General features: G+C 45.6%; 1 protein-coding gene and 1 pseudogene across 3 annotated transcripts; one reads left to right on the top strand and one right to left on the bottom strand.

Annotated features, from left to right (window-relative positions):
• Positions 1-3892: 3892 nt before the first annotated feature.
• MPP2 (membrane palmitoylated protein 2) lies at positions 3893-86225 on the top strand. 3 transcript variants are annotated; one of them, XM_030221565.1, is made up of 13 exons: positions 3893-3958; positions 21474-21608; positions 63746-63864; positions 64967-65119; positions 65598-65747; positions 66075-66302; positions 67916-68047; positions 68320-68425; positions 68699-68767; positions 69196-69357; positions 69576-69778; positions 69885-70013; positions 84964-86225. In XM_030221565.1, exons 2-13 carry the CDS (start codon positions 21578-21580, stop codon positions 85138-85140), a joined length of 1659 nt encoding a protein of 552 aa, XP_030077425.1. In that variant the 5' UTR covers positions 3893-3958; positions 21474-21577; the 3' UTR covers positions 85141-86225. The 3 variants fall into 3 exon arrangements, with proteins under 3 accessions (XP_030077425.1, XP_030077422.1, XP_030077423.1); XM_030221562.1 differs by lacking the exons at positions 3893-3958; positions 21474-21608 and adding an exon at positions 46139-46265; XM_030221563.1 differs by lacking the exons at positions 3893-3958; positions 21474-21608 and adding an exon at positions 46139-46265 and having other exon boundaries at positions 63746-63846.
• On the bottom strand, positions 53390-53712 carry LOC115482023 (annotated as a pseudogene).
• Positions 86226-107444: the final 21219 nt, after the last annotated feature.

Below are 107444 nucleotides of genomic sequence, written 5' to 3' on the forward strand. Positions count from 1 at the left end.
AAACACAACTCAAAAGGAGAGTCTATCTCCGTGTCTTATCCAGAAACACTTTCTATTTGGAATAGGGAATCACTTGGGCTTCTGGCTATTGAGTTCTGAATTAAGGAACCTATCTTTTATTTGTCTTCCCTAAACTAGGAAGGGCACAGGTTTCTTTCTGGATTCTTGCACACTTTGCATTCACATACACACTTTTGCCACTTAACCTCTGTACTACACCTTTCACTCAGGTTACATGGACCCAATTTCTGTATAACAGTATTAGAAGGAATATTTTTTTTTTAATCAAACACCTCAACCTTTCAATAAAACTCCAATCACCTTAAAAAAAAAACCCAACATAGTCACTCATTACTATTTCACCCAGCTGGTGAGTTAGCCTTTAGGCTTGTAGGCCCACCCTAAAAAAAAAACTTTTAAAGAAAATTTTAATTTCCCTTCTTCTGTGACCTCGCTCTCTCCTTTCATAAGGCATCCGTCACAATTCCAAACACTTCCACACTTTCTCTCAACACTGCTCAATAGTAACCAGTACCCATGCCAACTACTGCAACAGCATCTTCATCGGTTGCAAAGCCCAAATCATGAAAAAACTCCAAACCGCCCAAAACACAGCAGCCAGACTCATCTTTGGCAAATCACGATTTGAAAATGCAACACCACTTTGTGAAAAACTCCACTGGCTCCCAATCAAGGAACGCATAAACTTCAAAGCCCACACAATGATCCACAAGACCCTCCATGGCGAATCTCCAAGCTACATGACCAACTTGATCGATCTTCCAGCCAGGAACGGGTCCAAATCTTCTCGTACATATCTCAATCTTCATCTTCCCAATTGCAAAGGCCTCAAATACAAAACCTACTATGCATCCAACTTCTCCGTTATAGGCAGCCAACTCTGGAATGCAATACCTCGACATATCCGAACAACCAATGAACTCCTACCCTTCCGAAAGCTGCTGAAAACATACCTCTTCAGACAAGCTTACCCAAACAACCCAACTTAATTCTCGAACTTAATCCACAACACTAGCACTACCCATACTCCAATCCTCTCCCCCACATCTCTCCCTACTGCCCTACTCTTTATAACTGATCATCTCTTAATTCTTTGTACCATACTTCGTGATATCTCTGTGATACTTTGTACCATACCTTGTACTTTGTGTTATCTCTGTGATACTTTGTACCATACCTTGTAAGCCGCACTGAACCTGCTGTTGAGTGGGAAAGAGCGGGGTATAAATGCTATAAATAAATAAATAAATAAATAACCAAATACAAAATTACTTTTTTCTCAATAATATTACTTTTAAAAATGAACATTAATGTGTTCTGAAACTCCAGGGTTAAGTTTATTAATTTTCTAACACAAATGTCAACTTTTCTAAAGCTTTAACCCACTCTGACACCAGGGGCGTAGCCAGACCTTACGGTGGGAGGGGGCCAGAGCCCGAGGTTGGGGGCACATTTTGAGTGCTGCCCCCCCCCCACCATGCCTCACTTCGATTTGCCTCACGTCCCCCCGCCTCGCACCTTCTCGCACCCCCCTCGCCTCCTCGCACCCCCTCTTACCTCACAAATACCTTTACTGGCGGGGGTATATTAGGTATATTAAGAGCAAGAAGCCTGCAAAAGAATCAGTTGGACTGCTAGATGACCAGGGGGTAAAAGGGGCAATCAGGGAAGACAAAGCCATAGCGGAGTCATTCAATTACTTCTTTCCTTCAGTCTTCACCGAGGAAGATTCGGGAGAGATACCGGTGCCAGAAATGGTATTCAAAGCTGACGAGTCAGAGAACGGAATGAAATCTCTATAAACCTGGAGGATGTAATGGAGCAATTTGATAAATTAAAGAGTAGCAAATGTCTTGGACCGGATTGTATTCATCCCCGAGTACTGACAGAATTGAAAAATGAATTTATAGAACTAATGTTAGTAATATGCACTTTATCTTTAAAACCAAGCATGGTTCCAGAAGATTGGAGGGTGGCCAATATAACGCCGATTTTTTAAAAAGGTTCCAGTTGTGATCTGTGAAATTATAGACCGGTGAGCCTGACGTCAGTGCCGGGCTAAATGGTAGAGACTATTATAAAATTACAGAGCATATTCAAAAGCATGGATTAATGAGACAAAGCCAACATGGATTTAGTGAAGGGAAATCTTGCCTCACCAATCTATTACATTTCTTTTAAGGAGTGAACAAACATGTGAATAAAGGTGAGCTGGTCGATATTGTATATCTGGATTTTCAAAAGGCATTTGACAAAGTACCTCATGAAAGACTCCAGAGGAAATTGGAGAGTCATGGGATAGGAGGTAGTGTTCTATTGTGGATTAAAAACTGGTTAAAAGATAGAAAACAGAGAGTAGGGTTAAATGGTCAGTATTCTCAATAGAGAAGGGTAGATAGTGGGGTTTCCCAGGGGTCTGTGCTAGGACCGCTGCTTTTTAACATATTTATAAATGATCTAGAGATGGTAGTAGCTAGTGAGGTAATTAAATTTGCTGACGACACAAAGTTATTCAAAGTTGTTAAATTGTAAGAGGATTGTGAAAAATTACAAGAGGACCTTTCGAGACAGGGAGACTGGGCGTCTAAATGGCAGATGATGTTTAATGTGAGCAAGTGCAAAGTGATGCATGTGGGAAAGAGGAACCCGAACTATAGCTACATAATGCAAGTCACCGACCAGGGAAGGGATCTAGGTATCATTGATGATACATTGAAACCCTCTGCTCAGTATGCAGCAGCGGCTAAGAAAGTAAATAGAATGTTAGGTATTATTAGAAAAGGAATGGAAAACAAAAACAAATATTGTATGCAGTTCTGGTCACTGCATCTTAAAAAAGATATGGTGGAATTAGAAAAATACAGAGAAGGGCGATGAAAATGATAAAGGGGTCTATAAAATACTGAGTGTAGTGGAATGGGTAGATGTGAATCGCTTGTTTACGTTTTCCAAAAATACTAGGACCATGGGGCACGCAATGAAGCTACAAAGTAGTACATTTAAAACGAATTGGAGAAAATATTTATTCACGCTATGTGTAATTAAACTCTGGAATTCGTTACCAGAGAATGTAGTAAAAGCAGTTAGCTTAGCGGGGTTTAAAAAAAAGGTTTGGATGGTTTCCTACAGGAAAAGTCCATAGACTATTATTAAAATGGACTTGTGGAAAATCCACTGCTTTATTTCTAGAATAAGCAGCATAAAATGTATTGTACTGTTTTGGGATCTTGCCAGGCCCTTGTGACCTGGATTGGCCACTGTTGGAAACAGGATGCTGGGCTTGAGGGACCTTTGGTCTGCCCCAGTATGGCAATACTTATGTACTTATGATTATGCTGCTGCTGCTGATTATGATTACCTTATTAATATTCATATCGACTGTATTATTATTCATATTGACCTTATTCATATTTATATTAATACTGTGCTATTTTGGGCTGGAAACATTTTCGCCATCTGGCAACACTGCGGGGGAGGTGTGAAGTGGACCCACCTCTCCACCACCAAGTGCAAATGGAACTTGGAAGAATAATATCGTAGCCTCTTTAAACAGACATTTTAAGAGCAGCGTATCCGATCATGGTCCTCCTTCCTTCTATGGATGGCAGAGGGAGAAAAATCATATTATTGCATGATGTCGTTCAGGCCCACCCCCATCTAGACGCAAAGCGTTTTCCCGTAGGTAAAAAAAAAAAAAGTGAAAATACCTGAGGACCGATCGTCTGATGACCGCATGCAGGCAGGGAAGAGGCAGAGAGGCACAAATTTAAGAAATATTGTCCTTCCGAGAGAACAGACGGCTAGGTGGGCCCACCCCCAAAGCGTGGCCCCTTTAAGGAGCCGCCGAGAGACTCAGCCGCGCCAACCAAGATAGATTGGCAGGGGGGGCTGCTGCGGCTGAAACGGACGAGAAACCAGCGGGTCGGAACCAGGGCAGGTAAGATGAGCCCAGCTACCCCGATCTGCTCTTTGCCACCTGGGGGACTGATCCTGTTGCTGGTAAAGGGGGGGGGGGGGGGGGTCTGTCTGCTGTGTGGTACGTGTTTCTCATGTGAGATGATGATCCATGTTTTGTTTTGTTTTTTTGGTGTAGCCATGGTTCTTTTTTTCGTTATTTCTCTGATTTGTGCAAACGACGGTGTGCATGAACTGCCCTTTTATTCTGCTATGCATGCATGCATACTGGCAAATACACACACGCACACACGTAGCGAATTAGCATTCGTGTTGTTGTGACTAGATGTCTGGAAAGCATGGGGGAAAGGGATTGTGATGATGAGCAGTTGATGGACGATCATTCTGGATAGGCCCGTTGGTCTTTTTCTGCCGTCATGTTCTCAGTCTCTGTGTGTACTGCCTGTCATGTCGGTAGTATGTTGAAGCGCACACGTGTGATTTCTGGGGTTTCTGCTTGTTTCCTGCTGGGGTGTCAGTGCCAGGTCGTTTGCAGGTGTCGCCCCAGGTCACTTTCTTTCTCAGGGATGCTGCCTTCCTGTGTGTAAGCCTCAGATTTCCCCCAAGGTGGGATATGAGCTATATATTCGCAAATCATTCTGTGCGGCAGGCTTTTTTTTTTTTTTAACCTGTATTTTCTATCTTTCTGCTTTTTAAAGCCAGATCCCATTGTGTGCTTAGGGAGAGAAAGGATGAGACCAGAATCGCAATGAAGGAAGTTTGCAGTGCACTATCCTGGCAAGGATGGGCCCTCCCCCACTCTTTTTTTTTTTTTGTGCTTTATGATTGGGTGATATTTCAGGCACTTCGGTGTGGCCCTGTCCAGTTTTCCTTGGGCCTGGTGACTGGAAAAAAAAGCCATATGTACATCTTCCCTTTGCAGTGCTGTGTGTGTGGCTTGATTTTGGAGGATGGCAAGTCTAGACACAGTTTGGTTCTGGCACCTCAGACCCTTATTTCCCAATGCCTTTTTAAAAAAGTTTAGATAAGATTCTTACAAACTTTCTATGGAACAATAAACCACCCAGAATATCTGTCCAAAAACTTACGAAAGCTCAAGTTGGTGTCAATTTCCCTATTTTCTTATCTTTTAACCAGGCTTTTTTATTGCATGCTGCTGCCTGGGGGGCTGTCAGATACTATTTCTCAGTCCCAAATCTTGCTCAGGGCGAGAGCACAGCAGCTGGAGATTGGGAACCTAGAAGTTGCATTATTTGCCTGGCAATAGAGGACAGAGCTGAATCGTATGATTTCAAAGGATGAGAACAGAGACTGATCTATAGGTGGAAGCTGAGCTGATACCGGGTTGGGTGATTTTTCCCAGGTTGAGGTCTCACTTAGGGGCCCTTTTACTAAGCTGCACTAGGTGCTAACATGCACCAAACGCAGGGTGTGCTACAGTGTTCTGCATTAGTTTTGCCCTTTGCATCTGCTAAGCATGCAGGGACCGATATTCAGACCTCGGGAGGTAGCCAGACTGCTTTCTGTGGTCAGCGCTGAGCCTGGGCTCTTTCTGGTGACTGGCACTGAATATTTGGTTTATTTTTCGCCAATTCCAACCTGTAGCACAGCTACGAGAGGCCAGAGCCGCCGAGAGACTGGGTTGGGCCCGAGGCAAGGCTACCCCCGTGGCCCCGCCCCAGAGGTCGTCGTCACCGCGCCACAGTCCCCACCTGCCCCGTCCGTCCGCCATCGGGCCGGGCCCCCTGCATTGAAATCATCACAGCGCCTCACCTGTCACCTTGCTCCGTGACTGAAAGCGCAGCAGCGGCAGATCAGATTCGCCTCCCTTCGGGCCTTCCCTCCCTGTGTCCCGCGCTCGGGGAAGTTACATCAGACGAGGGCGGGATACAGGTCGGGAAGGCCCGAAGGGAGGCGAATCCGATCTGCCGCTGCTCGCTTTCAGTCACAGAGGTGACAGGTGACACGCTGTGATGATTTCAGTGTGGGGGGCCCGGCCCGGTGGCAGACGGTCAACGGAGCCGAGGGCGGGTGAGAGAGGCCTTGGTGGCCCAGACCCCCCCATTCCAGCCTCACGCTCCCCAACCCTGATGGCCATTCAGGTGCCTGTCTTTTAGGCACTACAGGCTGCCCTCCCGCTCCGTGCACCACAGCTTCGCTCCCTGGACCGCTGTCCTTCAGTTTCAGGGCCACTGGCAGCGTCAGGTAAACACACTGCCTTCTGCAGCCCGGAAGCTTCCCGTCTGGTACAATTTCCTGTCCCACCTAGTCGGGATGCTGCAACAGAGCAACCTCACTGACGCTGCTGGTGGGCCAGAAAATTGAAGAAGGGCAATGGTGCAGGGAGCCGGAACAGGAGATGTCAAAAAGCCGAAGCCAGTTAGATTGGTCTCCCTTTCCCTCTCCTCCGCACAGCTGTTGGTCATTCCCGTTCACCCAAAACAAAGCAAGCAAACCTATAAGCTGCACTATCCACATTGTTGTCCTTTATTGTTGGTAACATTTTCATTAGATCTCACTTATATTTTCAAAGGTGCCGGTTTTGCAGCATACGGATGTACATGGGAAGTATTGAGTAATTAATTCTAATTTGTAAATCGTGTCATTTGGAGGGGCTGGTTATTGGGACCGCTCGTATTTGTGCAGAGATGCTTTCACCTAGTAAAGGGCCACCAAAACAGACATCATGTTATGAGAATCAGGTGCTTAACAATCAGACTTACTATTTATAAGTACAATTTAAAAAACCCCCACATTAATTAGGTTGAGACCTGGGAGCATTTAACATCTTTTTTTTTTTCCTGTGCCTACAACAAAAGAAAAAGATGACATGTGGGAACTTGCTCCTTTTGTTTTGTGGATTTCAGTGGTATATTATAAAAATGCAGTTGCCATTTTTATTGCTACTATTTCACAGAGATGTATTGAATAATGAGGGAAGGGCTTCCTTCATGCAGAAGATCTGTCCAGAGTCAGTCTGAATGTGGCAACATTGTCCAGTTCAGCACACTGTTAGCCACCAAGTTCATACAAAGTTAATTATGTACTGTGGAAAATAAATCTGTTGGCTCAGGCTGCATGCTATGGGGCCGTTTTTACAAAGGTGCACCAAAAAGTGGCTTGTGGTAGTGTGGGCGTGTGTATTAGACATGCGCTGAACCATTTTGTTACCACGTCTGGGGAAAAAAGGGAGGGGGGGGGAGTTCGGACCAGGAAATGGATCTGAAGCAAAATTAACACAAGCGTGCATCTATTTACGGCTTGAGCCCTTGACGCCACCCATTGACGTAGTGGTAAGGGCTCACGCGGTACCTGCATAGTAACCGTCCAGCGCACAAACTCGTGATTACCGCCAGGAACGCCCCTGCAGTAGAAAATAGTAAATTATTTTCTACTACGGGTTTTTGAGTTTGCGGGTTTTCACGCAGTAGCCGGGCGGTAATCTGATTTGATGTACGGTGCACGCACGTAGGACCTTTACGCACCTTTGTAAAAGGGCCCCTTTATGAATATTGAATCACTGTTTCATTATTGCTACCAAGTATTACATACTAGTAAAACATGCCCGTTTCTGGAGCAAATGAAACGAGCGCTAGCAAGGTTTTCATCCCGAACCCCCCCTCCCTACCCACCCCTTCGGCGTTGTGAAGCCACTGACCGCCATTGCTCCGCACCTCGTCAACGCACGCCACCTTCATCTCCTGAGTCGTGAAGCCACTGACGCCATTGCTCCGCCCTCGCTCTGTGACGCTATTGCTCCGCCCTCGACATCATCACGTTTGACGCGAGGGCGGGGCCCAGAGACAGTGATTTCGGTGGCTTCACCACCGCGAACCCTTTGAACCCGAAGGAAGTGCCCGAAGGAAGTGACACTGACGTCAGTGTCCTCAGAACGTTGAGGGTGAGTTTTATTATATAGGATTAAGGGTGTTTGCTTTAAACTTTGTTTTCATTTGTTTATCCAGTCCTTACATGCTCGTGGTTTTGCTTTTTAAACCCAAAGGTGACTCTCTTAAGGGCGGTTGAACAATTAGGTATAAACTGTATTGTTTCTTACTGCTTGTTTTGGACTGCTTTGGGTCCTGCTGATCTGTATATCTGCTGTCTAGAATTTTGGAAGATGGAAATGAGAAAGTTAAAAATTAAGGTTTGGATGTCGTACTCTGTAGAAGCTGTTGTTTATTTTTTCAGTGTGTGTATAGATGCCTGTTCTGGCTATGGTTCCTGAACATGCGGTATCATTAAAAGACAGACTTTTAAATGCCCAGTTGGGTATATATGCTAATATTATTATTAGCATTTGTATAGCGCTACCAGACGCACGCAGCGCTGAACACATGACACAGAGAGACAGTCCCTGCTCAAAAGTGCTTACAATCTAAAAATACAGACATACAAGACAATTAAGGGCGAGGGAAGGAACAAGGGGAGGGCAATTGAGTAGTGGCTAGGAGCCAAAAGCAGTGGTGAAAAGGTGGGTTTTCAGCATAGATTTGAAAACGGGTAGAGATGGAGCTAGACGTACAGGCTCAGGAAGTCCATTCCAGGCATAAGGTGCCGCGAGAGAAAAGGAACGAAGTCTGGAGTTAGCAGTGGAGGAGAAGGGGGACGACAAGAGAGATTTGTCCAGTGAGCGGAGTTCATGGGGAGGAATGTAGGGAGAGATGAGAGTGGAGAGGTAATGGGGGAGCTGCAGAATGGATGCATTTAAAGGTCAGTAAGAGAAGTTTGAACTGTACACGGAAGCGGACAGGGAGCCAGTGAAGTGACTTGAGGAGTGGGCTAGTGTGGGTAAAACGATTTTGGCGGAAAATAAGTCGTGCCGCAGAATTTTGGACAGACTGGAGAGGAGAGAGATGGCTGAGCGGAAGACCAGTGAGAAGCAAATTGAAATATATCAACTTTGTTAAATGTTTCAGACATATCCATCTGTTTGCTCCCGTGATACAACTGAATTCTATTATTCTGTCTTGCTGTATTTTCAAATGTAAGACGCATTGATCCTGAGTTTGCTTGGGATAATGTGGGATGTAAATGTTAAAAAAAAAAAGTCCTTTATCCTCCTCAACCTTTTATGACACTGCCTATCCACCTGGATGGTGATGGCACAAGGAAAGCAAGTTTGGTCCAGTGAAGACTAGTTCAAAATAACCTGTTACATAGCTGGGCTGTAGTATTACCATATTGAAATTGCAACCATACCATGCCTCTGTGGTTATGTTCCACTAATAAGTTGGCTGGAGTCACTGGGGCTCATTTTCAAAGCACTTAAAGTTCGGTGGGTTCCTGTGTAACTTTGTTAGTCAACGTGCTTTGAAAATACAGCTCACTGTTGTCCCAAATGTTTTTAACTTTTTGAAGGTATCCAGATAATTTATTTGTGGGTTTTATTTTGGGGTAGAAACATCTTGTATTTTGCTCCCTACGGTAGATAATCCCTGTTATTTTTATTTCTTCTGTGCTTCCTTTTCTAATTTTGGTCCTTTATTCTGTAATTGGTGAGGATTGGTCTTGTGTTCTGAGTGACCAAGGTGAGAGATTCTGCTGCCATGTAATTTGTGCATAAATCCATAGGAGTCTGATTTGTCTGGCTTTTCCAAGAGGAAGCATATTGTGGTTCTGTATATTCACTGCTGTCTTTTTAAAGGTACAGTTACTGATATTTGTGTGTTCAGAATTGGTGCTGTTAAGCTTGCTATATAGGCCTGAGAAGCATCTTTGCAGGATTTAGTGTTACTTCACATGGAGGGGCATAATCGAAACGGGCGCCCAAGTTTTCCTGAGGATGTCCTTACAGGACGTCCTGGCGAAGGGGCGGGGAAACCCGTATTATCGAAACAAGATGGGCGTCTATCTTTCGTTTCAATAATACGGTCGGAGATGCCCAAATCGCGAAATTTAGGTCGACCTTAGAGATGGTTGTCCTTAGAGATGGTCGTCCTCGTTTTCGGCAATAATGGAAACCGAGAACGCCCATCTCAGAAATGACCAAATCCAAGCCCTTTGGTCATGGGAGGAGCCAGCATTCGTAATGCACTGGTCCCCCTGACATGCCAAGACATCAACCGGGCACTCTAGGAGGCACTGCAGTGGACTTCAGAAATTGCTCCCAGGTGCATAGCTCCCTTACCTTGTGTGCTGAGTGTTGGATTATTTGTAGTAAATAATTAGCAGATTTTAGTACACACAGCTTCAGCTTTAGAAATGTTAATTTCTTTCTTCATCTCTCTCTCATTCACCCCTGAATAATTCACTGCTGAGTCACTTTAAAGTTGAAGTAACAAAACATCTGTTTACTCACAGTTTGTAGTTAGATTATAATCAGACAGGCTTATATATACATATTACTATACATTTGTATTATCAGCTCCTTCCATGTGCTTAGATGGTAATGGATGCTCACACCACCATAGATCCTCTCAGGTTAGGAGAGAACATGAGCTCCATGTGCTCCATGTGCTGCATGTGCTGCATCTAACCCCCACAGGAAGTTGCATAGCTGTGTGACCTCTCTAAGTAATTCACATCAGAGGTCACAGAGTAATCACAGAGAAATAATAGGTGACAGGCAATGCATGTAAAATACAATTACATTCCAACAAACCCCTTCTCATGCATAACTGTCATGCAATTATTTATTCATACAAAGTCCAAGCTTTATACGCAGATCCTCAAAATGTTCTCTGGGTAACGGTTTGGTCATGATGTCAGCTGTCATCTCACTGGTGTGACAATAGTGTAGACTGATGACCCCTTCTTTTGCCAACTCTCGCACGTTGTGGTATTTCGTTGCGATGTGCTTGGTGCGTGACTGAACCTTGTCATTCTGTGACAGTCGGATGCAGCTCTGATTATCTTCCATTATCTGGATTGGTCTCTTTTCAGCTATTCCGAAATCCAGCAAAAGTTTTTCAATCCACATCAGTTCTCTGCACGCTTCCGATACGGCCACATATTCAGCTTCTGTAGAAGACAAACTCACAATACTTTGTTTATGACTGGCCCATGAAATTTGTACATTTCCATACATAAACACATATCCACTTGTGGATTTATAATCAGAATGATCCCCTGCCCAATCTGAATCACAGTAACATATTAGTTTTGGATTACTATTGGCTGAAATCTTTAATTTACAATCAATGGTACCCTTTAAATACCTTACCATCCTTTTAACTGCAGTCCAATCTGATTTGGTAGGTGAGCTGACCCTTCTGCTCAAAATTCCTACTGCATTTGCTATATCAGCCCTGTATGTGGTAGCTAGATATAAAAGCTTACCTATGGCTGATCTATATTGGATGTTATCTGGTAAAGGTTCTCTTACTGTTTCATCCTTCAGAAAATCAGTGATCATGGGAGTGCTTACAACTTGGGCATCTTGCATACCTAAACTTTCAATAAGCTCATTTATTTTCTGCTTCTGGCTTAGAAGATAAGAACTATCATTTTGTTTCTCAATTTCTATACCAAGATAGTATGACACATTTCCAAGTTCTTTTATCTCAACATTGAGGTTTAAACACTTTACAATGTCCTTGTACTCTTGCTCACTTTTGCTTGCAATGAGCAGATCATCAACAAAAGCTAAAATGTATGCATATTGTCCATTTGTGCACCTAGTGTACAAGCATTTATCTGCTTCACCTTGCTTAAATCCTAAATTTGTCAATATTTCATGCAATTTTTCATTCCAACATTTTGCACTTTGCTTTAATCCATAAAGACCTTTGTTTAATTTACACACTAGCTGTCTTTGTTTTGTATTTATGAAACCTGTTGGCTGTTCCATGTACAAGTCTTCAGTTATTTCTCCGTGAAGAAATGCTGTTTTCACATCAATGTGTTTGACTTGCATGCCTTTTGAGACTGCAATGCTCAGAAGTGTTCTGATTGTCGTGTGTTTCACTACAGGTGCAAACACTTCATCAAAATCTTCTCCATATTTTTGAAGATATCCCTTTGCCACTAATCTTGCTTTATACCTTTCCACTTTTCCTTGTGCATTCCTTTTTAACTTGAATACCCATTTGCATCCTATAGCTTTCTTGCCAGGAGGTAATTTTGTAAGAATCCAAGTATTATTTTTATCCAATGCATCAATTTCTTCTTGTGCAGCTTTATGCCATTCAGCAGCTTCTTCTGCTGGCATTTTCTCAATCTCATCCCATGTTAAGGGCTCTTGAGCTTCTGCTGACTTTGTTAAGTAAGACAGTCTTGGGGGTGGAACACCTTTGTTTTCCCTGGATGAGCGTCTGACTACAGGTTGGTCTGACCTTTCCGCATCCTCTAAATCTGAGAGTTCTTCTCCAATTGATTCCTCTTCTCCAACTGTACTGTCTTCTTCAATGATCCTTTCTGTGTCTGCTTCCTCTGCCTGTTCCTCGTTAGATACAGATGAGTTGCTTTCAGACATATGCCTTGGTATGGCATTTATATACACTGGCATGTCTATTATGGTTCTAGTTTCATATTCTGGATGATAAGGCTCATCTGGGATAATCCAGCCTTTATCAACCCTTTTGTTTTCATCAAAATATGTAACATGTCTTATGCCAACAATGCCAGTTTTCAGATTCAAAATTCTATATCCTTTGTGTCCTGGAGCATAGCCAACTAAAATGCCCCTTTCTGTTGTGGAATCCAGCTTATGCCTTCTTTGCTTTGGTACATGAGCATATGCTGTACTTCCAAATGTTCTTATGTGTGACAGGTTTGGCTTCCTACCATGCCATGTCTCATGTGGTGTGCGCTCAGCGCCTTTAGTTGGCATTCTGTTTTGTAGGTACACTGCTGTGAGAATGGCTTCCCCCCATAGTCTTTTAGGGAGATTGCTATCTGACAGCATACATCTGGTCATTTCCACAAGTGACCTAAATTTTCTCTCTGCAACAGAATTTTGCTCTGGTGTATAAGCTACTGTTGTGATATGCTGAATGCCTTCTTGTTCTAGAAATGTGCGCATGCTTTGTGAAGTGAACTCACCACCATTGTCGGTCTGAAGAACCTTTGGTTTTCTTTCAAATTTGTTGCTCACCATGGCTACGTGTTTCTTCAGCATGTCTGTGACTTGACTTTTCTCTTTCAGCAAATAGGCCACACAATATCTAGAGAAATCATCCAAGAATATTAGCACAAATCTGTTATTTCCCAATGATGGGATATTAAACGGTCCACATAAGTCACTGTGTATTAAGTCCAGCACTTTATTACTCCTATTTCCTGTGTATGCAGGAAATGAGGGTCTTACACCTTTTTGAGTAACACAGTCTATGCATTTCTCCATTTTACCAGCATCTGCACTTATCTGAATGCCGGTGGCCAGTTGCTTACTGTAAAGATCCTGGATCACCTTAGAATCACGATGTCCCAGGCGGCGGTGCCAGATTTCCAGACTACATTTACCATCATTCTTCCTTACTTGCGCCATATGTGAGGCTTCACCTGAAATGTTCAGCTTATAAACATCATTATGCATAAAAGCTTCAGCATACACTTCATCATTTTTAGAGATTGTGCACTTACTGTTTTCAAAATGAATCGCAAATCCCTTCTTATCTAATGTAGATACACTAAGCATATTACAAACTGCTTGGGGAATATACAAGACATCACTTACAGGAATTTCTTTAACTTCATTAGACACTTTGCATTTTAAGAATCCAATCCCTTTTGCTTGGATCTTAGCAGTCCCTGCGTTTGCAGTTTTAAGAATTCCTTCTTCTGGACACATTTCCTGAAAGAAATCCTTACAATTGGTTAAATGGCATGTGCTCCCTGAATCCAAAATCCAAGTACTTTCATTTGAATTATTATTTACCATAGTCAAAGATTTTTCTGCCATTAGAAAGCCCTTGTGTTTATCTTTGTCCTTCATACATTTCCTGGTTTGAAAATTCTTTAGTTCCATTGGCTTAGGTGAGCTAGAGGGAGTGTTTTGTGTTTCCTTACACCATTTAGATACATGTCCCTCCTTTCCACATGAGTAGCAAATCAGCTTGCCCTTGGGTGGAGTTTTCCCATAGCTCCGCCTTCCTCTGTTCTTTGCCAAGAAATTTGTTTCATTTCTCTCTGACTGACTTTGAGAACACATCTCCTCAGAATCATTTATTATGCATTCCTGCCTTAGTTTTGATGTTGCCTGTTCAAAAGATTGCCCTTCAATGGCCTCATTTACAGACCTAAAAACATCAAACTTCTTTGATAGTGAGGTAAAAAGAAATGCTCTTTTCAATGCATCACACATGGGAATTCCAGAAAGTTCTAGCTTTTGAAATGAAGACATAAGATGCATAATGTGATCATTACATTTACTTTTATCCCTTAATTTGGTTTCATTCAACTCTGCCAACCAAATTGGTTGCTGCTTTGCATATGTAGTTGCATACATAGTTCTCAGTTTATATAAAATGTCCTTTGGTGTATCTTTTCCCTCCACTAATATGGCTTGTTTCTCTGAGAGAGCTTCTAAAAACATGCACTTCACATAATAGTTTGCATTGTCCCATTCAGCCATATTTTCAGCTGTTCTGTCTTGGTCTAAGCACATATCTAATCCTTTTGCTCGAAGGAGACATATGAATCTTAATTCCCACTGCCGATAATTAAACTCAGTTAATTTAGGCACCTTTAGAGAATAGAACAATGGTGAATTTCTTCCCTCAGCCATTTTCTTAGCCTTCTGTCTGCTGTGTGGGGGGAGAGAGAGACAAACTGAATCTTTCCTTTAAAACTTAAGAGAAAAATGTGGCCTTTTTTTCTGCCTGGTAATATTTCTCTTCTTTTTCAATTCCTGGCCCTGGGCCCATAACCCTTTTGTTGGATTATTTGTAGTAAATAATTAGCAGATTTTAGTACACACAGCTTCAGCTTTAGAAATGTTAATTTCTTTCTTCATCTCTCTCTCATTCACCCCTGAATAATTCACTGCTGAGTCACTTTAAAGTTGAAGTAACAAAACATCTGTTTACTCACAGTTTGTAGTTAGATTATAATCAGACAGGCTTATATATACATATTACTATACATTTGTATTATCAGCTCCTTCCATGTGCTTAGATGGTAATGGATGCTCACACCACCATAGATCCTCTCAGGTTAGGAGAGAACATGAGCTCCATGTGCTCCATGTGCTGCATGTGCTGCATCTAACCCCCACAGGAAGTTGCATAGCTGTGTGACCTCTCTAAGTAATTCACATCAGAGGTCACAGAGTAATCACAGAGAAATAATAGGTGACAGGCAATGCATGTAAAATACAATTACATTCCAACACTGAGCCCCCCCCAAAACCCACTCCCCACAACTGTACACCACTACCATAGCCCTTATGGGTGAAGGGGGACACCTAGATGTGGGTACAGTGGGTTTGTGGTAGGTTTTGAAGGGCTCACATTTACCACCACAAGTGTAACAGGTGGGATGGGCCTGGGTCCACCTGCCTGAAGTGCACTGCACCCACTAAAACTGCTCCAGGGACCTGCATACTGCTGTCATGGAGCTGGGTATGATATTTGAGGCTGGTATAGAGGCTGGAAAAAATATTTTTAAAGTTTTTTTTTGAGGGTGGGAGGAGGTTAGTGACCACTGGGGTAGTAAGGGGAGGTCATCCCCAATTCCCTTCGGTGGTCATCTGGTCATTTAGGGCACATTTTTGTGGCTTGGTTGTAAGAAAAAAAGACCAGGTAAAGTTGTCCAAGTGTTCGTCAGGGACGCCCTTCTTTTTTCCATTATCGGTTGAGGATGCCTATGTGTTAGACACACCCCAGTCCCGCCTTTGCTACGCCTCCGACACGCCCCTGGGAACTTTGGTCGTCCCCACAACAGAAAGCAGTTGAGGACGCCCAAAATCGGCTTTCAATTATGCCGATTTGGGTGACCCTGTGAGAAGGACGCCCATCTTACATAAGTACATAAGTAGTGCCATACTGGGAAAGACCAAAGGTCCATCTAGCCCAGCATCCTGTCACCGACAGTGGCCAATCCAGGTCAAGGGCACCTGGCACGCTCCCCAAACGTAAAAACATTCCAGACAAGTTATACCTAAAAATGTGGAATTTTTCCAAGTCCATTTAATAGCAGTCTATGGACTTGTCCTTTAGGAATCTATCTAACCCCTTTTTAAACTCCGTCAAGCTAACCGCCCGTACCACGTTCTCCGGCAACGAATTCCAGACTCTAATTACACGTTGGGTGAAGAAAAATTTTCTCCGATTCGTTTTAAATTTACCACACTGTAGCTTCAACTCATGCCCTCTAGTCCTAGTATTTTTGGATAGCGTGAACAGTCGCTTCACATCCACCCGATCCATTCCACTCATTATTTTATACACTTCTATCATATCTCCCCTCAGCCGTCTCTTCTCCAAGCTAAAAAGCCCTAGCCTTCTCAGCCTCTCTTCATAGGAAAGTCGTCCCATCCCCACTATCATTTTCGTTGCCCTTCGCTGTACCTTTTCCAATTCTACTATATCTTTTTTGAGATACGGAGACCAGTACTGAACACAATACTCCAGGTGCGGTCGCACCATGGAGCGATACAACGGCATTATAACATCCGCACACCTGGACTCCATACCCTTCCTAATAACACCCAACATTCTATTCGCTTTCCTAGCCGCAGCAGCACACTGAGCAGAAGGTTTCAGCGTATCATCGACGACGACACCCAGATCCCTTTCTTGATCCGTAACTCCTAAAGCGGAACCTTGCAAGACGTAGCTATAATTCGGGTTCCTCTTACCCACATGCATCACTTTGCACTTGTCAACATTGAACTTCATCTGCCACTTGCACGCCCAATCTCCCAGTCTCGCAAGGTCCTCCTGTAATCGTTCACATTCCTCCTGCGACTTGACGACCCTGAATAATTTTGTGTCATCGGCGAATTTAATTACCTCACTAGTTATTTCCATCTCTAGGTCATTTATAAATACATTAAAAAGCAACGGACCCAGCACAGACCCAGCACAGACCCCTGCGGGACCCCACTAACTACCCTCCTCCACTGAGAATACTGGCCACGCAATCCTACTCTCTGCTTCCTATCTTTCAACCAGTTCTTAATCCATAATAATACCCTACCTCCGATTCCATGACTCTGCAATTTCTTCAGGAGTCTTTCGTGCGGCACTTTGTCAAACGCCTTCTGAAAATCCAGATATACAATATCAACCGGCTCCCCATTGTCCACATGTTTGCTTACCCCCTCAAAAAAATGCATTAGATTGGTGAGGCAAGACTTTCCTTCACTAAACCCGTGCTGACTTTGTCTCATCAGTCCATGTTTTTGTATATGCTCTGCAATTTTATTCTTAATAATAGCCTCCACCATCTTGCCCGGCACCGACGTCAGACTCACCGGTCTATAATTTCCCGGATCTCCTCTGGAACCCTTCTTAAAAATCGGAGTAACATTGGCTACCCTCCAGTCTTCCGGTACTACACTCGATTTTAGGGACAGATTGCATATTTCTAACAGTAGCTCCGCAAGTTCATTTTTTAGTTCTATTAATACTCTGGGATGAATACCATCAGGTCCCGGTGATTTACTACTCTTCAGCTTGCTGAACTGACCCATTACATCCTCCAAGGTTACAGAGAATTTGTTTAGTTTCTCCGACTCCCCCGCTTCAAATATTCTTTCCGGCACCGGTGTCCCCCCCAAATCCTCCTCGGTGAAGACCCAAGCAAAGAATTCATTTAATTTCTCCGCTACGGCTTTGTCCTCCCTGATCGCCCCTTTAACACCATTTTCGTCCAGCGGCCCAACCGACTCTTTGGCCGGTTTCCTGCTTTTAATGTATCTAAAAAAATTTTTACTATGTATTTTTGCTTCCAACGCTAATTTCTTCTCAAAGTCCTTTTTTGCCCTCCTTATCTCCGCTTTGCATTTGGCTTGGCATTCCTTATGATCTATCCTGTTACTTTCAGTTGGTTCTCTTCTCCACTTTCTGAAGGATTGTTTTTTGGCTCTAATGACTTCCTTTATCTTACTGTTTAGCCACGCCGGCTGACGTTTAGTCTTTTTTCCCTTTTTTCTAATACGTGGAATATATTTGTCCTGAACCTCCAGGATGGTGTTTTTAAACAGCATCCACGCCTGACGCAAGTTTTTTACTCTGCGAGCTGCTCCTTTCAGTCTTTTTTTCACCATTTTTCTCATTTTGTCGTAATCACCTTTTCTATAGTTAAACGCTATTTGTGTTGAAAGATGGGCGTCCTTCTCTTTCGAAAATAAGCCTGAAAGTAATTTGGCAGACAGTCCTTCATTTGTCTGCTCCTTCGTAAGGAGAAGGGGGTGGAAGGAACACACTGTCAGAAACTCCAGGGACTTGAACTGGTTCATGTCAGCTTCAGAAAGGAGAGAAAGCAGTAGAACCACAGGAAGGGACAAGAAGACTTATTTTATTAATACAGCTTAATAAGGTATTTTATATTTCTTTTAAAGTAAAGTTGAGGGATGTGTGCCACTGCAGTAATTATTTTCCAGGATACTGTGATATGTGTTGAGAGATTGACCAGACTTAAGACTACTATAATGGTTTAAGTTATGGGATAATGCAGGAGTGGCCTAGTGGTTAGGGTGGTGGACTTTGGTCCTGAGGAACTGAGTTCAATTCCCACTTCAGGCACAGGCAACTCCTTGTGACTCCGGGCAAGTCACTTAACCCTCCATTGCCCTGTGTAAGCCGCATTGAGCCTGCCATGAGTGGGAAAGTGAGGGTACAAATGTAACAAAAAATTCATTTAAAAATGTCAGTGCTTCCAAGGTTTCCATAAGTGCAAATGTTGTTTATGTTGATGCAGGACAGACTTTTTACTTAAAAATCCGTTATCAAGTGCACGGTAAGGCATTATTTAGGAGTATTCCAAGCACTACTCACGCCTATATGCCTAGTGTCTCCCCATGTTAACTCTGGGCCCCCCCCCCAAAATGTCAGGTATGGCTACGCCCCTGGTTGCAACTTAATTGGCCAACCTGATATTCAGCACTGGCCAGTTAAATTGAAACAGGCCAAAAATATTCCAGGTATTGATGTGGCCATATTTGACCGCCAAACGTGGCCGGCAACACACTGAAAATATATATGTGATATAACCGGTTATCCGCTAGGTGTTAACCGACAAATGTTCAACTGAATATCGCCAGATAGCCAGCTAAGTATCCTTTAACCGGTCAGGTGCTGTTCCTGTGGATTAAAAACTGGTTGAAAGATAGAAAACAGAGTAGGATTAAATGGTCAGTGTTCTCAATGGAGAAGGGTAGATAGTGAGGTTCCCCTGGGGTCTGTGCTGGGACCTCTGCTTTTTAACATATTTATAAATGATCTAGAGTTGGGAGTAACTAGTGAGGTAATTAAATTTGCTGACGACACAAAGTTATTCCAAGTTGTTAAATCGCAAGAGGATTATGAAAAATTGCAGGATGACCTTACGAGACTTGGCAGATGACGTTTAATGTGAGCAAGTACAAAGTGATACCTCCCACTCCATACCCTTTCCCCCTTCCCCTTCCACCCTGTTTTGGGCCCTCTCCTTTGGCCTGGCCACTGCTCCGCTCACCTTCTCCAAAGTCATGGTGGTGGTGGCGGCATTTCTGCAGAAAGAGGAGATTCGGGTGCATCCCTATCTTGACGAAAATTGTGAAAAATTGCAAGAGGACCTTACGAGACTGGGAGACTGGGTATCTAAATGGCAGATGATGTTTAATGTGAACAAGTGCAGAGTGATGCATGTGGGAAAGAGGAACCCGAATTATAGCTACGTAATGCAAAGTTCCACATTAGGGCTCAGGAAAGAACTAGGTATCATCATTGATGATATGTTGAAACCCTCTGCTCAGTGTGTAGTGGCGGCTAAGAAAGCAAATAGAATGTTAGGAATTATTAGGAAAGGAATGGAAAGCAAAAATGAGAATGTTATAATGCCTTTGTATCGCTCCATGGCGCAACTGACCTCTAACACTGTGTGCAGATCTGGTCACCGCATCTCAAAAAGATATAATGGAATTACAAAAGTTACTGAGAAGTGCGACGAAAATGATAAAGGGGATGGGATGACTTTCCTATGAGGAAAGGCTAAAGCGGCTAGGGCTCTTCAGCTTGGAGAAGAGACAGCTGAGGGGAGATATGATAGAGGTCTGTAAAATACTGAGTGGCGTAGAACGGGTAGAGGTGAATCACTTGTTTAATCTTTCCAAAGATACACGGACTAGGGGGCATACAATGAAGCCACTAAGTAGTAAATGTAAAACCATAGAAAATATTTCTTCATGCAATGTGTAATTAAAATCGGGGTTTAAAAAAGGTTTGGTTAATTTCCTTCGATATTTTTTTAAACAAGAAATGAACCACTTTACAGTAGACTCTAAGGTTGATTTGTTTAACCTACAAATGCACTCGATCTGCAGCCCCTCCTTACCTCTCTACCCTCATCTCCCCTTACGTTCCTACCTGCAACCTCCGCTCTCAAGACAAATCCCTCCTTTCAGCACCCTTCTCCACCACCGCCAACTCCAGACTCCGCCCTTTCTGCCTCGCCTCACCCCATGCCTGGAACAAACTCCCTGAGCCCATACGCCAGGCCCCCTCCCTGCCCATCTTCAAATCCTTGCTCAAAGCCCACATCTTCAATGTCGCCTTCGGCACCTAACCACTACACCTCTACTCAGGAAATCTAGACTGCCCCAACTTGACATTTCATCCTTTAGATTGTAAGCTCCTTTGAGCAGGGACTGTCCTTCTTTGTTAAACTGTACAGCGCTGCGTAACCCTAGTAGCACTCTAGAAATGTTAAGTAGTAGTAGTATGTATGCTTAGATGAGACATAGTTCATTTGTTTGAATAAATACAGAGTGCATTATGTTTTCACCTTTTCGATAAAAGATTGAAGCATGGTTTATATACAATATTGTTGTGCTCTAGTATTTCAATTGTCACACGCATGAGAAACAGGTAGCAGGTACTTTATAAGTTGAATGCAGAAAAATGGGTTGACATTTCTAACGCAATCCACTTATACTGCGTTGTGATTCCTTGGACCACAAGCACCGTGTTACAATGGGGTTGAGCTGTATGTACTGTTTTTGCTGTAGGGCAGTGGAGGGGCTGATTCACGCTGGTCACCCTTCACTGATAGCTTTTGCCAAGTCCAAGCACTGCACGCCCTGTTTGGTTTGTGTCTGTACTGATCAGAAGAGCCCAAACCTGCTGTCTCTCACCAGAAACCATCGTGACATTGTGTGTGCTTTATACAGTAGCCCTCTCTGCTCCCCTTCTCTTCCCTGCCAGTAACTCCCTGGTACAGTGAGCTGTATCCTACATATGTCCAGTTAGCAATTCCTCAGTCCAGCCAGCCATTTAAGCGGGATCCTGGTACAGATGAACCCATTCTCTCTCTCTTTCTTCTATTGTAACCCCCTTCCTTGTCGTGTCCCCCCCCCCCCCCCCCCCCCCCCGAGTTGAGCCTGGCACAGTCAGAGCTCTTCTGTCTGCTGTTAGTTTTCTGTTCTCATGCTTCTTGTTCTTCCCTTGCAGCTACTCGGTGCTGTGGATATACCCAGTGGAGAGGCTCTTCAGACCTACACTGTGCCCTAGTGTGTTGGTATAAAGGAACACTTAGGTCTGGACTCATTCTCATCATGCCTGTGGCTGCTACCAACTCTGATTCTGGTAAGTGCCCTATATATAAAGCCAAGGCACTCCCGAGTATGATCAGAATATCAGCTCACCCCTTTCTTCAGTCAAAGCACATTGGCCCACTTGCTGCTGCTGTGATTGGATTCTTTTCCTCTGTGTCTTTTTCCTTTCAGGCATATTGTTTCTTTTTCTGCTTTGTGAAATGAAAGGTGTAGTTAATTTTATTACAGTAATTTATGTTTATAAAAATAAAAATCCTCCTCAAGGCCATATCCATTTTGTATTCATGCTTTAAGCGTTTCAGTGTAGTGTTGTAGGGCTCTGAAAAAAGTCTGCTCTTCAGCCATCTGTGCTGTTTTTATGCTTTGCTTGTATTGTTATGATGCCTGCTTGGGGATTTGATGAAGATCCATGCTTTAGTTATCCATGCTGTCTTCAGGTAATAACAAAGTACAGCTGTTAGGAGTGATTCTCTTTTGTGATAAGAGGTTTTGGTTTGCTGTTTTCTTGTGATAAGCAGGTACAGATTTTAGGATTGATGCCCTTTTGTGATAAGTTGGGGCATTAAATGGGGGTTGCTGATGGCAGCACCGTGATCTTGTGGCTTCTGACTGTACGAGATTGTACACATCTCCTTTCTTCTCTGATGATCTGCTCTTCAGCTCTCTGTGGGGAATCTGATGAAGATCTATTTTTTTTAGCTGTCCGTGCTGTATTCACTCTTTGCATATATCAGTGTGCATGGAATTTGCTTGGATTCAAGAGTGGCAGTTTTCAGAAACGTAAAATATGAATATTTCCTTGAGCATGAGATAAAAAGAACACAAAAGTTATCTTAAGGATTTCTTAAATGTTTTTTTTTTTTGGCCTGCTAGATAGAATGATCTAGAATAGGTTTTGTTTTGCTAGCACTCCTGCGTTTTAAACAGGGCACTCCGAGCTGGCTGGGATAAAGGGGGATTATCTTTGAAAAGAAAAAGAAACTGTGGATTAAGGGCTTCTTTTACAAAGCCACGCTAGCGATTCCTGTGCGGCAAGTGAGAGGAAGCCCATAGGAATGGGTTTTCTCTCATTTGCCGCACCAAGAATTGATAGTGCGGCTTTGTAAAAGAAACCCTAAATGCACAAAATATACCAATCCACTAGAAATGGACCAAACCAGTGTAAAGTAGTGCTGAAAAAAATAAATTCAGACAAAAATATTGCAAGACCAAGCAGTTATTGTGAAACTGTAAACAGTAATCCCCCCCCCCCCCCTTTATTAAGTTGTGTCGGCATTGCTGCATGGTAGCCGCTACTGCGCTTTAGGAAACAGGGAGGTAAATAGTTAAACATTCTCTTTTATATATCAAAAAATGGAAGGAAAAGCCTCAGAACCCAGTCGGGGACACAAACATCCTCACTGACCGTCAAGGGCTACCTCATAGGCATACACACCTCCCAGACACCAGTCTTTAAATGCAATGTTTTAAATGTTATGAGTCAAAAAAATAATAGAACTTATCTAAAGTTAAAAATTTTACTCTTGTTGCATGATTGTTCTGGCTCGTTTGCTTCTTTTCTATTTACAGTGGAATTCTTTTCTGTTTTCTGATTTTGGCCCTGTTTCCTATGGGTGTCTCTAGTGATAGCGCGTGCTAAAAATGTTAGTGCGCCTACAGCGCAGCTTAGTAAACAGGGCCCTTCTGTTATTGTGGAGGAGTGGCCAAGTGGTTAGAGCACCGGTCTTGCACTCCAGAGGTGGCTGGTTCAAATCCTGCTGCTGCTCCTTGTGGTCTTGGGCAAGTCACTTAACCCTCCATAGCCTCAAGTACAAACTTAGATTGTGAGCCCTCCTGGGACAGAGAAATATCCAGAGTACCTGAATGTAACTCACCTTGAGCTACTACTGAAAAAAGTGTGAGCAAAATCTAAATAAATAAGATTCTGGAATCTTAAAGAGTGACAAGATTCCATGCAGAATCTCAAAGAGTAGCGACATTCCATGTAGAACCCCAAAGAATAGCAAGATTCTGTAGTGGAGGAGTGGCCTAGTGGTTAGAGCACCAGTCTTGCAATCCAGAGGTGGCTGGTTCAAATCCAGCTGCTGCTCCTTGTGATCTTGGGCAAGTCACTTAACCCTCCATTGCCTCAGGTACAAACTTAGATTGTGAGCCCTCCTGGGACAGAGAAATATCCAGAGTAACTCACCTTGAGCTACTACTGAAAAAGGTGTGAGCAAAATCTAAATAAATATTTAGTTTATTGTGAACTGCTCTGACCTGCGTGTTCAGAAAGGGCGTTATAGCAAATTTTAATAAACATAAACCTTTTGACAATGCTCTCAATTCAGAATGTTCTTAATTTCATTAATTAATTAATTTTCATAAACGATATACTGCTGTGGTATAACAAAAGTCATAAAGCAGTTTACAAAATATAAAATCTACATTAAAAAATGAGAAACATTAAACATAAAGGGCCCTGCTTACTAAGCTGTGCTGTAGGTGTTCTAGCACATGCTAACACTATAGACACCCGTAGGAATATTTGGGTGTCTCTAGCGTTTAGCATGCGTTTTTTTTAGCATGTGCTTAATATACTAGCACAGCTTAGTAAACAGGGCCCATAATGTACAATAAAAACAGAGTTTAAATTTAAAAAAAAGTTATATCACGAGGAAGAGGGAAAGGTCAAGGAGAACAGATGGGTCTTCAGGGCTCATTTAAAGGTCAGGAGAGAGGGTTGATTTTGGATATTGGATGGGAGGTTATTGCATAGTTTGGGACCAAGACAGCTGAAAGCAGCGACGTGGGTAGTTGTGAGGTGGATCTGTGTGTAGGGGAGGGGAAGATGAGAAGATTGAGGTCTGCTGAGCGAAGGAAGCATAAAGGTGTGTACGGAATAAGAAGACTGAGATAGGAAGGGACGGAGAAGGGCTTTGATTTGAACATGAGAGTTAGAATTCTGAACTGTATACGTGCTGATAAAGGAAGCCAATGTTCAGAGGAAAGAAGAGGTGTAATGGGGTCAAATCTACGTGCATTGTAAAGAAGTGTAATGGCAGTTGATTGGACTAACTGTAGATGCTTGAGAGACTGTAGAGGAAGACCGGGATGAAGAGAATTGCAGTAGTCTAAATGAGAAATTACTAGGGCCAAGATCAAAGGATGGAGAGAGGTGGCTGGAATGAAGGGACGGATGGCACAAACATGACGAAGAGCAAAAAGGAAGACTGGAGAGCTGCATCGATTTTAGATACGTTCTGTTATTTTTTGACTCACAAAATTTAAAAAATTGCATTTAAAGACTGGTGTCTGGGAGAGTTTTATCCCTATGAGGTAGCCCTTGATGGTCTGTGAGGACATTTGTGTCCCAGACTGGGTTCTAAGGCTTTCCTTCCATTTTTTGACTTATAAAAGAGAATGTTTAAATATTTACAATTTCACCATAACTGGTTGGTCTTGCAGTATTTTTGTCTGAATTTTTTCAGCACTACTTTACACTGGTTGGTCCATTTCTAGTGGATTGGTATATTTTGTGCATTTATAAAGGGTGATAATCTCAGGAATCCACAGTCCAGGTCTTCCTCTCCCCACCCCTGGCACTCCACAGTAATTTTCTCAGGTGGTTGTGAAGTAGTGAATCTGGATAACTATAACCCCCGGATTCTATATATGGTGCTCAAAATTATGCATGCAAATTTGTGTGCAACTTAATTGAGTAACAAGCCAATTTGCGCCAATTGGGTGCTAACACTTGTGTTAATTGACAACAATTTGGATCTATGTGCACATCTTGCTAAATGCTATTCTATAAATGTATATAATTATTATAATGTCCCAGACACTTCCAAATATCTTAACTTCATAGACAAATATATTTTCCACAGTCAAAGTACATCAATGAATTTTTGTAAACACATTAGTTTTCCAACAGGGGATCATCAGAGTCTTTCACCCGAATCAAACCTCTGCCGACATGGCCAGGTTTCGAAATCCTTCTTCAGGGAAGAGGTTTGCTGGGGAAAAAAACCATAATATCAGCTGGCTTTCAATATCTCCATAAGAAAATCAAAATCTTTGTACTAATTTAGCAGATTGTGGTATTACCATCTCACTAATTGCTCCTGCATATGGAAAAATGGCTGTGGCGTCTGACGCAGGCGAAGCTTCTTAAATAGCTCACAGCTGATTCCAACCTGCAATTCTGATAGGGCCACGAATCCCCTGTGGCAACCAATCAGCTCAGAGACCACCAGTCCTGTGGCAACCAATCAGATCAGCGATCACCATACTATAAATGTACACACATAAATCTTTTAGGGGTCCGTTTACTAAGCTGCGGTAAAAGGGGGCCTGCGCTATCGTCAGTGTGTGTTTTTGACATGCGCTGAGGCCCCCTTTTACTGCATTGAGATGGTGGTAAGGGCTCCTGCGGTTACCGGGCAGCGTGTGGCACTGCCTGATTACCGCTGCTTAAGTTCTGGTGCTACAAAAATAGGACATATTTTTGTAGCACAGAAATGGCGTACGCTAGGTGTGGGAACTACCGTTGGGCTACCGATTAGCGTTCGGTAAGTCCGTGGCGGGCTTACCACTGCTTAGTAATAAGGCCCCTCAGTGTGCAACTGAAAAGGGGGATAGCTGTGGGAGGGGCATGGGCGTTCACTAGAGCTGCACAGAGTGGAGGAGTGGCCTAGTGGTTAGCGTACCGGTCTTGCAATCCAGAGGTGGCCAGTTCAAATCCCACTGCTGCTCCTTGTGATCTTGGGCAAGTCACTTAACCCTCCATTGCCTCAGGTACAGACTTAGATTGTGAGCCCTCCTGGGACAGAGAAATATCCAGAGTAACTCACCTTGAGCTACTACTGAAAAAGGTGTGAGCAAAATCTAAATAAATAAATAAAAATTTGAGAGTCTACATGGAATGTTGCTATTCCACTAGCAACATTCCATGTAGAAGCCTGCCCTTGCAGATCAGCAACGCGGCCGCGCAGGCTTCTGTTTCTGTGAGTCTGACGTCCTGCACATACGTGCAGGACGTCAGACTCACAGAAACAGAAGCCTGCGCGGCCGCGTTGCTGATCTGCAAGGGCAGGCTTCTGTTGCTAGTGGAGGAGTAGCCTAGTGGTTAGTGCAGTGGAACATGGAATGTTGCTACTATTGCAGATTCTACATGGAATGTTCCTATTATTGATGATTCTACATGGAATGTTGCTGAGTGGAGGAGTGGCCTAGTGGTTAGAGCACCAGTCTTACAATCCAGAGGTGGCCGGTTCAAATCCCGCTGCTGCTCCTTGTGATCTTGGGCAAGTCACTTAACCCTCCATTGCCTCAGGTACAAACTTAGATTGTGAGCCCTCCTGGGACAGAGAAATATCCAGAGTACCTGAATGTAACTCACCTTGAGCTACTACTGAAAAAAGGTGTGAGCAAAATCTAAATAAATAAAATATTGTAGAATTTGGGGGATCTATACCTAATTTACATGTGAGGGTTTACACCAGGCTTTTCAGTTGGTGTAAATCCTCGCACCAAAAGTTGGGCATGGATCTCGCCAGTATGTGCTATTCTGTAAATGGCATCTACTCAGAGCATCGTTTGTGTAATAGTGCTCGGTGCGCATTCTTTTTGGCACCCGAATTTGGACGCTGTTTAGTGTTTTCGGGTTTAGAATTGCTGCTCTGCTGTGATGTGGATGCATTAAAAATGGGTGCTGATGCCAGCACTGAGCTCTTGTGGCTTTTGAATGTATGTGATGGATACAGGGCACTGGACATATCCCCTTTCTCCTCCTCTATCACAGCCTGCTTAGCTGTGATTTCTCTCACCAGTGACCACCTGGCACTTTTTCCCATATTTAATGACTTCTCAGTTTCTTATTCCAGGAAAGGCATCTGTGCAGCTGCTGATATGGTCCTAGGGCAGGGGAAAAGATGGGTTGGATACTAAGGAAATTGATCCCCCCCCCCCCCCCACCACCACCTTCCTGGTTAGGGTATTAGAAACAGAATGGTTTAGAACATAGGAACCAGTATGTTCATTTATGCCCAGAGCAGGGGCATAGCCAGACTTCGGCGGGAGGGGGGTCCAGAGCCCGAGGTGAGGGGGCACATTTTAACCCCCCCCCCCCCGGCGATGCCGACCCCCCCCCATTGCCAACCCGCCGCCACCACCGCTACCAACTTTGACCCCCCCCTTGCCAACGACCCTCTCGACCCCCCTCCCGCTGCCAACCCTCCCCGCCGTCGCCTACCTTTGCTGGCGGGGGACCCCAACTCCCGCCAGCAGAGATCCTCTTCTTCCTTCGTTCTGTTTCTGAGTCTGACGTCCACGTGCAGGACGTCAGACTCAGAAACAGAACGAAGGAAGAAGAGGACCTCGCCAGCAAAGGTAGGCGATGGTGGGTTGACGGCGGGTTGGTGGCGGGAGGGGGGGTCGAGAGGGTCATCGGCATGGGGGTCCAGGGCCAAATCTATGGGGGCCCAGGCCCCCGTGGCGCCACATAGCTACGCCCCTGGTCCAGAGTGGGGTAATTTGCATTGTGATTGGCACCCTCAATCATTTTGAAACGTTGGTGCCTATAGTGTAGGGCAAACCCTAGGAGTGGATGCAGCTAGGTACCCTGAAGCTCTGTCTCTGTGATATGTGGCTCAGCTTCCTCAGGGGGAGGAAGTGGTTAGAGAAATGAGCTGAGAACTGGTAAGGCCAGGGTTCAAATCCTGCTTCTGCCACTGACACTCTGTGACCTGTGGCAAGACACTTTATCTCCCATTGCATCAGGTACCCATTTAGACGGTACGCTGTCTGGGGCAAGGACATCATGTATGTGAATATTCATCACCACTGCTTAGTACTGCTATAAAGATATGTATTGTAAGCATCACCAAGGGAATTGCTGCTGATTCTGGGACCCTAAGCAATTGCCTTTGTGTGCTCCCCTTTCCTTCCCATATCACCTCTGATCCCTTTAGCTGTGAAGGGGCAAGGAGGTGAGATGGTTAGCACTAACTGGCTGCCCCCTCTTTCTTCTTTGGCTGTCTGTTTCTTCTTCACCTCCTCCCCCTCTGGTTTCTGTTCCATTCCATGTCTGTGTGTGTTGGGGTGGGGGGAGGTGAGCTGAAATGGAGAGTAGGACATTATGTGAGCCCCTGGTTTCTCCTTCCTTCTGTTTCTTATTGTCCTTGAGACAGGACCTTCTCTTTCTGTTTCCTTGAATTTCTTACAGCACAGTGATCCTGGCTTGCCACATCTGGTCTCTCAAAGCCTTTCAGTTGACGGTATAATCACTATTCCTAGTGACTCTTCCCCCTTGCCTGCTGAGACATTGCACAGAATAGGGTTGGCTGCATGAATTCTCATTCCCTTCCTCTTAAGTTTCACCTACCGTACGCAGCATTTCTCTCCACCCAGTCTTTGCTGCTGGCTGAAATTCTTCAGCTAACTGGGAAGCCAACTGCTGCCGTCTCCTACAGGCATGGGTGGCTTCTGTGGGACTGGCTGCGTTTGTCACACACACAGGGACACTGTTGTTCGGTTGAAGCCTCACAATTAAATTAGGCTGGGATGTGACAGAGGCCTACACAAGCGCAGTCTCCTCTACACAGTCTGTTCATACTGCAGAAAAGAAACGCTGAGAGAAGGATACAAGCTCCTCTTTTTCAGGCTATAGGGGTCTCTTGTGTTCAATGAATGATACTCCCTCTGTCCCCCAGTGGCATTCCCAGCCACTGCCAGCAGGGTTGCCAGATGGGCGGTTTTCCCGCCCAATTGGGCGGTTTTCCGCAACCCGCCGCGGGAAACTTTTGCCCACGGCGGGTTGCGTTTTTTTGGGCTTGTTTTTTTTTTTCGTACGGGTTTTGGGCGGTTTTTCGGTCGGCGGGGGGTGGGGCTAACTGCGACAGAGGCGAGGTTTGGTGACGTATTGGGCGGGGCGATGACGGCGGGGGTGGGGGTGATGACGGAAGGGGTGGGGCTGATGACGGCAGGGGCGGGGGTGATGACGGAAGGGGCGGGGTTGATGACGGCGGGGGTGGGGGTGATGACGGAAGGGGCGGGGGTGATGACGTCGGGGGTGGGGTGTGTGCGGTTTTTGGGCGGGTTTTGGGCTGTTTTGGGTGGGAATTTTTTTTTTTATATGGCAACACTGACTGCCAGCCTGGGGGAACAGAAACCAGATCTAGGAGTCAATCCTGGGTTCTCCTCCACTGCTGATAAACCACTGGACTGTCCCACAGTTGTGTTTCTTGATCTTGTGTACCTCATATGTCCTTCAGCTGGGAAATTCTCTGGAAAGTTCTGGACATGTGCATAACTTTCACCATCTGCCTGTCCCCTGCTCAGCTGCTTCTAAGCTCTTTACCATTTTTATTCAACCTGTTCACTATCTGTGGAGATTATACTGGAAAAGCTCTTTACCATGTTTATTAAATCTGTTCACTGTAGAGATTATACTGGAAAAGCTTTAATCTCCAGGCTGTCCTGTAAGCCACTTAATAGCTCACCAGAGCGGCTGCCTACAAAGCAGTGGCTGAGATCCAAACAAGAGACTCAGGTCCATGGGCAAGGGGCAGCAGGTGAAAAGAGCCAAGGGGCAGGGCAAGGAGCAACATGTAAAATGAGCCAAGGGGAAAGGGAAGGGCAGGAGGTGCAGCTGGGAGAAGGGGCTGGGCAAAAAGCAGCAGATGAGAAAAGCAGAGGGGAAGGGGCAGTGCAAGGAGCAGCAGGTGAAGAGTGAATGGGAAGGGGTAGGGGAAAGAGCAGCAGGTGAAATGAGCCAAGGGGAAAGGGCAGAGAGCAGTTGGGAGAAGAGCAAGTAGAAGTAGGTGAGAAGAGTGGAGGAGAGGGGGCAAGGCAAGGAGCAGCAGGTGAGGGGATGGGGCAGGGCAAGGAGCAGCTTGGAGAAGAGACAGGGCAAGGAGCAGCAGGCGAGAAGAGTGGAGGGGAAGGGGCAGGGCAAGGAGCAGCTGGGAGAAGAGACGGGGCAAGGAACAGTAGGTGAGAAGAGTGGAGGGAAGGGGCAGGGTAAGGAGAAGCTTGGAGAAGAGTAGAGTGAAAGGAGAAGAGGCAGGGCAGGGAGCAGCAGGCGAGAAGAGTGGAGGGGAAGGGGCAGGGCAAGGAGCAGCTGGGAGAAGAGATGGGGCAAGGAACAGTAGGTGAGAAGAGTGGAGGGGAAGGGGCAGGGGCAGGGCAAGGAGCAGCTGGGAGAAGAGATGGGGCAAGGAACAGTAGGTGAGAAGAGTGGAGGGGAAGGGGCAGGGAGCAGCTGGGAGAAGAGATGGGGCAAGGAGCAGCAGGCGAGAAGAGTAGAGGGGAAGGGGCAGGGCAAGGAGCAGCTGGGAGAAGAGACGGGGCAAGGAGCAGCAGGCGAGAAGAGTAGAGGGGAAGGGGCAGGGCAAGGAGAAGCTAGGAGAAGAGTAGAGTGAAAGGAGAAGAGGCAGTGCAGGGAGCAGCAGGCAAGAGGACCAGGGGAGGAAAAAAGCAAGGAACTGGGGAAGAAGGTTGGGGCACCAGATAAGATGACTGCAAAGCAAGAGTACTGGAAGGTGCGAGTTGCAGACAGAATAAGATGAGAATAGGGAGTATAATCCTACATCCTGAAAAATTGACAGGTGAGGGTGTTGGAAGCTGCTTTAGTAAGAATGAGCAAAAACATGGAGCAGAATGAGGAGAGCAGCCAGGAGCAAGTGGACAACGAACTGGTGTACAAAGTGTAGAGGGGGAACAGTAAATGATTGATTTATTTAACAAATTTATAGACCACCTATAAACTTGGTGGTTTCCAATTTATTAACATACACATAAAAGTGTCATCACAAAACCCACAAGAATCAGACTTAACATACAAAACTATAAAATTTACTCATTTCTTCGTCACATCACATGTCTACAGCTGCTTCAAAAATATGCTGTCTCAAAAAAAGCAAGTCTTTAAAGATTTCTTAAACTGTGTCAAAGTGCCACAAGGTGAAGTTGGTCAGGAAGAGCATTCCATAATGAAATTGCTGCAGACACAAAGGTCGTAGCCCGTGTATCTGCATAGTGTAATTGATTCACCTCATCCATTGAGAGTCACATAGCTGTTTCTGATCTCATTGCCCTTCATGGCTGATGAACAAGCAAAGATTCTGTCAAGTAACATGGGGCAGCAAGATACAAAGTCTGACAACAAGTGTTCACATCTTAAATTGGATCCTTTGAAAGATAGGTAACCAGTGTGGTTGTTTTAATACTGGAGATATATGAGAAATTTTGAAACTCCGGCAAGAACACGAGCCGTTGCATTCTGAACTATCTGCAATGCCCTCACATCCGAAGATGACATTCCGGCGTATAAAGCATTGCGGTAATCCAGCTGCACCAATATCATGCTCTGCAATAAGCATCTGAAGTCATAACTAGGAAGCATCGGTTTCAATTTGACAGTCATATACAAATGTTTGAATACTGTTTGAACCACATTAATCACTTGTGCTGTCATATTCAGTCTGTTGGGGGTTGTTCTAGATAATAGACTGAATATGAGATAACAACCCCCAACAATCTTAGTGGAGGAGTGGCCTAGTGGTTAGAGTGGTGGACTTTGGTCCTGGGGAACTGGGTTTGATGCCCACTTCAGGCACAGGCAGCTCCTTGTGACTCTGGGCCAGTCACTTAACCCTCCATTGCCCCATGTAAGCCGCATTGCACCCACTATGAATGGGAAAGCATGGGGTACAAATGTAATAAAATAAAAAAATATTCCCCAACCACACTTTCTCTGGCCATTGTAGTGTTTCCTTTCTACATATAAGCCACAAAAAAAGGAGGTAAAAACCCTCACGATGCCGTGAGATATGAAACAAATGAGGATACCAAAAAAATGCTTTATTATATAGAAAAAACGACCCGACACGGCCGTGTTTCGGCCCAAAGACCTGCCTCAGGGGTCTTCAACAACCTCAAAACATGTAGTATAAAACATACACTGTTGTAAATGTGCTGCGCCATTTACAACAGTGAATATTTTATACTACATGTTTTGAGGTTGTTCAAGACCCCTGAGGCAGGCCTTTGGGCCGAAACACGGCCGTGTCGGGTCATTTTTTTTTAATATAATAAAGCATTTTTTTGGTATCCTCATTTGTTTTCCTCACTTTTTTGTTTCATTCCTTTCTACATATAATCAAGACATCAGTTTTTGCAACAGTCAACACCAACCCATTCTGTCTCATCCATTGCCGTACACTCATCATATAATCACCTAATTGAGCATCCAAATCGTTACCCCAAGATCGTACAGGAAAAAAAACTGGATATCCGCATACAAATGATAAGATACTCCCAGTGACTTCAATAGTTTACCTAGTGGAGCTAAGAAGGTGTTCAACAAGAGGGCTGATAGTGCAGACCCCTGTGTCACCCCACATTTTACATTAACCAAACCTGACAATTGTATCCCACTACGAATGACCATCGATCTTTCAGTCAAATAAGAAGTAAACCCACTCACCAATCCCTAAATTTTTCAACCTCACAAGTAATAAATCCAAATTCACAGAATCAAAAGCTCACGAAACATCTAACGATACTAAACAGTAACAGGTATTATCATCCATTCCTCTCTTTATTTGATCCACTGTTGACACCAGTAGAGTCTTCACCCTGTGCACACATTGAAATCCATATCGATATGGATCCAGACCATCTATTTGCTCCACAAATAGATGGTCTTGATCCATATCAAATCTAGGACCACTTTTTCAATAACCTTGCCCAAAAACGGAATAATAGAAATAGGCCTATAACTACTCGATTCTGCTGAATCCATATTAGGATTCTTCAACAATGGCTTCACAATAGATTATTTACAAAATTTTGGAAAATGCAATGACTTATTTACTACCCATCGCACAGAAGATGCTATCTCATGTGAAAGAGTTCACAGGATACCTGATGAACAAGGATCCTGCAGTGCTTGTGTTGGCATCACTGATCGGTCGCACAATCATCTCTGTTCCTCTAGTACCCACTAATTCAAACTCAGTCTATTCTGGATCTGTAATGTTTTCATCATTCAAACTACTCAACATATAATTCACTGACACTTCCTTCCTCAAGGTATCCATTTTCTGCACCTAAAAAGCAGCATACAACTCAGCATTAGGTCCCACAACATTACCACATCCTTTGTACCCATGTAACAAAAACCGTACAGTTTGGTACAACTCCTTAGATCTATTTAATGCTCCAGATATTTTCTTCTGATAATCATTATTCCTCACATACTGTGACAAAGCTAGCACTTGGGGCCCCACAGAGAAGCAGCTAATCCCTGAACTACGGTTCCCAGAAGCCCTTGCAAGCAGGAGAGAGGAGAGTAGCCCCAAAAGGGTGGAACGGATTTCCAACCCCAGCAGGGGGAGCAGTGGCTCAGTGCTAGGGGAGCCAGTTACTCCCTTTCCCACTAGAGAAAGGGAGGTGAAGCTCAGTCCCTTAGCTTCATCGCAGGTATATAATTCCCTCCAGCTGTGAGAGGGGGAGAGATTGCCGGGTGGCTCCCAGCCACCAGGAGGGAGAGGAAACTGATTGAGAGAGAAGCTGCCATGGAGTAGGTGGAGGACGGAAAGGGCCTGCCACTGGAGCTTCCCTGGGGGGGAAGAGTAAGCTGCCATAGAGTGTGAGAATGTAAAGGTAGCCCTGACCAGCGCATGAGGGCAGTGTGAGAGGCCACAGGGGTGTGGTGCTGTGAGGTAGGAGGAAAGCTGCCAGCCCTGTTTGGTACAGGGTCCTCCTGGGTGCTGTGAAGAGGACAGGGGCATTACGTAGTGGTTTCCTTTGAAGAGACTGTTTGTGAAATGGTTGAATTATTGGGATGTAAAGAACAGCAGGCTGAACTTTGACTGAGCCCTTCTGAGGGAGAGGGGAAGGCAGTGCAAAGGAAGTGGGCCTGAATTGTTAAGGAACTGAATGTTGGCTAGAGTTTGGAACCCGGCCTGAACCCTGTTTATGAACTGCATTTCAATTTTGAGAGTGGAACTGAATTGAGAATAAAGCACTTTGGTCTTAAGTCCTTATGGCAGTCTGGTTCTTTGCTGGAAACCTGTGAACCTAACAGGGCTGCCGGCCCCAACCCAGAGTGGAGGAAGTGGACCCGTTTACAATACCGCACATATTCATTCCAACATCCAAATCTCATAGCTATCAAAATCATCAACATCCTTTATAGTTTGCCACCTACGCTCAGCTTGCCTCACTTCACCCCGCACCTGAACTATCACTGGCGTCTTCCATGGACACGGACTAAAATTGTCTCTAGCAACAACCTTCCTTTTTGGGGCTAACCATCTCTAAAGCATGTTCCAAGGAATTCACCCAACAATGTACTGCACTATTCACAGAGCCTGTATTATCAAACTGACAGTGGATAAAAATGATAAGGAGAGTCTCCTCCTACCATTCTGACAGGGGTCAAGGGGGGTGAAGAGAATGGAGAGAGGATACGGGTGGAAGACACAAATATAGTTATCTGTCCAGTGCACCAAAATAGCTGGTTTAGCTCTGGATCTGGAGGAGCATCCACAGAGAGGAAACAGCTGGCATGGGGTATGCAGGACAGGTGGGAGGACCTAGAGCGGAGTAGATTCAAAGAGCTGTATTAAAGAGGCATACATTGCTGGGAAGAGGACACTAGGAGGGGTGAAGAGGGTATTTGCTCATTTGGTAGTGGAAGTGAAAAACATAACTGTAGCGTTTAGTCCCCGAGACCTGGTTAGGGCTATTGATCTTTAGCACCCAAACCTTTCTCCCTACTCTCCCCCTCCTGCTGACGATAGAGCCAAACTGATTAAGCCTGAGGTGTGTAGCAAAATCTCCCAGTGGGGTCTGACAGGAGGGATAGCGTCATGATTGAGGGGGGGGGGGGGGTGATGTCTCTTTAAATTTGTATGACTCAAGGACATTAAGCTACAGTGTGTAATCCTTCCCTGCTGCCATGGAAACCAGGGTCTAATAGAATCAGTGCCAGTCCTTAGCAGTCTGTCCTACACAGGTTCTGCACATTGTGTGGCTTCAGGGACTGGGGACCAAGCAAAGTGACGGGCCAGGGAGCTTGTAAATGGTATGAGCGCTGCCCCCTCCCATATTTATGTAATCTGTGTACACCGTACACCTTGCCTCCATCCTTCCTTACACAGGATTGTACTACCTCCCTTCACAAACGACCTTGCTACCCCTTACACACACACAAACACACACAAAATACTATTTTTATTTATTTTAGTTATTGGGATTTGTTAACTGCCTTTATGAAGCAGGGGCCTAGCCAGACCTTGAGGTGGGAGGGGACCAGAGCCCAAAGTGAGGGAGCACATTTTGGTCCCCTTCCCCGCCACTTCTCCCCCCCCCCATCGCCGCCTTCCCGTCCCCCACCCACCGCCGCTGCTGCTGCACATACCTTGGCTGGCGGGGATCCCCAATCCCCGCTAGCTGAAGCACCGCCGCCACACACGCCTCGGCTGGCGGGGGTCCCCAACCCTTGCCAGCTGAAGCGCGTTTTCCAGCGCTGGTCTCTGGTGGCACTGCATTTCCTGCCCTGCTCTCTTCTGCTCATGTCATGTCCGGCATGCTCGTTTTAATGCATGCTCAGTTTCACTAAAACGCGCATGCCGGATTTGAGGGGAAGAGAGAGCAGGGCAGGAAATGCAGTGGCGCCGGAGACCAGCACTGGAAAAAAACGCTTCAGCTGCTGGGGGTTGGGAACCCCCGCCAGCCAATCCAGGGGCACAGATCCAGTTTTTTTTTGGGGGGGGGGGGGGGGGAACCCATAGCTACGCCACTGTTATGAAGAGATTAATTCAAGGCAATGTACAGCAGGCATAGTTTGACATAAACAATTTGCATTGTGTTAACAGCATAACAATGGTAAAATGACCAAATGTAAGGATGGCTAAAGGGGGTAATTCTCAAAAGGTCACCTAAAGTTGGGAAGCAGTACAACTATTTAAAACAAATAGGAGGAAATGTTATTTCACTCAAATAATAGTTAAGCTATGGAACTTGTTGCTGGAGGATGTAGTAACTGCAGTTAGTGTATCTGGATTTAAAAAAAATGTTTGGATAAGTACCTGGAAGAAAAGTCCTTAGTCTGTTATTGATATGGACATGGAGGAAGTCACTGCTTGCCCCGGGATTGGTAGCACAGAATGGTTCTACTAATTGAGTTTCTGCCAGGTACTTGTGACCTGAATTGGCCACTCTTGGAATCAGGATACTGGGCTAGATGGACCATTGGTCTGACCCAGTATGGCTACTCTTATGTTCATATGTTCTAACTAGAGGACGTGGATTGAGATTACCGGGTGGTAATGTCAAGAAGTACTTTTTTACGGATAAGATAGTGAAATGCCCATTGGTGGTGGAGACTAGAGACTTGCACGGGAACAGGGTTTGCGGGAATCCCGCGGAACCCGCGGGATTCCCGCAGGGACGGAAGCAGTTCTGCGGGGATCCCGTGGGGATGGAAGCAGTTCTTGTGGGGTTCCCGTGGAAGTGTATGATGCACTTACGCCAGCCTCTCACCTACCGAGTACCAAGTTCTTTGAGTGCTGTCTCCTCCTCCTCCTTGCTTTAACAGCACAGATGTGGAAAACCTCCATTAAGGAGGTGGTAGAGATACAAATGGTGACGAAATTCAAAAAGGCATGGGATGAACACAGAGGATCTCTATTTAGAAAATGGAAGTTATAAAAAACCTAAACTTAAATGGCTGCATGTGTGTGGATGTGTCGCGTGACACTTACATGATGTTTCTGGCTGTGATGAACTAGGGCCGATACCGGGAGACCTGTATGGTCTGTGTCTCATATATAGCAATCTGGTTTTGGATGGGCTGGAAAGGGTTTAGACAGCAACTTTAGTGGCTGGAACATGAGGACAGTTCTGGACAGACTTTTACGATCTGTGTCCCGCAAATGAGAAGATGAATAGGCTGGAGTGGGCTTTGAGGGCAACTCCAGCAGTTGGAACATAAGGCTAGGGCCAGGTGGACTTCTATGGGCTATGTCCCAGAAACACCACAGAAAGACCATAATCACGTATATAATATCACAGTCATTGTTGATTTAATCATGAATTGATAATGATTGTGACTATTGGGCAGACTGGATGGACCGATCCAGTTTTTATCTGCTGTCATTTACTATCCTATATAATAATTCTCACCTCCAACAGGATGTGCTTGGGACCGTGCCTGCCGGAAGTGGTCTGTTAGGTAGGCAAGCACTGACCTCAGTGACCTCAGTGACAGACAATTTGGCAAAGCAAAACAATCTGAGTGCTGGCCATTAGGACACAGGGTTGATAGGACAGTTTTAAAAGACTGAAGGAACCGAAAGTGTTAAATGGGGGGAGGGGGGAGTTATGAATGACTGAATGACATGAACATTTGGCAAAGCAAAACAATCTGAGTGCTGGCCATTAGGACACAGGGTTGATAGGACAGTTTTAAAAGACTGAAGGAACCGAAAGTGTTAAATGGGGGGAGGGGGGAGTTCTGAACCACTGAATGACATGAACATTTGGGAAAGGAAAACAATCTGAATGCTGGCCATTAGGACACAGGGTAGATAGGAGAGTTTTAAAAGACTGAAGGAAACGAAGTGTTAAACTGGAGAAGGGGTGGGGGGAGTTGTGAATGACTGAAAGACATGCAAATTTGGGACAGGAAAACAATCTCAATGCTGGTCATTAGCACACAAGGTACATAGGACAGTTTTAAAAGACTGAAGGAACCAAAAGTGTTTGGGGGAGGGGGGGGAGTTCTGAATGAGTGAAAGAAATGAAAATTTACAAGAGGAACACAATCTGAATGCTGGGCATTTGTACACAGGGTACATAGGACACTTTTTTTAAAAAATGAAGGACGTGAAAGTATTACATCTTGGGGGAGGGGTGAGGAGGAAAGCGGTGGGGTATCCGGATACTGGGTGTTAGGGCCACGGGGGTACATAGACTTTTGAAAGCCTTAGGAACCCAAAGTGTGGGAAGGAGGAGGGGAGGGAACGGGGTGAGGGGCATTAGGAACAGGGGAGGGGGCCCTGTCACACACTCTCATTCTCACACACACACTGTCACACAGACAGTCTCACTCTGTCACACACCCGCACATTCACTCTGGCTCTCTCTCTCAAACATACACACTCCCAGGAAAACCTTGCTAGCGCCCGTTTCATTCGTTCCAGAAACGGGCCTTTTTTACTAGTTACTATTAATCCTCACTGCTTCCGGGCTGATGCGCAGACCTCAGCTCTGAAATAAGCATGAGCATGAGATGTCACCTGACCTACTGGCGCGTGTATGTGGTGATCTCTTAGCACACAGTGCCAGTGAATCAGAGAAGTCTTATATGTGCGCACCAGAGTGTTCCAACTTCCGTTCCTTCCTTGCCTGCAGTGCTGCAGCTCAAACCCAGAGACTGAGAGAGCTGACAGGAATTTTTTTTTAATGTACCATTAAATTCTTGCGGGGATGGGCGGGGACGGGTTAGATTCCCCACGGGGACGGGCGGGGATGGGTTAGATTCCCTACGGGGACAAATGGGGACGGGTTGGATTCCAGTGGGGACTGGTGGGGACGGGTTGGATTTCTGTCCCCGTGCAACTCTCTAGTGGAGACGAAAATGGTGACGGAATTTAGAAACACGTGGAATAAACACAAAGGAGGTTTATATGGAAAAACAGAATTAAAAAAAAAAAACTTGTTGATGCTTAGACGGTAATTCCAGTAGTGGGGAAGTAAGGCCAGTACTGGGTGGACCTTTTTATGTTCTGTACTAGTAAAACAGGCCCGTTTCTGACACAAATGAAACGGGCGCTAGCAAGGTTTTCCTTGGAGTGTGTATGTTTGAGAGAGAAAGTGTGTGTGTGAGAGAGAAAGTGTGTGTGAGAGATGGAGTGTGTGTGTGAGTGATAGAGAGAATGAGTGTGAGAGAGAGAGACAGACAGACTGTGTGTGTGCTTGTGTCAGAGAGAGAGAGAGAGAGAGTGTATGAGAGAGAGTGTATGTGAGAGACAGAGAGTGAGTGTATGTGTGTGTGGGGCTCCGAGTTCCATGACCCCCTCCTTCCCTCCCTCTCTCTGTTCCACTAGCAACATTCCATGTAGAAGCCTGCCCTTGCAAATCAGCAACGCGGCCGCGCAGGCTTCTGTTTCTGTGAGTCTGATGTCCTGCATGTACGTGTAGGATATCAGACTCACAGAAACAGAAGCCTGCGCGGACGCATTGCTGATCTGCAAGGGCAGGCTTCTACATGGAATGTTGCTAGTGGAGGAGTAGCCTAGTGGTTAATGCAGTGGACCTTGATCCTGGGGAACTGAGTTCAATTCCCACTGCAGCTCCTTGTGACTCTGGGCAAGTCACTTAATCCTTCATTGCCCCTGGTACAAAATAAGTGCCTGAATATATGTAAACTGCTTTGAATGTAGTTGCAAAAACCTCAGAAAGGCAGTGTATCAAGTCCCATTTCCCTTTATCTTCTGTCATATACTATGTTACTATAACAGCAAACGGGCACTCAATTGCTGTAAGTCTATATTTATACACCTAACTTTAAACATGAGCGTTTACACCAGCCAAGAATCTGGTTTTCCTATCACATTACAAGCCATAAAATTATACCTGTTTGTCAGCCTCTGGTCACCCATCCACTTCTCCCTGATTCTCACTCCCTACCCCTACCTTTCCCTTGAGACAGCCATTGGGATGCTTTTCATGTTTCAATAAATATATATACTCACCATATCTTGCAACTATTGTAATCTTATACCTTTATTTTCAAAAATATTTTTTTTTCAAAATTGTCAGTACATTGTCTTACATAATAAAACCCAACTTCATACCCTTCATACCACTTATTCACTCCCAACCACGTCATTCTCCCCATATTATCCATAAAAAATACATATACCGATATAAGTCATATAAACAAGATCTTCAAATTGGACAAATTGCAATGGTAATGGACAAAATAGCAAAACCACTTATCACAATATTCTTTGTATATATAATCCAGTGTCTAAATCGCTGTGCTTATTGTGATAATCCACCAGTCATATAGTCTTCATAACACCGTACAAAACTGTTTCTGCCATGGCTTCATACCTCTGTATGTTATTGTCATCAGTTCCCAGACAGTTTGATAATTTCTTAGTATATATCCCTGATTTAGATAGGGCTAATAAATATATAAAGATAATTATATATAGATAAATGTTGTCATCTTTTGCTCAAAACCAACCTGAAGAAGAGGACTCTGCCTTTGAAAGCGTGACAAAAATGAATTGTTAGGAAAATAAAAGGTGAAACCTTTTTTAATTTGGACTTGTTTTTTTTTACCTTTAAAGTGGACTAACATGGCTACCGCACTACTTTATCTGAGGTGGACACTTGCCTCTCTTTTGCTCATAATTTGGATGCTTCAGTTTTCTAGACTCAATGTTTAAGGATCAGAAAATTGATGTGAGGTCAGATATCAGCCGAGGTCTTGCTGGAGTGCCTAACACCTAGGTGGATTGTGTGGAAAGACCAAGTATCTGTCTAGGACTTTTTTTCCAGAGCAGCTCCTATAACATAGGCAGCTGAGAGACCTCGGTTTACAATTTTTAACATTACACGAGATACAATCATGACAAGACACAAGGTATTTTAATTTATGGCATAATTCGGCCGCAGCTTTATTTAAATACAAACATCTTAACCATGGGTATACCCAAGCCGCTCCAGCCTCTGGCTCAATTCCACCTCAGTCCGCCGTCATAGCAGGACTGCCCAATCGTAACCTGAGCTCCCCGGACGCGAAAGAGGATGTCCGGGCTCCTCCCCGGAGTTTTAAACCCCGCTTTCACTCCTCCCTGTCCCAGCGGGGTGCCCGTTTGCGACAGGAATGAGCCCACCTCGCGTTCGCCTTGGCACCCCGCTGGGGCTAACACGCCAGTCCCCTCGGTGCACGGCGCCATGTTATCTACGGCTCCGTGCACCTAAGGGGGCACTGCACCTCTCTTTTCTCTGGAATATGCTGTCAGTTGAGATTCCCACTTCAGGCACAGGCAGCTCCTTGTGACTCTGGGCAAGTCACTTAACCCTCCATTGCCCCATGTAAGCCGCATTGAACCTGCCATGAGTGGGAAAGCACAGGGTACAAATGTAACAAAAAAATATATGTCTGAGTTTATAACAAATGAAGACCTTGGTGTTTTCACTTTGTCTGTTTTCTGTTCCCTTAGTACCCTTGCTCTGTTTTCTTTCATTTGATGGTTTTGCTTTGTTGTTTGGTATATGTATGATGATTTTATTTATGTTTTATGATGTAATTTTTGTTTTGTTTTATTTTGTGGGCTGCTTTTGAGCAGCCTTTGTGGAGTGCTTATGCAGCTGCCCCATATTTTCGGGGGTGTTGTGATGATTAGTAGCTACAGCTGTTCACTGTAGGTTCAACTTTGAATGATGGTACTGAATGATTTTTGATTATGAATTTGATTGGTTTACTTTTCTGTCAGTTGTAATGGCGTTCCATTGCTTTTTCTGCTTAAGAGATTGGATTGTAAACTGCGTAGATCTTATTTAAAGTATACGTGGTATAGTAAATTTTTAATGAACATAAACACATCTTCTGTTCCCCCTTGCTGCCATGCTTAGCTTACTAGTTAGGGGAGGTTTGTTTACCCTGGACTCCTACACAAATGGTTCACTTTTCTGCTGGGCAGATCGGCAACAGTAGTGAACAGTTCACAATGTGTTCCATCCAGGGCTGGTCCTAGGGTCTCTCGCACCCCCCTGCAGACTATGAGTTGGCGCCCGTGCCCCCCCCCCTCCGGCGCCCACGCGCCCCCCCCCCCCCCCAGCATCTCCTTTCTCTCTTCTCCCACCCTGACCCCATAGGCGGTCGGTGGCCCAACTGTTTGGGGAGGCTAAAGGGGCGGGGTTAGGGGTGGAGCCAGGGGCGGAGCTTATAGCCACAATTAACACAGGAAAAAAATAAGTAAAAATAAAATAGTCACAATACCTTTTATTAAATTTAGATATTAGATATGTATCATATGTCAAATAATAAAGTGGTTGCTCAAAGCATATACTAACCACAATCGCTCAACTGCAAAACACTATGCACACATTTGTGCAAAAACACACTCAGAACCTTACTGTACCATAACACTAGGCAGACCCTAATACACCAATATACCACCCATATAGAAAATGCAGACCGTCAACAATATGAAACAAGGGATCATAATATCACAATTCTCATGTAGAGCCACAAAACACCCTTTTAGGGTGGATAGTGTTCACAATGAGCTCCTTTTATTAACAACTATATATAGATCCTTCAAGAGGTAGTGTGTCATGATTTAGGCTCTAAAACCCTTTCCGATGTTTTGGTGCCACCTCAGTAATGCCAATACACAATCTCTCCACTGCAAAACACTATACACAAACTTGTGCAAAAACACACTCATAACCTTAGCAAACCATAACAGCACTAATTCCAAGGACAGGATGAGCTACAACCTTATGCGTGGAAAAGCAGCACTGTAATTACACCGGGCTCTAAAACACCAGTACACAACCTATTGAAACAACAAAAAAAAAGGGCTGTAAATACTACACACTAGTAGAATACTGCACCTTGATTACACATGAAAAACACATGACACAACAGATATGAAGGCAAAACTGGAAAGTTACCTCAAGAAGTCAGACTCAGCATGCAGCAATACTAGAAAAATTGAAACTTACATGCAAAATATCACAGATGCACATTTCCAAAAGCTGACATATTCCAGTTAATAAATTCTGAATAAAATACTTTTTTCTACCTTTGTTGTCTGATCATTTAGTTTTTCTATTCTTTGGTCCCAGTGTCTTCTTTCCATTTGATATTTTTTCTCTCAACATGTCCACCATCCTCCTGTGTCCTTATGCGTCCTGTCTACTTTCTGTAGCCCTGTCCCTATCCTTTCTCCAGTTTCAGCATCTGCCCTCGAAGTGTTCCAATCCAGCCCTTAAATTCAGCAATTTCCCCTCCATCCAAATCCAGCATGTCTCCCCTCCATCCATGTGCATAAACTTCCTCTGTCTTTCCTCCCCTCCATCCATGTCCAGCATTTCTCCTCTCTCCCTTCCACTCCATCCGTGTGCATCTCCTTCCTTTTGTCTTTCCTTCCCTCCATCCTTGTCCAACATTTCTCCTCTCTTCCCTCCCCTCCATCCATCCATGTCTTTCTCTTCTACCCTTCCATCCAAAGTAATCCCTCTTTCTCTCTCCATCCTTCTACCCATTACCCTCTCCCAATCCTTCCGTCTATTGTCTCCCTCTCCTTCCATCCATTGTCTCCCTCTATCTCCCCTTCCTTCTAAACAGTTCTCTCTCTCGACCCTTTTCCATTCAGCATGTCCTCTCTATCCCCATCCTTCCAGTGTCTTTCCTCTTTCCCTCCCTACCCTTACGTCCAGTGTCTTCCCTCTTTCTGCCCCCTCCTTCCAGCATTTTCCCTCTTTCTCCCTCCTTTCATTCAGCATTTCTCCGTCTGACAGCTAGGGTCTCCCCCAGTTTCTCCCCAGCAGCTTCTCTCTCTCTCTCCTGCCCATGTCCCCTCTTTCGCTCTCCATCTTTCCACTAATCTCTCTCTCTCCTCTTCCATCCAGCATCTTCTCTCTGGCTCTCCCATGCTCTCTTCCATGTCCCCCTCTTTCTCTCCCCATCTCTCTCTGGCTCTCCCCTGCTCTCTTCCATGTCCCCTCTTTCGCTCCCCATCTCTCTCTGCCTGTCCCCTGCTCTCTTCCATGTCCCCTCGTTCTCTCCCCATCTCTCTCTGACTCTCCCCTGCTCTTTTCCACTTTCTCTCTCTCTCCTCCAGCATCCTCATGCATCCCACCTTTCTCTTCCCTCCCCTTCTTGCTCCCATCACACTCACTCCTTTCTCCACCCCCCTTTTCCCATTCCCTGCCATTGCTTTCCTTCCTCCCTCTTCCCCTTAGATGTGGCACCTCACATCCTCACTGGCTGGCATGATGCATCGCTCTCCCCCCCCCCCCCCCCGGACTAGTTCGGTATCGCTCTCCCCCTCCGCTCCTGTCATGTCTTTGAACGTCGAGGATTCCTTCCGGTAGCAGCAGAATCGGCAATGATGTAAGCGCTGCTTTCAGCCTGCCCCAGAAGCCTTCTCTGGACAGCGTCCCTCTTACGTCTCTCTGTACAGAGAGTGCTTCCGGGGCAGGCTGAAAGCAGCGCTTACATCATTGCCGATTCTGCTGCTACCGGAAGGAATCCTCGACGTTCAAAGACGACGTGACAGGACAGGAGCGGAGGGGGAGAGCGATACTGCAGTAGTCGGAGGGGGGGGGGGTGGCAGTAATGATCGCGTGGTCCACGGGAGGGAGGGAGGGAGAGAGATGTTCAAGGCAGCGGGAGCTGCACCCGGGGCGGTCCAGTCCGCCCCGCCCTTGCTCCACTTCTGGCTGGGGAGGCTTAGCCTCCCCAAGCCTCTTATACCGGGCGCCTATGCCTGCCCCTGTCCAGCGAATTCTCTTTCGCCCCATCCCCCGCCGCCCTTGGTGCTTTAAATCTTTAATTTACCTCCGTTCCAGCAGCCGCGTCATTTGAAAGCCTTGCCCCGTCTCTAGCCTTCCCTCCCTTCGTGAGTTCGTTCTGCAGTCCCACCCTCGAGGAAATGACGTCAGAAGGCGGGACTGCGGAACGAACTCACGAAGGGAGGGAAGGCTGGAGACGGGGCAGGGCTTTCAAATGATGCGGCTGCTGGAACGGAGGTAAATTAAAGATTTAAAGCACCAAGGGCGGCGCCCTTGAAGGCAGGCGCCCCCTGCGGCGCTTACCCCGCTTACCGGGTTTGACCGGCCCTGGTTCCATCTGTGTGAAGGAAAATGGTGGCAACTTTTTATTTTTTCCAGCCAGATTGACTCTGCAGGATCCGGGAGTTGGAGGGGGGGGGGGGGGGGGGAATAATCAGAGCTCAAAGTAAAGTGCTGAGAAAAAGATTCTGTAGTGCTCTGGTCCACCTTTTATTGGAGGGAAGGAAGAGAGTTTTTTTGCACAATACCGTGTTTGCTGCTAAAGGAATGGGGATAGGAATATCAGCGGGAACCAAGTTCTCTTGGAAAAGTGAATCTCTGCAGTCTGTCTCCAAACCCTGATTAGCTCCAATACTAACCCCAGGGTGTCTGCAAAACTTGTGCAAGTGAGGCGTCAGGTTCAAGGACAGGTCTTAGCAGTTGATGTGAAGCAGTGTCCAGGAATTCAAATGCAAGAACATCTTCCCCTGCACAATTCAGATCAGCTGTAAGAGCCTGCTTTTACCAAGCTCTCTAATTACATCACACCCTTCCCATCTCCTCATCCCCCCCCCCCCCCACACACACTTTTGAGGTGAGAAGAAGGGGCGTGGAGTTGGTGACAGTTGGATTTTTCTTGCAGTCTCCTCATTCCCTCATCTCTCTAACCACTCCTCTCCTGCCTCCGCTCCGATTCCAAGCACCTCCCCACCGTGCTGTGTGGCAGATCAGAGGCTTGGAGCAGGGAAGTGGTGACAGTGGGGGACTTTTTCTCTATAGACCCCCACACACACACTAGCCGTAGCCATGAGCATTAGCCCCGCCAGTGACAGGTCCCTGGAAGGGATCTCCCTGAACTCTATGGAGGAGCTGGAGCTGCGCAGGGAAGGTAGGGATTCAGGGTTTAATGCACGGCCTGCTGATCAATACTGTGAGGTGGGGTGGGGGGATTAGAAAAATTGTTCCTTCTATCAGGGGATTCATTTCTAAGAGCCAAATTTACCTTCCTGATGACCTTCTCGTCCTTCTGTTTTCTGATTCCTTTTATTTGGTTCCTTTCATCCTTCGCTTTCCCTGTTTCCTGCTCTCTCTGAGGCAGGCGGCAAGGATCAAGAATGTAACAGGAGGATGGGAAGGATGCTTTGGACTGAAGCCTAAATTAGTACTTTAGCAAAAGGGGTTGAAAGAAGGCTCCCGCCCGCCCTCCTGTCCTGGAAAGCAAATGCTGGGAAAAGAGCCAGCTTGCTCTGAGAACAGAGAGAGGGGACAAGGAGAAGCTTCTCTCCCCCCCCCCCCCCTCAATCCCCAGGGATCCCACCTCTGGCATTGTGTGTATGTGTTGGGGGGGGGGAGCTACTTTTTCTCTGCATGCTCTGATTCTCTCAGTCTTGAATGTGGCACTGGGGGGGGGGGGGGGGGGGAGGGAGGTGCCGCCGGAGTCACCGTAATAAGTTCTTTGCTTTAAAATCCAAGATCAGCTTTAGGTTTACTGGTCACTTGCAATTATAATTTGGCTTTAATTGAACATTTCTTTTTAGTATCTCCCAAGCCAGTGATTTGCAACCTTTTTCATCTCGTGGCACGTTTACGAGATGCAAAAATTGTCAAGGCACACCATCAGTTTTTTTAAGAATATATATTTTATAATTTAACAAACAAAACATTAAGATTGTATTTAAAGTTCAGTAATTAAAATTTTAAACATTGTGTTATCTTTATAGTCACAAATAACATGCATTACTACTACTGCTACTTATTTCTGTAGCGCTACTAGACGTACACAGCGCTGTACATTGGACATGAAAAGACAGTCCCTGCTCGACAGAGCTTACAATCTAATTAGGACAAACAGAACAAATAAGAGATAAGGGAATTTCTAAGGTGGGAATGATAAAATAAGTGGCCTAGTGGTTAGGGTGGTGGACTTTGGTCCTGAGGAACTGAGTTTGATTCCCACTTCAGGCACAGGCAGCTCCTTGTGACTCTGGGCAAGTTACTTAACCCTCCATTACCCCATGTAAGCCGCATTGAGCCTGCCATGAGTGGGAAAGCACGGGGTACAAATGTAAAAAAAATAAGGGTTAGGAGTTAAAAGCAGCATCAAAAAGTTGGGCTTTTAGCCTAGATTTGAAGACAGCCAGAGATGGAGCATTCAAAAACAACAATTTTAAAGCGAAGCCCCCCAGCCATCCACCTCTTATCTTTAAAAAAAATAAATCAGTGGGAATTAAATTCAGACCTTCACCAAATCCAAGTTGCAAATTAGAAATAGAAATATGAAAGTGAACTGGTATCCCCAAAAAGTCACAACCGAGAATGGTCAAAACTGCGGAGCAGGACAAGGGCCAAGGCTCCCGTCCAACATTCGAGCAACTTAGAAATACCATTCAGCCATAAGGAACAGAAGCTAGAGCACCAAGTACATTTCAACCGGAGGATATGGTAACAGCAGTTAGTATATCTGGGTTTAAAAAAGGTTTGACGAATTCCTGAAGGAAAAGTCCGTAGTCTGCTATTGAGACAGACATGGGAAGCTTGCCCTGGGATTTGTAATATGGAGTGTTGCCACAATTTGGGTTTCTGCCAGGTACTTGTGACCTGGCTTGGCCACTGTTTGGGAAAACAGGATACTGGGCTAGATGGACCATTGGTCTGACCCAGTATGGCTACCCTTATGTTCTTAATATAATAATGCTCTATCTAAACCAGGGTATCTAATACCTAATCCAATTTGTGTCCATATAATTCAAGGTATTGCCACAATATATATGGTGTTAATTTTATTTTTATTTTGATTAGAGCACCCTCAGATATTCCCACTAAAAAAGGCACACAGTATATTTCTGTTGCCTAGTGGTGTAGCACCTCTTTCATCGGGTTGCTCATTTAATGTGTAATGAAACACCAAGTGAGTGCTAACAGACTGGTATAATATTTCAATAATATACCTTCTTAACCAGCTCTGTGTAAACCAACAGTGTCCTTCAATGGCAATACTGTCAAAAAATCAATAAGCACTTATCTGTATATTCTTTTGTGCTCTCTCTTCCGTGCCTCGTTATGTATCTAGATTAAATATTCAGCCCATAGCCTTCCCATGAACATGCCCGATGCTGCGGGTTTCGAGATTCTTTCTTCAGGGACTAGGGTTAAGGCGACCTCCTGCACCTTCTGTTAAGAACAAAATTACGTTCTTAATATAATAATGTCATTATTTCAGTATAGCATAGGAGTTCCCAATAATGTTGCTTTACATTGAACCACATATTTAATGTGTGTTCACTCTAATTGACTTCACTTTTCAGTACATCAGAATATAGAAATCTTCAAGCAAACAAGGTAGATCATATATAAAGTGAAAGAAAATTCAAAAGAGAAAAGTGGAAGAAAGATTAAGTCATAATACAACATAAGGAGAACATATCTGTGCCAGAATAAACCAACAGAAAGCTCTGAATATCCAACACAAAATCACATTTTCCTCCTGATTCTCTAAAAGTCACCAAAAATTGCACGCACAAATTTAGGTGCGCCCCTCGATTTGCGCATGCAATTTAATAGAATAACTAGCCAATTAGTGCCAATAATTAGCTTTCTTTATGTTGAAATATCTTCATTAATAAGTTTATTTATTTTATTGCATTTGTATCCCACATTTTCCCACCTATTTGCAGGCTCAATGTGGCTTACATGATTATGTTAACATTGTCATATCAGGATATCAGATACAGTAGAATTGTGCATAGTATAAGTAAGGGATGATAGAAGAAGGAAGGGAGTGATTAGGGTAGTTGTAGAGGGTGGGCTTTCATAACTGATTGGGTTGGTGAGGTATATTAGTGAGGCTGCCGGTTATCGGATCTGATTGTAGGCTTTGTTAAAGAAGTATGTCTTCAGAGATTTGCGAAAGATAGTTATTTCGTTGATTGTTTTCAAGTCTGTAGGTAGTGCATTCCATAACTGCGTGCTCATGTAGAAGGTAGTGGCATGCAGCAGCTTGTATTTTAGTCCTTTACAGCTGGGGAAGTGCAGGTTGAGGAATTTGCGGGATGATCTTGTGGCGTTTCTGGTAGTTCAGATAAGTAATAAACAACATAGCAAAAGTCACAACAAAGAACCAAATGTCCATCATATACCTGCCTTTCCCGTCAAAAGTATCATATATATTGTGATATCCCCCTTCTCACTCAGGGTGACCTGGTTCTCAATATGCAAATCATATGCAGATTAGTGTGCTACCCCTTCTCACTCAGGGTGACCTGGTTTCCACTCAGCACATTAAGCAGGTCTCCCCAACTGCATATATCTCAGGCAACTCTTTATTCCAGCCCCTGGGCACACTTCTTCTAGCTTAACAATTTATGCTTTCATAGATCTTCCCATTGAGCCTCCCCACACAGATACCTGGGCTCAGTACTATACCAATACTTTGGGGACTCTCAACCCCAGGCTTTGCAGCCTGCTTCTCTCAGTACTTTAGACACAGTCTCCCTTTTTGAACACACAGTCCTAGACACACAGTCTTTTCATCTTCGGACACACAGTCCCTCTTTGAACACACCGTTCTAGACACACAGTCAAACTCTAATGCTTTAGGGACTTCTTACCCTAGGACTTTCAGCCTGCAGATCTCCATTGGACACCCAGTCCACCCCAAGTCCATAAGGTTAGCCAGTATCTTTCAGGGGCTCTCTCTTCTTCTGCTGCTAGCTCACTTCCCTCCTTTCACCACTCAGGTGGGGTATAAAGTGGTTAATTAGCCACCCAGGACCCAGCCCATAATCTCCTGCACCTGTGGGCCTCCCAGGGCTCTCCCCGGTCCTAGCGACCTCTAACTTCTTCTAGCGCCCTCTAGTGGCCTACACCGTATAGGACACCCCCTTACTTATCACAATATACCCACCACTGTGTGCCTAAAAATTGCATATACTCAAAATTGTTAATAAACATAATTAAACCTCCAATGTATTTAGGAGGGCAGAGCGTACTGTTGTTGACAGAGTAGCCAAATACTCAGACCAAGTACGCAAAACTTTCTTGCAAACCCGGGCAGATTTAGTTTCTGCAGATAAATGTTCCATGTTAAAGAGTTCATGCGTTTGGTTCCACCATAACATTAGGGCAGGTGGATCTGGTCAAATCCACTGCAACAGGATACAGTGTTTTGCAGCCAGAGCCACTTTGCGGAGAAATAATGCCAAAACCTAGGTACTCTCTACTACTGTGGACAGATCATCCAAGAGGTCAGTTCAAAACGAGTTGATTCCCTGGCAGTACCAAATACAGTGTCGGTAGGAAGCATTAACAGTATGACATTTAGGACAGGTCCTATCAGAGGGGAGACCCATCTTTTTAGCTCTAGAAGGGTGAATGTATGTTTTCATCAGAAATTTGTAATGAACTTCTTGTAATTGCACACTTTCCACCAGATGAGGACCATCAGTTAGGCTTTGAAGGCAAGAGTCAAGGGTGTAAGTGCCAAAATCATGTGCCTAGCGATCAATAATCTTTTGGAGAGGTGAAAATTGTAACAGCTGCTTCATACTTCCATAGTAGCGGCCCATCAAGTCTTTACGAATTACAAGAAAGGCCATTTCTCATCAAAGGGCAATTCTGAAAAGTCCCCTGGGTTGTGACGCAACAAAGCACCAATGTATTGGCTCAAATGTTGATAAGCAAACCAATCAGATAGAGTAAGAAGATATGTAGTTTTTAACGTGTCATATGGCAACATTTCAGGTTCATCTTTATCCTGGGCATGTTTGGAAAAGTGCAAGGCCTCGATCAGCCCAGGACCGAAATCTACTACTAATATTACTGCTACTACTACTACTACTTAACATTTCTAGAGCACTACTAGGGTTACGCAGCGCTGTACAATTTAACAAAGAGAGACAGTCCCTGCTCAAAGAGCTTACAATCTAATAGACAAGTGAACGATCGGTCCGATAGGGGCAGTCAAATTGGGGCAGTCTGGATTCACTGAACGGTAAGGGTTAGGTGCCAAACGCAGCATTGGTGGGCTTTAAGCAAAGACTTGAAGACGGGCAGGGAGGGGGCTTGGTGTAAGGGTTCAGGAAGGTTGTTCCAAGCATAGGGTGAGGCGAGGCAGAATGAGCGGAGCCTGGAGTTGGCGGTGGTGGAGAAGGGTACTGAGAGGAGGGATTTATCCTGTGAACGGAGGTTACGGGCGGGAACGTAAGGGGAGATGAGGGTAGAAAGATAGTGAGGGGCAGCAGACTGAGTGCATTTGTAGATAAGAAGGAGAAGCTTGAATTGAATGCGGTATCTGATCGGAAGCCAGTGAAGTGACCTGAGGAGAAGGGTGATATGAGTATATCGGTTCTGGCGGAATATGAGACGTGCAGCAGAGTTCTGAACAGATTGAAGGGGGGATAGATGGCTAAGTGGGAGGCCGGTGAGGAGTAAGTTGCAGTAGTCCAGGCGAGAGGTAATGAGAGCGTGGACGGGAGTTCGGGTGGTGTGTTCAGAGAGGAAAGGGCGAATTTTGCTGATGTTAAAGAGGAAGAAGCGACAGGTCTTGGCTATCTGCTGGATATGCGCAGAGAAGGAGAGAGAGGAGTCAAAGATGACTCCGAGGTTGCGGGCAGATGAGACGGGGAGGATGAGGGTGTTATCAACTGAGATAGAAAGTGGAGGAAGAGGAGAAGTGGGTTTTGGTGGAAAGACGATAAGCTCGGTCTTGGACATGTTCAGTTTCAGGTGGCGGTTGGACATCCAGGCAGCAATGTTGGATAAGCAGGCCGATACCTTTGCCTGGGTCTCCGCGGTGATGTCTGGTGTGGAGAGATACAGTTGGGTGTCATCAGCATAGAGATGATACTGGAAACCATGAGATGAGATCAGGGAGCCCAGGGAAGAGGTGTAGATTGAGAAGAGAAGGGGTCCAAGGACCGATCCCTGGGGAACACCAACAGATAAGGGGATGGGGGTGGAGGAAGATCCATGAGAGTGAACTTTGAAGGTGCGGTGGGAGAGATAGGAGGAGAACCAGGAGAGGACTGCTACTACTTATCATTTCTATAGTGCTTCTAGACATGTGCAGCGCTGTACACTGAACATGTAAGAGGCAGTCCCTACTCGACAGAGCTTACAATCTAATCAAGACAGACAAACAGGACAAATAAGGGGTAAGAGAAAATTGCTTAAGGTGGGAATGATAAAACAGACATGGATACTGAAAAAGTGAATAGGAGTTAGGAGTGAAAAGCAGCATCAAAAAGGTGGGCTTTTAGCCTAGATTTGAACATGGCCAGAGCTGGAGCTTGACGTACTGATTCAGGAAGACTATCCCAGGCGTTTGGTGCATCATGATAAAATGAATGGAGTCTGGCGTTGACAGTGGAGGAGAAGGGTACAGATAAAAGAGATTTACCTGATGAACGAGTTCTTGGGGAGGAGTGTAGGGGAGAGATAAGAGTGGAGAGGTACTGAGGAGCTGCAGAGTGAATTCTTTTTGTAAGTCATTAAGAGGAGTTTGAATTGTATGCGAAAACGGATAGGGAGCCAATTAAGTGGATAGGGAGATAACGAGACGTAGTAGGGCATCATCCAAATTTATGGCAGATGGAGGCCCAGGCCCAGCGCATGGGGCGAAGAAGCAAGTGGGTGCATAGCCCTGGAGAAAGAAGATGCCTGCGTGCATGGATCAGATACTCTGGCGAGAGTGGGCCCCCCAGACTCTTTTCAAAAGCAAAATCACAATAATCAGAGGATTCAAAAATCCAGTTGCGAACAAAGCACAACTGAGAAGCCACATTATAGTCCCGGAGATCCAAGAGGCCCAGTCAACCATCCACTCGCAAACAGTGCAAATATTTTAATGCTAAACAAGGTTTCTTATCTCCCCACAAAAACCTCCCCACCAAATCATTATAAGTTTATAAATCTCTACAGGAAGTAAATAATTGGCCTTTTAACAAACAATTATTGGCATTAATTAGATTTAATTGGAACTTACACACGTAAATTTAGGTGCGGCCCAAAAATGGATTACTTCTTCTTGTATTTCTTGCACTCATAGAATAATCGGTCTTGGAACTCCCCAGGTTGACAGTCTTCGGGCAGCCATCTCTGTCTTTCTCCTGGATGGTGCACTCTTTGCAGTAGTAGGCATCAGAGACCGCAGGCCCTCCACAAATGACACATCGCCCTCGGTAGGAGCAATAATTACATTCATCACAGTTTCACACTAGTGTGCAGGGACGCATGTACAAGTCACAGATCACACACTTCCCGTCACATTTTTCACAGAGTCTTCCAATGGCCATGCCTGCCTGCTTCTGACAGATGAGATCCGGATGATGCTTGGCCATGTCTCATTACAACCGCTACTCGCGACCTCTCTGTTTATGCATTATTCTATAATCCGTACTGAACTTTAAGCGCAGCTTATAGAATGTCTCTTAAGCGGGGGGGGGGGGGGGGGGGGGGGGGTTGGCACTGATTTTTTTAGGTGCTGTTTATAGAATTCACCCCTTTATGCATACAAATTATTTGTAGAACCAATGCAAATTAAAAAAGAAGATTTATGTGCTCATTATCAGTGCCAGTCTTATAACTCTAAGTCCATTACACAAATGATCTACCAACAATGACATTTGGCAAAGCTAATTTATTTCTCTGTGTTGTTGATTAGGCAGGGAGGGTGGGGCTGGGGGGGTTGGATGGGGGTGTCGGGGTTTCTGGTGCTTTGTTGTTAGCTTTTGGATTGCATTGTATTGGAAGACATTTCAATAAAAACATATTGATATTTAAAAAAATAGCACCTATGCATGGATTAGAGGTGGGGGAGGGGGAGCCACACTTCTCATCTCAGAACACTTGTCTTACTTCTTTGGTGGCAAATTGGTTGTAACTGTACTGTAAGTCCTCCGAAGTGGAGGAGTAGCCTAATGGCTAGTGCAGCAGGCTTTGATCCTGGAGACCTGGCTTCAATTTCCACTGCATCTCCTTGGTACCTTGGGCAAGTCACTTAACCCTCCATTGCCCCCAGGTACCAAAACTTTAGATTGTGAGCCGTCTAGGGTCAGAGAAAGTACCTGCATATAATGTGTACAGTGTGCGTATTTCTAGTAGCGCTATAGAAATGATTAGTAGTAGTAGAGTCCTCCCTTCAGTAATCCACCAGGGTTAACTGGCACTGAGCAGCAAGTCCTCCGAGTCTTTCCTTAATTCACCGCAGCTGTACTTGCTCTTTACCCAGGCTGATGTGCACAGCAAGTCTCACACTGACAAATGTGCGGGCCACTTGCACATGGAGGATGCCACACGCATGCGTCAGTAGCAGAGCTGCCAAGGGGTCCCGATTTTTGAGAGGGAAATTTTAGTACATGCCCCCAGCCCCGCCCCACTCTGCCTTGGCTCCACCCACTCTACCTCATGGCTCCACCCCCAGCACACCTCAGTCCCATGACCATTCCAGAAAATATTTTATTTACACCAGTGACATCAGAGATGGGTAAGAGGGAGTGTTTCAGTTCACTCTATTACACCCCCTATCCAGCATCTATTCCTCCCAGAGACATAACGCGAGGGAGCTTTTGCCCTCCTCACTTTGAGCTTAAGCCCACTCCAAAATTGTGGCACTGGTTGAATCGCTGGCGGAGCTGCCTAAGTCCTGTTAGTTGATGAAGTCCACTGCATGAGCCTCCTGCTGTGCTTTTGAGCAGTGCAGCAGTTGGCAGCATGCTTCAGTCTCCAGTGCCGGCCCTCCCCACATATGCTCAGTTCAGGCACTTGAAAATGGAAAATAAAATGATACCTTTTTATTGTACTAGCCTAATACCTTTTTCAATTAGCTTTCAGAGGCTAAAGCCTCCTGCCTCAGGTCAGGTCAGGACAGTATAATGCTGTTATGGTATCCTCTCCTGACCTGAGGAAGGACATGTTGGTCTCTGAAGGCTAATCAAAAATGTATTAAAATTAGTCCAATATAAAGGTATCACCTTATTTTCTATGTTGTGTTTTATTTGTATTTGTTAACCATTATTAATACAGCTACCACATTACTTTATCCTAAATTAAAAATAAAATTATTTCCTGTACTTTTGGCTATTTACTTTTTCTAATTGTGTTGGTCCCAGTCTCTTGATTCTGCTTTCCTTTGTCTTTTCTTAACTCTCTTGCCAGGGTTTCCTGTCCATTTGTCATTTTTCTCTCTCCTTGTTTCATCACTTTATTTTTCTGCCTCTCTCTGTCCAGAGTCAATTCATTCTTACTATCCTGTCTTTGATTTCCCTCTATTTTCATCTATCTATGGCTTTTCATCTTTTCCTCACCCTTATTCTCCCCATGCTCTTTCCTCTTATTCTCCAATGTTTCACTAACTCCCCCTTTCCATCCAGCAGCTCCCCTCTTTTTCTTCCATCCAGTAGCTCCCCTCTTTCTCTCCACATCCTTCCAGTATCTCCCCCTTCTTTCTCGCTGCATCCTTCCATTGTCTCCCCCTCCTTCTTTCTGCATCCTTCCATCCAGTGTCTCCTCTTTCTCTTCTACCTTTCCATCCAGCATCTTCCCTTTTTCCCTCCCCATCCTTCCACTCATCTACCCTCTCTCCTAATCCTTCCATCCAGTTTCTCCCTTTCTCTCCCCTTCCTTCTAGCCAGTTCTCTCTCTACCCCTTTCCATTCAGCGTGGCCCCCCTCTCTCCCCATCCTTCCAGTGTCTTCCTTTTTCTCCCTGCATCCTTTTATCCAGCGCCTTCCCTCGCTTTCCCTACTCTTTCATCCAGCATCTTCCCTCTTTCTCTCCCCATCCTTCCATCCAACATCTACCCTGTCTCCCAATTCTTCCATCCAGTGTCTCTCTCTCCCTTCCTCCATCAAGTGTCTCTCTTTCTCTACCTTTTCCATTTAGCATGTTCGTTCTCTATCCCCATCCTTCCAGTGTCTCTCCTCTTTCTCTCCCTACCCCTCCATCCAACATCTTTTCTCCCTACCCTTCCATCCAGCATCTTCCCTCTTTCTGCCCCCATCCTTCCAGCATCTTCCTTCTTTCTCTCCCTCCTTTCATTCAGCATCTCTCCTCTTTCTCTCTCCATCTAACCAGCCAGGGTCTCCCTCTTTCTCCCCTTCCTTCTCTCTCTCCTGCTCTTTTCCATGTCCCCCCCCCCCCAATCTTTCCACTCATCTCTCTCTCTCTCTCTCTCTGTATCCCTCTTCCATTCAGCATCCCCACTCATTTTCTCACCTCTGCTTTCTCCATTCAGCACCTTCTCCCTCCCTCGCCATACCCTTTCCCCCTTCCCCTTCCACTCAGTATCTCAGTGTTTCCTGGCCACTTCTGCTTCTCCCAATGATGAGCAGCAGCGGCCGCGGCAAAAGAACAAGAAAAGCAAGCGTGGGGACACAGCAGTCTTCAGACATGGAATGTTGGCTGTGTTGGTCCACTGACCCTGCTGACATCAGCTTTCCATTCCGGGGGCAGAGGATCGGCAGAGCTGATAGCGCTGAATGGAGAGAGCAGAGGGGAGAAAAATGAGTGGGGATGCTTAATGGAAGAGGGGTACAGAGAGAGATGAGTGAAAAGATGGGGGGACATGGAAAAGAGCAGGAACGAGAGAAGCTGCTGGGGAGAAGGAAGGGGAGAAAGGGGGAGACCCTGGCTGGTCAGATGGAGAGAGAAAGACAGTCATCAGGCGCTCCAGTTATACTGCGTGACATAACCGGCTATCCTCTGATATACGCCACATGGCTTAGTCATGGGGGGCCTGCCCCCCCCAATTTGGGTTTGAGCCCCCAACATTTGTTGGTTTGGTTGGTGGGGGTCCCCAAGCCCTGCCAGTAGAAGCTTTCCTTGTAGTGATATTTGCCGCCACGCAGCCAGCCATGCTTCCCCTTCCCTCGTGTGCATGCTCGGTCTTAATGAAATTGAGCGTGTGCAAGCTTCACGCATGCTCAAGTTCACTAAAACCAAGCATGTGCGCCAGGGCGGTAAAGCAGGGCAGGCAGCGTGGCGCCAAGTATCGCTACAGGAAGGCTTCTGCTGGCAGGGCTTGGGGATCCCCACCAGCCCAGGTATGTGGGGTTGCAGCGGGGGTGGAGAGAGGTGGGGCAAAATGTGCCCCCTCTACTTTGGACTCAGGCCTCCCTCCCCCAAAAATCAGGGTCTGGCTACGCCTCTGTTTACACTTCGTCTTGAGCAGGTGTAATGTCCACACTTTAAGTCTACCTGTGGTTTTTGTGGGATCTGTGCCAGTATTTAATAAAGCCACAGAAATGTCTTCCAGCCCTATCAACGCAGGTGCCCTGTTACAAATTACCCCTAAATGCTGAGAGATCTAGTTTTACTCTTTATTGGGAAATCAGGCAGACCGCTAAAACCAGGATTGGATCATTCTGTTGGGGAAGACATAAAGGCTGGCTGATAACTTAGAGGCAGATGCAGCAACCAAACGTAAAAAAATCTAAATCGTTAAAGTCCCTAACGATTTTAAAATAACGAAAAATGCACCAAAAAAAAACGTCACACATGCTGAGATCGGTATTGAAACGTACAATGTATCAAAGAATCACAATACACATCGTTAATCGGCCCCCAAATCATGCGCAGAGCAGCCAAGCGTTATGTTAGCTGCTCTGCGCATGCCACAAACAGTCAAAACACAGTCAAATCACAAGCACATGGCTCCCAAATCAAAACAAAAATAAAAAAAAAAGGGTCGGGAGGGGGCAAGGGCGCTCATCAGGAGCGTCCTGTACGGACGGCCTTGCCCCCCCCCCCCCCCGCTGCTCCCCACTTTCCGCCGCTCCCCCCCCCGAAAAAGCAAAATTCTAGCAGCCCCTGCCCCCCTCCCTTCCTCACTACTCTGTCTCACCTCAGCTCCGCCTCCCGACATCCTCCGCCCTGTGCCCCGCCCCCTTTACTGATGTCAGACAGGGGCGGGCGCAGCAGGAGAGAGACGCGCGACCGAAGCTGGGCGAAGGCAGGCATCAGCTTTCTTCTTGCCCATGCAGCGCCTTCGGACAGAGGAGAGAGGCGCTGCACGGGCCCGGTAAGAGGGAGGGGGGCCCGATGGAGGAGGGGAATGGCGGCGACGACCCCAAGAGGGGGCGGGGCACAGGGCGGAGGATGTCGGGAGGCGGAGCTGAGGTGAGACAGAGTAGTGAGGAAGGGAGGGGGGCAGGGGCTGCTAGAATTTTGCTTTTTCGGGGGGGGGGGGGGAGCGGCGGAAAGTGGGGCGCAGCGGGGGGGGGGGGGGGCCAAGGCCGTCCGTACAGGACGCTCCTGATGAGCGCCCTTGCCCCCTCCCGATCCTTTTTTTATTTTTATTTTTTTATGTGTTTTCTGACGTCCTTTGGACCAATCACAGCGCTTTTAGCTCTGCTAATGCGCTGGGATTGGCTCAAAGTTTGTTTATTTTTTCACTTAATGATTTTTCCTGGCACAGAGCTGTCCTAACGAGAGGTCCAGACCTCTCGTTAGATTTCCTGCCTTTTTCCTGCGTAAAGGCAATCGGAAAAGGTTAGTGCATGTCGTTTCAATGGGGTTTTCACACTAATTGCTCATCTCCATTCCGTTTTCGTTAGCTGCTGGCTTCCTCGGTAACAGCCCTTTGATGCATGCAACGGATCAAATTTTCCTCGTTGGAGAGTCATTAAAGGCTCATTTAGCTTTAGTGCATCTGCCTCTTAGTGACTGAGGGCCAGATGCACAAAGTTTACCATACTATTAATGTTTGCTTTAGGCTAGTTCTAGCCAGTCTAAAGCAAGCAATTATATAGCTAGTAATGCACAAAGGGGTTTTCCATGGCTCTAATGAGTGCGCCACTGAGTGCTCTGGAGTTGTCTGAGAGGAGAGAAGCACAGGTAGCCAGTGGCGTTCCTAGGGTGGCTGACACCCGGGGCGGATCGCTGATGCTCCCCCCCCCCCCGGGTGCAGCACCCCCACCCCCCCGGCGAAAGGACGCCCCCCACCGTGCATTTTTACCTGCTGGGGGGGAGGGGGTGCCACGCGCTTGTTGGCTTCGCTCGTTTCATGCTCCCTCTGCCCCGGAACAGGAAGTAACCTGTTCCAGGGCAGAGGGAGCACGGAACGAGCGGAGCCGACAGGCGCGTGGCACCCCCCTCCAGCGGCGTGCACCCGGGGTGGACCGCATCCACCGCCCCCACCCCCAGGAACGTCACTGCATGTAGCTGCAAAGGCTTCTTGCTTGTGCTTCCTATCTCTCACCTCCAGGCGCTCCACCCCCCTGCTGAGCCCCATTACGAGCTCCTCCCCCCAAAACATTTTTTAAACTTCCCTGGTGGTCCAGTGGACCCTGACACCCCTCCCTCCCGGCGGCCCTCCCCGAATCATTTAAAAAAATATATTTTCCTTGGTGGTCTAGTGAGCCACACCCCTTCCCCCCCTCCCCCCCCCATGCACGTGTACACACACACACCCCCTACCAATCCCAATCCTCTCCCTTTACATTTAGAAGTGGAGGCAGGAGCAACAGCTCCTCCCTCCTGTCTCTGGCCTGCCTGGAACAAAATGGTGGTGTACAGGCCCTGCCCTGTGCATTATGGGATGTACTAGGCAGGATTAAGCACCATATAAGGAAAACAAAACCTCGCTTTATGGTGTTTAGCTCCACCCAGTGCATCCCAGAATGCATTGGGCGCTGCCATTTTGTTCCGGGCAGCCCGAGGCAGGAAGGAGGAGCTGTTGGTCCTGCCTCCACCTTCTAAAGGTGCAGGGGGAGGAGATCGGCATGGAGGTGTGCCCGTACACAGGGGGAGGGGTCCGGTTTACTAGAGCCCAGAGAAAACTGTTTTTTAATGGGGGTGGTGGGGGGGTGGAGGGAAATCAGGGTCCACTGGACCAGTAGGGAAATTAAAAAAAATTGCAGGGGGGGGGGGGGAGGGGGTCTGGGTCCACTGGACCTCCATGGAAAAGTGTGGGCTTTTAAAAAGTGTGGGCTTGATGCATCAGAGCTGTCAAATGCATTTGACAGCGAGTGATACACAAAGTGGGGGATCCGTGCAGCTCATTTACATGCGATCCCCTTTGTGCATTGCTCGCTCTTTGTGAGTCGCTAAATTTTACCAATTGGCAGCCATATTTTACGGCTGCTTTTGTGCATTGGTCCCTGGGTGCCACAGCACAGAGGTTTTTTCCAGCTTTTGAGTGCCTGAAATCCCCCAGGAGGATAAGCACTGGATGTTGTGGGGTGTTGAACATTGGGTACCCCCATTTGGGTGCTTGCTGTCGGGTAGCACTTAGCAGATCAGTGATTCCACTCACTCTGAGTAATCTTGTAGAGTTTTTTTTCTGTTAAGCTTCAGGCTAAACTGACAAAAGTCTTAAGAACAAATTTTCCTAACTTGTTGTGAGACATTTTCAGCCTGAAACAAAAGGTTTAACAAAAGTGATAAAATAGTCATGATTTTTTATATGTGAATTTCTTTGCAGTAGCATAATTAAACACTAAAAATGGATTTTCCCCATTAGTAATTAGGTAAGGAATGAAATCACCCAGTGATGACAGGTATTACCAAATGTCAGCTTTAAGAGGCAAATGCACTAAAGCTTAATGAGCCTTTAATGACCCTCCAACGAGGAAAATTTGATCCGTTGTATGCATCAAAGGGCTTTTACCGAGGAAGCTAGCAGCTAACGAAAACGGAATGGAGATGAGCAATTAGTGTAAAAACCCCATTGAAACGAGATGCACTAACCTTTTCCGATTGCCTTTACGCAGGAAAAAGGCAGGAAATCTAACGAGAGGTCTGGACCTCTCGTTAGGACAGCTCTGTGCCAGGAAAAATCGTAAAGTGAAACTTTGAGCCAATCCCAGTGCATTAGCAGAGCTAAAAGTGCTGTGATTGGTCCAAAGGACGTCAGAAAACACATCAAATAAAAAAAATAAAAAAAGGATCGGGAGGGGGCAAGGGCGCTCATCAGGAGCGTCCTGTATGGACGGCCATGCCCCCCCCCCCCCCGCTGCTCCCCACTGTCCGCCACTTCCCCCCCCACACACACACACACGAGAAAGTGGAATTCTAGCAGCCCTGGTCCCCCTCCCTTCCTGTTCTTGTGTTTTGCAAAGCTAACTCCGCCTCCCGTCATTCTTCCGCCCCGTGCCCCGCCCCCGCTGCCCCCCCTGAGGTCGACTACGCCGCTCCCCCCCTCCACCGAGACCCCCCTCCCTATTACCGACCCGAGCAGCGCCTCTCACCTCTTTCTGAAGCGCTGCACGGGCAGGAAGATCTGTTGTGTTGGTCGCAGAGTCTCCATGACGTCTCTTCTTCCCTGGCCTAAGCCCCGCCTTCTTCTGACGTAGGTTACTTACATCAGAAGGAGGCGGGGCTTAGGCCAGGGAAGAAGAGACGTCATGGAGACTCTGCGACCAACACAACAGATCTTCCTGCCCGTGCAGCGCTTCAGAAAGAGGTGAGAGGCGCTGTTTGGGTCGGTAATAGGGAGGGGGGTCTCGGTGGAGGGGGGGAGCGGCATAGTCGACCTCAGGGGGGGCAGCGGGGGCGGGGCACGGGGCGGAAGAATGACGGGAGGCGGAGTTAGCTTTGCAAAACACAAGAACAGGAAGGGAGGGGTACCGGGGCAGCTAGAATTTTGCTTTTTCGTGGTGGGTGGGAAAGCGGCGGAAAGTGGGGAGGGGGGGGGAAGGCCGTCCATACAGGACGCTCCGGACGAGCGCCCTTGCCCCCTCCTGATCCTTTTGGTTTTAGATTTTGCTGACCGGGTAGCCACGTGTATGTGTTGTGGCTTTTTTTTTTGTTTGTTTTTACGTTTGCAGCATGCGCAGAGCAGCCAGCAAAACGCTTGGCTGCTCTGCGCATGATTTAGGGGCCGATTACCGATGTGTATTGTGATTCTTTGATACATTGTACGTTTCAATACCGATCTGAGCATGTGTGACTTTTTTTTTGGTGCATTCTTCGTTTTTTTTAAATCGTTAGGGACTTTAACGATTTTGATTTTTTTACGTTTGGTTGCTGCATCTGCCTCTAAGTGTCCACTCTTAACCAGTATATAGGCAAGTTGACACAAGCTTGTTGAGCTGAACTTGCCTATTAGCCGATAGGAAATGAAACAGTGGTTCTAAGTGTGAGTCATAGGGTTACTAGACACTCTTAATACAAATCCAAATAAAATTGGGTGACGGGCCTAAATGTTTGTTAGGGAATGGACAGACATGGGGGATGATTTTACAAAGCTAGTTTTCTTACAAGAAATTGAGTAAATGATTCTTATTGAAGATAAAAGGGGAAAGCTTGGCTCTTCAACCAGGCCTTTTACTGGAAGAAGTAACTAACTTGTTAGTCTCACTCATACACACAAGGAGTACTCATTCTGCATATTCTGCAGCAGGGCATGTTTATCCACTCCTACCCTAGCTAAGATAACATTTAACCATTTCTCCAACCTCATGTGCAACTTTCTTTAAATCAATCACCTTACTTATTATTATTTATTGCATTTGTATCCCACATTTTCCCACCTGTTTGCAGGCTCAATGTGGCTTACAGAGGTATTGTTATGACAAAGTCATTCCATGATATCAGATACAGTTATTAATGTACAAAGATTAAGTAAGGGAAGGAAGGTGTTAGGCAGGATATAAGGTATAGAAGGTGGACTTTAATAACTGGGTGGATTGGTGAGGTAGTTTTGTAAGGCTATGAGTTCTCTTTGTAGGCTTCGTTGAAGAGATGTGTCTTCAAAGATTTGCGGAAGTTATTTCGTCAATAGCTTTCAGGGCTGTAGGTAGTGCATTCCACAGCTGTGTGCTCATGTAAGAGAAGGTGGTGGCGTGTATCAGCTTGTATTTTAGTCCTTTACAGTTGGGGAAGTGTAGATTGAGAAATTTGCGGGATGATCTTATGGCGTTTCTGGGAGGCAAGTCCACGAGGTTTAGCATGTAGATTGGGGCGTCTGCGTGAATGATTTTGTGTACAATTGTGCAGATCTTGAACACAATGCGTTCCTTGAATGGGAGCCAGTGAAGTTTCTCTCTTAGGGGTTTTGCACTTTCATATTTCTAACTCTTCCTACTTTCTTACCCTTCTATATGTTATATCTTTGCTTTACCCTTCCCTATCACCTATTACGTATTGTGTTGACATTGTAAATAGTATACCATGCCATACTTTGTATTGCTTTTGAATACTTTTACAGCTGTAATTGTCTATTGCTCGTGTTTGATCTATTCTTACTGTACACCGCCTTGAGTGAATTCCTTCAAAAGGGCGGTAAATAAATCCTAATAAATAAATAAAATAAGGTGGAGGACACAGAAACAGCAAAATATAAGTGTGGTGCTGGCTTTTCCTCTGTTTCCTCCTCTCACCTTCTCCCTCTGAGATCAGTTTCAGCCTCTCGCTCTCTCTTCCCCTGTACAGCAATGCAGCAGGTCCTGGATAACCTCCATGACCTCCCGAACTCAACAGGCGCTGCTGACCTGGATCTCATCTTCCTCAGAGGGATCATGGAGAGCCCTATAGTAAGATCCCTGGCTAAGGTACCGTTTAAGAGGGGTGGGGGCTGGGAGCATGGTGCTCTTCAGGAGACACCCCCCCCCTCCCCTTCCTCATCCTCCTTTTTCTGGATCCTTTGTGCAGATGGCAGTATATCAATAAACTACACTTTTGGGTATTTCTGTGACCTGGCATGAGATGCTGTTTTAGGGGACATTATTATATAGCAGCTGCAGACCCAAGGACTGCTTAAATCTCTGCTGAATCCTGCCATGTGGTAGCGCTTTGGATCAGTGGCTTTGCTTCATTTTGAATTATGCTGCAGAACCTTTCCTTCATCATCTGTGCATCTGCATACATCTCTGTGTATATGACTTTGTATGTTGTGTCTTTGTGTTTGTTCATGTAGCCCACGCATATAGGTTTGCATGCCAGCCCGTTTGTTCACAGATGTGTGTGCATGGTGCATGCTCACTGATGTATGTGAGCATTTGTTCATTTATGTGTTTGATGTGTGTCTGCGCTGCTTTGCCTTCCGTTTTTCTCTCTCTTTTTTAGCTTGTTCTGTTTTTAGCTGAGAGCTGTCATCTGCTGTCGCTGTAGCTCAGACCCGAATTGAGCACTGCCCACACTTCCCGCCTCCCACACACAGGAGATGGCTAATGAGCTCTGGGGAGATGCTTGTCCACTTACGGCCCTCCTGGACAGTTTTGTTTTTTAAATCATTGGTCTTCAGTCCCTTTCAGATATTTCTGGGAGGAGGGCAGTTCTGTCGGCAGAGAGGGCAGGGTTTTTTTCTGATCACTTAGCACCAATTTTTGAACTAATTAGAGAAAATCACTCTTTGTGCAATGGAAAGAGGGGAAATGGGATTTTTTTTTTTTTGGGGGGGGGGGGGGGTCTTGAGGCAGTTGGTGTTTCTGCAAAATCGATTTGCTCTGTTGCTTTCCTCCGGCTCACTGGCCTGTCTCCCTCCCTTTATTCCCTGAAACATTCTCTGCACTGGAAAATGCATCTAATTCCCCTGAAACTGTGCCCTTACTCTGGGGTGGTTGGGATGGTATTTGTAATGAGCAGGTCACCAGTCACATGTTTATATACATATAGTGTGTTCCTAATCTCTGTGTCCTCCTTCCCTCCCCCGAGGCTCACGAAAGACTGGAGGAGACTAAGCTGGAAGCTGTCAGGGATAACAACTTGGAACTGGTGCAGGAGATCCTGAAAGACATTTCCCAGGTTATAGAGTACAGCAGTGCTGCCACAGAGCTGGCTCACATCCTGCAGGAGCCACACTTCAGGGTATGAGACCCACAGAGAGTGATGGGCAAGACAGGACATCACAGAAACCTTCCCCCATCACTAGGCACCAGGCTTTGGGGGGGGGGGGGGGAGGAAAGAGGGTGGAGAGACAGAGACATGGTAAAAAGAGAGCTGGAAAAAAAGAGGTACAGAATAACCACAAATTAGCAGACCCTAGATCAGGACTGGGGACACGAGAGAGGCAAAAAAGGGAAGAATGCAGGATTGCAGAGAAGAGGGAGAACAGATAGAGAAAAGGGGGAGAAAGGAGGGAAAGGGGGGAGAAAGGCATAGAGGTAGGGAAGGAGAAGAGGCTGGGAAGGAGGGAGGGAGGGAGGGAGGAAGGAGGGAGGGAGGGAGGGAGAAGGAGGGTTTTACTTTGTACCATTTTTTTGCTGTAGGATATCCCACTGCTCAATCCATTCTAGTTCTCTGCATTTTTATCTTTTTCTTGCTAATCCTTTTGGACTACTTTAAGTCCCTCCTGGAAACACATGATTCTGTAGCCTCCAAGAGCTATGAGACACCGCCGCCCAGCCCTCTCCTGGACCCCACGTTCAACAACCAGCCTGTGCCACCAGATGCAGTGCGCATGGTGGGAATCCGAAAAACTGCTGGGGAGCATCTGGTAAGGAAGGAGATGGATTCCTAACCATTCCTAGAGCATGAGTTTTGGAGAAAGATTGGAGACAGGATATGATGTCTGGAGAATGGATGAGTGGAGTGCCATTTGCTGGAGATGTCAGAGAGGAAGGAATATTGGCTATGATGATGTCGGAAGCAAATGATAAGGGCTAATGTCAAAAGAGAAAAAGAAGAAACGCTGACCACCGGTGAAGTCAGAGGAAGGCATTTAGCTTGTGGTGATAAAAGAGGGAGAGGTTGTGTAAGTGCATCTGGGCTGGGGTTTACCTTGTTTGTGTCTTTCATTTAATGCATGCTTCTTTGTCCGAAGGGTGTAACCTTCCGCGTTGAGAGTGGGGAGCTGGTGATCGCTCGCATTTTGCATGGTGGGATGATCGATCAGCAGGGTCTGCTCCATGTGGGTGATGTTATTAAGGAGGTGAATGGAAAGGAAGTTGGCAATGACCCCAAAGTGCTGCAGGAGATGTTGAAGAATGCCAGTGGAAGTGTAGTCCTGAAGATCCTGCCCAGTTACCAAGAACCTCACCCACTACGCCAGGTAAGAGCCTGACCAGACTGGCTGTAGGGAGCACAGGGCCAGGCATGGTTTCTGTTGTCTGCTAATATTTTATGGTTCCTTTTTCTTTCCTATGAAATTGTAGCTATAGGAACCATACTGCAGGGGGGAGAACAGGAGGAGGAGGTTGTCAGAAGTTATATATCCCAAAACGAGGAAAAGAGAGTGCTTAATATAATGTTACAATGACAAGAAATCGTACTCTTCAAAAGACTACATTTCTGTGGAGTGCATCAAATTCAAAGGAATGAATAAGGGAAAAAGCCTCTGTCTCGCCCCACCTCCAACCCAAGTGATTGTAATTGATAACAAGGGTTCAGAAAATTTACTGGGTTTCTTATCATCGGCAAAAAAAACCCTTACATTCCAAAGTATGAAAGATGCTAAAGCTCAACAGAATCAACTAGGGATCCATAAAATGTGAAAGTGTAATAACATAACTTTCAAGTGCAGGTACAGAGCAACGTGTGAATCATCGGGACCAGCGAACAGGAAGCACGCCTGTGTTTTGAACTTTTTTGGTTACTCACGCCTTGAGACAGCGACTTTACAGCGAAACTCTGGCCAAAGTCGGTGTGTTGGACCGATGATTCACACGTTGCTTTGTACCTTCACTTGAAAGTTAAGTTATGTTATTACACTTTCACATTTTATGGATCCCTAGTTGATTCCGTTGAGCTTTAGCATCTTTCATACTTTGGAATTTAAGGGGTTTTTTTTGCCGATGATGATAAGAAACCCAGTAAATTTTCTCGACCCTTGTTATCAATAACAATCACTTGGGTTGGAGGTGGGGCGAGACTCAGAGGCTTTTTCCCGTATTCATTCCTTTGAATTTGATGCACTCCACAGAATTGTAGTCTTTTGAAGAGAACGATTTCTTGTCATTATATCAGAGAGATATTTTTTCGTAACAAGGGTGTCAGAAGTTAAACACTGATCTAAAGTCCTCCTCCTTGGTCATTCTGAATTCCATTTAGTTTAGTTGATTTCTTGCTGTATCACTATTCAAGCCATCTAACACAGCTTTGTGTCCCTCACCTTCTTTTGTTCACAAGAAGTCAGTAGAAAAGTGTCTATAGAGGAGCAGCTTCTAGTGGATTTTTGTTTGCCATTCACTGTGTTAATTTGTCCCTTTCTTTGAATGTGTGCTCTTCCTTATTGTCCTTACAAGCTTTTTTATCTCACCAGCTTAGGCAAGCTTCAGATTCTAGCTGAAGCTGAGAGATGAAAGGGAAAGATCTAGCTTAGCGCAACAGCTGTGTTCTTTAGGCTGAAGAATTTTAATGATGAACCTGCATCTGATCTTCCAAACAGTAGGATGGAGTCTACAATTAAACGATTCTGCAGGGTTGTAACAGTTCAACTTGGCACTGTATTTAAGGATCTGGAAAAAATTAGGTCAGAAAAAAAAATAGAAAACACTCTACACCTGCTCATGCCTAGTTGGATAAACTACACCTGTTGTGCTAGATTTTAGTTTTCCCGATCAGAAAACATTCCACAGAAAGAAGCTGCATTGGCTGCAAATGTTTGGGCAAAGAAATGTTGTGGAACTTTAGTTAGACTCTTATGGTCTTCTCCTCTTCTCTAAGGTCTTTGTAAAGTGCCATTTTGACTATGAACCAACCAGCGATAACCTGATCCCATGTAAAGAGGCGGGCCTCAAGTTCACCGCAGGAGACCTGCTCCAGATTGTCAATCAAGATGATCCAAACTGGTGGCAGGTAAAAACATCCCTGGGACTTCCACAGAGCTGAGCTCTGTCTGTCTCACACAGAAGCCAACCACTGCTGTTTCCATCCTACCTTCTCATCTGGTGCTTCCATGCTTGGAAGAAGCCCTTGCCAAGAGCCTTGTGCCAGGATGAGAAGAATATTTGAGAAGCTGGAGTTGCCCTGCAGGAGCTACCATGATGACTGTGTAGCTTACTGGTCTGCTCCTAACCTAGTCCGGTAACCATTGTTCTCTCTGTTTCATTTACTTCTTAATTTTCCAGGCCTGCCATGTGGAAGGAGGTAGCGCAGGCCTCATCCCAAGCCAGCTGCTGGAAGAAAAGAGAAAAGCCTTTGTCAAGCGAGACCTGGACATGATGCCAACTTCTGGTAAGTATGGAAAGCCTGCCTCTATCCCTGCCTTATGCCAGAATCCCTGGTCAGAGGATGCAGAGTCTGTCCTCAAACAAAAATGGAAGAAAGGAGAGAAATCCCTTCTCTTCCTGATGTAGGATTAAGTTCTTCTCAGGATTCTGCAGAACATACAGCTGCATATTATGCCTCCTCTGGGCTGCTCCTTGATACAGTGAGATAGGGCACTTTCTCTTCATTGCCTGTTGATGTGTTGGCTTGTTCCTGAGGCAGGGTGCTTGGTGTTGGCAGGGGCACTGTGTGGAAGTCTCAGTGGAAAGAAGAAGAAAAAGATGATGTATCTGACGACAAAGAATGCTGGTGAGTTTGAATATTGATGCTTCAGTCCTGGTGAGTCCCTTCCTATCTGTACTATACACAAGCTGTCCCTATGGTGATATCCAAGCAGAGGTACAGTATTTGCATGCAGGCAGCATCACACAACTCCCAGGAGTAATAATGGGTAGTGAATTGAAGAAAGGGTGGGAGAAGCTCAAAAAAATGGATCTTTCGTGGTGGTTGTGCCTTGATAAAGTAAGAGATCGGCAGATAGAGAGAATGAGCAGTACAGAGTGGCCCCAGGATTTTAGTTGCCATTCTTTTCCACGGTTCTGCATTTCTAAATATGTGGGATATTTCAGGATCTCCTAAGGGTGATGGCAGCTCTGCTGATGGGCACAGTGACATTTCTGAGGGTAGCCTGGGACAAGAGTTTATTGTGCACACTCTCTCTCTCTCCCCCCACATAGAGTTTGATCGCCATGAGCTTTTGATTTATGAGGAGATGGCTCGCATGCCTCCCTTCCGGAGAAAAACACTCATTCTTATTGGAGCCCAAGGTGTCGGCCGCCGAAGCTTGAAAAACAAACTCATTGTGTCAGACTCATCCCGCTATGGAACAACAATCCCGTGTGAGTAACGGCATCTTGCCTAACCCCCACCCCCTCCCCTGTGACCAAGGGTTTCTTGATGATTAGGTGAGTTCTAACAAGCTTGTTGTGAAAAATGGGATTTGTTGCTGCCAGGCTATAACAGTGATTGAAATGTAGTTCCACCAGTCCTCTTCCATGGCTTGTTGATATGGCTGCATTGATTCATTCCTTCATTGGTGAATCTTCTCTGACCTCAGACACCTCACGGAAGGCAAAAGAAGATGAAAAGGATGGACAATCTTATTCCTTTGTTTCCCGTGTGCAAATGGAGGTGGACATCAAAGCTGGCCGGTACCTGGAGCATGGAGAGTATGAAGGGAACTTGTACGGGACCAAGATTGATTCAATCCATGAGGTGGTAGAGTCTGGCAAAATGTGCATCCTTGATGTCAATCCACAGGTAATAAAAACGTGTCACCAGCACCCTCTGTGGCAGACCAAACGCATGTCACATAGGCAGCTTTTGGAGACTTCCCTTAGGCCACTCTTTGCTCTTCCTTCCACAGGCAGTGAAGGTGCTAAGGACAGCTGAATTTGTCCCTTATGTGGTGTTCATCGAGGCTCCTGAATTTGAGACTCTTCGAGCGATGAACAGAGTGGCAATTGGTACAGGAGTGATCACAAAACAGCTGTCGGTGAGTGGGGAAAGAGAAGTTCTAGTAGCCAGATCTGAAGATTGGCTTCTGCAAGAGTCCAAAAAGCTGTAGGATTGTGTCTTGCTACATGTTTATCTGTGTGTCTGTAATTCTCTGTAGCTGATCTGTGTACCATGCATATGTGGGCACTTCTGTACAAGGCAGCAATCCATGATGCGTCTTAATTCAATTCTTGTAGACCACTAATATCCCCTTTCCAGGGTTCAGTGCAGTTTAAATTCTAGGTGAGACAAAAGCAGACAGTGTTAGTGTGAGGTATGAGAAACATTAGAGACCATTGGTGTAATGCATGAGACTAAAAACATTAAAGGAAAGGATAATAGATGATACTAGGAAGTAGAAATCATGATGGATTATTATGAATCAGTCTTTGGGAAGAGAGAGGTTTTTTATCCTCTTCCTGAAGTTGAGGTAGCTGTTTTCTGTTCTGATGGGAATAGGTAGAGAGTTCCATATTTTGACTCCAAGTACAGGGAATAGAGAGCTGAAAATCTTCTGATTTTAAATTGTCTTTTGAAATGGTGATGCTAACATTAGTTGTTGTTTCAGTCTGTTAAACTGGACCAGATATAGTGAAGTGGTCTTAGTCGGCAGTTCAGAAGTGAAGCCTTGTAAGATTTGAAAAATTAAACAAGCAGTTTTGAACCTGAGTCTTTCTGCTATGGGAAGCCAGTTAAGTTTGTTTAGATAAGTTGAAACCTAGTATATCTATTCAATCTTGCAGCTGTATTCTGTATGATTTTTTTTTCCGATATTGACACTTAATACCAAGAAATAGAACGTTACAGTAATCCAAGTGAGGTAGGACTAACATTTGAACTAGTAGTGCGAAGGCTTTTTGGTTGAAGAATGGTCTGACTAGACATAGCTGCTTCATTTTGAATAGTGTTTTCTTCTATAGCTGATTAATATGGGAAGAGAAGGTGAGTGAAGAATCAAGCAAGACCCCTAATACTCTGGTTTCAGATTTGACTGTAAAGCTTTGATGATTGGACAAAGGTATTTATGATGGAACCTCACTCCCTGATTTCGGAACCACAGGCTCTTGGTTTTTTGCGCATTCAGTTTCAGTTTATTGGTCAGGGCCAGGTGCTAACAGCAGTCATACCATTCGCTACATACTGTTTGATTGTTTGGAAGCAGACGTATCTTATGATCTTAACACATCAAATTACTATTCCACAGCAGACAGGGTATTTTCCTTTCTGATTGAGAAAACTCGCTTGCTGCATATTATATTAAATTCCTGTCAGAGATAACTTTGACCCCTGACGCAGGCGCTGTGCGCCAAAACATGGCCCGTGTTGGGTCTATATTGGAATATCTATTTTTAATAAACAGAACTGTGTCCCGTTTCTGAAGGCTCCTGATGCTGTTTTTAGGAGATACAGGCAGCCAGCCAAGTAGAGATAGTACGTTTGGTGATGGGAATCCCTAATCTGTTAGGGTTGAAGGATACAAAAAGCTGGGAGGACTTCCTATGAGGTTCTAGATAAAACGCTAGATCACGCTTGCAGTCTAACGTATGCAGTGCTGCTTCTCCAGGATGAGATTGTGGCTTAGAGAAGAAGACAGGTAGCACAATGGAGTGATTGAGGTTGAATTCTGATACCATTTTAGGGGGGGTGGAATTTTGGGTGAGTCTGAAAAACAACCCTGTCATTATAGAATCTTGTGTAAGGTGGGTCTGCCACAAGGACTTGAAGTTCTCTCTCTCTGTTCTGGCAGAAGTAAGTACTATTAAGAACAATACTTTATATGTGACAAACTTCAGGGAACTGGAATGAAGTGGTTCAGATGGAGATTTCATTAGAGCTGTGAGGATAACGTTGAGATCCTATGCCACCAGAGGTGGTTTGTTAGGAGGTTTGATATGAAATAACCCTTTAATGAATCTAACTATCAACAGATGAACAGAAATTGGCTTATTTTCAACTCTAGTGTGAAAAGTGCTAATAGCACCCAAGTGTATTGTGACTGAGTTAGTTTTGAGTCTGGAATCAGAAAGATGAAGGGTAGGAAGAGAGAATGTAAATCTATGTCATCAGAATCCTTCAGGGCCAGAGAGTGGAGGTCTGGATGAAGTTAGGATCCCTTGTTCTGTGTTATTAGGGTTGGAAAAGGATCTAACCTCTATGGTTCCTCGGATGATAACTCTAGGAGAACTATGTTTGACGTGGCCAGTTGGGAGCAATTAGGATCATGGTCTTGACGTAGTTTGCGAAGAGTTTTTCCTTTGAGAGGCAGTGGGGGAAAGTATAGGATATCCATTCCCCAGTGGAGCAAGAAGGCATCTGGGGCTACACGGTTTTCCTATGCTTTCTGTTCTTTCACTTTTTGTAGTTCCTTTCCTTTTCTGATTTGTTTGTTGTTTGTACACTGCTTTGATTTTCTTTTTTTTTTTTTATGTTTAATAATTTTTATTGATGACATCGCACAAACAGTAAATAATACAATCTTCCAATCTCAGTACAATGTGTATATCAGTATCCACCTTAAGTCAGATTTACACTTGTCTATGCATCATCACATTTAACATTTTCAGAACTACCCATCCCCTCCCCTCCCTAAATTATTAGCAAGATATAATGTCTTTGCATGGAAGTACATCTTGACCTTGAAGGTTGCACAAGTAATAAATCGTATTTCCCATGTGACAGTCCCCCCGTGCCCCCCTCCCCTTCCCCTAGTGAGCTGCTTAGATATTCAAGATATAGCTGCGACCTCTGGAAGGCAAGGTCAGCCACAACGGTTCCCATTGCATGCGAAATTTCTCACCCGATTCAGTATCCAGGGAGTGGATGCCACATCTCTCAAGTTTCATCTGATAAAGTAACTGTGTTCTCCAGTATACCACTGGAGGTTTCGAGTCAGACAACCAAAACTTCAAAATGGTGGAGATCCCATATAGTGTCGCCAAACGCACAAAGCGCCTGAACCCCTGGGGTGGCAATCCCGAGAATTTATATTTATAAAACAATAGGAGGGGATCACAGATCACTGTGCACCCCCACATCTGTTGTAATGTTTGAGTGATCTCGCCCCAGAATTCCTTTACCAAGGGACACAGCCAAAACATATGCCCAATACCAGCCTCCCCACTACCACACCTAGGACAGGTCCCATCACAAGACTCTATCATACGTGCTGCCCTCTTAGGAGGTATATATGTTCTTAATAAGAATCTGTATAGTCTCTCGCACTGTATGACCGATACTTGCAACCCATACAGTTTTTTTATAAAGTCCTTGCATATGTCGGTCGTGATTGCAGCTTCCAGGTCTGTTGACCAATCTTGGGCCAAGCGCACATAGTCTATTTCAGAGGTGGAATCCTTTAATTGCTGGTGATGGAACCTGAGGGGGACTGACAACTGGGCGCCCAGTGAGTATGTCTCCCTCAGAGTGTCTATTACATCCTCTGTGAGGTCAGTCCACTTCAGGGATGCTATGTAATGTTTCAACTGAAGATGTTCAAAGTAATTACCTCCCTGTATCCCAAATTCCTCCACCAGTGTCGGAAGGGTTTTTATTTTCCCTTCTTCATCGACTACGTGTGACAAATAGAGGATACCCCTCGCTGCCCATTGTCTGAAGATGCTGCTCCCCTGTCCCGGTGGGAAGTCGGGATTGTTCATAATAGGCAGTAGAGGAGTGGTTTTTGCCGTAAAATAATGTTTCCTACACACCCACCGCCAGGTGTTCCTAAGGGATTGCAACAGGGGGTGCTTCTGAAACGCTCGTGTAGGTAATCGGTTGCCTGAGTGTAATAAATAACTGAAGTGTATCTCCGGAAAGATAGATGTCTCCACCTCAGTGACAGAGAACTCTTGTGTACCCCGATACCAATCGTTAATATGACGCATCGCACTGGCAATTGCTAAGTTTCGCACGCTCAGGAGTCCCATCCCCCCCTGCTCCCTCGGGGTTGTGATCACTGTCATTGGCAATCTGGGGCGTTTCCCTTTCCATAAGAACCTCTGAATCTGCCTGTCCAGGGCTTTTTCGTCCTTTCCTTTCAAGTACAGGGGTAGCTGCTGAAAAAGATAGAGCCATCTCGGGGCTATAAGCATATTAAAGAGAGCAATGCGCCCCCATAGAGATAGAGGTAAGGTCTGCCACAGAGATAATCTGTGTTTCGTACTTTCCATCATGGGACCTACGTTAATTCTGTACAGGGAGGACATATCCCGTGGGATCATTATTCCTAAATACTTTAAAGCCTGGTCTGCCCATTGCAACGGAAAGGTTCCCTGCCACCTCTCGCGAACAACTTCATCCATTGCTAAAGCACAAGACTTCTGTAGATTTAAAGAAAAGCCCGATAGCTCACCATATTCCCTCAGAAGCTCTAAGGCTCTTTGCAGTGAGGGCCGGGGGTCTCGCAAAACCAGAAGGATATCATCTGTATACGCTAAGGTTTTGACCTCCACCCCTCTCAACTGTACTCCTTTAATCTCTCCAGATCCATTTAAGAGCCGTATCAGGGGTTCCAATGATAAATCAAACAGGAACGGGGACAAGGGACATCCCTGCCTCGTTCCTCTCTTGACGGGGAACCACTCCGATCGATGTCCATTTGCTATAATCTGTGCCCCCAGTCCTGCATAAAGCGCCCTAATAATTTGCATGGCTTCTCCCGGGAATCCCACCCATTCCAGTAGTTGTAGCAGATATCCCCAATTGACGTGGTCAAATGCCTTAGAGGCGTCTAAGCTCACTAGCATGAGGGGGTCATTGTTGCTTTTACAACTTGCCATAGCAAGGAGGATCTTTCGAATGTGTGAAACTGAGTGGCGCTTGGGTACAAATCCCACCTGTGCAGGGCCTACCAAAGCTGGAATATGTTCTGCCAATCTGTTGGCCAGAATCTTGGCAAGTAGTTTAATATCTACATTGATGAGCGATATTGGGCGGTAGGAATCAGGATCAGTTGCTACTTTCCCGGGCTTTGGTAGCAACGTGATTAGGGCCGTATTTTCATGTTTCGGGAACTCCCCTCTCTCTGTCACTTCCTGAAAATAATCTAGCAAAATCGGAATGAGGTCCAGTTGTAGTATTTTATAAAACTCTCCGGAGAAGCCGTCAATCCCTGGCGCCGAATTATGTTTCAAACCACCGATAGCCCTCTGTAGTTCTCTTGGTTGTATCGGCTGAGCTAATTGCTCCCGAGCTTCTGGTGTTAACTTTGGCATCCCTGCCCTAAGTAAAAGTGCCTCTACTACTTGTTGTGGGGGCGGACCAGTTGAGTTATATAGGTCCTGAAAATATGCCTGTACAATTTGCAAAATGTCAGTTGTTCTATTCCTAAGCTCTCCCTCTTTATTCCTCAGGGCCGTGATAGTACGGTTCCCGGTCCATGGCCGGACCAATTTTGCCAATACACTCCCTTGCCTATTGCCGTGTTTGTGTAATCTGTACTTTTGATATATTATGCCTCTTTGGGTCTGCTCGTGTATTAGTGAATTTAAGGTGGCCTGAAGAGCCTCGTAATTGTCTCTGTTAACTTGAGTCGGGGAGTTTAAGTATGTGCGCTTGGCCCCCCCCAGCCGACCCGATAAATTAATAATGCTAGCTGCTATTTTCCGTCGTCTCGCTGCTACATAAGAAAGAACTTCCCCCCTCATCACAGCTTTTGCTGTGCACCAAAACAAAGTCGGGTCAGATTTGTGCTGCTGGTTATGTAATGAAAATTCCTCCCATTTTTGGTGTAAGAATTTCACAAAAGCCACATCTTTAATTAAGTAATTGGGGAATCTCCACGTCCTAGTTGCCCGACTTCCTGAGTGATCTGTCAACTGAAACCACACTGGGGAGTGATCTGAGATCAGTTCTTGTTCTATGCCAGCTGCTGTTACCTTTGAGAAAAGTTGACCTGATATAAACAAATAATCTAACCGGGCCCAAGTCCCATGGGCCCGAGATCGGTGAGTGTAATCCCTTACCTCAGGATATAGGGACCTCCAAATATCCACCATCCCAATATCTGTAATGAATGAGGGAAGGATCCCTCGGTCCCCATGATTCCCAGCCCCGGCATTCCGACTGCCTGTGCAGTCCATGCTTGGGTTCATCAGTGTGTTCATGTCCCCAGTAATTATTAAATTCTTATCCCTATAAGGCAACAGGACCCGCAATAATTCTGAAAAGAAATCTGGGGTAGAGGGGGTGGGTGCATATACAGATAACAAGAATATTTCAGACCCCTGTAGTTTTAGCTTGACCAACAGATAGCGCCCATTATCATCCCGCATTATAACCTCAGATGTACAGACCAGATGTTTACGGTATAAGATCGCTACTCCCCCTTTCCTCTTGCCCGATGACACAAAGTCTACTTGACCCACCCAATCTCTCTGTAATTTCTGGTGTTCTGCGTCAGAAAGCCTTGTCTCTTGTATGCAGGCTATGTCCACTCCCATCCTCTTCAAGTGTGTTAGGATCTTCCTCCTTTTTATTGGGGAGGAAACTCCCCCCACATTCCATGTAACTATTTTAAAGTTAGAAGAGCCAACACACAAGTTGTTCCATCAGTAGAACCTTAGTTATATATAAGTCAGTGCCAGGGCCCCAGCCCTTCCCCGGCACATAATTGCTCTTAGGAAACCTATCTCTTCCCCACCTAGTTAAGATTTCGCAGCGTATCACCCCATGTTCATAATTATGGCAGCCCACAGTCCCACCCACTCCCCCACCCACCCCGTGCCCTTTTCTTTGCCCCAACGTAACTTGTTCTAGACCTTTATTGTCTCCCCCCTTATACCCTTTATCATAGCTATAGGTGTGTGACTCCAATTTGTCGTCACCGAGGTCACCTTTTTGCGAGGGTTCCCCGCTCCCCTTTACCCCATTACTTACTTCAACTTTCAAAAACTCAATGTTAAACCGTATTCTAATTGTCTATACTTAGTATTCAAGTCCACCAATTATTTAGGACAGTATGTCCCCGCAGATAAATCCAGTTAGTCTCATACCAGATCATGGTTCATGGAACCGCCTCTTGTTGACCCAGCTCTCTATTTATATAATCCATGGCCAATTTCTCGGATGTAAAAGAGCTCCACTTCCCGTCTTTCTGGATTTTGAGAATCGCTGGATATGTCAGGGCAAAACGAATTTTCTTCTCTGCCAATGCCGAGCATGCCGGGTGGAACCGTCGTCTCTTTTCCTGCAGGCCTGCAGAGTAGTCCGGAAAAATTAAAATTCGCCCTCCGTTGTATTGTAGAGTGTCTCTTTTTGATTTAAATCCTTGCATGATCTCTTCTTTGTGTATATAGTTGTGGATTTTTATGATGACCACTCGGGGTTTTTGTTTCTCTGTTTGTAATCTCCCCAGCCTGTGGGCTCTCTCAATGCAAAAACCCCCACTGCTATCCGATAGAGCAAATTCTTGCTGCAGCCACTTTTCCAGAAGGGGACCCAAACTTTTCTCAGCAATCGATTCGGGAATACCGACCAGCCTCAGGTTTGAGCGTCGCGCTCGATTCTCAAGATCTTCCATTTTCTCTGCTTGCAACCTGAGCTGTTGTTCCATTTCCGCCATTCGCGGCTGGTAGACGTTGCACGTGTCCTCTATAGTCGATACCCTCTGTTCTAGTTCGTGGGTTCGTTTTGATAACTCTGCCACGTTCGCATCCATCTTCCCCAGCTGGTTTGCCAGCGATTGGAATCTCGGTTCCAGGGCCTCCACCACTGCCGTGGTCAACTGAGTAAGTTGTCGTTCTGAGAATTCTTCCCGCCCGCCGTCCGCCATCTTGGGCTCCGCGGGCGAGGGTGGTAGCCTTCCCTTCTCCACCTTTACACTTCTTTTGGACGTTCCAGCCGGCATGGGGAGCAAAAAATGTTCCATACACGCTCCGACGTTCAGGATCTTACTTTAAATCCGGTTTTGCTGCTGTATTCGGGTATTTATCGTGAAATAAGAGGAGCGGGGACCCGGAGCTCAGCCGCTATGCTGTTACCGCTCCCAGCGCATCACGTGACCTTTGATTTTCTTTTAAGAAAGGTGTTATATCAAGCCTTATTAAACATTACATTAAAGTGGGGAGGAGTGTTCTGAGGAGAAGCGAAGAGATCTATTGCTGGGGTTCCCCACTAATGGAATATTTGACAAGCTACCGGCAGGCTGAGGGACCATTCGTGAGGCTAAAGGACTCTGCTCAATTTGTCTGCCACTGCATTCTGTTTGCCAGATAGGTAAACAGGTCTTACAGAGATGTTTCAAGAAGCTACCCAAGTCCATATCTGGATTGCTTGTCGACAGAGGTGGTAAGAACCTGTTCCTTCCTGTTTGTTCAGGTAAGACATCGCAGCTTGGTTGTCTGTGCGAACGACTATTATCTGATCAAATGTGCCATTCTGGAAAGTTTTGATGGCATTCCAGACTGCTCGCAATTCCAGGAGATTGATATGATGTCATTTCTCCTGTGGAGACCAAGAACCCTGTGTGTGGAGACTATTGAGGTAAGCACTTCAACCTACCAGGGAGGTTGGAATTTGTGATGTGGAAGGGGCTGAAATGGAAGTTCCCTCGCAAGATTTTGGGACACCGTCCACCACTGTAGAGAGTGGCGTAGCTATGGAGTAACTCGAATACCAGCCAAGAACAATCCCGTGGCTTGGGACCATTGAGAAGAGAGTTTCCACTGAGGAATTTGGAAGTGGAATCAAGCCAATGATGTAACATATCAAACATGGACTGTTGAAGCCATGTGACCGAGTAGGTGGAGCATCTGATGAGCAGATATCTGGGTGGACTTGGAAACTTGAGTGAAAAGATGCTCTCAATTGAGGGAGGAAGGCTCGATCCTGAGTAGTGTCTAGGGGAGCCCCGGTAAACTATAAGGTCTGAACAGGTTGATGATGTGATTTGGGGTAATTTATCACAAAACTGAGGAGGTCTATGACCCTTATGGCAGACTGAATTGAAGTCTGTGCCGCCTTTCAGGAGGCTGCCTTGATTAACCAGTCATCAAGGTTGAGGAAGATGTGTTTGCCCCACTTGCAGAGTGTTGTAACTACCACTATCAGGCATTTTGTGAAGACTCAAGAAGCTGAAGCCAATCCGAACGGTAAGACCTTGTACTGATAATGCAGAGTCCCACAGCAAACTCTCCATTATCAGTCTGTGGGCAGGGAGGATAGATATGTGAGTGTCCTCCTTCAGATCTAGAGAACAAAGCCAGTCATTGAGTTGGATCATGGGGAGAAGTGATCCCAGGGAAACCATGCAACATTTTTCTTTGAGTAGGAATTTGTTTAAATCTCACAGGTCGAGAATTGGTCGTACCCCCCTCGTCTTTTTTGATATGAGAAAGTACTGGGAGTAAAACCCTCAACCCCTTTTTGGCAGAGGAACTAGTTCTATTGCATTCTTCTGGAGGAGAGCAGATAGCTCCTTCCAAAGTACTATCATTTGGCAGGAGTTGAAGCGAGACTGTCTTGGTGGATAGTCAGGAGGTCTTTTTTTCCCATCGCACTGTAACTGTGCTGTATAATGCATAGCACCTAATGGTCAGAGGTTATGAGCAGCCACCAGTAGGTTGTTTGACATGGAGAAGTGGATGGTGGCAGTGCTGTCTAGGAAGGAGTCAAAAACTGGGTTGTTGTTTGAACTGAGAAGGAGTCTGTGATTTCTGACTCCACTGCTGCCTTGGATGTAAGCGTTGGGGTGTATAGTAGTTGGAGCGTCAGAATCCTTTTTCAAATCTAATAGAAGAAGAGGCAGCAGAAGTCTGTGGCCTGGATAGAGTTTTAATAGTATCTCTATGCTTTTTAATTAGGTAGGCCACTTCTTCGACTTTGTCACCAAAGAAGTTATCTACACGACAAGGGACATCTGCTAGATGCTTCTGGATAGCAGATTCAAGGTTGGAGACCCTGAGCCAGGAAAGATGCCACATTGCTACTCCTAAAGCAGAAATGCGAGAAGAGACATCAAAGGTCTACCTTGCCAGATATTTATGACACTCTAGAAGTTTTCTTTGAAGCTTGAGGAACTCATCAGCCTTTTCAGGAGGAAGGAGGTCTGCAAAGGAGAGAGTACTTTAAGTAAATTGTGGAATAAAGTTGATAATCTAATATGAGATTGGTTAGCATTGAGGCCTGAAATGTTTTTCTATCAAAAGAGTCCAGTGTTCTAGCTTCTCTTCCTGTCACACCCCTCACCTCCGTAGCAGGTCAAAACGCCGAAGGGGATGACTCTTCTACTTGCTGTCATGGAAACACTTTGGTCCCAAAGATAATTCCTGGGAACCGGCTACTAACGTCCATGCACCACAACTGATCCAAGAATTCCATGCCCGCTATCCATCAAAACCCGGACCGGGACGGAAAGGGGTCTTTCCGGGGAGGATACTGTCACATCCCTCACCTCCGTAGCGGGTCCGATGTTCTCTTTGGCGGCGCTGTGCTGGACCGCTGCTCCTTTCGGCGGCGCTGTGCTCGTGCCGATGTTGCTGGCGTTGCCCGCAGTTCCCACCAGTGCTGTGTGTACACCACCGTCCTTCCGGTGCTCCGTCTTGCAGGCTGTTCTGGGCCGTGGCCCTGCCTCCTTGCTCCACGGGGATTGGCCTCGCAGGCGGGCTCCTACTCTTCTTTCCCTCACTACTATTGACCTGATGACAGCTGTCCTCCCCAGCTGGTTCCTGCTGACATCAGACACCAGCACTATCTCTGGGAAGCTCTTCGTCTGCTTCGTTGCTTTGGCTTCTATTTGGTAAGCGCTTTTGTATTGGATGGTTTCCTGGATTTTTAGCCTCTTGAACATTGCTTGTACTCGGATTACTCTCTTGCCTGCTGCCTGCCTGTTGAACATTCCTTATACCTGGATTACTCTCTTGCCTGCTGCCTGCCTGTTGAACATTTCATGTACCTGGATTACTCTCCTGCCTCCTGCCTGCCTCTTGAACATTGCTTGTACCTGGATTACTCTCTTGCCTGCTGCCTGCCTGTTAGACATTGCTTGCACCAGGACTTTCCCCTCCGGCTGGATCCTCAGCGCCCTTCTTCTCAGCTTCCCACACAAGTCCTGCTGGCTGCCCGCACCTGGGAGCTCAACCTCCGGGGAACGGCGGTCATCGCAGGTGAACCTCGGGGCTGCTCGGCTGCCAAACAGAGTACGGGAGCGGGTCCTCGTGCTTAGCAGTGCTCCACTTGGTACAAGAACTCACAAGTCTGACACTGCCTGGAGGACAGAAGCATGAGATTTCGCATGGTGAGTACATTTTAAAACATATTCCACAACTAAAGAATGAGGAGGCAACTGCACCTTTTAAAACCCAGTTCATGGAACCTGTACATTGTATCAATTTTCTTAGGAGCAACTTGAGCTGTCAGTGGAGTCTCCCAGTTTTTGATCATAGTATTCTTCATAATTGTATGAAGTGGAATGGTGATTCCTTCTTTAGGAGGAGAATCATAATCTAGAATCTGAACGAGATTCTTCCTCTGTTTCCAGTTTGAAAGGTATGGCTTGGGCCATCTCACATACGTCTCTCAATGGCAGAGAAGGATCAGATGGAATGCCATAGTACTCCTCAGCTGAGAGGTCCTGTGGTTTCTGTTCTGTCTCCCAGACGAGTTCTGACTCTTCAAAGTACTGTTCTTGGGGAGTATGTGGAAGAGAGTATTAACTAGAGCGTCGGCTGTGCGTTAGAGTTCATCGAGTCAAATGAGTCTCCAAGACTAGAGAAAGTTCCTCTGCTGATGTCAATGCATGTGTCAGTTGGGTTCATGGTGTCCCCTGATGGTCAACGCAGAGCTGGTGTGCAGTATCTCTCCTGTGACTGTCTCTCCAATGTATCGAGAGGCTAGACTGAGGCTGGCGCAAGCACCCTGTAAGCCTGTATAGACTGCGTGTAAAGTAGACCTGAGAGCTCCTCTTTGAGCATATCCTGGATGTCCTCCTGTAGAGTAGGCATCAGTACCGGCTGAGAAAGCGGTGTGAATGTGGCCTGAGTTATAGCCTGTGCAGGTTTAGGAAATCTTGAAGACCTTGGAGGCTCTTGATGGGAAAGAAGTTAGAGAGAAGGAGAGCGGTCACTGCTGCATAGACGCTTCCCGTGCATCGAGGATATTGATGCACTCCTTGGCAGAGTGCCTGGAGAGAGAACAACAGCGATGCTTCTTAGGTTAGGACACCGCAGGTCCCTCGATATGTGTAGCGCCGACGAAGAGGACATAGAGTCCTTACGCGGTCACAGTACCGAGTCCGATGTCGGACTCTCTTGATGTTGTGTCGGGGCACCTGATGTCGATGCTGACGCAGTTGTATTTTCTGCATCGAGTATCGAATATCCTGCCATGCTCAATGCGGATGCCGATGTTGATGTAGAACCATAAAGGTTTTCACGCTGTACTCTGTGGGCTTACTTGTATGCGCAGACAGAAGCCACACTATCCAGCTTATAATCGAAAAAGAAAAACGCCTATATTTCGACCCAAATCGGGAGATGGGCGTTTTTCTCGCAAAGGCGCCCAAATTGGTATAATCAAAAGCCGATTTTGGGCGTTTCCAACTGCACTCCATTGCGGAAATGAATAAAGTTGATGGGGGCGTGTCGGAGGCGTGGTGGAGGCGGGACTGGGGCGTGGTTATCAGCTGAGGAGAGATGGGCGTCTTTAGCTGATAATCGAAAAAAAAAAGGCGTTTTGACCACGATTTTGGGTCACTTTTTTTGGACCCTTTTTTCTCACGAACAAGTCCCAAAAAAGTGCCCCAACTGCCCAGATGACCACTGGAGGGAATCGGGGATGACCTCCCCGGACTCCCCCAGTGGTCACTAACCCCCTCCCACCAAAAAAAACCCCACTTTAAAAACTTTTTTCCAGCCTATATGCCAGCCTCAAATGCCGTACCCACCTCCATGACAGCAGAATGTGTTTGATCCTGTCACAGCCTTTCCCTGGGTCAGATGTGGCTCTCGGGTGCAGTACAGGGTCACATCAGCATTGCATTGTGGTGGGTGTAGGGTATTGGGCTCCGTGATTTCATTAGCTTGGGTTACAGTCTCACGATGTTGGTAGTTGGTAGGCTCTTCTCCCATGGTGCTTTTCCTCCTGCCTACTGGGTCAGAGTGTGCCCTGTTGTGTTTCCTGCAGGGGCGTATCTGCGTGGGGCCACAGGGGCCTGGGCCCCCGCAGATTTCGCCCTGGACCCCCCTACCATCGACCCTCTCCACCTCCCCCTCCCGCACGCCCGCCACCAACCCGTCGCCGATCTTTGCTGGCGGGGGACCCCAAGCCCCCGCCAGCCGAAGTCCTCTCTTCCGTGCAGGATGCAAGTTGCAACGCTTCCTGTTCTTCTGAGTCTGACGTCCTACACGTACAACGTGCAGGACGTCAGACTCAGAATTTGGAACTCAGTCTGACGTCCTGCGCGTTGTACGTGCAGGACGTCAGACTCAGAAGAACAGGAAGCATTGCAACTTGCAGCCTGCATGGAAGAGAGGACCTCGGCTGGTGGGGGGTTGGGGTCCCCCGCCATCAAAGGTAAGTGACAGCAGCGGGGGAGGGTTGGTGGCGGCGGGAGGGGGTGGAGAGTGTCATTGGTGGTGAGGGGGGGGGTCTGGCAGTGGCGGGGGGGTCCGGAAATGGCGGGGGGGGGGGGGGATCGGTGGCACCGGGGGGGGGGGCTAAAGTGTGCCCCCTCCCTCTGGCTCTGCCCCCCCTACCGCCAGAGTCCAGATACGCCCCTGGTTTCCTGTTGTAGCCCATGCGGTAGTGGCCATTTTTGTAAGCCAGTTTTAGTTCCCTTTCCTGTGTTAGCCACATTACAGAACTTAGTTCTTCCCTTGAATGTGGCTGAAAGAGGGCATTGTACAGCATTCTGCCAGCTCTGACCTACTGCTAATCTCAGTACCAGGGAGACTCGTTGCCAGTGGGGCACAACCTCTGATCTGCAGTTAACTGTGAGTAAACGCGGTTATTCCAATAAAGGACGTTTTCGGAGAGATTAGTCTTCAGGTGTCAACTGGTGTGTCAATGTTATACAGCAGCAACAAGTCCTAGAGGCCTGCATGTATGCAGGTCCCTGGAGCACTTTTAGTGGGTACCGCAGTGCACTTAAGCCAGGTGGCCCCAGGCCCATCCCCCCCCCCCCCCACCTGTTACACTTGTGCTGGTAAATGGGAGGCCTCCAAAACCCACTGTACCCACATGTAGGTGCCCCCTTCACCCCTAAGAGCTATGGTAGTGTTGTACATTTGTGGGTAGTGGGTTTTGGGGGAGGGGAGTTGGATGCTCAGCACCCGTGGTAAGGGAGCTATGCATGTGAGAGCGTTGTCTGAAGTCCACCGCACTGACCTAGGGTGCCCAGTTTGTGTACTGGCATCTCAGGGGGTCCAGTGTACTACGAATCCTGGCCCCTCCCACGACCAAATGGCTCGGATTAGGACGTTTTTGAGCTGGGCGTTTTTAGTTTCCATTATCGCTAAAAAAAACAAACGCCGCATCTGCTGAATGCAGGGAAGAGTGTGTATGTCATTCTGCAGCCCGTGTGCTTTTACAGGCACAGTGGGTGGGCAGCTCTCCCATAGCCCATTTCCATGGGTAGAATACTGTTAGTTTTGCAGTGGCCCCATGTTAATATTGTAGAAGGACTTGCACTCATGGGCCTGCAAATGAATTTTCAGTAGGGAAACACGCCGTGGAGTTTCCCATTGAAAATTTGGGGCACTTGGAACCCATTTTTAAATCATGTGCAGAATTTCAAAATGAAGTCACTGTGTGGTGTCTGTCAGCTTGCCATAGATGCCACTGGGTGAAAATCTTAGAAAATTGTACTCAAAGTGTTAGATCACTTTAATCATGTCTATTATGTTTTTGGATTATTCTGCCTTTAATATTTGGGATTCTAATAACTCAAGTGTTTCCTCTCTATCCTTCCAGTTCTCTCATGACTCTCGTCTCCTTTCTTTTCATGTATTTAGGATATGGAACTGAGACGGACTGTGGATGAGAGTGGACGTATCCATCGGGCATATGGCCATTACTTTGATCTGAGCATCCTCAATGATGACCTGGACCAAACATTCCTGCGACTGCAGGAGGCACTGGAGAAGCTGCGGACTGAACCCCAGTGGGTCCCTGTCAGCTGGGTGTACTAGAAGCAAAGGAAATTGCATCCAGCTGTTCAAATGCATCACTGTCAGTCATTCATCCCTGACATGAAGAAATTCAGGCTCTCCTTTCTCGCCATTCCCTTTGAGAAAAAGGGAATTGACTTTTGGAAGGGGTTAAATGGAGTAAAAGCTTCAGTGTCCGTTTCTTTTGTTAAAGGGATTTCCAAAAGCATAAAAAAACCCTCTAAGAAGTCATCCTTTCCTCATGCCCCTTATTCATGGGAGATTCATTCATTTGAAGACCCTTGTTTCTAAATGTATGACTTCAGCCAGGTCTGCCTTCATGATATCAGTATTAGCTCATCTCCTAGCCCAAATAAACTCCAACTTACAGGCTCCTCCCATGCTGGTGCCCTCCCTCACCCCCCAGGGTCTGATAGACCTTGTCAGCCACGAGGGTTGCTGCATGTACCATTCCTTCAGGCTTACTACTGCCTAAGACTGATCTGTAGGGCCCAGGAAGAGAGAAGTAGAGGTGACCAGTACCTGCTGAGAATTAACTGAGGATGGGGGGGGGGGGAAGGGTGGGTTCTGGAGCTGGAGCTTCCATAGCAGTGTTGTATGTGGAAGGGTTATTTGTGGCACTTAGACGTGGTAGAACAGTTGGGTGTAGCACGGTTATTCCTTTCCCAAAGACTGATCTTCAACATTCCAGTATAAATATTTTGGAGGGGGGGTCTTTCATCATGCCCCCTGTTTTTATACTGTCCCTGTCTCCTTTAGTTTCCCTTAATAGAAACAATATCTTCCCCCTGTTGCCATGGAAACAGGTCACCCTCTTCCTCACTTCCTTCCCTTGTTGTCTGAATCCATTCCTCAGTGAAAGTGGAATGTGTTTCCTTCTTTTGTATAAAGCGTCCTTGGGTATTTTTTTCCTATCTCCTCTCACCACAAGGGTGTTTGATTGTATTTTAACTTTGTAAGATAGAAATGTGTAATATTTATTCATACAAAGAATTTCTGTACCTCCTGTCGAAATGACATTCTGTATAAAAAAACAGATCAGATTCACGTTTAGGTGAGAGGATGCTTAGACTGAATTTGAAAGAACAGCAATAGTTAATAAAGATCCTCATGAAGATAAAAGAGCAAACTGCCTTTGTTAGTAAGCAGAGATCTGATTATAAGATGGAAGAACAGAATCTAGTGTTAATCATGTTTGTCATTGTTTCCCTAAGAACACTTCAGCTGGTCGCATGGTAACAGAGGTCTACAGTCACCAAAGGCCTCGTGATTCCACTTACCAGTGGAAGGGTGGCCTTGACAGTATCTGATGACCTTTCAGGTTACTGGAAAGAGGAAAGGAAGCAAGCACTTATCCCTTGTCCTATGATACTGGCTACATATTTAGGACACTGCCAAATTAGTGTGTTTAAAGTCTTGAAATACTGGAATGACAGGAAAGTGCTCCCCTCATCTCATCATTAGGAGAAATGCATGAAATATATGCAAAGACTACATACCCAATTCAGTTTTCAGATTACCAAACGAAGGTCTTTATGGCTTGGAGGTGTTGAGAATGTCAGGAACTGTCCTCACTTGCATTTTGTTGTTATATCTGAAACACACAACAGTATCTATGGGATGCCAACCTCAAAAGTTTGATCCAGTCCTGATTTTTTTGACACCATTACATGCATGAAGTTGTAGTTCTTATTTCCCTAAGGAAAAAGATGAGATACTGTCCTGTGTTTACTATAGGGCAAAATTAAGCATGGATCTGCATCTTTGGGTTGACTTGGGTGTGGTGGCAAGTCTAGCATAGGCCAGGAGTGGACCTGAGTTTCTAAGCAGCATCCTTGAACATCTCCAGTAGAGCCTGGGATGTTTGGGTTGGCTCAGTACCGATTCCCGATGCGGCAAATGAGAGGAAGCCCATTCAATTCCTATGGGCTTCCTCTCATTTGCCATGCAGGAGTCACTAGCGCGGCTTTGTAAAAGAAGCCTTCAGTTCCTAGTTTGGAGGTTTCGGGACGGTCCTGGATTTGTGACCATCCTATCCTGGGGATGTGCAGCACCGATTTCTATGGGCAGGATCTGACATTACACTTTTTTTGGATGTCAGCTCCAAACCAGGACTGTCCCAAAATTTCCAGCTTGGATCTAGGTAACTTTGCATCTGTGTTCTCTTTAATCCAGGGGTGTCCAACTTCGGCCCTCAGGATTTCCCCAGTGATATGCATGAGATCTGTTTGCATACAATGGAGGCATTGTATTTAAATAGATCTCATGCATATTCATTGAATCAATATATAATTTGTTGAAAGTATAAATCAAATCTCTAAAGAAAATATCCGATTAACAAAACTCTAAATAATTACTTTTTATTTTAACAAAATAAATATTATAAAACATTTATCATATAAATCCCCACTAAGACCAAAAACATTCAAAACCTCCCCCCTGGAAATAACATACAATATCTTGATAAGCAAATCTTCATACAGTTATTATTAAACTGGTGTATACTGTTTAACATAAACTTTAGCTTATCATGTACCAATCATTTTGCACTTTCCCAGAGCATAATGTTCATTTTTAAAATACAAAGAACACCAAAGATTTTTAAAAAGTCTTACATGATGAACTTGAGTTCCAAAAAGCCACAAAGTTGTTAAATCTTCACAACAGCAAACTCAAAGCAACGTCTTCAATATGCATATACATTTCTTATGCCATCAATGTTCCACAAACACTGTCCAAGGCACAAAGAATAGTAGAAATGTTGCATCCTAATTTGAAGAATCAAGCTTCCAAAGCATATCCAATGCTGCAGTCAATCGGGAAGGGGCAAAGCTTGTATCCAAATCTCATCAACAGAGGAATTTAATTAGAATGACGTTTTAGGATATTTGTTTTATTCAAATAAAGAGTAATTATCTAGATTTTTGTTAATTGGATATTTTCTTTAGAGATTTTGATTTATATTTTCGACAAATTATTTATTGATTTATTTGGATCGTTGATTGTTTTTTGTCTGGTAGCTCTTTTTATATTATTATGCATATTCATTGGGGAAATCTTGAAAACCCAACTGCACTGCGGCCCTCGAGAACCAAGGTTGGACAACCTGCTTTAGTCCATGTTACCTGAGCCTAGTCATGTTGAGAAGGATTTTGGCCTTTATGCTGCCTGCTTACACACAAGCCTGGAATGACCCTCTGAGCAGAGACCAGTGTGCTCCACTTTGGGACCAAATAGCTCGGAGAGCTCATGGGGCGTAGAAGAATGGGCTAGCATGTTCAGCCAATGAGGCTATGTCTGGTTGCAGGTCCTAGATACACAGCCATTCAGCATAGATCAGCCTTTCAGGCAGGATCTAAGAAAGAAATGCTGATGGGCCTGTGTTGCCAGAGCACCTGAAAGTGCAGCACATGGAAACAGTGGCGTAACCAGACAGCCAATTCTGGATGGGCCTGAGCCCAAAGTGGGTGGGCACAATATTTCCTCTGCCCTGCCCTACCGCAAAATATAAATACACTAGCTAATAAGGATCCTCAAGCTCTGTCAGCTGAAGACTTTCTCTGAAGGTGGCCAGAACTCCCTTTTACCAAACTTGGCAGACAGCAGCAACATCCGTAAGCCATTGATGCCAACACCCTATGCGTTCTTAGCTGTCGGTGACTCAAGCATGCTGTCACCGACTGCAGAGCTTGGTAGAAGGAAGTTCTGGCCGTCTTTGGAGGAAGTCCTCAGCTGGGGAGGCTTAAGATCCCTACCAGCTATACAGCAAGGGTCAGAACTGGTGTTAGACATGCTAGTGCCCCCTCCCTGATCCCCTCTCCTCCCTGCCTTCCCTCCGATTTCCCCACCTGCCATTACTGTCACACCAAATACAAAACAGGATCATATATCAGAAATAAAAATATTTAGACAAAAATTGAACGCAGAACCCCCAAAGGTTAAACTTAGCATATACTGCAAAACTGTAGAAATAAAACTAGAAATGGATTTCCTTTCTCCTGAGCACGATACAAACACATTTGCTATGTAGATTTCCCAAAGCCAACATACTCCATTTAAAACATTCAAAATACATTGCTTTTTTCTACCTTTGTGGTCTGGACATTGTATTTTTCCATCATGTTGGTTGCAGTTTCTTTTCTGCTTTCCTGTCTGTCGTCTTCTAATGCTCTTTCAAGTGGCTGCTGTCCATTTGTCTTTTTTTACCTTCACTACACCTGCTTCTGACATATTGACTGTTCTTATTTTTTTTAGCTCGTTCCTCTCTTTTTTCCTTCTTTCTGCCTTGCTGTCAACTTAAATTTCACCCTCTCACTGTTCTCCTTTTAGTTTACAGCTACCTATCAGATTTTCATCTTCTTCTCTCACCCACTAGCTTTTCCATTTCCCCATCTCACTCCTTCCTCAGCCCTCCATTCCCTTTCATTACTGTATTTCTATCCTCTGTAATCACTATCTTTTTATTCATTTCCTTGCCACCCTCTTCCTCCCCCTCCTGGCGTCTCCCACATGGTTCCACCATTCCCACCATCTTAATTCCCTCCACCCTTCTAGCCCAGGATCTGCTCCCTCTTTCTCCCCACCCCACTCTTGTAGCCTTACATCTCTCTGCCCCTTCTCTCTTCCCTCCTGCCCTCTCCCCCATGTTCCAACATTCCTCCCTCTCTCTTCCCTCACTCCCACTGTCCAGCATCTCTCCATCATCCTTCTGCTCCTGAATCCAACATCTCCTTTCTCCCCTCTCCACCTCCTGTGTTTCTCTCTCCCTCTCACCCCCCAGGTCCAGTATATCTCCCTCTCTCCCACTTTCTACCATTTATCCCTCTCTTGTGCCATGGGTCCAACACTTCTCTTCCCCCCTCCCCCCATGCAGCATTTTCTCTCTTCCACTGCCATGTCCAACATTTCTGCCTCTCCCCCTCCCTTGTGCCCCATCCAACATCTCTCGCTTCCTCCTACAGCATCTCTTCCTGCCCTCCACCATCATGTCCAATTTTTCACCATCTTCCCCTCCTTACCACCCCATGTCCAACATTTCTCCCTCTCTCATCCCTCTCCCCTCGCTATGCAACATTGTCCCTCTCCCCTCCCAATACAGCATGCCCCTCTACCCTATGTCCCACAATTTTCTCTCACCCCTCTCCACCTCATGCCCCCCCCCCCCCATGCAGCATCTATCTTTCGGAAGGAGACCTCCCCAACTCTCCCTCTCGCTTCAATGGGGCACCACCCTTAACAGCGCCGGTATTGGAGGAAGCAGGCTAAGCTCCCACGATCCTGTATCTGCCTCCCTCTCTCTCAGCGGCAGCGATTCCCAGATGCTACCTACCGCCGCTAACCTTGAAGCGTCTCCTCTGCCACATCCTGTCCCAGCAGAAACAGGAAGTTGTGATAATGGGGGCGGGACGCAGCAGAGGAGATGCTTCCGGGTTAGAATTAGTAGGCAGCATTTATGAATCGCTATCGCTACTGCTGAGACGGAGGTAGATGCAGGATCGTGGGAGCTCAGCCTGCACCCTCCGTTGCCGTGCTGATAAAGGAACTCTGCTGCCGGTGTTGTTAAGGGTGCTCAACTGCTGGGTGGGCCTAGGCCCACCCGTGGCTACGCCCCTCCATGGAAATGCAAAAAGAAAAAGGTGTGGTGGGGGGGGGGGGGGGGATTTGTTGATACTTGCTGCACTGCTGCTGCCCTACAATCCCCTGTGTTTCACAGATTAGGATCTTTTGGTTATTATTGCAGCCTCATTCCAGGTCAACCAACCAGATTAACCCAAGCCTGGTTTTACCCGAATGCATGAACAGATTGTTCTGATTCTCTTAATGGATCATTTGTTTGATCTGGGATGAGTTGGCAATTCAGTCTTTTAGATTATTAAGAAAAACACTTATAAAAAAGCAAATTCATAATGCTCAGTATGGGGAGGGGGTTCTTTTATTCCCATTTTTAAAAGTTGTTTGTTTTAAAAGTATATAATTAAGGTTTATCTCACTAAGATGTGCCTTGATGTATTCAAATTATAATAGACACCCTTCAGCTCACCACCAAGGTCATATACCCCAGAGGTGGCTGCATACGTGCTTCTAAAGGAGCCATGGGCTGTGTATCTGTGTCTGTATATGAATGCCTGAGTGTTGGTTTGATATGCAGAGCTGCCCTGTGACTCAGTTTTATTTATTTATTAGGATTTATTTACAGCCTTTTTGAAGGAATTCACTCAAGGCAGTGTACAGTAAGAATAGATCAAACATGAGCAACATTAAGAGAAAATAGTTGAAGATCAACCTCAAGCCACTACGAAATTACGGAGTAGAAGTTACAGGAGCCGATAACGGGAGAAGGGATAGGGACCTATTTAGTATATAAGTATTGCCATACTGGGAAAGACCAAAGGTCCATCAAGCCCAGCATCCTGTTTTCAACAGTGGCCAATCCAGATCACAAATACCTGGCAAGATCCCAAAAAAGTACAAAACATTTTATACTGCTTATCCCAGAAATAGTGGATTTTCCCCAAGTCCATTTAATAACGGTCTATGGGCTTTTCCTTTAGGAAGCCGTCCAAACCTTTTTAAAACTCCGCTAAGCTAACCACCTTTACCACATTCTCTGGCAACGAATTCCAAAGTTTAATTACACGTTGAGTGAAGAAACATTTTCTCTTATTCGTTTTAAATTTACTACATTGTAGATTCATCGCATGCCCCCTAGTCCTAGTGTTTTTGGAAAGCGTGAACAGACGCTTCACATCTAACCGTTCAATTCCACTCATTATTTTATAGACCTCTATCATATCTCCCCTCAGCTGCCTTTTCTCCAAGCTGAAGAGCCCTAGCCGCTTTAGCCTTTCCTCATAGGGAAGTCGTCCCATCCCCTTTATAATTTTCGTCGCCCTTCTCTGCACCTTTTCTAATTTCACTATATCTTTTTTGAGATACTGCGACCAGAACTGAACACAATATTCGAGGTGCGGTCGCACCATGGAGCGATACAAAGGCATTATAACATCCTCATTTTTTGTTTTCCATTCCTTTCCTAATAATACCTAGCATTCTATTTGCTTTCTTAGCCGCCACCACACACTGAGCAGAAGGTTTCAACTATCATCAACGACAACGCCTAGATCCCTTTCTTGGTCCGTGACTCCTAACGTGGAACCTTGCATGACATAGCTATAATTCGGGTTCCTCTTTCCAACATGCATCACTTTGCACTTGCTCACATTAAATGTCATCTGCCATTTAGACTCCCAGTCTTGTAAGGTCCTCTTGTAAATTTCACAATCCTCCCGCAATTTAACGACTTTGAATAACTGTGTCATCAGCAAATTTAATTACCTCACTAGTTACTCCCATCTCCAGGTCATTTATAAATATGTTAAAAAGCAGCGGTCCTAGCACAGACTCCTGGGGAACCCCACTAACTACCTTTCTCCATTGAGAATAATGACCATTTATCCCTACTCTCTGTTTTCTATCTTTTAACCAGTTTTTAATCCACAATAGAACACTATCTCCTATCCCATGACTCTCCAATTTCCTCTGGAGTCTTTCATGAGGTACTTTGTCAAACGCCTTCTGAAAATCCAGATACACAATATCAAGCGGCTCACTTTTATCCACATTTGTTCACCCCTTCAAAGAAATGTAGTAGATTGGTGAGGCAAGATTTCCCTTCACTAAATCCATGTTGACTTTGTCTCATTAATCCATGCCTTTGAATATGCTCTGTAATTTTGTTCTTAATAATAGTCTCTACCATTTTGCCCGGCACCGACATCGGACTCACCGGTCTATAATTTCCCAGATCTCCTCTGGAACCTTTTTAAAAAATTGGCGTTAGAGTCCAAGAAGGTCATTAAATGATCTGGTTTTTAAAAATATATTATTTGATCACTATGCCAGACCACCTTACTTTCCAGAAATTAGTAAAAACGGTCCTGTTCAAAAGAGCATACCCCACCGACCCAACATAAAAATACATGGACACCAGCGACACAATGCAACCAAAGAACAGAAAGGACGTTACCTGACTCTTCCTCCCCCCCTCCCTAAGTTACCCCATCTACACCTACCTTACATGCACCTTATCTACCACAACATCACCTTGTATTCATTCGTACCATGTATTTGTTCAGACTGGAATTGGCTAACGCTGTTAATGGCAATATGTAAGCCAAATTGAGCCTGCAAAAAAGTGGGAAAATGTGGGATACAAATGCAACAAATAAATAAAAATAAATCACACATTTACAAGGAAAGTTAAGCCAGAAGGTCCCCCTTAACTAGAGAGTACGTTGAGTCTGTCTAGATACATCAGGAAAAACTCTTGATTTTATGATTCAAAAATAATTTTTGTCTAAGACGGAAGAATGTTTTCAAAATCCAATCTCGATCTGGTTGTAAAACAAAATCTACTATTAAAGTAGCAGTTTGAAGTCCAATAGTTTCATCCTCTATCGTCTGAATCAAGTTTAACTTATCAAATGGAACTTCAGAACCCTCCACTAACAATTGGTCAGAAGATTTCTTAGTATAAGGTAACAAATAATAAATTTTAGAAACCGGGGGGGGGGGGGGGGGGGGGGGGATGCTTTTTCTGGTATATCAAAATTTCTGAGAAGTACCCCAAAAGGGAAATACCTAGTGTACTTGAATGTAACTCATCTTCAGCTACTACTAAAAAAAGGTGTGAGCAAAATCCAAATAAATAAATAAATAGCTTAGTGTGCCAGTAAGCAATAAGAGCTTGGCAGGAGCATATCTCATGGCCAGCAACATCTGAGAAATTCAGCTTCTCATTTTAGCTGACGCTTTTAAATCATGACAGTAAACCAAGACAGCTCCAGAGAAGGATGCCGATCAACAATGATTACCCCTCAAGATTTCAGAGAATACCTGTCTCAAAAACTTTGAGACCATGAGCAAGTCCATTAGTCATGCATAAGGGAACCCATGGAGCCCACATCTTCAGAGAAGAGGGAGAAGATCAGCTTTTGTGACTCTGTGCTTGACTTGTTGAAGACTGGATTGTGTTAAAAATTCACTTGCTCTAAGGCCAGTCAGACTGGACATGTGTCTTCTTAAGACTGTCAGGGCTGCCGTGGGGGGGGGGGGGGGGGGGAGAGGGAGAATTCCCTGGTCCTGGCCGCTGGGGGTCTCTCTCCTGCTCCCGACGGGACCCGGGTGATCACGTCTCAACAGGAACAGTAGAGAGAAAACTCTGTCGCCGGGCCCCTCTTGGAGGCTGGGGAGTAGCAGACACAGCAAGACCTTGGGCCAGGGCCTCTGGGCCAGGCCCCACCAGCAGAAGAGGTCTTCTTCCAGCACTGCTCTTCACTCTGCCACATTGCCTGCCAAGCGGCTGCTTTTCCCCTCAGGCCACACATGCTTGGTTTTGAAACTGAGCATGCACGACCTGAGAGAAAAAGCAGGCTGCAGGGGCAGGGCAGGCAATAGGGTGGAGTGAAGAGCAGCTCTGGAGGAAGACTGCTGGTGGGGCCTCGGGATCCCAGCCCACCAAGGTATTTGGAGTTGCGACAAGGGGGGGGGGAGGGGGCCAGCAGCGGCAATCCTAACGGAGAGGGCAGTGGCCCTGCCCCAGACCCAGCTCAGTCTCTCGGCGGCCCTCAAGTCACTTCACTGGCTCCCTATCCATTTCCGCATTCAATTCAAACTTCTCTTACTGACCTATAAGTGCATTCACTCTACCGCTCCCCAGTACCTCTCCACTCTTGTCTCTCCCTATGCCCCCCCCCTCGGGTACTCCATTCTGTGGATAAATCTCTCTTGTCTGTCCCCTTCTGCTCTTCTGCTATTTCCAGACTCCGTTCCTTTTATCTCGCTGCACCTCACGCCTGGAATAGACTTCCCGAGCCTGTACGTCTAGCCCCGTCTTTGCCCATTTTCAAATCCAGGCTAAAAGCCCACCTCTTTAACGCTGCTTTTGACTCCTAACCACTACTCACTTGCCCTGTACCCTTTTATCCCCACCTCTTTAATTCCCTTACCTCTTAGTTGTTCTGTCTGTTTGTCTGTCCTGTTTAGATTGTGAGCTCTTTGAGCAGGGACTGTCTTTTTCATGTATGGTGTACAGTGCTGCGTATGCCTTGTAGCGCTATAGAAGTGATAAGTAGTAGTAGTAGTAGTAATGTAGAAGCCTGCCCTTGCAGATCAGCAACGCAGCCGCGCAGGCTTCTGTTTCTGTGAGTCTGACGTCCTGCACGTACGTCAGACTCACAGAAACAGAAGCCTGCGCGACTGCATTGCTGATCTGCAAGGGCAGGCTTCTAGCTGGAATGTTGCTAATGGAGGAGTAGCCTAGTGGTTAGTGCAGTGGAACATGGAATGTTGCTACTATTGGAGATTCTGTTGCTACTATTTGAGATTCTACATGGAATGTTGCTATTCCACTAGCAACATTCCATTTTTAGATTGTGAGCTCTTTGAGCAGGGACTGTCTTTTTCATGTATGGTGTACAGCGCTGCGCATGCCTTGTAGCGCTATAGAAATGATAAGTAGTAGTAGTAAGAATAGCTGTGCTATTTGATGGTAATTCTATGAGGAATTTCTTAATTTAGGTAGCAAGAGCACATGTGATGCTGATATTCTAGTCATGTGTGCACATATGTGAACAAATACTATGTAGTTGCACCACAATGTGATGGTATGAACTTTTCAAGTGGACCTACACTTAGGTGGAGCATGGCAGGGTGCTCTTTTATTCACATTGATGATAAAATCTTATAATCTGCGTGCTTTCCTGTGCAATCTAGCCATGAACTTTTACACTAGCTCTGTGGCTGATGTCAATATCCATACTGGCACAGTAGGTGCACAGAAGATGGCTTGTGCTACTATTCTATAAAGAAAAGTAGGCACACTTTTTTTTAAATAAAATAGGATTCAAATAGATGTTTTCTAGCACTTAGGAGCCTCCTTATAGATTTACTCTTTGTTGACTTGGGATACAAGCAGGCAGAGGAAGATTCACAGAGGTAGAGCCTTGAGAGTTATATCTCATCTCTCCCACTCAGACGTTATCCTAGGACTACACTTAGCACCTCACCCCTTGTCTCAGCTCTTGAGGAATTAAAAAGTGGTGGTTTGCAGTATCACAACCTCACGACCCTGTTCTTTTGCTAATTAAGGAGTGGAGGGGTGGCCTAGTGGTTAGAGCACCAGTCTTGCAATCCAGAGGTGGCTGGTTCAAATCCCACTGCTGCTCCTTGTGATCTTGGGCAAGTCACTTAACCCTCCATTGCCTCAGGTATAAATGTAGATTGTGAGCCCTCCTGGGACAAAGAAATATCCAGAGTACCTGAATGTAACTCACCTTGAGCTACTACTGAAAAAAAGGTGTGAGCAAAATCTAAATAATAAAATAAATGTGGGTTCCTTGGGTATCCTGGAGACTGCATGGGAGACCACTCACAAAGCACTTATTGGTTTGGGACCAGAAGCAGACTGGCAGACAACAGGAGGCTGTAGGCACACATGCTGCACACCACAAGGTCAATAAGGCAGACCATTCCAGGACTGGTGTTCTGAACCAATAAATTTACTTAAAGTCTTGTCAAATAATTAAGTGCGACACTTGCAGTAACAAAGGCAGTGAATATGGCAGAGGTAGTATTCAAACAATATATATAAATAGCCTGATATTTAACCAGCAGTGAGCAATGTTTTGCTGACTTCTGCTGGCATTAAACCTGGAAATTCAATGCTGGACCATGTCCGAGCACTGGCATTGAATTTCCAGGTTTCTGGAGCCGGCTAACATATAGCTGCTTAAGTGCAATATTCAGCACTTAACCGGCTATAGGTTACTGCGTAAAGTGCCCCCAAAATAGCTGGTTTTCATTTCACCGCTAACTGGTTAGTTCCAGCAGCACTAACCACTGAAAATTAATGTTTAGCCCCGAATAGGCGATTTAATCCGTCAGGAGCCATTTCTGGCTAGTCAAATTGCTTTGAACATCAACTCCGATGTCTCTTACTCTCATGAGGAGAAAAGGTTGAGATGGAGATAATGTTTATATCCTCTCAGCTCTCAATTATAATGTAGCTGACAGGATAAGTATGTTTCGAAGATTACCACTTACAGTGTTTGTCAAGGATGCTGCAAGACTCGACTTCTGAGGCTCCACAGCAGAGATGCTGGTGGCTCAGTCCTGGGTGGATGTGAGATATCCCTAGGAGAACTGTTGCCGTAAGTGGTTCTTGTTTCTGCAGGCCTCTGGGGCTGTCCCAGGATCCTGTACGAATGATAGGTGGTCTTGGGGTTCTGCTGGAAATACACAACTCTGCCAAGCTTCTTCTATTCTCCTTAGCCCTAAGAGTGGGTACACTGGGTACCCTGTTTTCAGTGTCCCAATAACAGTACAGAGCTTAAGCAGCTGCTGTTACTGCTCTGAGGTTTCTTCTAATTAGATGTTCTGACTAAAGCTAGCCAGAACTCCCTTGGATGTGTGCTGTGGCTAGTTGACTAAGGCCTTTAGGGTAGATGGGCTGTCCCCTCACACGCAGATCAGTGGCCAGAGAGGCAAAAGATAAAGATTTGAACTAAACACAGGGTTTTATACCCCTTGCAAGTTCCCTCCACAACTAGTCTTCAAGTTCTCCCCTGGCAAAATACTCACCAAGGGGACTCCTTTCTGGAAAGTGCAAGGTGAAAGTCAAACCTATATTACTTAGTACAGCCACTAGAGGTCACTGCAGGACCCCAAAATAGCAGAACAAAAGGACCTCTACACTATAACATGACAACAGATAGGGGATCATTAGCCCCCTCTAGTCTGTCCGGCTGCACTGGACCTGCAAAGCCGCAAAACTGAGCTGATCTCTGGCTCCCCCCACCCCTTGTTACACTGGGCATCCTCTGCGATCATCCAGGCTTTTTAAAATTCTGTTACCATTTCTAAGTCCATCTCTGGGAGTTTATTCCATACATCAGTAAAGACAAATGTGAGATTTCATGGGCTTCCGTGGCTGATGTCATGATTGTTATAGTTGTCTGGGTTTTACCGCGTCTTAGTACTGGATAAGAAGAAAGTCACAACATGATGGTTAAAATGTTAGTTCCTCTTATTCGTACATGGCAAGGACCTGGACAACCACAACAAATCAAATGTTATGAGGCTAGTCTTGGCTCTAATCTAGAACAGCAGTGACTCCTGCCCAGCCCAAAAATAGGGCACAGCCTAGACAGGGCAACCAATCAAATATGTACACATGCACAGAGCCTGGCCAGGGTACCATGCACGTACACAGAAAAAGGAATGTTTCTCTCCCTCAGTTACTAACTAATAAGGGTGGGAGGGGAAGGTCTCTGGCAGTGTAAACATGGACATTTCTGATAAGAAAAACAGATGTGAGACCAAAGGTAAGGTCTTGGATACCTAGGAGGTACCCAATTCACAGCCTATGGGGGCCCAGTTTCCACTGACAAAAGCAGGTTTGTTCCATTCTGCACCTTCTTCATAGCCTTTCCCTAAATTACCTTCAGTCTGTCTAATAGCCATGTTGAGTGTGGTGGTATGGCCTCCAGAATTGGACATAATATTCTAACTGTGGTCTCACCCAGGGCTTAATTTGTAGATAAAAAGGAAGTGGAACTAAGGGCGGAGCCAGGGCCGGAAGTGAACTTACTCCTACATTCACAATACTTCATTTGTGGATAAAAAGGAAGCTAGTATGTTCATATACTTGGAAAATTCATATATTTTAATTTTTAAAATGTTAAAGAATATCACATACAGTAGCACAAATTTGCAATATTATCAACAAAATCTTGGACTAATCAGTGTTTTTCTTAATATTTACACATTTGATACCATAGTGTTCTTCTCAGAAAGTTTTGGCAACCGGGTGGCATGAAGGAGTAGCTGGGCGGAGGAATGCTTAAAATTTCCAAAGACTTTTGTCTGACACAGTATAGTAATTCTTATGAGTTAAATGTAAACACAGGGCCGTGCCGACGCGGTAAGCGAGGTAAGCATGGCAGGAGGGCGCCATCCTCTGGGGGGCGCCCCGCCGCACCATGCTTACCTCGCCCTCTTCTCCCCAGGTCCTTTTTTTTTTGTTTAAATTTACCTCTCCGGCGCGCGGCAGCGTAGGCAGCGTTAGTGAGAAGGAGGCAGCGCTCTCCCGGCCGCCCCGACGTGTCTTCCCTTCGCTCGGTTCCGCCTTCTTCTGACGTCATTTCTGACGTCAGAAGAAGGCGGGACACAGCGAAGACAAGACACGTCGGGGCGGGGGAGCGCCGCCTCCTCACTAACGCTGCCTACGCTGCCACGTGCCGGAGAGGTAAATTTAAACAAAAAAAAAAGGATCTGGGGAGAAGAGCGTGGGTAGTGTAGCGCTCGTTTTCGGGCGGGGGGGGCGGAGAGGCCAACTGCAGGGGGGCGCCGGAGACCCTAGGCACGGCCCTGTGTAAACATGCGCTGTATCCACAATAATCCAACTCCCCCCCCCCCAAACAAGTAGGACCAGGGGGGTAGCCAGACCTCAAGGTGGGAGGGGGGGGGGTCAGAACTCAAAGTGGAGGGGGGGCACATTTTAGTTTGCTGCTCCCCACCCACTGCTGTCGCTGCATATACCTTGGCTGCTGGGGGTCCCCAACCCCCGCCAGCTGAAGCCTTTGTCCAGTGCTTGTCTCCTGCGCCACCGCATCACCTCTCCTGCTCTCTTCCCCTCACGTCCGGCATGCTCGTTTTAATGAAATTGAGCATGCGCCCCAGTGGTGACGCCGGTATTTGGAGAATAAAACCGGTGCAGGGTGGACTTCTATGGTCTGTGCCCTGATCATGACTGTATAGATATGGAGGGGCTGGAGTGTAAATTTTAAGGGGCTTCGACGTTGGCTTCAGAACTGTTAGTAAAGGAAGAGTGCTGGGCAGACTTTTACGGTCTGGGCCCTGAGAAAGGCAAGGACAACTCAAACTCAAGTATACATATAAAGTATTACATACCATGTAAAATAAGTTTATCTTGTTGGGCAGGCTGGATGGACCGTACAGGTCTTTATCTGCCGTCATTTACTATCCACCTTAAAATCGAAAGAGAAAAACGCCTATATTCTGACCTAAATTGGGAGATGGATGTCTTTCTCTCGCGGGTGCCCAAATAGGTATAATCGAAAGCCAATTTTGGGCGTCTTCAACTATACTCAGTCGCCGGAACGAATAAAGTTGATGGGGGCGTGTCAGAGGCGTGGTGAAGGCAGGACTGGGGCGTGGTTATCAGCCGAGGAGAGATGGGCGTCTTTAGCTGATAATGGAAAAAAAAGGCATTTTTACTGCGATTTTGGGTCACTTTTTTTGGAAGGAAATAAGGCTCTAGCTCAGAAGATATTCACAATAGCTCAAATGATAGAGAGAAAAAGCCCTCAGAAACCTGTCACACTTGGTGTCAGGTTTGAAGCACTGTATACTTGATTAATTAACTGACATTGTATACAGTGCTCAGTTTCTATCATTGGGCAAAAAACTCTCACTTTCAAACGCATAATCCCCCAACACTTAAGGGAAAAGATAGAAACTGAGCACTGTATACAATGTCAGTTAATTAATCAAGTATACAGTGCTTCAAACCTGACACCAAGTGTGACAGGTTTCTGAGGGCTTTTTCTCTCTATCATTTGAGCTATTGTGAATATCTTCTGAGCTAGAGCCTTATTTCCTTGTATTAGTTTACGTATTTACTCTAGCCAGTACTGCAGTTTTTTTTCCTTAGTTTTCACATTTTTTGGACCCTTTTTTTTCATGAACAAGTCCCAGAAAAGTGCCCCAACTGACCAGATGACCACCGGAGGAAATCGGGGATCACCTGCCCTGACTCCCCCAGTGGTCACTAACCCCCTCCCACCAAAAGAAACCCACTTTACAAACTTTTTTTCCAGCCTGTATGCCAGCCTCAAATTCCGTACCCACCTCAATGACAGCAGAATGTGTTCTATCCTCTGACAGCCTTTCCCTGGTTCTGATGTGGGTCTCGGGTGAGTGTGACACCTTTTCTGTTAAGGGCACTGCAGAGTCACATCAGCAATGCATTGGGTTCCGTGATTCCACTAGCTTGTGTTGAATGCTCACAATGTTGGTAGTTGGTAGGCTCTACTCCCATGGTGCTTTTCCCTCTGCTTACTGGGTCAGAGTGTGCCCTGTTTTGTTTCTGGTAGTCCATGAGGTAGTAGTGGCCATTTTTGTAAGCCAGTTTTAGATCCCTTTCATGCATTAGCCACGTTACAGAACCTAGTTCTTACCTTGAATGTTGCTGAAAGAGGGCATTGTACAGCATTCTGCCAGCTCGGACCTACTGCTAATCTCAGTACCAGGGAGACTCTTTGCCAGTGAGGCACAACCTCTGATCTGCAGTTAACTGTGAGTAAATGTGCTTATTTCAATAAAGGACGTTTTCGGACAGATTAGTCTTCAGGTGTCAACTGGTGTGCCCAGGTTATACAGCAGTAACAAGTCCTAGAGGCCTGCGTGTATGCAGGTCCCTGGAGCACTTTTAGTGGGTACCGCAGTGCACTTCAGGCAAGCGGACCCAGGCCCATCCCCCCTACCTGTAACACTTGTGCTGGTAAATGGGAGGCCTCCAAACCCCATTGTACCCACATGTAGGTGCCCCCTTCACCCCTTAGAGCTATGGTAGTGTTGTACATTTGTGGGTAGTGGGGTTTGGGGGAGGAGGGTTGGGGGCTCGGCCCCTGTGGTAAGGGAGCAATGCATGTGGGAGCTGTTTCTGAAGTCCACCGCACTGACCTCTAGGGTGACCAGTTGGTGTCCTGGCATGTCAAGGGGGGGCCAGTGTACTACAAATTGTGGCCCCTCCCACGACCAAATGGCTCGGATTAGGACGTTTTTGAGCTAGGCGTTTTTATTTTTCATTATCGCTAAAAAAAAACAAACGCCCAGCTCAGAAACAAACAAATCCATGGCATTTGGTCCGTACAAACCGTATTTTCGAAAAACAAAAAAAGACGTCCATTTTTTTTCGAAAATACGGTCTGTCCCTCCTCTTCACGTACCCATTTTCGGATATAGACACTCATGGAAATAGGCGTTTGCTTTCGATTATGCCCCTCCAAGTTTACTATGTAAAGGAATCCTTTTTAGAAGGATCGGATCCAAAGAAGATTAACGGAGATTAGGTAGGAAAACTGGTGCTGGGCTGACTTCTACGGTCTGTGCCCTGATGGAGGCTGAGTAGATTTGGATGGGCTGGAGTGGCACTTTTCAGGGGCTTTGACAACTACTTCAGAAATTTTAGAATAAGGCCAGTGCTGGGCACACTTCTGGCAAGGATAAATCAAGAACAGGTATACATACCATATATAATGATTTATCTTGTTGGGCAGACTGGATGGACCATACAGGTCTTTATCTGCCAACATCTACTATGTTATGTTACAAGAGGAATCCTCCACCACTGAGACACACTGTTCTACTGTTGATAGATTGTTTTGGCAAGCACATTTTCAAGGTAGGTGATTTCACCCAACAGTTGTTCCAAACAAGATCTCAGGGCCTGAACTAATGTTCCACGTGAGCGATTGCTTATACATTTTAGAAGCATCGCTCACAGATTTTACATGGCTGCTCACAAAAATATATTTTTTTGTTCTACATACAGAAATGCATTGCTAATACATGCGCTCAAAAATTGTTGGTTTTTAAAACTGATTATTCACACGAAAAAAAATTGCACACATCAGGCTACTCCTTAGAGGAAACATTGGCCTGAGCCACTACATTGGTTATTTCAGCCAACGCTGTTTCAGTGAACTGGACATGGCGTCGGGCGCAGGCTCCGTCATTTTCCTGCTTATAATCGAACGAGAAAAACGCCCAAGTTCCGACCTAAATCGGGAGATGGACGTTTATCTCACAAAAACGAATAACGCGGTATAATCGAAAGCTGAACTTGGACGTTTTCAACTGCACTCCATCGCGGAAGCGTACAAAGTTGACGGGGGGGTGTCGGAGGCGTGGTGAAGGCGGGACTAGGGCATGGTTATCACCCGAACAGAGATGGGCGCCTTTCGCCGATAATGGAAAAAAAAATATGCGTTTGTAGCTAGAATTTAGGGCACTTTTCCTAGACCCTGTTTTTTCACGAATAAGGCCCCAAAAAGTGCCCTAAATGACCAGATCACCCCCAGAGGGAATCGGGGATGACCTCCCCTGACTCCCCCAGTGGTCACTAACCCCCTCCCACCACAAAAAAATGATGTTTCACAACTTTTTATTTTCACCCTCAAATGTCATACCCACCTCCCTGGCAGCAGTATGCAGGTCCCTGGAGCAGTTGTTAGGGGGTGCAGTGGACTTCAGGCAGGTGGACCCAGCCCCATCTCCCCCCTACCTGTTACAATTGTGCTGCTTAATGCTTAGTCGTCCAACCCCCCCAAACCCACTGTACCCACCTGTAGGTGCCCCCCTTCACCCCTTAGGGCTATAGTAATGGTGTAGACTTGTGGGCAGTGGGTTTTGAGGGGGATTTGGGGGGGCTCAACACACAAGGGAAGGGTGCTATGCACCTGGGAGCTCTTTTACTTTTTTTTTTGTTTTTGTAAAAGTGCCCTCTAGGGTGCCCGGTTGGTGTCCTGGCATGTGAGGGAGACCAGTGCACTACAAATCCTGGCCCCTCCCACGAACAAATGCCTTGGATTTATTCGTTTTTGAGCTGGGCGCTTTCATTTTCCATTATCGCTGAAAAACAAAAACACCCAGCTCACAAATTGTCGAATAAAACATGGACGTCTATTTTTTTCAAAAATACGGTTCGGTCCGCCCCTTCACGGATCCGTTCTCGGAGATAAACGCCCATGGAGATAGACGTTTTCGTTCGATTATGCCCCTCTTTGTCATACAGTGGATTGGTGCACTCATGTTCTTTCTTTGCAGATTTCGCCGACGTTGCTGCACCTGATTTAGATAAAACTTGTCCATGTACCCATAAGACTAGAATATAATTTGCCAAGACTCTTAAGACTTGTTAACTTAAAGTCTCAGTATCTTGGAGTATAACCTTGGCACACCTGAAGTCTCTATTATTTTTCTGAAGTTTCCTTTATTGCATAAATACAGATAATTTACTCACAATCAGATGCTCAGAAGTGTTGCCCCAGGGCACAGAGACTCCGTAATTCTGAGAGCTGTAGCAGTGGTTGGAGGTAGAAGTCTGAAGAGAAGCAGCTTTATTGCAGAGGTGAGAAATAACTGAACAGATAGAAGTGGCTCAGAGCTGGGTGACTGGGGTGTGCGATCTCTCATTAGGGAGATATTTTCAAGGTTTAAAAAAAAAAAAAAAAAAAAAGTTCATTCCAGGGAGTTTGAAGTAGGACAAGTGGAACCAAACAATCTAAGTGGTGCTTAGATGGCAACTTCAGTAATTGGGAAAGAAAGCCAGTGCTGGGCAGACTTATATGGTCTGATCATGGCTGGACAGATTTGGATGGGCTGGAGTAGGGCTTCAATGACAGCTTCAGTAGTTGGGGAACAAGGCCAGTGCTGGACAGACTTCCATGGTCTGTGCCCTGCAAATGGCAAGGACAGCAGGAGTCAGGGGAAGAAGTAACGAAGCCAGCCCTGCTTTCATCAGCCCTCCTAATTAACTGGAATCACAAGTCCATTTCTCTTCAGAAAAGTAGTATCATTGGCCCTCCGAGAAACCTGGACTGACTCAGCCTGTTCCTGCTGACCTGGAGGCAGCTAATATCCCCAACCAAGAGGTTTCAAAGGCTGAAAGGTGTGCAGGTGTAGTGAACCAGATGAACGTGTGGCAGTGATGGCCTTCTTACCAGTGCAGAGAATTGGTACTCTGCCACCCTAAGTTGCTAAGCATTCAGTCTGTGCTTAAGATTTTATCTTTATTGAAGGCACCAAAACTGGACCCAACATGTGCCGTGTTCTGGCAGACACAAACTACCTACCCACAGGGGTCACCAAAGTTTTTTTTTGGTAAGGCAAGATTTCTCTTGTGATTGATACAAAAAAGGTGGGTAAACACAGCAACAGAATCAAAGCAATGGGTGCCAACGGAATGCAGAACAAACTTCACCTCGATTTTGTGAAAAGAGCAATTTTGGCTTACAAAAAACTTTGGTGACCCCTGAGGTAGGTGGTTTGTGTCTGTCAAAACACAGCCCATGTCGGGTCCAGTGCAATAAATTTTCCTAAGCAACACTTCCTATATTGGTTTTGTCATTGGGTCAACCTCTATTTTACTTTGTTCCAACTGACGTTTTGTAGAGGTCTTTGCCCTGTTTGCTGCTTTGTTGTTTTAAGATTTTATCTACCACCAATGATTAGAGGTATGCAGCAAATGTTCATATCATGCCATTTCCAAGAATGTTCACTTTTTTGGGGGGGGTGAGGAGGGGAGAGTGTTTTTTTTTTTTCTTATGGAAGCAATGTCATTAAGAGTGCCCAGTCTTTCGTTGTCGGAGCGTGCACTTTTAACACCACCTGAAAAACATGAAATTACATATTTTCTCCTGTTTGTTTTCATTTTTAAAATGACATGCAATGATGTCATTTCAAAGGAATGCACATCCCTACTAACCATCAAGAGTGTCAGAAGACAGGTCTCCCGTCTCCCCAGGAGCCCAGCAACTTGCTTTCAGGCTCAACTTTTCTTGCCATGAGACTAACCTGTGTGTTTTTTTAAAATGCACAATATCATTAACTGTTACTACAGGAATTTAAAATCCCAGAACAGTACAGACGCTTATGAAAATAAACAAAATCAATATTCAGACTCAGTGCAGAGCATTTTTTCAAATGCTGGCCATGGTATTTACTTGGTGCTGTTACCCTGACAGACAGTATTTGTGAATATTTAGAAAGCAGTGATATTCAGCCTTTGTGGAAGCAATTCCATAACCGGGTGCTTGAATCTAGGCAACTTGAGGATGCATGATAGAAGTCCATTCAATAACAGTGCTTCTCAACCCAGTCCTCGGGGCACACCCAGCAAGTCATGTCTTCAGCCTATCCACAATAAGTATGCACGAGATAGATTTGCATGCAGTACTTCCTTGGTGTGCAAATCTCTCATGCATATTCATTATGGATGTCCTAATTAATTACTGTAATTATACTACACTATAAATAAGAAGCAGAAGAGATTACAACTTCTGCAAAATACTACTGCCAGATTGATTTTTAGACTGAGTAAATACACTGGAGGTTACTCCTCTTCTAAGAGAATTACATTGGCTGCGAACAGAGCCTCAAATTTATTTTTAAAATTGCCTGCTTGATTTATAAAGGTTTTATGGATTAAACTCAGGTATGATCGGAGGTCTATTCCTATTTTTTAAAAAAATAGACCTGGCTTGAGAAGTTCAAAAACATTGTTGCTTTGTCTTCCCTCAGTTAGAGGGATGACTCAGAAATCATTTATCAGAGCGTTCTTTTGTATTCCAGGGTGCAAGAATGTGGAATACTTCACCGGTAGAGATTTGTCTGATTATACCTTTTTTTTTTTGTTCATAAAAGCTCTTTAAAAACGTATTTATTTTCGTTGTATACATTTTATATGTCTTAAGGAACTATATCTGTTTCTTTATTTGGATGTAATTCCTTTCAGTTAAGAATGTATCTTTTGTAATCCACTTTGAATTGCTGAGATAAAAGTGGAATATTTATTTTGTTTATTAGGATGCCTTTTTGAAGGAATTTACTCAAGGTGGTGTACAGCAAGAATAAGTCAAACATAAGCAATAGACAATTACAGCAGTAAAAGTTACAGAATAGAATGGGTGTACCCCAAGGAATGGGTCAAGAAGCACTGTTATAACTGAATCTAGACACCTCACTTCTGTTATAGAATAATAGTGTAACCCGGTATTGGCATATCTAACATTTTAAGCACACACAGTTATAGCAGCCCTAAAGCTTGTGTACGTGCAGGTGCCTAAATTCAGGAAAGGTGTATAGCATACAATATTTTATCTAAGTTGTGTGAGAGCCACGCCCATGCCCCTCCCACTTGAGCACTATGCCACTTATGTGCACCTTTACAGAATAGTGCTCAGCCTATTTGCCACCACTTATGTGCACAAGTGCCAATTTTCCTTACATTTTCATGCCCAAACGGCACGCAAATATAAACACCCTGTAACAGAATTGCCCTTTATAACAATATTAACAACAGTTATTGGAAATGAAAAAACATTTCAAAATGAAAACACAAAGATTTTCTGGGTGCCCATACCTAATATGCAGTGCTGTAAGAGTGGTGATAGATGTTCAGTTGCACCATGTCCCTGGCTCTATAGATCTTACTCTCTTAAGTGGAGACCTGAGGCAGTGGC

This window comes from Microcaecilia unicolor, chromosome 12 (assembly GCF_901765095.1).
Source record: "Microcaecilia unicolor chromosome 12, aMicUni1.1, whole genome shotgun sequence".
Classification (NCBI taxonomy): domain Eukaryota; kingdom Metazoa; phylum Chordata; class Amphibia; order Gymnophiona; family Siphonopidae; genus Microcaecilia; species Microcaecilia unicolor.

Coding starts and splice junctions, on each gene's coding strand:
- MPP2 (XM_030221562.1), top strand. CDS start 46,184: ATGAGCATTAGCCCCGCCAGTGACAGGTCCCTGGAAGGGATCTCCCTG. Junction 46,266..63,745: donor GCTGGAGCTGCGCAGGGAAG/GTAGGGATTCAG, acceptor TCCCCTGTACAG/CAATGCAGCAGGTCCTGGAT. Junction 68,426..68,698: donor GGACATGATGCCAACTTCTG/GTAAGTATGGAA, acceptor TGGTGTTGGCAG/GGGCACTGTGTGGAAGTCTC.